The following is a 121896-nucleotide window of genomic DNA, read 5'->3' as shown; positions in this document are numbered from 1 at the left end:
AAACAAACTGAAAAGAAGAGTTTTAAGGCCTGTGTTAAACCATTCTCTGCTATTCCTCTGGTATTTTGTCAGAGGCTGTGAGAGTGTTTTCTTACTGAGGCCAAGTGAGTAAAACATTTTCTATTTTGTCCCTTGCAGTGGACAGCGTTTTTTATGTAAACCTGTAAAAAATACATTGCTGGGTCTCAGGAGGATATGGATGAAATTCCAAAATTAACTGAAAAATACACTTCTTATAATTTTTCATGGCTAAGAAACAACCACAGCCAAAACTGTATCAGTAAATGCAACTTAAAATATGTAAATAGCCTATAGAGTTTTATTACTTACCTGTTGAGGACATTTGTGTAGTTACCTCCGCCAAGGAGGTTATGTTTTTACCAGGGTTTGTTTGTCTGTCTGTCTGTCTGTCTGTCTGTTTGTTTGTTTGTTTGTTTGTTTGTTTGTCTGTCCGTTAGTGTGCAACATAACTCAAAAAGCTATGTACAGATTTTGATGAAATTTTCAGGGTTTGTTGGAAATGGGATAAGGAAGAAATGATTACATTTTGGTGGTGATCGGGGGTGGGGTGGGGGGTGTCACTGATCAGCCTTGGCGGAGGTCTGCGCTCTCCGAGTGCTTCTAGTTTTAGATTAGATTATGAGGATTCTGTTGGGTTTCTGTAAATTGGCTTAGAGTCTGGTTTCGACCAACTCTATATAAAGTGTCATGGGATAACTTTTTTGTTGTGATCTGGCGCTATATAAATAAAATTTGATTGAGTGAGTGATTTGATTGGTTTCCCCCTGTAAATCGCTTTGGAAAAAAGCGTCTGCCAGATGCATAAACATAAACATGAATCGAAACTTTAGCGATCTCGCAACGGGGAAATTCACTGGTCATGGCAGCAACAGGATAAAGTGCAGAAAATGCCCGTGCGTAAATTGGTATGTATGTATGTATGTATGTATGTATGTATGTATGTATGTATGTATAAATAAATAAAAAGTTACTACTATTATTTAAATAAATAATAGTAGTAACTTACTGCTTTTATTTATTTATTTATTTATTTATTTATTTATTTATTCATTTATACTCTCTTATGCACGGAGATTTTCTGCTCTGTATCCTGTTGCTGCCATGACCAGTGAATTTCCCGGGATTAATAAAGTTTAATTTAATCTAATCTAAAACTACACACATTTCCTTAACAGGGCTTAAAGGTTATAAAACAATCTTAATTATGATGTAAAGTTTCCCTTTGTTGTCTGCTGCCACTGACAGTCTATATATTTTTATTTATCAGGGTCATTAATATCCACTGATAAAGTATGTCTGAACTTGGACTCTCCTTCTCCTTCTCCTTCTCCTTCTCCTTCTCCCTCTCCCTCTCCCCCTCCCCCTCCTCCTCCTCCTCCTCCTCCCCTTTCTCCGCGGGCGCACGCGAACAGTGTGATGGTGCGCGCTCCCGCGGTCAAGTGTATGTGTCCGTGGGATTAGAGTCGACAGACACACAGTGAGTGAAGATGGCGATGAGAGCGGCGCTGCGGTGCCTGTCTGCAAACTTTTCTCCCAGACTCTGCCTCTTCTCTCCGGCAGCGCAGCTTTCGGGCCCACGGCTGCTGTGGAGGAGCGGCTCTCCGCGGACACTGAGCACCACCACGGCCCTGTCCACAGGTAAACACGACAACATGTTAGAAGAATCCACGGCGAAGAGCCCGCAGTATCACACACACACACACACACACACACACACGCACACACACACACACACACACACACACACACACTACATGCGGACCGATCACACATTCCTCTCTGTCTGCAGTGGGCGAAGAAACTCACGCAGTTCGTGTCACTTTCCCACAGTGGAGCAGAGGAATGTGTGTGTGTGTGTGTGTGTGTGTGTGTGTGTGTGTGCGTGTGTGTGTGTGTGTGTGCGCAGAGTGAGCAGACACATGTCACCGGCCACAGCCTGCGTGGACCTGTGTGTTCATCTGTGGGTCATCTGTGATTCAGTGGGTTACAGGAAACTCCACGAGCTCCAAATTAATCACAGAAAATAACTAATTTCCAGTCTCGTGCCCCACGTAGAAGCTTATTAACCCATTACTGCTTAAATTCATTTAAAGTTCAATAAAACTAGTGTTGTTGCTGTCAAGCAGATTCTAAATTAAGTGGAGAATGTCAAATTGAATACACATCCAACACAATGCATGTTAGTGACATCAGGAATAGTAGGGATGATAGTAATTAAAGTATGTAGACTATTTTATTGATGGTGCAACACTAAAGTTCCTCCAGTCAATCCAAACAAAACAAAAATGACCCAAAAATCAGTAGAATATCATTAAATGAATAACACCATTACAGAAACAGGACTTTGAAACTGATCCATGAACATCAGAGGTAACCAGGTCACAAATCTACATTTCTAGTGAGTGTTGAGCAGCCTCTTATTATGAAAACAGTAGAATATTAACCCTTTCATGCATGAATTATGAGAACCTTAATCGAGATTTTTTTCCTGAGTGTTTTTATTCCTCTTTATAGGCATGAAAATAAAAATAGTGATTGATTTTTTTTTTTTTTTTTTTTAATCAACCTGTTTTTCATGGAGTTACAAAAATGTCCACTCAGCTACACCATGAATTTTATTCTTGAAGCAAAGAAACATGTATTTAAAACCCAATATCATAAAGTGATATGAAAACAGTGAAATGAAACCATGTTTAATGCAGCTAATGTGATGTTTTCTCACATTTTAACATATTCTAATACTAGTTATTACTCACTTCATGGCGATAATATGCAAAAAATAAATATTAACAATTGATTTCCACTCAAGAACAGCAAAGTTACAATAATGGTATGCATTGCAGTTTATGAGATGATGCATAAGTGTCCACTGTGTTGGTTGATATGGAACTAAACAAAACCCATGAATATACAAGAGTAAAGCTGTAGAGTAACTGTCCACTGTAGTGACCACTATGCATGAAAGGGTTAAGGCAAAATCATTACAAGAGTCTACAATGGTCAAAGACCTAAACATCCACTGTCAGACCTAAAGCATCTACTGATGAGTGTTTGATAACTGTGGATCCATCCTATCAACACATGCAAATACTTGAGGTAAATTGTAGTTTTTCTTTTCATTGTCAACACATATGACATATTTTGTGTTCAGGGTCTCTGTCGTGAAGGTGGAAACACTGTCATCTTCTCCAACATTGATTCACTAGTAAAACCCATGTGGTTTGACAAATGACAGTAGTTAGAGACCTTTAATTTTATGTTCAGTCAATGATATATGTTGCAGAACTCACTCTTTTATCAGTTTTCTCTGTTTTGATATGAAAACCTTTGAATTCACGCTAAGCTTTCATGAACATTGACATAATCAGTAAATTAAATATAAGAAAATAACTTAAAATGCACAATGCAGAGGAGCATAATATTATTAAAAAAAAAAATTTAAGAGAGATTAGAGGAAGAGAAGTATTTATTTGGAAGTCACCACAAAAATAGTTTTAGGACTTAAAGGGTTTTACAAAAGTTACATACGATCCTGAATATGTGTGATAGCAGACCTAATGCCTACATGTGATCTTCATTTGTCTTGGATGAAGGATCCTATTCATTCTGCCACTTACGGGTCTGTTGTTGTTATTGTTTGTTTAATGATCACGTTTAAAAAGCCTTTGTGTGGCCCTTTACAGCAGGGACACTCAGCTCTCTCCTGCCATGTATTAGCATCTTGTATAGTTCACAATCTGGTTCAAACCTGTATTTTTCTGCATGGTCTGATGCTAACACTGGAAATTGTTGAGGCATTGCAGTTCTTCCCTCAGGGTATTGTGAAGATGACAGCATGAACTCTGAGTCAAAAGCCTCTAATTTTTATTCATTTAAAATCCACCCACCGTTGTCAGGGTTTTATCAGCTGCAGCACCTGTTTAGAGTATGTGCAAGGTTGCAGCTAACATTTATTTGTATTGTTCCATATTTATTGCTTTATTTGACATGGACAGTGTGCATTAATCCTTAAAATCAGAAGTAGTTTAGTGGTGACTTCCAAATAATTTTTTCCCTTATATTCAACCTTTCCTAACATTATCCTCTGCAGTTTGCATCTTTCAGTGAAAATCAGGTATTTTCCTTTTTTTTTTTTAATCGCTGATCATGTGGGTTTTCATAAAAGCTCTGAGTAAATTCAAAGGTTAATGTATCAAAACAGAGAAAAATGAAGAAAAACTGATTTTCCAGCTAAATATATCAGTAACTGAACATAAAAACAAGCATCTACAACACTACCATGTGTTAAACTACATCTGTTTTATTGGTGAACTACTGTTGCAGAAGATGATGGTGCTTCCATGTTCACTATGGAGCCTCTGAACATCCAAATGGGTCATATCTGATACGCTTGAAGAGTTTAGAAACTGGATTTTACCTGAGTTATTAAAATGTATTAATAGGAGTTGTGGTTCAAGAGTTATTAAACATTTTATAGTAGTACACATTTTGACTCTAGGTCTAATCACAGAAAGATAAGATACTGTAAATGAGCTACAATTAGCCAAATAGGCTAATTTTTATTTTTCCCCCTGGCTGGATGTGAAAATGCAGCCTAAAAATAGAAACAACCTAGAAAAGAAAGAAAATGTCACAAATAATCCAACAGTTTTATAAAACATAAAAATGTTGCTTATTTTCTTCAATAACTGATTTGGTGTGTGATCTATAAAATGTCCGAAAAAGATGGAAAATGTGGACTAGTGTTTTCCAAAGCGGAGATATTCACTTTACTGTTCTAGAGGTGTAAAGAAACCAGAGAATATTCATATTTAAGAATCTGATATCAGAATTTTAAAGATGTTCTTTGTAAAAAATCAATCAATCAATCAAACCAATTAATCAATTATCAACATAGCTGCTGACTGTTTTAATAGACGATAATGTATGAGTGTGTATATATTTCTTCACTGGAGTTGCAAAATTTTATTTTCTGATTGTTTTGTCATTGATTCATACACCCAAAAAAAGCAACATGGGTGTCTGTTGTAACAACATAAGTATAACATGTAGCTTCTATTATATTAATTCATATTTAGTGGTTAAACATTTTTAAATCATGTAGTTTTAACATGACATACAAAATCCTTAAAACTACAAGATCGTTTTATGTCAACACAATCTAATGGGTTTAGGTAGGAATCCCATCCACAATACCCCTCCAGAACAGAAAGTGGCAATCATTTAGTCTAGCTTGGATCTAGCCTTAACTTTAATCCTAAATCTAGCATTAAAGCACCAAGATCTTGATCTGTTAGAGAATAATCAAGCCAAATATTTAATTAGGATTCCCACACCAGAATGAGCAAGGCCACATTGACTCATGATGTTTTAAAATGGCCGCTTCAAGAGCAGGTGTTCTGGCTGATTCCACCTTCAGCCACATTGATGGAAGAGTTTAAACACACCTATGGAGCCTGATGGCTCTGGAAAATTTAAAGTAAGGCACCATACTTTTTTTTTTTTTTTAAAGTAAGGAACCGTGACTGAAGGGAAGGTTTGAGAATCTCTAAGGATCTAAGAACAGGGCTACAGATTATAATCTAATAATTGAATTTACTTTAGTGTTGCTCAGTCAACATGGTTAAGTAGTGTCATTGTACTACTTAAAATTATTGCTGCATCTACGCTGTCAAAATAAGTTCTTCATAATCATTAAACAGGTTCTTGTGACCCAAGACAATTAAGTCTAATCCTTCCTTAGTAAATATGTTGATACAACTTTTACAAATTAAGTTGGACCCATACATTGCAAATAAGTAATCGTAACTCCAATACTTCATGTTCACTCAACAAATTTACAATTAGTTAGTTCAACAAAATTGTGTCTCGCTAAATGAAAGCCTTTTAATTAGGTGGAAATCCTTTCCATAATTTTATTACGTTCATCCAACAGATTATTTTGTTGAGTGTAGTTGGACACTCACTCCTTCATTGATCTCCTGTCCTTGCTCTCTCTGCAGCGCTAAAGTTCACAGATAAGCATGAATGGGTGCGAGTAGAAGGTGGCATTGGCACAGTTGGTATCAGCAGTTACGCACAGGTAAGTTGTTGAGTTCGTTTGTCCTTTTACTAATCGCTGATTTATGGCACGGTTGCTTCAGAGGTTCACTGATCAGTCTAAAAATAGACATATGTTAATGTGTGGAGTGTGCACTTCAGTACTGCCCTTTGTCCTCACCTGCTGCAGCTTCACTCTAACGAGCTAATTTACTGTTTTACAACTATTGTTTGAGGCAATTGATCACTGCCAGTCTGCAGTAGTGTGCAGAAAACTTCACCTCTACTCTTTCAGCAACTTGTCAAACAAGTCAAGTGTTTCTTCTGCAGGATTATTGTTTATGACAGTATTTTTCAACCATGGGGTTGCCTGGAGTTTCTGGTAGCCTAATTGATAAAAAAAAAAAAAAACTTACTAATGAAAAATACATGGTGAGTTGAGTCAGACAATCACAATATATAAAAGACATGACAAACTGAAGCTGGAACTGAAGCACTGTGGTACTGCTTATCTCTCAAATGTTCATTATGGTCAGTTTCAGATGCTGCAGCTCTTTCATAATTCATAGTTCGAGTTATTATTGTTCAGTATTAATTGTCAGCCTTGTAAATACAAGATGGACTGACCAAGGAAAATAAAATTCTCACTTTGTGCAGTAATCTACACCTGGCTTTTCTGCCTCTGTCCATAATAATATACATTCTATAGACTAAATATCTTCTAAACTTAACGTTTATGTGCAACATAGTATAGCAAACTATTACATGATCAAAAATAAATAAATTTAGCAAAAAAAAAAAAAAAAAATCTCTGTTTTCACTGTCTGGGGTCGCCAGAAATTTGTGATGTTAAAATGGGGTCCCAAGCCAAAAAACATTGGGAACCACTGGTTTATGAGGACTGTGCTGTCAGTGTAGGAAGAATTTATGTATTTCTGGGTAGACTGTGTCAGAATATGGCTTCCTGTCCAGCTGTTTTTTGTGGCAACACTGAAATTTCAGAAAATAACAGAAATATTCTACACTTGGGAAACCTGGGAATGTAGATGAAATAACTGATTAATCATCCCATAAAATAGCTGTTTTCTTTCAAATGTAAAGGGAATTTGAGTCAAAAGTTTTGCAAATATCAAATTAAATTAGGAGTAAATGAACTAGGTTGCATTGTACTGTCAGAAGCTGGTTCTAATAAACTGAAAGGAAGTAGTGTGTTTGTGTTGATCCAGGAAAACGATGGGTAGTGAGACTCATAAATTAAATGTTCACTTCATCAGAATTTATCTGCAAAATGTTTCCATTTCATTAATTTATGCACACTAACTCACAAAAACACCTAAAAACACCAAGCGTAAAAAACAAAACAACATTTTTTTTTAGCAAAATTGCAAAATTTTTCAGATTTTGGCATTTCCATAGACGACATCTATGCGAAATCTGAAAATGCACATTGTACTTGTTTCATGGTGCCCTGTGACATCTGGTCAGGGTTACAATACTGTTCATTAATATGCACTGTCCCTGTTGAACTAAACTAATAATATAGGGGGACTACAGATGAAAACTAGCCTTCTGACTAATTCTGGCTTTTTTAACCATGTGTAACCATGTGTTTTATGAAATTGCATTGTCCCCTTTTAAATAAACTAAACTAAACTAATATTAATAAATAAATATTGTAAATAATATTGTACATTTGCCTTTGCATTTATCGTGCTTTGTGTATTTAGTGTGTGTACTGCTGCTGAATGCTTGAATTTCCCTCGGGATTAATAAAGTATCTCTAACTATATAAAATAAATAACGATAAATCATCAATACTGACAGATATACTGAAAATAATCAGTTTAAAACTAATAAAATTTGTTGTCTTAGGAAGCTTTAGGGGATGTGGTGTACTGTGGACTCCCTGAAATTGGCCAAAGCCTTGAACAAATGGGTAAAGATTTTTTTTTTTTAAATAATAGTATAAATGAAATAAGTCCTGCAGTGAGGTGAGATGTATCTCATGTCAAACATTTTTATGTGTGTGTTTTAGAGGAATTTGGTGCCTTGGAAAGTGTGAAGGCTGCCAGTGAGCTATACTCACCACTGACAGGTGAAGTGACTGATATCAACACAGAGCTGGCAGAAAACCCAGGGCTTGTGAATAAAGACTGCTATGCAGACGGTAAGTGTTTGGACACCACTGCTGCTTGTCTGCAGTACATTTGACCAGGACAGGACAGCCCTTTCCAGGAACTGGTGACAGTGAAATAGTTGGCAGGGCACACAACAGGGAGTATGCCAAATGAACAGTAAAATATTATACACTGCTGCCTATAAAGTTGTGATTATTTTGTTTTCAGACACGTTCCTTTTTTTTTTTTTTTCTTTTTATACACATCAGGGATCACCTTTGATGTGGTGCAATGATTACATACAGAGTCCCAGTTACACTTTATCTGTCAGGAATAAATCACATTGACACAATCATTTCATGAGAAAAAGTACAAATATTTTATTCTAACTTCATGCTCAACAGTGTATAATAATATCAGCATGTCCAGAAAATCCCTCTTTAAAATGCACTCATGTTTATCTTTCAGGGTGGCTAATCAAGATGACAATTCAAAAACCTGAAGAACTTGACGGCCTCATGGATCAAGCTGCATATGATAAATTTATAAAGTCACTTGATGAATAAACTGATGAGCTCTCTGAACTGTTTTGTAATGTAATCGCAGTCAACTATTAGTTGTCAGGTTTACTAACATCTTTTGTGACACTCATCATCTGTGATATTTATTTTGATACTTTAACAACTACTTGAGTAACAACTTCCACTTAGAAGATTAGGTCTTATTTATCCATTAGCCATTTAAAATGTGACTAATATAAAAAATATGACAGCATTATTGTCTTCTTTCTCACCTTAGATATATTTTAAATATTCATAGATGTGTTGTGTCACATTCATGTAATAAATTTGGTCTTTACATTTAAACTGGTGTGATTATTTTTCCCTTTTAATCCCTATTTCTGCCCATGTGATGTGATAGCATTTGTGTTTTATCTAGTATAGTATACTAGCACGTTGACCCGTGGAGAACCACAGGTTCTAGATGTGGTAGATCTGATACAGTTTATTACTTTCTTGGTAAATTCCTGGCATTTTCAGTTGAATAACCTCTCAACTGGAACGTCTGTTTCTGCACATGCAATTTGACACCATGGCAACGTGGCCCTATTGTTTATCTGTTGCTAGGTAACCCACTTCAATGATGATTCTGATTCTGGGCAAGGCTATTACAAGGCTACTATATTCCATAATTACTAATATCGCCCAAAATATTGGTTCTATCAGCTTGCCATTGTTGCTAGTCTCTTCCTTGACCAAAAACATATAAGTATGCCAAACTGCAGCAGTCAGCTCTTTCCAGATTCTGTGTGATGCCCGAGACAAACAGAGTCCACTTCCTTTTTATAATATAGGATACTGTGGTTTAGTATGAATGGTCATTCAACTGTATAATACTGAGGTTTTTTTTTTAAACAGGCTCACATCATGTTTGAGTACATGTGCTGACACAACATGTTGCTTATGGTGTTTCCACCACCTTGACCTTTGGTCTCAGGTGAAGATAGGAAAAGATTGCAGAAACTAGTTTATCAATGATTAATGACAAAGCAGTGCATTTGCAGAACAAAGACATGCACTGTCAGACTGATAGTGCATGTCTTTGTTCTGCAAAAGCATATATATATATATATATATATATATATACACACACAGGGTGGGGAAGCAAAATTTACAATGAACATTTAGTTGTTTTTTCTCAGCAGGCACTACATCAATTGTTTTGAAACCAAACATATATTGATGTCATAATCATACCTACTACTATTATCCATACCTTCTCAGAAACTTTTGCCCATATGAGTAATCAGGAAAGCAAACGTCAAAGAGTGTGTGATTTGCTGAATGCACTCGTCACACCAAAGGAGATTTCAAAAATAGCTGGAGTGTCCATAAAGACTGTTTATAATGTAAAGAAGAGAATGACTATGAGCAAAACTATTACGAGAAAGTCTGGAAGATACTATTAAAGAAGAATGGGAGAAGTTGTCACCCGAATATTTGAGGAACACTTGCGCAAGTTTCAGGAAGCGTGTGAAGGCAGTTATTGAGAAAGAAGGAGGACACATAGAATAAAAACATTTTCTATTATGTAAATTTTCTTGTGGCAAATAAATTCTCATGACTTTCAATAAACTAATTGGTCATACACTGTCTTTCAATCCCTGCCTCAAAATATTGTAAATTTTGCTTCCCCACCCTGTATATATATATATATATATATATATATATATATATATATATATATATATATATATATATATATAATCAATTTTGTTTTTCATAATATACAACATATTACTAGTATATTAGTTTAGTATATTACTTGGATATTTAACGACACAGAAATAAACAACAAGGTACTGAATTACTATCAATAAGGTATGGGCTGAAGCTTTAGCGTTTCTGTAGTGCATATCTTTTTAAATAATTTTAAATATATTTTTCAATAACTCTTTTAAAATAAGTTGGTAAGCTCTGTAAATAAAGTAATAAAACAATGAGTACAATAAAACTGTAAAAACATTTCAACACTTAAAGAGGGTGCCATCTAGGAGGTGAGTGGTTGTAATACAATACAGTGAACAGACACCTACACAGTAATCTCCTTATGAATCATTAATATCAAGAGATTGTAAAGAGGAAGGTGTTGGCTTAAAATTCTGGCAGCACAATTTAATATCTTACAATGCAAGAAACAACATAATAAAACCCACTAAATCATCAGAGATGAGGATACTTTTCTGGTCTCTGTTGAATGAGAATACACAGCAAAGTTTAAAACCAGTTCAGGCACAAGTACAGCTTAAGTTTAACAAAAACTTCCATCACCATAACATGTGGAGTCAATCAGACATACAGTAGATAAATCATCTCAGCTGGAGAGACCTAGGGCTGGTGTTCCACTTTATGTTCAGGATTTATAACTGTACTCAGGGTTTTCCCTGTGTTTCTAGGACATATTATGGTGGTCATTGGGGTGTCAAATGGAATGTGATGTAAGATGACCAAATACTGTGCCTTTTCACTTATTATTTTTGATTATTATTATTATTTTTTTTTTTTATTTAACATACAGGTTTTCACATTACACTCTGTAATGCCCTCAGAAATTGTTAATAAATATATATATATTTAATAAATAATAATAATAACAAGAAAAGCGCTCAGAGAGCGCAGACCTCCGCCAAGGCAGATCAGTGTCGTCGTCGTCGTCCCCCCACAAACACACACACACACACACACACACACACACACACACACACACACACACACACACACACACACACACAGATCACCACCAAAATTTCATTATTTGCTCCTTGTGCCAGAATCAACATTTCCTGAAATTTTCATCCAAATCCGTCCATAACATAATAAGGTAATAATCCCAAATTGCATTTGTTAAACAATATTGGAAGATTTAAAATTACAAATGGCAGAATCACGTGGTTGAAAACTCTTACCATAGACAGAGGTGACAGACCTACATCTAGTGGCCGGTGAAGAAAAAACTTCTGTCCTTAACATTTTTCCCCCCAACATACAGAACTTACAAAAGTACATAGGATATACAGAGTATATAATATATTTATATGCTAATGTTACATAGCATACATTAATTCTATAAATGAAAATACATGAATGAGTGAACCACATTCTACACATTTCAACACATTTCCCCCCCTGCTTTCTGAATTCGGAGAAAAATAGTTTAACATTGTTATCATTAAACCAGACCCTGGAAGACATACTGTTTCTCAGTTTGCTGCAGTGAATATGATATTTACTTTCCCAAAAATCACATCATGGAATGATGGAATTTGATTTATTTATTTATTTTTTTTTTTTTTACATGTAGTGTACCTATAATGGACAGACTGAAACGTGGCCAAAATACCACAAATCCTACTCCGTAACGATAATAATAATAAAATTACCTTTCGGCTCGGTCCCTAACAAAACATCACATGCCCTGTTAAGCACATGGTATTTCATCGGGATCAATAAATAATATAAGATACTTAGGACATTAAATTATATAAAGTTACAGCTGTTTAATTAGTACATGTGTATGCTTCACCGCCAGAGGTGAAGGCTCCCTATTTACTCTTTGGTCGCAAGCCGTTCACCCATTGGCTGGCTGACACATATCCCACAATCCACCGCACAGCCACTTCCTTTTTCCTTTCGGCCATTTTCCTCCCTTGTAGGTATGAAAATATACTCCAGCAAATTATGAAACAATCTGCTGTAATCCTTTGTAATTTGCTGGTATTTCGGCATTTCGCTTACAGTCCTTGATTCAGTAATTTGTAACCTTTAAATTAAGGTGTTTATTGATATACATCTCATAATTGAATTCATTTGTAATAGCGTTGATAGCAATGCTATCCGATCTGCTGTATTTTAGCGACTGTTAGCATTGCATCTAACGTTACTTGTCAGCTGTAGTATTCTTATACGAATAGAATGTCCCCAGACGTTGACATAACCGTATACATGAAATGTCAAATCTTAAGAGCTAAAGAATCATTACCAATATCATCCCACTCTTGAGTCAGACGTTCTTAGCCGAGTTAGCCTGTTAGCATAGTAGCTGTGTCGACTTGTGGTGTGCCGGCATGACACTTAGCTCATGTCTGTGTGCCATGCTCTTTTTCAGGGAAGTAGGCAGCCATGGCCCCCAGCCGGAATGGAATGATCCTGAATCCTCATTTCCACAAGGATTGGCAGAAAAGAGTGCGCACCTGGTTCAACCAGCCAGCCAGGAAGATTCGCAGGTGAGACTGCCTGGTGCCCTACAGAGAGATGCTAACATTAGCTAACGCGCTATATACAACTCATCAATGAGGGCAGAGAGAAAGCTTGTAGGCAGTGGCGTGCATGTGTTTATGTATCAGCAGCTGCTATTATATGAGACTCAATTCAAAATTTGTTTGCTGGAGTCGCAGTCCACGTTTTTTAATTATGGACAATCGACATTCCTTCAAATCTGCGAATTGAATTGCTGTCTCACAGTTTGTAGGGAAACACTGAAACATAATTTTACAAGGAGAGCAATGGGCAGCAAGTTGCCACTGACCAGCTTCTTGGTGGATATGCTCAGGAATATTTAAAAAGGTTGTCTCACGTTGCAGCTGTCAGATGATGACAAATCTCCGGAATCTCTGTATTTTCTTGATGAATATCTTTGAACCCTATTGCTGATGACTGCTGTTTGTGAACAAACTAAAACTGTTTCCCCAAATTATTTTAAACTGATCATGTAGATTTACTCACACACATAGGTGGCTCTGTGTTTGGTGGGTATTTTTTTCCCTAGAAAAAACTTAACTCATACTCACTACAGTGCAGAGATGCTCAGTCATTCTGTACAACTGTTTGGTCATGGTTCGCAGTGATTTGTGCTTGCAGGTGAACTTATGAAACGCATGTGAGCACTTGACAATTTGCATTGCTTGTATATAGGCTTAAATATCGATAAATGTGCTCTGGTTTTTCACATGATGTGCTGGAGATGATTCACAGCAGGCTCTTTACAGTCTCTCATTGAGGTTAAAGAACTTTCATAGTAGATTCATAGACTTTACATTCTGGCTAAACTGCTAATGGATGAAAACTGCAAGACTTAAAAAGATCTCTAATGTGGTCATTTGCTCAAGGAATAGTCTTTTAAAGACAGAGTAGCTTTTGGTTTCTTCTGTCATGTTCTAAAATATGCAAATATTTCATTTCTGTTTATATCTGTGCTTAGTTTAAAATGTGATTAAACTGAATCCCATGAGATTTTTACATGTTTTGACATGGATGTGTCTTCTCTTAGGCGAAAGGCTCGTCAGGCTAAGGCCCGTCGTATTGCTCCTCGCCCTGTTGCTGGACCACTGAGGCCACAGGTTAGATGTCCCACCATCAGGTACCACACCAAGGTTCGCGCCGGACGTGGTTTCACCCTGGAGGAGCTTAAGGTAAATGTTATCATCAGAATTACAATGTGAACTTAACTCTCGTTTGTGTTTGCAATGGATAAACATGTTGGTGCTATAAGTGTTCTTACATAAAGGAATAAAAAACTCAACTGGTGAGGGTCAAGTATTGGGATACGTAGACATTTTGTCAGTATGTCAAACTCAACATCTTCAGCTACTGATCTCTTTGAAAAGTGTTTTGACAAGCACAACAGATGTAAAGCAAAACAAAGACTCAACCTTTCTGTGATGAATCGCACATCCCACTTAACTGAACTTGAATAGCCATGGGGAAACATTGAAGGGCTGTTCAAAGATGGAATGTGTTTGCCAAGTATACTTCGCCTTTGTTACACTTGCCTGCTGTGGGAGTAAGGCTAAATAACTATCGCCTCTGAACAGTGGAATTTTTACTTTTCTTTCACAATAAGGTTCAACCAGGAGTGATTTTTTTTTTTTTCACCATCGAATTGGCTACTTTTATACTCTTACTTAAGCAGCCATATATAATCTTCTACTAAAGATGTGAATGTAAGTAATGTATGTCCTTGTGAACTGAAGGTGCAGCTTACATCCTCAGCATTGTATAATTTTCTCATAATTTCTAGCAATGAGTCATTGTGGGATCAAGGGTTAGTTTGAAGATAAATGTACTGTTTAAAGCATAAGAATTCAATTTGTCTGTACTTGTAAATGCTAATTGTTATGTATTAAGGTTGAGTGTGCAGTCACTTTGCTTGTTCACTGAATTGCCAGAATACATGTTCAGTAAAGTGTTGTGATCAAAATAAGACTAAGATCAGCTCGGACAGCATGTTGACCATCTTTAGTCAGACAATAGACTTGATTACAGCAGTCAAATGATGACAACTTCTCCGGAATCTCTGTATTTACTTGATGAATACTTTTGAACCCCTTTTTCTGATGACTGCTGTTTGTTAAACTAAAGAGCTTAATTGTCTGTCTCAAATGATGGCATATTATGACATCCAGATCATTTTTTTGTGTGTAACTTGAAGTCTGATGCGCTCCTTCCCTGCAGGCGGCTGGCATCCACAAAAAGACAGCCCGCACCATTGGCATCTCTGTTGACCCCCGTCGTCGTAACAGATCCACAGAATCTCTTCAGGCCAATGTGCAGCGCCTAAAGGAGTACCGCTCCAAGCTCATCCTGTTCCCCAGGAAGGCTTCTGCCCCCAAGAAGGGAGACAGCTCTGTAAGTATCTGTGTAATGTTTAACAAAAAGCAGTCTGACTTATCAAAAATGTGTTTATTTAAAATGTCCTGCATTATTTGGCTTTCTGAGACAAATGTTAAAGTATTTTAAGGCTGTATTTGAGGATTGGTTTGTTTGTTAAAACATGACTAAGCACAAATTATTCAGTGTTCTGGCTTCATTGTAGGAAAATTATTACTATGATGCATTTTTTTGGTATAAATGAACTGTTATAGAAAACCGAGGGGGATCTAGTCTCATATCATCAGCCATCGAGACTGTACTTGTAGAATCTAAAAGATCTACTCCTGTGTTTTAATGGTTTACACTTCTCTAATCTATTCATGTAAATTAATTTAACTGCAGTTTGTCTGCCTCATTTTTTCTCTTACGCTGCGTTTCCACTACATGGTATTGACTCAACTTGGCCTTTTTGAGCTTCCATCATGTAAAAGAACCTGGAATCTGGTACCCGGTACTAGTTTTTTGGTATCTGCTCTGCCAAGGTTCCAAAATGGGTGAAGAGATACTGAAACATGATGTGTAAACACTGCAGACCACTGATTGGTCAGAAAGTTGTCTCTGCGTTATTGCGTCGTCAATGTGCAACCTGTCATTTTAAAAAAAGAGATTCTGAAGTTTACAGTAAATATACTGGTAGGTTAATTCACATGACATGGTCTCGAGGAATAATATCTGGAAGGTGAGTTGAGCTGGTTCCACATATTGGAAAAGTGGCATTTGTCAGTGGATGTCTTGTTGGGCCTCGAGCCCTTCAAATGAAACTGGAGATGGTAGTAAACTTTTTTATCCATAACCAAACAGAAGAACACTTTTGGATTTACTTGAATCTAAACTTTTAAAAGTCCGGAGTTAAGGTCACAAAATAATCCACTCAGATCTTTGGTTTAGGACTCATGAAGACAAAATGTATCCGCAGCACAAAGATCATTCTCCATTTTGATCACCAGAGCAAATCATGTAGACCTTAGGATCAAGGGATTTGCTGAGGATTTCTTCCCGTGCAGGCCTTTAGTTTCAGCTGTCAAATCCTTATGCTCCTGTTGGTACATGTCGTTCTAACCAATACCTGTTTTGGCAGGAGGAGGAACTGAAGATGGCCACTCAGCTCAGTGGTCCAGTCATGCCCATCAAAACTGTAAGTTTCAATACCTCTGGGATTCCTCTATGCATTCAAGGCTTGTTAAATGTAATTAGTGTGTAAAATGGTGACTAAGATTTGCTTGTCTTGTCTCCAGGTCCACAAGAAGGAGAAGGCCCACGTTATCTCTGAGGATGAGAAGAACTTCAAGGCTTTCGCCAGCCTGCGTATGGCCCGCGCCAATGCTCGTCTTTTCGGCATTCGTGCCAAGAGAGCCAAAGAGGCCGCCGAGCAGGACGTGGAGAAGAAGAAGTGAAAATAGTCAATATGGAACTTTGCAAAATAAAGTGTTTAAAAAGACCAGTGTGAGAATGTAATTTCTGGTTTTGTAGAAGTCTGGTAACTTTCAGAGAGAAGTCACAAAATGAACAGAAGATGAGGTCACGACAGTGAACTAAATACCACTAATCCAACGAATATTCAGTGTAAGGCTTTTACTAATACTACAGATTTAAAAGTAAATCAAGGTTTGAATTACAAATACCACACTTGTTAAATAGGTTGACGTTCATGTTCCAACACAAGTCCTACATTATAGTCGGACATCAAATGTAAACATGGACATTTTTTTTCTTTTAATATTGTAAATTGTGTTGAGGTAATAACATAATCTGAATGGCTGTAAGGAGAGGAAGTCAGATCAGTTGACTGAATAATTGCAGTTAACATGGCTTTCTTCGTTTGAGTTTTCTTGGGGGTAAAAACTCAGTCTAATTTCTACAGGTTGTAATCTCGGATGTTAGGATTTTAAAGTTCATCACACTTTCACATGTGAAGCAGTAGGTGGCGCCAGAGGAACAAAATTACATTTAAAAAAATCCAACCAGGGTTTAATGGCTTTGAGCAGATGATGTACTACATATTGAACAACAAACTCAAGTATGTGTGTAGAGACTTGAGGTGGAAGTTTAACAGCAACTTTTACATTTTCATCTGATTTTTTTGTAATGTAACATTTTTGCTAAATTTCTCATGTTTCTTGTAACATCCTAATTAATAGTTAAGACAAAATTCAGTGATTTGCGAATATCAATCTATATTTCATTCACGACAGCAAAGAAAACAAATGGTTAAACAGAAAAAACAGTTTTAGGAAAAGTTAAGTATTTGATGGCAACAACATGTCTCTAAAAAGTTGGTATGAATCCATGTTTACCACTGTGTAACATCCCTTCTTTTTAGCCACACAGTCTAAACATCTGGCACTGAGGAGGCCACTTGCTGGATTTTTGGGTTGTTTGATTCAAGATTCAACTGCTCAGTAGTCCTGGGTTGTCTTTGTCATATATGATGAGCCACATGTTTTCAGTCAGCCCAGTTCTGCACCCGGACTCTCCCACTACATAGTGATGCTGTTGTAATAGCTACAGTGTGTGGTGCAGCATTGTCCTGTTGAAAAAGACATCTGAATGAGATCACCTGTCAGTCTAGAACCTGTACCTTTCCAGATGTGTGTTACCCATTCCATAAGCATTAATGCAACCTCCATTCCACCACAGATGCAGACTTTAAAACTGGGTGCCGATAATAACCTAGATGGGCCCTCTCTTTAGTCTGGATGTACAACATTCATGGTTTCCAAAAAGAATCTCTAATTCTGATTCCTCTGACCACAGAACACTTTCCCACTTTGCCTCAGTCCATTTAAATGGGCTTTGGTCCACAGAAAACTGCAGCGTTTCTGGATCATGTTCACATATGGGTTCTTTACATGACTGAGCTTTAACCTACATGTATGTACAGTGAAGTGTTGACAAGCCTGTGCAGGGACTCCCATTACAGTCATGCCTGTTTTAATGGTCGAAGATCAGTATTGACTTCTAGTCTTGTTCAGAATCCACTAATCCTATTATTTACTCTAGATGATGAGATACTCAATGTCTCCTCAATTTTATGTTGAGAAACATCAGTCTGAAATTGTACAATATGAAGATACAGTTTTTCACAGATTGGTGATCTTCTCCTCATCTTTATTTCTGAGACTCTACTTCTCCAAGATGCCTCTTCCTTTTTTTTTTTTTTTTACATCCACTCATGTCACTGACCTTTTGGTAACTGACTTAATTAGTTGGAAATTATTCCTGTTTCTTGTTTCTTTTTAGCACCACTTACTTTTCCAGCCTTTTGCCTGACTTTTTTTAAGACATCTTCCTGCCATCAAATTCAAGCTTCCTTGTTTCTTCTTAAAATGGTAGATTTTCTCAATTTAAGCTTTTAATGTGTCTCCTATGTTAATGAATGAAATGAATACATTTAGGTTTATGGGTTTTGCAAATCAATGCATTCTTTTTTTATTTACATTTTTCATGACATCCCAACTTCTATAGCATTGTGGTTGTACTTAAAACAACTGAATGAAGCTGTACGAACCTTAACATTTCAGACTGCGTGGCACTACTGGTTCTACAGATTAGAATATCTAAGTGATTCAGAGATATGTAGGAGGAACCACATGACTGAACCACAAACGTGTGTTATTTCTAGCCTGTTCAGTTGTGTCATAATGTAACGGCCTAAACACGAGTACAGCATGGTAATACACAAAGGAGTACAGTGATAACCACTGAGGCGAATGGAGGTCAAGAGGAAACTCAGGAAAAAGTTTTCACTTGTGGAATAATTTTGCTCACGGCCACGGCAGGGGTGCAAAAGTAATTTTCATATGGAAGTTCATGTGCATATTGAAATCTAGAATCGACTGTTAATAATTTATTTGACAGCTGTGGATGTGAATATTTATAAATTGCACATATTGGTTGTTCTGTGATGTACTGATGAGAGGAAATGCAGTTTAAAAGCAGGTGCAGTGTTAGTGCATAGCCACAGATGCTGTCCTACGGCTCGCGGACGCCCATTTTACATGCAATTTAAATAACATTTGAAAACATCTTCTAAAAATGGTCCCACTTCAGGTATGGTGATGCATCAGGACGTGGTGCATCAAAGCCACATAGGGTGTCCATGTCTGTGTCTCCTTCAGTGTGTCCCAACTGTGTGAATACAAATAAATAATTCCCTTAATGAATGTGAGTGGACCATTGATGACCACGCCTTTTGGTCCAGGAATGACTGATACAACAAAAAGTAGACTGTCTTATCCTTACTACCTGAACATTAGTATTAAAGCAGACTTTAAATTGATGTCAAACTGAAATGTCAAAGTTTTATGAGTTTTTCTATTTAGGTTTCTTTCTACTGGACACGTATTTAGACACTGTTTGTACTTTTAATGCAGAGTGAACACAACAAACACTCAGATTAGATCCTATTTACAACATTAATCAATGTGGCACCAGTGAAGATGAATGTGAAAGTGTCTGGTAGTGTCAGCTGTGATGTATTGTGTGTATCATGTTCAGCAAAAGTAAAGTGAGGTGGTTTTTGACCACACTATTTATAGGTCAGTAAGTCAAATATAATGATGACAGAGGAGATTCCTGGAGATAATGTTTCTGTTCAGCGAGCCATTAATCGACTACTGAAACAGAAGATCAGTAATTGATTCAAATGATAACCATTGAATCAATAATGGATTAGGAATTTTCCAAAAGCTTACTTGTCCAAAAATAACTGCTGCTGGTGGAAAACAATGGATGATGTTACACAAACACACAGGACAGAGGCTGATACAGGTAAGCAGTTTGACAGAAAACAGTCAGCTCACCAGGCCATGAAAACTGATCTTCCTATTTGGATTTTTCTACACGCTATGTGGTCATCAGCACCAGAGCATGCACTGTCTGACTGACTGGGGGGAGTCTGAGTGGGTAATCCATGTGTAAACGCAGAGAACGTCCTGTGAGGTGCTGATTTGACACAGCAGCAGCAGCAACAGCAGCAGATGGCTGTTGTTTAGAGCTGTGGCGTAACTGGGCTCAGGTGTGTGCCCCAAAGCAGACGCTTCCTACCGACTCCAAATACCCATGGAATAACAGGCAGTGGGGGTGAAAATGCAGGGAGAACTGATTGTAGGTGATAGCCCTGTCTGAAACCAACACATTTCCACGTTAGGGTCTTGATGCAGGCGTATGTTTTTATGTAATAAAGTTGAACTGCAGTGTGTGTTGAAATAATTTCTCCATAGATGTAAATATTGATGTCATCTGTGGGTTGGTGTGTGGGTTACATGATGATCACAGCAGATAATTACAAAACCAGGCCAAACATTTATTTATTTATAAGAATATCCATCACTCCCTCCTAAAATCTGAGTGATCTACCTTCTCAGCCAATAAACTCCCCAAGAATTAAATGTATTTTCTGTAAAACCAAAGACAAAGGTGTGAGGCTGAGGAGCACTAATGAAAAAATGTTCCCTCTATTTTTGAAGGACACTTAGGATTTCAAGCCATCAGTGTAAGCCTACACATTAGCATCAGCACACACTGAGCAAAGAACATAATATTTCTACTCTTAGCTTTGTTTCTCTGCAATTCCGTTTTGAAGGAACTCGAGCTGCTGTTTTGTCGGTGCAATCTATAAGTGTTATGCAATGTCTGGAAATACATTCATGAAAATAATACATTTGTGGGTGGACTGTAAAATGGTTTAGGCATGGATATTGTGTAGAAACAATACATTATGTAATATATATTGGTGATAAAATACTGTAAAAAATCTCGTTCGGGATCATTTGAAGATGAGTGACATTAGACTTGAAGTGTGGGTGGGTGGGAGTGTGTGCTGGTGCGAATTGAGTAAATGCTAGAGGATCACAGGTCTTTAGCTGTCTGCACGCAGGAGCTCCCATATGGAGATGTAGTTGTATGATAATGCTACCTTTGGAGTTGTTGCGAAATATCTCGAGGGCTTTTCTGGTATTTCATTATGAAAGTCAGCTGGTCAGTTTATTGTTATGCACAATTCACCTCTATAGCAATACAGATGGTTCATTTATCATCCTGAGAGAAAATATATTCAAGCAGTGCTATGATTTGTGGTGAAACTGATTATTTTTGTGTTACAATTTGAGCTTAATGTTCAAGACATAATGGTTGAACATAAACAGCTGATGTGGCAGCTGGAACATCTGTGCATATACTGTGCACATATGCTTTCCCTCCAGGTATATGAATAAGCATCACCTACCAGGCTGTTATCAAGGATGCATGACTCTTTCTTTCTTTCTTTCTTTCTTTCTTTCTTTCTTTCTTTCTTTCTTTCTTTCTTTCTTTCTTTCATGCTACTTGTGAGAAGTTTTATGACATATCAGTTTCAACATATTGTAGGAGGAGAAGGATGTATATTTTTCTTAAGCGACATCTTTGCATCTTCAGGTCATGAGTCGGTAATTGTCCTTTTAGTATCTAGTTGGATAATTCCAGCATAATTTTCCCACAAATTACGCACGGAAACGCATCATTTTCAGAATCTTTCTAGTCTTGCCCGGTTAATTCCAATTCCTGTTTTTTTTTTGTTTTGTTTGTTTGTTTGTTTGTTTGTTTTTTGCTCGGTTTGGGTTTGAACTCCTGATAACCGTGTCTTAGTATTAAAAAATAAATAAATAAAAAATAAATATGAATAAAGCCCAGCCTTACATCAGCAGCTGGACTCCCTCCACTCCCTATCTCTGTGCAAGCCAAGCCCACTCCCTCCTCATCGCTCTAACCAATGAGTTTGAGTGGAAAATATCGGGCAGCGTGTATGAGAGCGGATTAAACAAGTGTGTTGAGGAGTAAAGAGGGTCTGCAGGTAGGGAGTGAGTTTTTCCTCCGTTTAACGTGGTCGACAGCAGAGTTTATTGTTTGTGATGGAAGGATGGAGCGCGGTTGCATGTTTGTGATCAGCTGCAGATTGTCTTATTAGAAGTGAGTAATGGCAGTCAATAACAAACGATGTGATCAACTGTTTTTACTTCCGCGGCTTGACTTGTGTAATTAGAAAACACCAGAAAAGGTCGTAATTTTACCTCCTTGAATGTTGGAGAGTAACAGATTTATAGTCGAGTTCATTTATTCAGGAGCGTTTATTGCGTCGCCTTCATTAACTTTGATTCCACAGCTTTTTTTTTCTTTTAAGAAGACGTGTTGCTTTTACCCCGAGGTATATGCATCAGAAGTTTTTTTTAAAAATATTATTATTATTATTATTATTATTAAGAAAAGAGAAATACAGGAAGCCACGTTGCGTAAATGTGGCAGTGTTGGGTGCTTTTTGGAGTGAAGTTTGGCTCCAGTGTTTACTGGTGCCAGGTCTGATGGAAGACAACGGGCGCTGTCTGTGGTGCTGAACACACAAAGAAACGTGGACTTGTCTCCCAGTAATCTGTCATTTAGGGAAACTGATACTGCTGGAGCGTTTCCAACCCCACCCTCAGGCTTTAATCTCGTTGGATATGGCACAGCAGGGTCACAATCAGGGTCTTGCTCAAGGACACCTCAGCAGGGTGTAGTTTAAAGTGATAGATTTTTAATCAGCTGCTCTCACAAAACATCTTCTCTCATTTATCAGATGCGTTAAGTGTGTGTTTTAACTGCATTTTGTGGACAGCACTTCTATGAACAGAAGAAGCAACTGATTTTTTATTTTTATTTTATTTTTTTTATACTTAATCTTTCCTGATCTAGAGTCTTAAAAGCGCACCCCCACCACCTTCATGTCCTGTCTGTCGTCTTCTCCGAGGTAAGGTGATATTTCTCACAAGTGGATAGTTCTGACAGACAGTAATAACAGCGTGGGTTTGGTCTCCTGGGATTCAACAGGAATCTTTTCTTTTTGTGACATCTGTACCAAGTCAGAAGAGCCTGTCTCCTGTGAGTGTTCCACGTCTTTGCTGAGCTGCCTCCACCCGACCACTTCCTCTCCCACCTCTCTGAGCTACAAACAGCCTCCCTACACACTGCTCCGCTGGTTGGCAGTTCCTCTTGTCCTGAGCCAGGATGAATGATGTTCAGGAGGCCACCTCCCCTGCGACCAGCCTTAGTGGTCCAGCTACCTGTGTCTCCAAAGTAGAGTTGCGTGTGTCTTGCAAATCTCTGCTCGACCGAGACACATTGAACAAGTCAGATCCATGTGTGATCCTCATGGTGCAGACCAATGGACAATGGACAGAGGTAAGGCTCTTTTTGTCTTCAGTACCACACACTGCATACTCAGCAGGATCCTCAGCAGGATAGCATGAGGTCAATATTGCCTCAATCAGCAATTCTATAAGCAGCAGCATGTAGCTTTTAAATATTAACCCACCGTCTTTTATTAATCTCCCTATGTGAATCATTAACAGTTATTTAATAACATATGATGCATTGATCTGTGTGCACTAGGGATGAGCAGTGAGCCATGGCTTTTGCATTTGGGGAAATTAGTGCTGTCAAAATTTTGAAATTTCAACTGATGATTAACTGTCATAGAAATAATTGTGAGCAAGGAATTCTCTTTCACTTTATCCCAGTAGTGTACAATAATAAATCCTAACAATAGTTTTTTTTTCTTTTTTTCTACACATACAGTACATCTAATGAAGAAAAACACCATTGAATACTGGGACACATGATTAAAAATTGTGTGACTTTTAGGCTGTGTAAACAAAAAGATGCAAACATATAAGCTATTACTGTAAGAAATCACTATAAATGACACATAACTGACTTTATACCGATAGACATTCAACTCTCAAACAGTCATAGTGATGGAAATATAACATTTCTGTTTATTCCAGCTACTTTTTTACAGTCAGTTTGAGGTGTTTGTCAATTATGGAATAATTGTGACAGGCTAAGTGGAAATACTAGGTATAACTGCATTTGTTGTTTCATTTTTAACTGTAGGATATGAAAATACAATTAATGCACATTAAAACAGATGCTTCTCAGTATCAGGCTATCATGCTATTAGAGCTAACGCCGACTCTTCTAAGGAAACTCTGCTTCACGTATTGAAGGTCTAATAGGAAAACAAAGTGATTTAATAATAAACTGCCTCACCAAACTAGTTAAGATAAGAAAAAAAAAAAAAAAAAATCAAGTGCAATAGTTTCCAACCATACTGCACTCCTTCTCTTGTTGTCTTTAGATGTAATTGTATATTGTATGGGAAAAACCCACTATTTACACTGTTCCATATTTGTATTCAGCTCCACCCCTACATATGTTAAGAGTCTAACCCTCCCCTTCAGCTGTCCAATATGAAATATATTCCTCAGACTTGAAGTAAAATTGCCTGAGTATTTTCAAGATGCTGACATTTTCGTGAAAGCACTGGTGATGTGAGAAATATCACACATAAAAAAAATTTCTCTGTCTAACACTAGCCATCCCAAATGTATATTGTCACGCAAGATCACTGACAGTGAAGTGCAACCAGTGAAAAAAATCTGTTAATGGTTTGATGAACAAGCAGCTGCTTTTCTCTCTTTTGGATCATGGCACAAGAGCAGCTGTCTGATTTGGAACTGTACAAATGTTAAATTCTCTGAGAAAGACCTCATCATTGTGTTTTAAAAATGCTCATGTGTGCTGTTATTCCTGGCCTACGTGGACGATTATTAGAGAGGCAATATGCAACATGATGAGTTGTATTCGAGGTGAAAATGTTTACTTTGTTAGATTGGTCCCAAACTGATTTGAGGCGTAGGCAGAAGGTCTCTCATTTCCCTCTTAATCAAGTCATTTAGTTCATGAGGCGAAGCCAAAACACAGGTCTCCATTAAGTAGAGGGTATATTAAAACATTACAGTGGATGTGTAATTGTATAGACTTTTTTCCGACTGCCCATAATTGCACAAAATACTCTTTCCAAGGATCTGGGAGATAATACTCAGTGTAACGGTGCCAAATGCAGACCACTTGGGAGCCATTTGTTGAAAATGTTCACTGTGATGTTTGGACTGTATGAATGTGGAATCTCGAGATGCTATTTTGAGGGAGTGATGATGACTGTTGAACACAGTTATTTTTTTTTCTTTGTGCTTTTTATATGAGGTTGTTTGTACCATGAATGAATGAGTCAATGAATGAATCTCTATCTATCTATCTATCTATCTATCTATCTATCTATCTATCTATCTATCTATCTATCTATCTATCTATCTATCTATCTATCTATCTATCTATCTATCTATCTATCTATCTATACAGCTATACATCTATACATCTATCTATACATCTATACATCTATACATCTATTGATACATCTATCGATACATCTATACATCTATCTATCTACACCTTTAACAAATCATGATGAACAAAACACAACTGTTTGCATCATCAAATGCAAATACAACAGGATTCATTAACCTGTCAGTTGTATGCATAAACAGAATAAAGCAAAAAATTGTAACCATAGAACTCCAATAATAACGATCAGTTTATCTATCCATCCATCATCCATCCATCATCCATTCATAGAAACACTGATTATTTTGTGACATTATTATTTTTACAACAAAGCAAGATATAAAAGTACTAAAATCATAAACAAATAACCCGTTTCATGCTAGCAGGTTAACTTAGGCCCAATCCCAGTTCACCCCTTGGCCCCCCTTTTTACCCCTTCCCCTTGGCCCTTGCACTTGGCACTACCCTTTGAAACTGAGTTGCGAGGGGTAGTGGTTGAAACATTGCCCTATGAAATTAGACAACCCTTCGAGACCTGTTATGTCATCAGCAGTCATTGATGCCACTATAAACAGATGCGACAACTTTGTTTCCGAAAAAATTCCCCATGCCGTCAGCAGCTGTAACCATCTCTGTTGCATGGGCTTTGGCCATCTTTTTGCAGAAATACAGTCTATAACACATTGAAACGACACTAAACGCTCAATCAAATGATTAAGTTGTTTTACGAATCAAATACATACATTTGTGTGTTTCTTTCATCACACTGCTGCACTTTTTTGCTGTGTTTATCTCCATCTTGCCGATGATTTGAACAGAATTATGGGAGATTTCTCATACCCCTCTGTTTGTAGTGTGGTCCTGAAAAATCTCTGTTTTGAGGGACAAACATTCCTCCCCCTTTGCCCTTCCCCTCCGATTCATCAAGAATTGGAACACCCCTACCCCTTTACGTGAACGTGCAAAATGGAGGGGTAAGGGTAAGGGGGAGGGCCAAGGGGTGAATTAGGATTGGGCCTTAGTCTACAGTTTAGCAAATTATAGTGACCAAAACAAAACTATATGTTTGCATCAACAAATGCAAATACAAAAGGATTCATTAGCCTGTCAGTTGTATGTGTGAACAGAATAAAGCATGCAAAAATAGTAACTATAGAACTGCAGTAATAAAGATCAGTTTATTTATCTTTCCATCCATTCATCCATACTTTGAGTCTTGACAGCCATGACAGTAAACACAATTGTCCAGTCTTCTGCCATAAACTCCCTCTGCACTGGGAGGAACCATTGCTGTGCAAATTGCTTACTTACGTCAACGAGTGAGTGAGTAGCTGAGCCCACTCATATCACCAACACCCTCTTTCTCTTCTCTGAGCTCATACAGAACAGCCTCAATGACTTTCAAGTACCATTAGCTGAGCTGCATTTATGTTGGTATTACTTTTTATCACCACCTGTTCATCTCTGAGGATGAAAACGGAAGCAGGTTGGGGGTGACTTGACATTTTCTCCCATTTTATCGTTTCTTTCTGAAAACCGGATCCCGAAGCCTGCCCATTATAACAATTTCAATCAAAACGTGATCTTTGTGTTGATGTCTAACATAGGTGACAGAGGCTTGTTGTGATTGAACTACATGAATAATAGCTCGCATAGCTGGCAGAGCTGATCAGAGAAAACCGTAATTTTCCATGTCAGGGATCTCTCTGTAGGTCTGGCTCCCCACCAACAACAAACAGGCATCAGAGAATTCGGCACAACCTATTCTCTGTAGCTCTGATTAGCTTTCATCAACAAACAGACTCATCTCATCTCATCTGGCTCATCTCAAATCTGTCCGTCCAGATGGCACCAAGAGAGGAGGAGAAGGCAAGAAAAGACAGTTGAGGAAATGGGGATGAATGGGGCTGATCAAGCCAAGTCCGAGCTTTTGTTTCTTTGTGATTCTTGCCATTGTGAAAAAGAAACAAATAAACGAGGCTCTGTTGTTATGTTGCAACATTATTATTTTCAACTGCAAAACCTATTAAGATTATTCGACTAAAAAGAGACAAATACTCTGATTGTCTTATATCAACAGTTTCAGGAAATGATGATAGAACAAAGCAAACACACATATTTGCTGCAACGAATTCACAAATAATTGGATGAAAATTGGTTTAAAGTTGTGATTGATGTGCATGGAAACCCACATGAACATAAATACATACCCTTAAACCCTGGTTTTACACTTAACATGGTCATTAGGGGATTTATTTTCCTTATACACTGATATAGAGGGACATGAGTGAAAACAATACCCTTTTCTACATTGGCATGCAGCCTAATCTGTGTTAAATCAGCCATTTTGCAATACACAAATACAGTACAAATAGACAAAATATCGTGCATGAAATAGATTAAAGGAGGGTTTAATTAAATTCATATCCTTCTATATAGATGGAAACTTTTTACAGCATCAATAGTTTATAGTTTTTTTTTTATAGTTAGTGTGAGGTCAAATTGATATAAAGTATTTCTGATTCATTGCTTATATCTTTTGAAGAAACACTTCTCTGCTGATAGGTGGATGATAATTTCTCATTCCTGGGGTGCAGCAGGTCACTGAGGGCTATGATGAAGATAAAAGGGATATAAATCAGGTGTTATAGCTTCGTCAGTAATACCTATGGATGATTTTTGAGTGACATGTTAAATAGCCCTTTATGCCTCAATCATTAAAACCCTAAATCAGGAAATATCTTTGTAAGGTGGGTGTTTCATCACTCTATAGACACTCACAGACTGCAAATCTATGACAAGCTGTCATGTAGGATAATGTGTGCAAACACCTTATTAGGACACATTTCACACAACACGCACTTCGTTTTCTGTTCTTTTTTTTTTCACATTTAACATTAACACTTTTTTTTTTTTTTTTTTTTTACATGTAAGATATTAAATTATAGATCCATGTCAGATTATGCGTTTTTATGGGTCTGTCTGTATTTAATCTGTAAATTTCAAACACTAAATCTCTACAAAAAGTAAAAAGAAAAGCCTTACATATGAACAAAAAACACTGCATACACTGTATATTCTCTGTATCTGACCTTCTAAAGATATATGTGTTATGCTCTATAACGATTTGTCCTTGTGACAAATTGGATGGGAAAGAAATGGTCATGGAGCTGTGAAAGCTAAATCCTACATCTTGAGCAGATGGGGCCTCAGAGCGCTCAGCTTTTACTTGTCAGGCAGTCAAAGACAAGCATAGATGTGTTTTGCACGTTGAAATTAAATGTCAGAGAACTCCAATCTTCTCTCATCCTCGTGACTGATACATAACATTATTTGCTTTACATTCTGGTGTTATTTAAAATGACTAGGAAGGCAATATAAGCTGTGTTTTATCCTCAAAAGACTTATATGTATATATTATGTGTGGATATTTTAATACTGAGTAGGATGCAATCTGTGAAAGTGATCTCTATTGTCTACTATGACTGTAATCACACATTTGGTGAAATATAATGAAAGTATGACTGTTGAAGTATATCATAAAAAAGTGTGAAGGCTTGAAATCTTGGTGATTGTGTCCTCTTTCAGCTGGACAGGACAGAGGTGATCAAGAGCAACCTGCATCCAGTCTTTGGTAAAGTTTTCTCTTTGGACTACTACTTTGAGGAAGTTCAGAAGCTGAGATTTGAAGTCTATGACATCCATGGCACTCACAGCATCGGGACCCGCGATGACGATTTCCTGGGTGGGGTGGAGTGTACTCTTGGTCAGGTAGGTTCAGTATTTAAGTAAATGGAAGGAAAAATGTGATGTATGCTTGGCCTCCGTGAAGAAGAGCAGTCTGCATCTTGTTGCTGCCATATTTATGTGCTTATATGGACAATACATAGACCGTGAATAGAAGTGATGCCACTCCCACTCATTATTTCAAGAAAAAAAAGTATTACAGTCAACAGCAAGAGGCAAATAATTTTTTGTTCTTTAATTACTATCAAATACACTTATAATGTTTGTCAATTCAAGAGAAAAAAATCTCAATTTGTTAAGTTAACAGAGCGTGAAACACATTTGTGTGAAACTGCTGAGTGAACTGCATCTCTCATCTGTTGTGATACATGCTATGAGCACCAAGGGCATTGTTGTCTTTGTACATTTCCTTCTGTTCTCAGCTCAGGACACATACTGGAGAGACAAAGGATATCATTAGTGACACATGTTTGGGGTGTGTAGTCTTATACTCCATGATTCAAAGACAAGCAATAACTATTTGCCTCCTCACACTGACTACTATACATGGTTTTCCAAAACTATGGCCCCGTCATGGTCCACTGGAAGACTCAGGACATATTGCATCTTTCTCGATAAGAGCTGAGGAAGAACAAGGGATTAAACTCACCAAGCTAACACTAGTGCTGACTTGCAGAAAAAAATACATGGCTGAAACGGTTATGTTAAATATGGCCAAGTATTTTCAGCTGCTTAATAAATGTTATCACATAGAGTGGGTGTTGTAATAGTAATATTAACATCATGCAATGTATAAGCACATATTTAAGTACTAGCTGATCTATGGTTGTTGCAGATAAACCACATTAAAAATTAATGACAGCTTCCTTTGGCTGTCTTGTATAACTTCTAAGCACAGCCACAAGAGAGCTGTATGTCTGACTAAAATGTTTTATTCAATAAATAGAAACTCCAAAAATCGGAGTCAGCAGCCAAATGACACCAATCTGTCACTTAGTAATCATAACTTTAGACATTAACACAGTTTAAATGGGTGACTTATATGGAAATTCACCCCCTGTATAGTTGTCATGAAATGGGAAATTGGCAAGATAGGTTAAAACTGAGTTTTGTATCAGGCTGTAAACATTTATTTTTTTTTAATCTTTTAACATGGAGGTCTATAGGGACCAAACATGGACTGTAAATAAGAAGAGGAGGGGGGCTAATGTAATGTCAGTGGTGGTTGGGCTGCTGTTTTTAAGCCTAGATGATGTGTGGAGCCACAGTATATAGGCTATTTGGAGCTAGAACTGACCGTGTTTGGAAAAAAGGGTGGAACTGTGGGAAAGCCCGAGGTCTTGGGCAAGTCAGTGGTAAATGTTAGCTCAATGTCCCAGTAAATCGGTTCTTCAAGCATTCTTCAACAAAACAATTCAATGATTAGATGGTTAGTATAACATATTAACCATAACTACAGTCAAGATATAGGAAAAAATACATTTTATTTAGTAAATAAAAGCTCAGACCTTAAAAGAGAACAAGCTGTCAGTGATGTCTGTCAATAAAACCTCAACACAACAGACATTAGAGCTTACTATTTGCATAATTAACAGAGCAATAAGATGGGCCCTCAGAACACTTGAATTAAACCAGAATAACTCCTGTGGAAAAATATAGCATACTATGATACTTCTATTCTACTTAGTTCAAACTAAGTCTATGGGAGCCAGGCATTTTTGGAACCAGCACATAGTGACCGTTGATGGTATTTCAGCTGAAGATATTTCCAGATTTGCTTCACTTTGGAGTCAAGGTCTTTGCCACTCCAAAGAGACTCACTTTTGGAGCCCATCTCAAGTGGCCATTTAATGAACTGCAAGTTTTGGAGGCTGATCAGCTGATGAGCAGACTCAGTTTCAAAGTTAATGGTTGTCTATGTTGCACACTGTTGGCACTGTGGAGGAACAGAAGGGAGATATTTAGAAACTGAGAGCATTTCATCACGTGCCTTGGATTTTCCCAGAAACTCTACATTGAAGTCAGTGTGCAGGCTGTTATAGGCAGCTGAGAAATTTGCCAGTAAGAGCACTGCAAGAACATTGGATTTACAATAAATTTCTTTATATTTTTTTCCACAGATCATCGTTAAACTCTTATATTTGTCTGTGATGCTACATGTACCTGATTCTGTGTGTGCTCTATCAAAAAGCAGCCAAAAACTTATGACTCATATGATGACTCAGATCTCTACTGTTTACTGCTGAAGGCTGAAGGCCACATGTGCTTATCTTACTTTTTGCAGATTGTCGCACAGAAGAAGATGGTGAAGCCTTTGTTGCTGAAGTATGGGAAATATGCCGGAAAATCCACCATCACTGTAGGTTCATTTATTGTTTTCCTTTATGAAATAGTTTTGAATGCTGGACATGAACAAAGTGAGAGTAAGCAGCTTGTGAACTGAGTGTTCAGCAAAACAACATATGGCAACTTGATTTCTTTAACTTTTTTTTTTTTTTTTTTTTTTTTACTTCAGTGGCAGATTTCTGTACATCCTAAACAGTGGCAGCTGGCCAAATAGTCATGTTGCTGTGAATCATACTCTATTTTACCTGTGATGTGAAATAGAGCAGATTAGATAGAAAGAGTGTGTGGAGCAGATTAATCGTCTGCTTTATGTTCACTCTACTGTCCTGAAGGCATCTGTCTCTTACTAGATGACTTGACAACCCAATGAAAAATTAAAGACAGAAAAAATCTGATATGCTGCCAATGAAAGTGGGTGTGTCCAGGGTGCATAGAGCTGAAGCCTGAGGCAAATTGTGAAGCCTCTGTTGGAGCACAGCCTCAGGTCACCTGATCACCACAGCTTCATGGGTCTATGGACTCACTGACTGGCCCTATGCAAACAGAAAGTGTACATATTCACACAGAAATTAACAAAATGCAAGGAAAAACAACATAAATATTTTTTGTCTAAAATATTTTTAGATCACACAGGTTTGTTTGTTTGTTTGTTTGTTTTTTTGTTATAATAAATATATTAAAAACAATTTTTAGTGGTAACTTCCACATTAATTTTTCTGTGCATTTAACTTTTCTTTAGTGATTTGCCACAGTTTATTACATTATATAATGTTATCCTCTGGATTTCACAGTGAAATCAGATATTTTCCTATATTAAATTTACTGACAATGTAGATGTTCAATTGTGTTTAGAATATATTCAAAAGTTATTATATCAAAAGAGAGAAAACTGAAGATAAAGTCAATTTTTCAACAAAGTATATCATTAAGTAAAAACAGTCGTCTACAGTCACTGTCATTTCTCAAACTACATGGGATTTAATGGTGAGTCAATGACAGTGTTTCCATGTTCATTATGGAACATCTGAACGTCCAAATGGGTCACATCTGATGACAATGAAAAGATGACAAACTGCAATTATTTACATATATTAATAGGATTAGTGATTCAACAGTTATTAAACCTTTTGAATCAGTAGATGCTCGTGGTATTTAGGTCTTTGAGGATTAAAAAGCTTTTCTTTTCTGAGTTATGTTTTGGTGGCTATACCCCTTATAGACCTGCTGCTACTGATGCTAAAGCTACAATTTTTGCAACACTGATTTTATTACGTGAAGATGCAACACTAATCACTAATTAACATCGCAGCTGCTGTATGTTACTGTTTATGCATCATATACAGACTGTATATACACACAACCCTACAGAACATCACAACAAGTCATGCATGCACAAGAAAAATACATATGTTAGATGTGAAAGACATGTACATACATTTGTTTTATGAATTAGAGATATAATATGACCCATTATTAGAGAAATAAAATTAAGAAACACACTTCTAAGTATTTATTTGTGCTGCTATAGATCTTAGGACACCCATAAACCTGTCTTTTTTTCTAAGCCCAGACATAACCATACCATCTATGTGCCTCAGTTCATCCAAACCGTAACATTAAGCCTAGTGCTCTACTGAAAGGGCAACATGTTCCCCAAAATGTGTTCACTCCCCACGTCTGAATCTGACAAGAGAAATGTAAGAGCAAGCGTTGACACACACACACCTTCTTGCAAACATTTTATAAAGACTTCCCCTAGTTCCTGTCAGAACGAGCTGTCTGATAAAAAGCACAGGTTTTGTACTTTCCCACTCATCACTGTCAGGCCTCGTCAAGCCCTGGCCGTGTTCGCCGGTATCTACCGTACCAACAGTCTGATGTTGATTTTACACCAAGAGTCAAACATAGAGATGAGAAAGAACAAACTATTCTCAAAGTGAGCCAGACAGTCAAATATGAGCTGCTGAGTTTGGTCTCCACATCTTTTTTCAAGGAATTAAAAGTGTAAACAAATATCACCTTTAAGAGAAAAACTGCTATCACACTTTTTAGTGAATGCATAAAAAGTTTAAAAAAAAAAATATAGCAGCTGAAACAATAACCCTGTAGTTTTCTGCTTATGTGGCTCTCCACTCAATAGTTTTATGTATAGCAGTTGTGTGTTAAGTAAAAGGCACTTCAACAGATAAAATATGTTAAATTCTTATCACAGAGAGGCTGCTGCAAAAGTGGAGGTCAATGGTGTAAAAACAGTGTATAAATACTTAGTGTTATGCAGATTTCAAGTACGTTTAAAGCTAAAATAAGGCCTATATATAGATAGATACCTCAGTGTTAAATATAGTGGTGGCTGGTGCTAAACATGAGTAGTTCAGTAGTTATACATTTGTGTGTACAGTCAAAAATGCATGTTTTGTCAGCTGATAATGCATGTGTGTTAACATGCCATATGCCTATGGTTTTGATCTTTGATTAACTCTGCCTGAATTTTAGTATTTTTGTGAAAAGTTCATGTAACTCAACAGAACCAAACCTTCATTCCTAACGTGTCCCCGTCAGTTTGATCACTCAACTCCAGACCAGGTGATCTATAATCCCTACGTAGCCGAATAAGCAGTTAGTGTTTTACCTCATATGCCATTAAAGTATAGTTCCTGTGTAGAATAAAGAGGTGAAGGAGACTGAGCAGAGCTGTAACAGGACAAAACTTTGTTACCTGGGACATTTGGAGCAGATTTATCTTCTGCTTCGTGTTCATTCTGGAATCCTGAAATTCAAATTAAAGTCCAAATTAGAAACAGCTCTGATTGGCTTGTGCGCCTGAGCTGATTCTTTAATCCTCCGATGTGAGCTCAGCCTCAGGATACCTGATCACCAGGGGTTTAAGGAGGAACATTGATTTTACAGGTTCCACAACCAGGAAGCGCCCATATTCACGCAGAAATTAAATCAGTACAATCACAAACAACTTCAGTAAATGTTGGCAAAAACTACAAGACACAAGATGACAATTTATTTTTTAATTTCAGAGCTTTTTTTTTTTTTTTTTTTTTTTACATTTTTAACTTCTTCCACAAGGTCAGAACCCTTCGATGATTAAACTGATGTAGTTTATATTGTGTTTCAATCACATATTAAATAAAGTAGAGGATGCTGCCTTTCAAATGAAGCCTAATAACATGGATATTCTTCTTACAGGTCTTTAGTGTGACCCTAAACCTGAGTTAGGGTTAAGGGTCCCAGAAACAAAGTGGATGTTTTAGGGTTAAATAAGCCTTCTTCTTCAATTAATCTTCAGCAGGGTCAGTGCTCCAGTGCCCCCTATGGACCAGCTGCCACTGCTCAACTTGCAATTCATGTTGTGTAATTATCTTGTACTTGACAAGGAAGACAATATAGTTCAGTGTTTACAGTGTTGTTTGTGTGAAAATACCCACAAATCACATAAGGATTTTATAAAGCTGTCACTGTTTAGCCAGTGACAGATACCTTTCACTCAGAACACTAGGTTGTTAAACATCAGGCTTTTTAGCCACTGGATGAATCAGTGTTTCATGACCTGCATAATGAAGACCATAAGGAAAATATTACTATCAAATCATTTCCTTTCAGGTGCACGCTGAGGAAATTTCTGGCAATAACGGATATGTGGAGCTCTCCTTCTGTGCCAAGAAGCTTGATGATAAGGTGAGAGGAGCTCACGTTTTTGATGGAAATTCCAACAATGTTTTATTTGATATGGTAAGCAGCACTAGGCCGTGATAGCAGTAGTGGGAATATGATCATCTGATACAGTAGTGAAACCTCAGACAGTAACACAATGCAGTGGCCCTGAAGTAATGCATATGGAAGTGTTTTCTTTTATTGTTAACCACAAACCATCTTAAGAATACGATTTCACATTATAACAAAAAAAAAAAAGTGGCCGAGCAGACATGATATCATATTTAAAGTGTAGTAAGGATTACATATCATATACTTTTCTCATAAATTATACAACAGTGAGTTAATATTACTTATAAAGTGTGCATTCTGACCTTTTTTATATAGACTTGTGTTTATTGCTATATTTGTGACCTGCTGAGGAATGAAAATGAGCTATAAACAAACTCTGTTACAAGGTGTCAAATGATGATATTCATGCTTAATAGACTTGTACTTGGCCCTTTACAAATACAAAAGATATCAAAATAAAATGTAATTTCTTTTGAAGGCTGGATACCACTGACCTTAGCTGCTCCTGCTCTCTGTCAAATTTTGCTGGAGGCATATTTCAATCCAAAAGTCAGCAGGAGCTTATATCCAATTACTACTGTGATGAGCAAAAGTCACTCCATGTTCTCAGGAGCAAACCAGCCTCCTTGGTTGCCCTTGATTTCACCCCAAAATTGGTATAAAATTTAAAATTTTCCACAGTGTGTACAAATATTTTTTTCTAAATCAGTTTGCAGTTTACAGCGACTCAGACAGCAAATTGAACTGGACTCTGACATGAGCATAATAATTAAAAAAGCAGCCTTTACTTCACCTACATGTTACTTCATGTAAACAGTCTCCTACCAGAAATAGAGATAGTCTGGTTCATTTGAATAAAATATATTTCACAACAGATCGCACATGTGCTTAAATATGATTTATTAGATATTTGGTTAAATTACTCAAAGTATTTGGTATATTTTAAAAACTTAAAATTACTTCAATATTGTCCTAAATTACTGTGGCATCCACACAACACTGCTGTCTAAGATTGACTGAACTGCTCTGAATGTATGTGAACACATACTGTAGAGATGTAAGTGTTTTATAATGACACACAAAAAAAACTCCTCGGTAACCAGCACTGCCAACACTAATATGTATTCTGATGATTATGGTACAGATTTCTGCCTGGTTAAATAAATTAAGCATCGTACTTATCTCTGTACACATGTATTGTATAAATTGTGTTGGTTAATTCTACGGATGTTTTTGGCTTAATAGTTCTTACTCTTGCACTTCTTTCTATGTCTGGTTTGCTATTGTACAATTAGCCTATTTATTTATGTATTCTTTTTTTTCCTTCTCTGTTCTTCTTATCTTTTCTTTCATATTTTATAGGGATGTCCGATATTGGCTTTTTTGCCAAAAACCGATATGCCGATATTGTCCAACACTTAATTTCTGATTCCGATATCTACCGATACCGCTGCCGATATATATGGGATATTAAACTAATTTTAGGTAACATCATATATCTCCTGTCATGGAATTAACGCATCATGCTTAATTTTATTGTGATGCCCCATTGGATGCATTCTCAAATGCAACAAGACTTTCAAAATGTAAACACTGTCTGTGCAAAGAATACATACTTCAACTTAAATTGTGGAAAAAATGCCATATTTATTTATTTTCTCTCCCTCCCTCCATGAGTCTATTACAGTGTGGCAACTCTACTGTACAATTTGAAAACTGCACATTTCTTTCAGCTACAAACAATGCTTCGTTTACGCGTCGGTAAATGCCGGCGAAATCAAGGCATTATTTTATCGGTTTTAATGATAGGCAAAAAACCCGATAACGATATTCACCGATATTACATTTTTATGCCAATATCGGGCCGATAATATCGGTGGGCCGATATTATCGGACATCCCTAATATTTTATTCGTATTCTGGGAAAATGTCATTGTACTTTTGAATGTAAGCCCCTTTTATGTATTTGGCTGTAACCATTCAGCCTGAGCATATTTTTCTATATCTGTCATTGTTCAATGTTTTTCTTCCAGTATATTAGTACTTCATAATCCATGTGATGTTTTATTATGTTGGTCGTTTGTCCCGGACAACATTTGGAAATTAGCTTTTCTGCTAAATCTGGTGCACACATCTTGTTCTTTGCAACTAATGCCAATACACACCGTCCTGTAACTAAATAACTAAATACAAAAACAAATATAAAGAAAACACAGTGTGAAATATTCTCTGGCAGAAAGGATGAACACCCAATTTCTCCTTGAACTTTTATTTGTCACAGCATTAAGTGTAAACTAGTAAATGCAGATTAAATTTCCATAGCTAAATGTTTTTTCACACAGTTTATGAAGTTTATTTTGTTGCAAATAAGCCTCTTAAGGTAGTTTTCCATGCTCTATTTTCACACAGCATGAAATGAAAAAAGATGGTGAAAAAGATTATGTTTGAGCAACAATGTAAATTTGCCATTTAATCCAATATACGACTTGACTGCCCATTGTCACTCCATCCTCTGTGTTGTGTCTGGACAGGCAGATACGTTTTTACACTTTGTCCTAAATAAGAGGCTTATGAGAAATTAGTCATTCCTTCACATTTGACAGAAAAATAACACAGGCTTTAAATCAATCCTCTGATGATTTTTAGAATCTGTTTTTTGTCTTGTAATTAAAATTGTGACTGTTGAACAAATTACTCTATAGTATTCTATATAAATGTTTTTCTCTACCCATCGATGCTGACCAGTAGTATTAGAGACTGATTCTAACAGACAGGACCTATTTCAGTGTTTGTATAATCACCTGACCCTTGCTTTGAGACTTGAAGATAGATCTCCAAAATTGTGAAGGTCTCAGCTATAATATATTACAAATTAGAGCAGCTTTGAGCAGCCTATTCATGGAAAGGATGTTGAATAGAGAATAATAGTGTTTGATTATAGGTCAGGCAACACAAGGTGTAAGCTGCTGTGTTTGATATCATTTAAGATTTCTGTTTTAAGACACTGGCTGCATTATTCACTCATATTGTCATATTGTCTTCTTAAGGTGTAACAGTTTATCAGCTCAAGAAGAAACGTATTTCTAATTAGCAGCATATCAGTCACATCACCTTAACCTGTGGTAAATATTGAAGGATCAGAGAAAAGCTGATGGTGAACAGAAGGATCAACCATGATATGACAGAGACAATGACTGTGGTAACTGGAAATGATTAATATTCGCTGTTTTTGCCAGCCTGAGATTTAATTTTGACATGAGTGTGTGATCAGTCCATCCTGCTGATGCCACTGGCTAGTTGTTGTCATGACAACATAAAGGGGATGCAACATCTCTTTTTGCTCCCATCCCTCAGGAGGTGTATCTGGTTAATGTGGTAGGAAATGTAGCATTAACTGTCTGATTTGGTGTACACAAAGCCCCCTCACTAACACACAAGTACACAAACACTTGCTAATCATTTGTTTTTCTCCCTGAAGAATCAATCGACCCAAACAATCAGTGTTACTCAGCTCTCAGATGTCTATATTTGAGGCTCAGGGGAAGATTTAAGTCCATCGCAAATAACCGTAAAAGCTATAAAATCCTTTGCACGATTTCAATTTGACAGAGCATTTGCTAACACTGATGGGGCTGTTGACGTAATGTGAATGCATGACTTTAATAACGACCGAATTCTGGGGCTATTTTAGATGTTTTGCATCTGGAAAGCTTAAATTGTCTGCTTGTGAGCTGAGATGTCATTCAGAGAAGCCAATAAAGTTTGTGCTGAAAGAGACTAAAAGGCTATAGATATAGAGAACTGCACATGAGGAAATGGTAGTTCAACAAGGCTAATCGCTCAAGAAAAGGGTCAATCATTGAATAGTAGTTAGAGATCGAGATTTGTCTGACCTTTAATCAAAGACACAATTAGCTGTCACCTCAGCAATCAGCAATGAAAATGATGTTAACAGTGAGTTGGATGAATTGTCTGCTCATACTGAACATCCAGAGGACTTCTATTGAAATACCAGAGTTTTTAGTGGTGATTTCCTGTTTTAGGTAGAACAGAAATAGGTAGATCACCTCATGTTACCAGAAAAAAGCCCTAATTTAATACATTTCTAGTCTTTTCCAGTGATCTTATTTTGCATCCCTTTATTCAAAGCCTATGATCTCATGTCTTCATTGTCTTTTACAGGATCTCTTCAGTAAGTCAGATCCATTTTTGGAAATATACAGAATCAATGACGATGAAACAGAGCAGCTTGTACACAGAACTGAGGTGAATTCTCCTCATTCTTTGTTCAGTTTTAAACCACCTTTAATCGTGTGTTCCATCTCTGCCACGTTGCTTTATATGTTATGTCCCCCTACTTTCCCAGGTGATTAAAAATAACCTAAATCCTGTGTGGGAGCCTTTCAAAGTGTCTCTGATATCCCTGTGCAGCTGCGATGAAGACCGTAAGCTCAAGGTAAAGGGACCTTTGGGAAATAGACACCAGGCTATCAGCACGAAAAGAGTGTCAGTGATTCAAAATCAATATGATCTGTTTAATTCAGCCTGGATCAAGCAACAGAACTAGACAATGAAAATGTATCGTACTTACATATGGAGGTTAATGGAAAAAACAGTGTATTTATCAGTACATTCCTGCATATGTAGGTGGAGTAGTAAACAGTGGTGTATGTGTGTCACAGTGCCTAGTGTGGGATTATGACTCCAGGGGGAAGCACGACTTCATCGGCGAGTTCTACGCCACTTTCAGGGAAATGCAGAAAATTTCCAGTGGAAATAAGGTCAGTGAACGAGAGGCGGTGCAAAGCGGAGGAGAGACATATGAGTGTTTCATCCATTTCCAAAATGCCTCTCATGTTACTCTGCTGAAATCCACCACAGTCATGGTGCTTAAAACCACACTGCAAAGATGTGATGTCGCTGTTCAGACACTTTAAGGCATTTTCTCCTCTCTCCTCTTTGTTTTAAGGTAACGTGGGATTGTGTGAATCCCAAGTACAAACAGAAGAAGAGAAACTATAAAAATTCAGGAGTTGTCATACTCAGTGACCTCAAGGTAGGAATCTGCTGCTTGAATCTGTCATGCTTATCAGAATAATTGACAATAATGAATGATAATATTCACCCGGAGACAGTTGAATTAAGATGGTTAATGACTTCCAATGTGCAGAAAATTATGTCCATTAACAACTTGACTATTTTTAGTTCTATACTGCTCCTACAGTACATCAGGGTATTTGTTTTTTTTTTTTGTGTGTATTTTTTTTTTTTTAAGGCTACCTTTGGCAGGCAGCAGATTTGTTTGGTTTATACATCTTTAATCATCAGATGCTTTGGACGCCACATAACAGCTGAGTATTAAAGCTGAAGTATAATATTTACCCAAACATCCTGTCTGAGCCTTTGCCTTTTCCTTGCAGCTCCACAGAGTGTACTCCTTCTTAGATTACATCATGGGTGGATGCCAGATTCACTTTACGGTAAATTGAGCAGTTTGTGTTTAGTGACGCTTTAATGTTATTCCGTTCGTTGTAGCACTCACTGTGGCTGATTGCTGTTGTGTAGATTATACAATGCTTTAATAGTCTTTGCACATTATTTACGTATATATTAAATTAATTTTGTTTGCTTTTTAGCCTGTCTGTTGCCATGTTACATCCAGGAAAGGTTATACGGTGTCATGGATTGTTTTATCCTTGAAACATCCCCCGTTGTTTTCTATCATGTACACAGTCATTTTTCTCGTTGTAGGCGACTTCGTGGAATAAATATAAACCTATTTCAACCCTTGCCCTTTGGTGTGCCCCTTGTAGAGTTACATCTCACTCTGCAACTGGATTACTGAAGCAATGAATATTAATGATGAGGACTGCTGTGGTTGACGCAGTTCCTCTTTGTTGGAATATAGCTAGCTGCTTGGATCTACTGTACATTGCATGGGCGCCGCAGTCTACGTGGGTGTAAAAAAAAGTGCATGTTCTTATCTCTGAACACATAATTTATACTCCTATTATGCATTTTCAGATTTGCTAACACAGAGTGATTCGTCGTGTGATAAGTAGCCAAGTGAAAGAGCTTTGTTGATACACTGATTAACTTCCATTAATGTTGCTCACTTTGTATTTCTTTCTCCCAGGTTGCCATTGACTTCACAGCCTCCAATGGAGACCCCAGGAACAGCTGCTCGTTGCACTACATCAACCCATACCAGCCCAACGAGTACCTGAAGGCTCTCATAGCAGTGGGGGAGATCTGTCAAGACTATGATAGGTTTGTCACTTTTTTTTTTTTGTTTCTCAGTAAAAGGCTCTTTGATGCCTACAGGGTCCATCAGTGTCTCCAGTGGTAAAACAAAGCTGCCGACTGTTCCTTACAGGGCTCTCACACTGAAACTAGCCTCTCCATTTGAACACCAGCAAAAAGACTATAATGGAAACAGCAGAGTACCAAAAAATCCTGCAGGTTATTATACTTCTGCTTGCCCATTTGTTGTAGAATTGATGAAATATTTACTCCAAGCCCCCCGCCCTGCTATCAGAGGCTTAGCTTGTGAACAGGCAACTGCTGGTAAACTTTGCCCGACAGCAATTTCTCAAAATGTGGTACCTGCAGTGACCACAACCCCCTTTCCATTTAAAGTCCCCATGAAATCAAAATAAATGTTCAAGTGTTTTTTATCAGATGTTTGTCACTACACGTTATACAGGGTGGGGAAGCAAAATTTACAATATTTTGAGGCAGGGATTGAAAGACAGTGTATGACCAATTAATTTATTGAAAGTCATGAGAATTTATTTGCCACAAGAAAATTTACATAATAGAATATGTTTTTATTCTATGTGTCCTCCTTCTTTCTCAATAACTGCCTTCACACGCTTCCTGAAACTTGCGCAAGTGTTCCTCAAATATTCGGGTGACAACTTCTCCCATTCTTCTTTAATAGTATCTTTAAGAAAGTTGACATTGCTGTGTGATGTTCTATTGGTAGCATGTTCTAAAACACCCCAAATAGCATAATCCAGAGGGTTTAGATCTGGGCTAGAAGGCGGCCATAAACATGATTCCCAAAAATTGCTAAAGTTGGATTTGTTGCTGTTGTCAACAAGTGTTTTGGTGTTCTTGTGTAAGATTTTAACTTCAGATCATATTTTACTGCATTTCTAACGGTCTTGTTGTCTCCCTCAAGCTCAATTGCCGTTTTTCTCATGGATTTGGTTGGATCCTTTAGGATTTTGGATTTGAGAGCTTTAATAAAAGCTTCGGTACGTTTTTTTGTTGCTTCCTCCACTTCCAGACTTTCTTGTAATAGTTTTGCTCATAGTCATTCTCTTCTTTCCATTATAAACAGTCTTTATGGACACTCCAGCTATTTTTGAAATCTCCTTTGGTGTGACGAGTGCATTCAGCAAATCACACACTCTTTGACGTTTGCTTTCCTGATTACTCATATGGGCAAAAGTTTCTGAAAAGGTATGGATAATAGTGTTAGGTATGATTATGACATCAATATATGTTTGGTTTCAAAACAACTGACGTAGTGCCTGCTGAGAAAAAACAACTAAATGTTCATTGTAAATTTTGCTTCCCCACCCTGTATATGATAGTGTCTCACCCAGCTGTAACAAATACGTAGTTTTTTAGTTATTTTTGCTGGTGTATCAGAGTTTTTCACTTCCTGGATGCTGATGATTCATCCTTCACATATACTAATTTGCTTCAGAAACAAGACAGTGTACTGGAGAGTGGTTTCCTGTTTCTATATCACATTAATTTCGTCAGTATCTCCCTTTTAGTAAACTAGCGGGAGATCCAGTCCCATTTCATGATTACAGTTTATGACTCATTCTTTCACTCAAGTAAATATTGGACCCATTTTTCACAAGCCATGAATCTTCTCAACATCCTGACATTAAAATGACATTTTAGTCATACAGATCTCTATCACAGCAGTACACTCTTGTGAGCTCTGGCATCACAAATCTCCTATAAAGGAGGAAAACAAAGCAAATGATCTAATAAAAACATGATTCTACATGATTAGAGCATTATTGTTTTATTTGCCCACTTTTCTACAATATATTCATACATTGACCCTTCTGACCACGCCCACTTACAAGAAAGGAGGTCCACTGTTTTGAATCATTTTGTTGAGTTGACCAATCAGAGCAGACCTGGCTTCTTGGGAAAGGAAAGACGTAAATATTAGAGAGCCAACAGTCATTAAATGAAGACAAACAATGGACAATTTACAATGAAAAAAAAAAAACAACATAAGAGACCCGATGTCATTGTAGAACACTGTTGAGTAGATTAGAAGAAAAGTATGCAGTTTAGATTGAATATATCATATTTATAATGTTTTAATGTTGTATATATTCATTTGTATTGTATTAGTTAATATAAATTACTTGAGAGTTAGTATATCCTGCTAATGTGACTAATTTTTAGTGTTGTGGAAGTTATTTTGCTATTTATTTTGTTTAAATGTGGGAAAAGATGTTAGATTTCATACATTTTGTCTTGATGCATTGAACATTATGGTGAGGAATATATTACAAGGCTCCCTGGGAGTTTTTGCGGAGTTCTTTCTACAGATTCTCCCTATTACCATTCCCCACTGCTCATTAATTAATTCACTGGGTTTATATACTATAGCTGTCTTTATTCATAGCACAGCTTCATTTTTGTCCACATCATTTAGACTACGGTAGATTAATTTTAATCTGTATTAAACCCAGTGCTAAGTAATGCATGAGAAACATTTTGTACCTGGAAAATTAGAGCAGGCAAATTTGGCCTCTGTGATATTATTTATGCATGAGGCTGATCTGGGGCACAAGTTACTGCTTGAGAGCAACAGTCAAGGACAGGCTGCTTCATATGCTGTCAGGTCATGTGGCTGAGCCTGTGTACAAAGTATTTATTAATATTCTCTCTTCTACATGTCATCAATCACAAAGATGACATGTTGACCTTTATGTCAGCCACAGGCATTTATATCCTGGTGAGACATCATTTTGGTTGCTGACACTTTTTGGCATTTCTTTGCATTTTTCTGAAGTATTCATGGCTGGTTCCTTAAAACAGATTCTAGATTAAACCAAAAGATGATATCTTTAACAAAGGTTAAGTTTCTAAATGCACTTTCAGTTTCTAAACCTGACCATAAAATCATTAAATAATAATGTATGTATCTAGGATATATGGCTAAAAAGAGCATTTAGGGGTAAAGCAATAATTATGCAGTGAGATTATGGATTGCAGAATCCTGGCCTACTGTATCTTTTCTGGTGATTTTATTGAAAATACTCCTTCAGAGGCTCTAGTTTAGGAATTATTATTAAAAAGTACACGTGCGTTGCAGTTCACACACTTTTTTGCGAAAGCTTTCTGGGCAGCACTATCAGTGTGTAGTGCTTGGTAGTGGTTGTAAGGGCATTTCTAACTACTTTGCATGTACTTCACAGCCTCTTTGCTCACAGTGGTGGCTCAATGTGCTTTCTCTTGTGGTTAACTCGGTTTCCTCTCAGCATCCGTTGCAACCACTGACCCCTTCGTCTTAGCTTGCTTGGGCTCATTACACCCTGAACTAAAGATGGACACACACCGTGGTAGGGGCTAACACCAGGGCAGCAGGCACTTCAAAACCATTACGGCTAGAGAAATAACAGCATGGTGTTTAATAATCAGAGGCAAAGACAGAGTGAAGATAGTTTGGGGAATCATTAAACACTGAAAGCAACTGGAAAAGCCACATGTAGTTGAAAGAATTAACATGGTTGTTAACACAAATAGTGACTTGGATAAAGCTCCAGTTGAATAACTGATTTGTACATGTAGCACTTAATATAAACATGTCCAAATAACTATAGTCATCGAAGACAGGCTCACAAGTTAATGTTAATTAATCGCAAACTATTGTTAAAAAAAGACATGTTTTGGAGAAAGACCTTCTGATGTGTCAAAAATAAGCCAGATGAGGATTAACACTATGACTCCTGATTTATGCAGATCTTCCTATTGAATATCAGGGGAGCACTGGGTGCCTAATTATAGTATCCAAGAGATAGCGCTGGAGACACTGAAAATCTTCCTGAAAATTTGCATCTCATTTATATAGATTTAGTGCTTTTTTTTTTCCTTTTTTTTTTTTTTTTTTACATGAGTTTCATATATGCAATCACGTCTGTGGTTGCAAATGTAGGCAGCCCTTCCCTTTAGAGTTGTGATTGAGGTGTAAAACGTGGGCACACAAACCTTTTAGCCTTTAGTGGAATATAGGTGATGTGGGATTTTTGAGTTCTTGCAGAGGAGTACGGAGTGCAGCTGACAAGCTTTTGTCTGTGTGGGCAGAGGCTCGTTTACCTTGCAGAGAGGGCTATTATACCGGGCACATCTCTGCATAGCTCCTCACATGTGCTGAAAAAATGAAAAAAACAAGAACCGCCACATACACTGGAGGAAAATTCACAAAATCAATGTGACTTCACTGGGTTGAAGGCAATGTGTCGTATGCCTTTACAGATTAAAAGATCTTTTAAGACCTTGAGTGAGTTGGGCATAGAAATCATTTCATTAAAGCAACAAGGTCAGATTTATGAAAGAGGTATAGCAAGAAGTAGAGATGATGAATAGGGTAGTTTTGTCTTCTTAGTTAACAGGACTGTATCTGTGTAAAACTCATTTCACTTAAATAAATACTTCCCCATTAAAATATATTTATTACATAATATGTTTCTCGACATTGTTGCAGGCTAGCAAAAGTGCACCAATAGAATACCAAAAGCATAATCTGATTTTGGTTTTAGTTTGCATGCCACAATACGCCTTTGTGTGTTTAAAAGGTCACAGCAGTGGGAGTAAAACCCGTATTCAGTAGATAAATTAGCTGAAAATCTATTGAAAAAATGTTGGGGGTGAGTATACAGCAAAGACATCTTTTATGCTATTTGATGCTATCTGCAGATTCTTTTCATCATGAAATGTATAAATTTGTTTGGAAAATTGGGGCTGTGCTGAGTTTGTACCTTAACCAGAGCATGATGGGCTCATTTGTTAATATTCTCTTTATTATATCAGAGGATAATGAACCAAACATTCACTAAATGGGGCTGTAAAATTGTATTCAGCAATATCTTTGTATCTGAGCAAAACAATGTCTTTGTATGTGTATCTCCCATTCTCAAGAGCCAGCAAGTTGTTTTAGAAATGCTCTAAATGTTCAAGTGATGACCAGGTATAAAAAATAAAAATAAAAATAAATAAATACGTAACCCCCATTTCTCCTCTTGTGCCTAAGCAGTTATTCCATTAATTAAAAATATTACTAATAATTCAGTATTAAGTTGCCAAAGTGAAGTTTACTGAAAGTCTGAGTGTTAACATCACCACTCTGCCAGTATGGATACATCCATGCCCATCAGAGTTAATTAAACACTTGATATCGCTGAATAGCTGCCTCAAAGTCATATTAGCTCTATGAGTGGACAAACAACTTTCCAATCAACACTTGTCAACACAGCAAATGAATCAACACTTATTAACACTGTGAATTTTGCTATGTACCCATCAATGCACCATCACCCTGTCCAGAGGAAAGCAATTAAACGCATCATCAGTCCAAACGTTTGTGCCCCGAAAACTGAGATCCTGTTAAGCTGAAGATGTTGTTTGTGATTGCACTAAGTTTGAGAAATTGTAATTTTTTTTTTTGTCAGTCACAAAAGGCTTTAAATACAGTTAAATAAATGTCCTGATAAGAGAGACGACCATTAGAGAAAGCTGTCTGTAGGCAAACAGTCACTGATGTGATAGAAAGCAAGTGTTGACAGCTCTGCTTCTTATCTTAAAATTCAGAGTCTAATACAGTGAACACAAAGTATTATGTGTCTGTGCAGTTTGTATACAGTCAATATGTCAGCAACGTATGTGATATTATGCACAAATATTGCCAATATTTAAAAATCGAGATTAAACAAATGTGTGTGGTTCCTTCAGAGTGATTACACTGCACACATTCTCATGCTGACTCTTGCGTATTTTGCCTTATTTTGCCATTAAAACATACTGCACTGCAAAAATCAAAATTTTACCAGGTGTATTTTTCTCATTTTCAGTCAAAATATGTCATCACACTTAAAATAAGACATAATCACCTAAAGAGTAACTTTTCAGTCAGATATAGGAACTTATTTTTTGACAGTAGATCTTGAAAATCTTATTTCAGGAAATCTTACCAATATTATTTTCACTTGTTCCATTTGTGGATTTTTTCTTTTTTGCTTAATTCAAGATTTTTTTTGCTTAATTCAAGCAAAAAAAAATCTTGGTAAGATTTCTTGAAATAAGATTTTCAAGATCTATTGTTTGGAAATAAGTTCTTATATCTCACTTACAAGTTACTCTTTACGTGATTATGTCTTATTTTAAGTGTGATGAGATATTTTGACTAGAAATGAGAAAAATACACCAGGTAAGATTTTGATTTTTGCAGTGTCTGTTGTGTTGGAAGCAACAAAAAAGGCAAGTGTAGGGATCTGAGTGACTATGATATCCAAATAACTGGGTCAGAGCATCACCAAAAATGCGGTCTGTAATTGATAGTACCCTAACAAAAGTGAGCTAATTCAGGACAACTGGATCTCAACTCAACTGAGCATCTGTGGGATGTGCTGGGCAAATACATCTGATCCATAGAGGCCCCACGCCGTGGCTTACAAGACTTATAGGATCTGCTGCTAACGTCTTGGTGCCAAATTCCACGGCACACATCTAGGGGTGTGGAATCCTTTGGTCAGAGCTGTTTTTGACAACAGAAGCAGGACCTACACTATATTAGACAGGAGGTAACAATGTTGTGTTGTCACAGATGCTTGATGTTAAATGTTTAAAGTTTAAATATTATGGATATAGTGGATTGTATATTTGTGGCTGGTCTTTTGAATTTACATCATGTTCAGACCAGAACTGTCCTGGTTTTTGGTGTGAGTTCCTGATGACAGAACAATACACAAAGTTCACTGTGAGTTGTTCGGGTTCAAAGGTTGAGGTCATGAAAAATGTGCAAAGATACAATATTTATTTAATTTGATTATAATTTTCAACACACATATTTTGAAGGAGATGAACCAGATTAATGATGAACTTGGTTTTAATCCCCCCCTAAGGTCATGTACCATCATCCTTCATCATCAAATCATCACTAGGTGGCAAGTTATTACCCCGCCCCCCAAAAGGGAGGCAAGGTGTATTGTTTTTGGTTTGGTTTGTTTGTTTGTTTCTTTCTTTCTTTGTTTCTTTGTTAACACTCTAGCAGCAAAACCATTGGTTGAATTCATACCAAATTGAGTTTATAGATTGCCAGTGACCCAGAAAAGATTCGATTACATTTTGGGAAAAGTGGGTCAAAGTTCAAATTTTTTATGAATTTTTAAAATCTTTTTTTTCCCCCCATTTACTTATAATAGGCACAATTTCAAATGTCTGTAGCAGCAAAACTATTGGTTGAATTCATACCAAATTAGGTTTATAGATTGCCAGTGACCAAGAATAGATGTCATTACAATTTGGGAAAAGTAGGTCAAAGTTCCAATTTTTTATGAATTTTTTAAGTCTTTTTTTTCTCCCATTTACTTATAATGGGTTAAATTTCTGATGTCTATAAAAAAAACATCAATTTTGTTTCAATGTACTTCAAACTTGGCACATACATAGAGGCAGTTGATATGCTGACATCAGCACATGCATAGACATGATGACATCAGCTGGATCTTTGCCAAAATAAAACTACAATAAATGTGAGGGGCGGGGTTTGTTGTGCCTGGCACCATTTGTTTAACATTTTTTGCTTGTAGCAGGGCTACAGTGGGCTGTGGAGAGACAATATTTATCAACCATGTGTACCATTCTTGTTAACTAACAATATAATAATTAATGTGCTATGTTATTTTGAAAATGGCATATTCTGAAAGTTGTTGACATATCTACTTTATAATGTCTGCTTTACATACATTGCAATTTGTTTTATGTTTTATCATCTTAAGAGGCCAAACAAACTATGGCAAAGTCATCATTTTACAGGATGAAATTAAAATATTCTATGTGCTTTTGATGGTACAATAAGTCACAAACCTACAGTGCATAAAGGCTTCATTATACAATAAAAAAAAATACAGTGAAATGCCATGAATGCATCAAAATCACAAATTTGGGGGTCATGATATCAAGATCTACTGCCTTGAAAGGTCAACTGTCAACATCACAGTACATACATTTCTTTCATATTTTAATGGCGATATCATTGGGCTATTGTCTTTCAAAATTAAATATATTTCTGGAATGCCTATATCAAAGTGACTATTGACACAGTACTGTGGCATGAAATATCAGTTTGTCTATTGCCACAGAGCCAACCAGCGCCCTCATATCATGTGTAGACTGGTAACCTGTCACCCTGCTGCCACAGTACAGTAGCAATAAAGCTGGCAATCAGATAGCAAATAGGTCAGATTTAAGAACAGCAGAGAATTAGCTCAATAGTTAATGCTTCGGACTTCAATGTGGAAAATCGGACTGCGATTCCTAGTCTAAGCAACCATTTTTTCTGCAGATTTTCAAATGGGAGGACACAGTCCTGAGCACACCAGTTTGTAAATCCACCATTGATATAAATTAGCCACTGGGACAACGTTCAGAGTGCAGAATTCGGAGCAAAGCTCTCAATACACTTTAGTGACACAGAACTGAGAAGTAACACGGCACACTGATGCATCTAACATGTAGCTCCGCCCACCTTCTCCAGCCTCAATCTCACTGACTGAGCAAAAATCACCATAAAATAACATATAGAGCATTTACAACAATAATTCCTATTCTGTACTATATACCATCACAAATTTGTCATTTCTTCCATCAGTTGTCACAGTACTGTGGTAGCAAAATGCACAAAAGAATGCACTGAAGTATGCACCGTATATCACCACAGTACTGTGGCAACAAGAGGATAATGAGTTCATGTAACAGTATCCATGATTGGCTCTAGTACAAATGCTAACATTTGATTGGCTATGTGACAATAGAAAAACTGATATTTCTTGCCACAGTACTGTGGCAGTAGCCATTGCCATTAAATATAAGTCTGGTAGACAGTGATTCCGTAGCAAATTTGCTGAGTCTCCTATGTTGTTGTGAGGAGGTTTGCACTTTTTAACTACTTTCTAGTTGCATGTATTTTTAAAGAGTTTCCTTTTCACATTACAATGTTGGGGTGGAGTATTCATATTACTTGAACTAAGCTTTTTGGTGGATAATTTTACTGTTATGTAATTCCAAAAACATGTGCCTTAACTGTTCTCCATTTCATATGGTGAAATTAGCTGCACATGGTGGAGTTTGACAAAAGAAACATTATATTTACATTTATGCATTTGGCAGGCGTTTTTTTTTTTTTTTTCCAAAGCAACTTACATGGGGAGGATTAACAATTAATCTCTCTCTCTCTCTCTCTCTCTCTCTCTCTCTCTCTCTCTCTCTCTCTCTCTCTCTCTCTCTCTCTCTCTCTCTCTCTCTCTCTCTCTCTCTCTCTCTCTCTCTCTCTCTCTCTCTCTCTCTCTCTCTCTCTCTCTCTCTCTCTCTCTCTCTCTCTCTCTCTCTCTCTCTCTCTCTCTCTCTCTCTCCCCACTTTATTTGTAAAGCACTTTAAATAACCACTGTGGACCAAAGTGCTGTACAGAAGAATACATTAAAAACAAAAGAATACAATACGAGAGTGGTAGAAGGGAGAGAATTTTCTACACTTTTCTCCACAGTAGAATGACTGAGACATATTAAATGCCAAAACATGTTTCTCTTAATCCACTGGAGAAAATCAAAAATGACCCAAGACTTCACCTAGAAGGAGTCACACAATACAACAAAACTTCTTAAAATCTTTCATTTTTTTTGCCTCTGAATGTTTTCATTGTTTCGTGGCTTTTGTTGTTGTGTTGCCAATGGTTCTGAGGTCACTAATGGGAAGAACACAGAGGTATATAATATTTACAAATGGCCAGGAGGCTCTCCAAGAAGTCAAGTAGAGGTTTAGTAAACTCTGATTCTCACATGAGTGTTGGAGGGCTTAATGTTATCCCAAAACACAGGAAACCTTCAGCTGAATGATGTTCCGATTTGGTAACTTTTTTCCGGAGTACAGTGAGTGTATAGAGTTTTCCTCCATATGTCTGATGGTTGTTGGAAAAAACATAAGTCTACTAACCCTATAAAATAAATAAACTGTAGGTCAACAGGTATAGTAGATTGTGGGGGTCAAAATTCAGACTGGGGGGGTTGACAAATGTGATTATGCTATGTCTTTACTATTTCATCTGTGTAGCACACCTTTAACCCACTGCCTTCACCTTCACCACACTGCTGTTCCAACTTTTTCTCAGTATTTAATTGAGGTTCATCTACTAACACTTCTAAGTCTAGGGCAGAAACATCTCCCAGTCTGTGATGCCATGCATTTTCCCAAGACAGACACATGTAAAACCTAAATTTATATCTTACTTTTCCAAGTTCAAGTAACAAAGTGCTCCTGTGTTGAAAAATACCCACATTATCATTAGCTCCACTTGTTTGTCTACAATAATTTGTGCTGCACTTGGTAGATTGCTTTTGTGTTCATTGATATAATTAGGCTGCATTCATACATTTGCACATTGTTGGTAGATCACTCACTGAAGTGGTCACTCTTGCTTTAAAAAATAATTTCCCTAATCAGTAAATCTGGATCTATATTGTATCATAATGTACACACTAACCTACTAGAAGGAGTTCACACAGTCTGTAGGAGCAGAGCCTTTTACAATAATATTTATTCACAAATTATATAATGAAAAATATGGACAATAAAGACCGTTAGAGGCTCTTCAAACAGGTGCAAATGCTGCCTGCAGGGACCATAGGACAGATTTCAATTTGTAATTCAGGCTTTTAACATTTATGAAATGCAAACAAGCAGGGGGTTTGCCCTTGGAAATGTGAACAGATGCATAAGCATCGATATTTTTCATATGCCTGTCAGAAACTCTTATAGATTAAACTGCAATATATGACTGATTCATTTACTTATCATTTCAGTGACAAAAGATTTTCAGCTTTGGGGTTTGGTGCCAGAATTCCTCCAAATTATGAGGTAAGATGTGTGTTTGGTATCCATTTTTTCAGTCACCTGTCCTTCTCTCCACACCAACAGTATTAGGGATATTACTGTGCTCTTACTGAATGACGGTATTCTCCAGTATCGTGGGTCTTTACACCAAGCACGCTGATTTCAGTGACCTTTTTATGACACAATTTGTCATTCTGTCAGAATTTCACAATAGAAACTAATTATTGAGTTTATTTTTATTCAGAAGCTCCCTGTCTTAACATATCAACTTGTCTTAAGAAAATTACATGTTCTGATGCAAAAGAAGCCCTGTGGTGTTGATGCTTAATTTACATAAGAATTCATGAGTGTGAGAGCATTTGTTTAAGCAAATTGGACTTTAAGAATGAAAAACCTCCTGTGTTTCTGAATAAAAACCCATGGGAGAAGTCTGATACGTGAAGATTGAGCACATAAATACACATACATATGCATATACATAATACATGCATGCAATATATCATTCATCTATCAAATCAGAATAGTGTGCATTCAATTTACTATGCTCTGTGTGTTGCTACGAAACGCTGATAATCATCGCGTCATTCATGCAAAGATACATGGCTCAGTAAACACAAACTATTAATCTCTGAATTTACCATGACAGTAACTGCCTTGCAGGAGTCAGATTATTTTTTCTTTCCTTTTTTTGCCACATACTGTTGACGCTTTGTAGTTAATGGTGCTGGTGAATGCTAATTATGTCATTAGGGTAATCATGAACTGCATCCTGAGACATAGATGCTACACCTGTATATGAGTTTGATGCTCTTTCTCTGTATGTGTTGTTGTGCAGCCTTGTATCCTCATTATGCATTATGCATAAATATGAAGCTCTGCATTTCACTGCAATTAGTCTAATCCACTGTGTTCGATGAATTTTCTGCTGCCGATGCTCAGTTTTGTCAACGTTTTCACTTGGGGAAACGTGGAAAAGTTAAACACTTAACTATACTCCAGTCCATTTAAGTGTCCCCATAAGCCCAGCGAGTCACACTGTGCAGTAACAGAGCTGTGAAATTGTAACACCTAAATGGAAGACAACCATTATTAATGTTATTAGTTACACCTTTGCGTTTTCTGCCATGTTAAATCAAAGGTTGGTTGTGGAAAATGCCTCTGAAATGAAACAAAAAACAAGCTCTCTTTTTTTCCCCCGTTGTCCATTGCAAAACCTAAATGGAAATCTGCATGAATCCTTACTCTGAGGATCGCAATTCACACTGTTAATCACATTAAAGACACAAATTATAACATTTGGAGCCGGAAACGAGTCACTGATCTGGCTGACAGTTGCTGCTTGTGAAAAAAACAGTTTCTTGTGAGAGGAAGCATCAAAACGGGGATTCATTTTTTGCCAGTTTAACAGCTTTGAGATAAACAAAGTCAATCTGATGTTTAGACAGCGAGAATAGATCTGGTGAAAGATTTCTTTATCTCTTTTAATCTCATTTCAGAAACAACATATTAGCAGTACAGTCCTCGCTATATGCTCATTACACAGGCAGGTCCATAAGTATTCTGACAGTGATGTACATTTTGTGATTTTGCCTCTGTGCACCACCTGTCAAGATGTGACTGAAGTGTGAACTTTATGCTTTAATTCATGGGATTTAACAAAAATATTGTATTTACCATTTTGGAATTACAGCCAAGATATACTATAATCAAAGCGTCTACTAAGCTGAAACTCTACAGCACATTAGTCCAAGTACTGGCTATAAACATAAAATATTCAATATGTAGTATGCACATTTACAGTTTGCCTGCATTTGTTATTTAATGTTTCCTTCTTACACGGAGTTAGCACAGAATGGTCATAAATTAATTATTTCACCTTAAAATCATTCACCTGTGTAACCTATAATTTATCAGCTTCACACACATTAGGTGCCCTTCATGCACTCTTAAATGTTATTATATACTTTTAATTCAATGCCTTCATAGACTCTGTCATTTCCAATTATGGTGGAAGTGACTGATTTTGGCAGAGTACAGTGTGATCTATGTGAAGGAGAGTTCACCTTCTAAGTATTTTATTTTGCTTGTATTCTTTCATAGGTGTCTCATGACTTTGCCATTAATTTCAACCCAGAAGATGATGAATGTGAAGGTAAGAAATAGGTTTCTTAGAATTTACATCTCATGCTGTCTTGAGGTTTGGATACAGTGTTTGTGTTGGGGGACTGGTGATGCATGATTAGCTCTGATGCTCTCCAAATTCACGTGTACCCATAAATCATCCTTCTGCCACCCATGCTAACTAATTATTTTCTCAAATTTATTTCGCTTATTTCTCTTGACACCACTGAGGTGAGAGGAGATTTACTGTCTAACGGAGACAGCAAGTTTATTTCTCAAGTAGTGTTTTAACTAGACTCGCAGGCAGAGCACGAATTCACTCCAATGTGGAAGTATCTTTAAGTGTAATATCACTGATGGCTGCTAGATGATGGCTTCCAAATGCCCTGGTTCCTGCTGACACACACTAAAGTCTACACATATTTTTTTCTGGTTCTATTCACTTTATTTCAACTCTTTATTTATAGACTTAAATATCCACTACTGATCAGAAACATCTACTGATGTAAATGTTTGATAACTTTTCAACCACTTGTTCTATCAATATGTTGAAATAATAAAAAGACAATGAACTTTCTTAGATATGAGCCATTTGGATATTCTAAGGCTCCATTGTGAATTTGTAAACACCATCATGTTCTGCAAAGTTGATTCACCAATTAAACCTACGTACAGTATATGACCAAATAATAGTGGTTGTAGATACATGTGCTTGTTTTCAACTATTGATATATACTTTTTCAGTTTTCTCTGTTTTCATAAAATAACCTGGGTTTCCTCCAAGCTTTTATGAACTTCTACTTGACCTATTAATTAAATTTAAAAAAAAAAAAAAAAACTTACTGAAAAATGCAAAATGCATTTCAATATTATAATACATGTGTATAATAAATCACTTCAGAAATGTTAAATGTACAGAAAAATGTATTTGGAAGTTGCCACAAGAATAGTTGTAGGTGTTACTAAAATAATTTTATCTGATTTATTACCCCGCCCCTCGAAGGGGAGGCAAGGGGTATTGTATTTGATTCAGTTTGTTTGTTTGTTAACACTCTAGCAGCAAAACTATAGGTTGAATTCATACCAAATTTGTTTTATAGCTTTCCAATGACCCAGAATAAATGTCATTACATTTTGGGAAGAGTATGTCAAAGTTAAAATTTTTTATGAATTTATAAAATCCCCCCCCCCACACTTACTTATAATGGACGAAATTTCACATGTCTGTAGCAGGAAAACTATTGGTTGACTTCATACCAAATTGACTTTATAGCTTGTAAGCGACCCAGAACAGATCTCATTACATTTTGGGTTAAAGTTCAAATTGTTTATGAATTTTTCAAATCTTCCCATTAACTTATAACTTGCCGAAATATGTGCAAGAGGCAGGGTTTGTTGTGCCTGGAACCACTTGTTATAGATTTTTTTTCTTGACAAACAGTTGTTACACTAACAAGAGCATCAAATGATTTTGTCAAAACAATATTCGGTGAAGCTTAGAGTTTTTTCTCTGCCAGTAACTAGCGTTGAGCTTTACCTCACCAGTCACCTCTCACACTCTACCTGAAGGGTGCGTCAGTATGCTGATGACACTGTAATAGATATCAATGGTCTGAAAAGACAACTGTCCAAAGTCTGTCTGTCTCAATTAACTGACTAATTTTTGGTTGATATGTTTGGGTTTACAAATACCTCAAAATGATTCAATATTTATCTTCAACGGCAAAGATGCCCACACAAATATAGTCTTTTTGACAGTTCTTTTACTTGTATGCTACTCTGTTTCATAGTATCATTATAGAGATGCAATAGTAGAGTTCATTCATTGTGATGTTCAGGTAATTTACTACAAATTAGTTGTTAAAACACATTTGGAAACTGTGCTCCTCTGACAGTATTTCCCTTGTTTTACCAGTCTGAATCAGAAGTCAGCATTCAGAGGCATGACACCACTCAATAAAACAAACTTCTCTGACAATGTTTAGCGGGCTGATATTCTATTTTTGCCATGTTCTAGTTTTCTCTATCATCATCATATTGTGTTAAACCAGGCTGTTACTTATGTATGATTTGTGCACGTGGATGATTCATCACCAAATCACCTTCAGTAAAATACTGGCATGCATGCTATTCTTCAGCATAAATATTACTCATTTTAACACAAACATTGAAAAAACAACTTGATGTCAACCACAGCAAAACAAAACAGAAGAGTAGTGATTTCATACTGATTTCAAAATCCACAACACAAAAGACATTTTTCATTTTCCTTAGTCGGAGCAAGTAAGTACAACATTCATTGTTATTCTGAACTATGCAAAACATTATTTACTTTTTATTTTATTTTTTTACTTGGTTTGTGCTAAAAGACACCCAGAAGGCAGCAGCCACAAATACCATTTTTTCTGTTTTCTTATTCTTCTTATATATATTGTCATTAAAAGAGGTAATGATATACTGTATGTAAACCGTTTTTACCCCGCCCCCCAAAGGGCAGGCAAGGGGTATTGTTTTTTGTTCGGTTTGTTTGTTTGTTTGTTTGTTTGTTAACACTCTAGTAGCAACACTTTTTTTTTTTTTTTTTAAATTTTGGGAACAGTAGGTTAAAGTTAAAATTTTTTTATGATTTTTTAAAAAATCTTTCTTTTCCCCCATTCACTTATAATGGGCAAACTTTCAAATATCTGTAGCAGCAAAACTGTGGGTTGAATTCATACCAAATTTAGTTTATAGATTGCCAGTGACACAGAATAGATCTCATTACATTGTGGGAAATGTAGGTCAAAGTTAAAATTTTTTATGCATTTTTAAAAATCTTTTTTTTCCCCATTTACTTATAATGGGCGAAATTCCACATGTTTGTAGCAGCAAAACTATAAGTTAAATTCATACCAAATTTGTTTCATAGATTTTCAGTGACCCAGAATAGATGTGGTTACATTTTGGAAAAAAATAGGTCAAAGTTCAATTTTTTCAGAATTTTTTAAAAATCTTTTTTTTTCTCCCATTTACTTACAATGGGCGAAATTCCTAATGTCTATAAAAACATCAATTTTGTTTCAATTTACTTCAAACTTGCCACATATATAGAGACTATTGATATACTGACATCAGTACACGCATAGACATGATCACATCAGCTGGAGTGATGCCAAAATAAGCTACAATATGTGCGAGGGGTGGGGTTTATTGTGCCTGGTACCACTTGTTTAAAATACATTTTGTTTATGGTGCTTTGGTATAGTTATATAGGTAGCATTAGAAAGCATTCAGTCTTGTACCATTATTTCTGTTTTCTAACTTTGGTTATATTCTGTTTTGAGCTGTTTACCTCCAAGTCTAGACACTGTTTAATTGTGTCTCCTGTTTCTCATGCTTCAGGGATCCAGGGGGTGGTGGAGGCGTACCAGAATTGCCTTCCTAAGATCCAACTGTATGGTCCGACCAATGTCTCACCGATCATTAACAGGATAGCCAAGCTGGCAGCGGGCGATGGCAACATTAAAGACGCCTCGGTAAGTGTCCCTCACAAATATATGGATGTAACACAGGCTTTGTTGTTGAGCCTCCAACTAGTTTCTGGAGTGTGTACCCTCTGGTTCACCTCCCTGTTTAAAGTAATGATGCCCTGGAGCACAGAAGAAGAAGTGACCCATTATAGAACGCATTAACAGTCTTTGAATTATGGATTAACCTAAAAGTGTGGTGTATACTATTGCATTTTACAGATATTTTATCTGTTTACTACTGTTCCATCTGTGGTAGAATTAATCTCATGTTTGCAGTTAATTTGTGCTTTAATAAATCCAGCTCATGAAGTTACTGTTCTCTTTATCATTACAAACAAACATCCCCTTGGAATAGAACAGGTCTTCCAGTCTAATGTTGTTTATCTTAAATTACCCTCTGGCTGCATGGACACTGTGAACGCTGCTTTAATTGCACTGACCTTCATGCTATTCACTCCTCAGTGTCATTCTTTTGATCAGTGAATGATCCGCAGTCACACACACACACACACACACACACACACACACAAAAACAATAGTCGGCTCTGCTTGGACTGCTGAATAAAGGTAGCATTTTACCTGTAATCATGCGGTCATCCTTTGTGTATTATCTCAGTGCTGATATTAGGACCATGGAAATCCTTCCTGTGTGTCAGGGTGCATGGGTCACTGGTTTTTTGGTAAATTCTAAGGGTGAATGTCAAGTCCTGTTTTTAACTGAAGCAGATAATTGTTGCTCATTGGTGTGTGTTCTGCCTCTCAGTCTGACCGAGGGGTGTTGTGTTGGGAAAGAGGCATCAGTGCATACTCTTTATAGCACAATATTACAATGCTACACAGTCAGAGATAGTCTACATAAAGGGGTAAGACTTCACCTGGTCTTATAAACACGTCATAGCTGCAGGGCCCCTAATGGGACACCAGAGGCTGTTCTGCTTGAATGGACTCCAATGGGAGAAAAGGCTCACTTTTGTAAACAAACTCCTACTTTGTAAAAACAGTTGGTTTCATAATAAGACAGATTCTATCTGACATCTTATCCATTGAAATATTAAGATCTACAGCTAACAGACTGATTTGTGAAAGTAGACAGTTTGAGGTGTGTCTGTCATGTAGTTGGTCTCTAGTTAGTTCATGTAGTTGGTTCTTCTTCTTCTTCTTCATTTGCTTCTTCGTGTTATTTCTTTCTATTATATAGTCTTTCTTCTAAACACCTAAAAGCAATTAGAACAAGAACAGTACTGACTCATTTTCAATTGCAAAAAAAGCTAAACATCTCATCTTCCATTATAACACCCTCAGATAAATGCATTTTTTTGTGTGCATCTGTTAATACATCTAAAAAGTGACAGAGGGGTGAGAGAGGCATTTGCACATCTATTCTGTCTTCCTGTTTACAGATTGTCAAGTGGTGTGACTGAGAACAGTGAATTGCCCTAGGCTCTGCTGTAGTTCATGATATTTTGGCTCTGTCTGTTTTGCTCCCTTGTTTTCGGTAAAGAACTGTGATAAAAGTGTTCCAAATGTAAGTTGTCTACTCAGTGACACCTCTCAATTCATCAAAGACAACATTAAAATCCTACTTCACTTCACACTAAAAGATGTCCTTGCTTAATCCCACATACAACCATTAAAATGGGTTTGTCTTCAAATGATTGGACTAATAAACTCTGAAAATGCCTTTATGTCTTTTCAGCGTTACCACATCCTGCTCATCCTGACGGATGGTGTAGTGACAGACATGGCAGACACACGTGAAGCCATTGTACGAGCCTCCTACCAGCCTCTGTCCATAATCATTGTCGGCGTGGGCAACGCAGACTTTACAGACATGCAGATCTTGGATGGAGATGATGGAGTCCTGCGCTCACCAAAGGGCGAGCCTGTTCTTCGGGATATTGTACAATTTGTGCCCTTCAGGGACTTCAAAATGGTCAGTTCTTTCTCTCTGCTTGTTATTCCTCAAATGCTGACTTTGTCTACTGTCTCAGTAATGCTTATGAAGGTTAAATCCTTTTTTTTTTTTTTTTTTTTTACCGTAACTCCTCCTCTCTTTATTAAATAGAAAAGCATGTAGCTTTTGCTGACAATGTAACTTCTATAGGTGGATTTGACGATGTGGAATAGATCCATAAATGTACCTCACTAACAATGTAATGTTAATGGTGCTTCATGCTCCACTGACATTTCAGCTTCATGAATTGACTGTCTTATCAGGTTTATTTTTAAATATGTGACCAGTCTGAGTATTTTAACCACTATTTTAACCATTACTGAGTCTTTGAATTATGTATTGTGGAAATATGGTATGTTCATGATAATGATATAAAAATCTAAAAATGTAAAATGGAAGTAGATGGACCAATAAATACAACCCTCTCAGCCCAGAATTTTCAGGAAAACTCTGGGCCTACAGTAATCCATCATCTATTTTTTTCCTTTCTTCTGCTACTGTTTTACTATCTCCTTGGTGCAGTTTTATATATTATTTTTACTTTATGTTTGAAATAGTTTTTGTATGGAACAGTCTGTGTTGACCAGGACCCTTCTGAAGAACAATTAATGAATCCCAACAGTGCCTCCCTGGCTGAATTCAATTCTCTGCAAAAAATCTATAATTTGCCAAATATTTCAGTGCAGCATTTTTGTCTGCAATCTGCAAATACATATTTTTTAGAGTCCCTGTTGCTACGTGAAACAACAATAACCTCAGACCTGGAAACCTACACACTGCAAATGGTAACTTTTGAAGAGATTTGGGTCTTGTAATAAGGCAGGTCTGCTTATTTTTTGTGGGGTTTTAGTCATTTTATTGCCAGGGATTAGCTTTCCATTCACAAATGTTCCACCAAAATTAAATCCCCCCAGTGCTGTCCACAAAGTCGAAGTGCCACCATGACCTGAGAAGTTTTTCACCTTATTCCTGAATGATAATGGGTTCAAATAAACCTTTTTCAGAGCTGGCAATAACCTAAAACAAACTATTCCAGCGAATAAGTCTGGCAAGGCTGCACAACTGGGTCTAGCAAAGACACTAACTTAACAGCATCCACTCTTCCAAAAACAGTAAATATTCTACAAATTACTGAAAACTGAAGCATATCTCAGACTAAAACAGTGTTTAATACTCGTTTTAAGCTGCTCTCTTCCTCTGTTGCAGGCTTCACCAGCAGCCCTGGCCAAATGTGTCCTGGCAGAGGTTCCCAAACAAGTAGTGGAGTACTACAGCCATAAGGCCATCTCCCCAATGTGTCCTATGAGGGACTTACACACACCCATCCTCAGCCCACTGGCCACCAGCCCAACAGAATAACCACCCATCCAGGCCAGTCCAGGGGACCAAGCCTTGACCACAGCACCCATCCAGCGAGCTGAGAAGGAGAGAGGACGCACATCTCACTGTTTTGAACAAGGACCGAGGAAAAATGTCTCTAAATGTGCTGTTACTCATTCACTTCATTTTTCACTCCTATCAGCGTGTTTACATGATGGAAATTTGACAGAAACTGCAAGTTATGTTTTTCTGCACAGTGTGGATCCAGCTCATTCTTCTGGCTGCACAAATTGTCAGTTCAGCTGCATCAGCATCAGAGTCCTTGAGGATTTTTCCCCTCTAATTTTTATGCATGCAGGCCAGTCCTTCAGAGCTGATTTATTGATCGGATGCAGGTGTGTCATTCCACGCTGCCTCTGAAATTCAACACAGGAGCTCTGCCTGTTATTTTACTGACTCTTTTTAATCACTTCATGTTAAAGATGCACTGAACAGCTGAGCAGAATCAGAATTAGATTACTTATCCTCAGTGAAATTAAAATATTTATCAAAGATGTTATAAATGAATCAAATGTACAGGTACCAAGTACCATAATTGTATATACAGACCTACTGTTATTATGGCATGAACAAAAAAAACCCACAATCCCAAACCATCCTACAATCAGAAGCCATGACAGTTGTCAGTGACAATTTAGAAATGCTCATTTTTCAACTAAACTATAAGGACACTTTAGAATTTAATGCTAAAGCTAAACACCGTTCAAAAGTACACAAAATATTCCCTACAAACTAAACATATCAGTAGGAATAATGTCTGTGGCTACCAGTTAGTAACTGCAGGTTGCTTGGTTAGTGTACTCATTATAAAATAATACAACAATAGTTGGTTAGTTTTAATTAGGTCTGTTTAAGGGCCATTAGGGAAAACATCAGCATCAGAAATATATTTGTATAGCTCTGATTTGCCATGACTTCAAATTTGCCATATTTGGAAACAGTCGCTAGCATATTATAACCCTGTCTCCCAGAGTTAAGTTAATATGCAATTAAAATGCAGATCCATTCATCTAGTGTAATAAATATACTGTAAAGAATATACAAGTCCTCAGCAATTACTAATGATGTTACAATTTAATGAGGTGGTTTTAGATAATTAGTCATGACTAACCACAAACAGTTTCATAATGTCATTGTCCAGACCAACTGTTACTGTAAATGGAGTTGGCAGATATTATAGAAGAATGAAATGCATTGAAATGAAAAAGTTACATTTACATACAGATGCAACATTTTAAGCACATTGGTATTGTGTTAATTAATAACATTTAGTTATTTTATTGAAACAAAATATAGCGTGGGTGGCATTACATTACAAATAGTTACAGTTTATTGCATATAAATGTAATTTCTGTGAGACAGGGTTGTACAGGGACATAAAAACTTTGGTATTCTGTGAGCTGAAGCTCTTAGTGTGTTTTTTTCATTTATGACAGGGAGATAGGAAGTTATAGTCAGACGAGGTGTGCAGTAAGGTCATGAGCTTTCAGGCTGAAGTGGGAGATGTGTTTGTGCTGTAACAAGGTTGCAAAGGGCTGCCTTTTTCTGAGGTTAGCTGTGAACAGACCCCGAATAACATTTTTCTCTAAGAGAAGATGAATGATCACACCCTATTTTTGATCTTTTGTCAAGTGGCTATGGTATAAGATTTCCATTCCCTCTGAAATGTCTGTGATTGTTCCCTAAACCAGCCATCCTGCTCACAGCATTCTTCATGTGCAGCACATTTCCATATTTTTCCTTCCTGCTGCTTTTTATGTGCAGTATAATTCTATTAGGTGTTTCATGATAATTTTAATTGTAAGCTCATTGATTGGATCACATGAAAGCACAAAGCCGATCACATGGAGCACTGCAACATAAAAAAAAAAAAATAATGTTTATAAAGCCAGCTCTTGTATCTAACAGTGAAAATAATTATAGAAGTTAAATAAAATACTGTTCGTTTTTTCCAAGCTTACTCAGTGATATATAAAATTGTATTTTACCCAAAGAAGTGTTGAAAAGGTTTGCTACTGTTACCCACGTGCATTCCCAGAACATGCTGTTCTACAAAAGTGAAATCTTGGGACTCTTGCCTGAAGGATCACTATTTACTAGAAGAGAGGAAGGCTTTGTATGATTCTCTTTTGATTTTTTTAATGTCCAGCATATTCAAAAATTTATAACTTCACTCTTGTCTCAGCAGACTTCTCATGTATTCTTCATAGTGTGCAGAGTGTTACCTGTATTCAAAAAGAAAAAACTGCATTGTGTTTAGATATCAGTATTTTTACAGAAGACGTGCTAATGGCTACTGCCTTTCGTACTGATTCTGTGTTACAGCAAACATTCACTGTTTGAGATGCTAATATTATTGTAAATGTCTGATATACTATAGGCACGTAAGTGGCCTAAACTTAAGCGATCATTTGGTCGGGTCATATGTAATTACATTTTCAAATAGTGCAGGAGATATCAGCTAAATGTTGCAGTTTAGTGTTGAAAAGGACTGAATGTGTCCTTAGTTTTCAACAGCTCACCCTGGCGTTTAACATTTTTATCTTATGTAAGAAACCTTGCCATTTATCAGCTAAACAGCTTGAAAAAAAGAAATAAATAAATGCTTTTGAGGTTTGAATCAAATAAAGATGCCAAATGATTTTTTCTAAGTTTGAGCACTTTTAGTTTTATCAGTATTTTAAAGAAGCTCACTATGATTACAAAGAAAGTATTAAAAAGTGGAGCATTTAATGAAAAAAGGAAGTGCGACTGGGATAAAAAACCCTGTCTTTTTGGACATCATACTGTACGATAATATGATGAAGTCTGGTTGGATAGTTCATGACTTGCTGTATGTTTAAGTGATGACTCTAAGCTTTGTATATTTGCTGTGTGTTATTGCATTTATCTTAAATGGTGTTTTTGTGCTCTGAACAGCTCTGATTGGTGACTAATTCACTTGGCCAGAAACCAAGCTGTCTCCATTATCAAATGCACAGGAAGAATTTCTCCTCTTTACAGTGAATCTAAACAAACACGCCCTGAGATAAAAATATGAATCTGACTTTGACTTGTCCTCTAGAGCTTTACCACATACAGACTATTGAATTCCCATGAATGCACCTAAACACAGCTGGCTGCTATTGGCTGCTCTCTCAGTTCCTTTGAAGATCACAACTATCGAGGATTCTTCTGTCACTGTGGATCACAGGATGACGTCTATTGATTCAGCCAACCCAGATCTGGAGCCATACTCAGTCTCTCGAATGTAAATGACCCTGGAAGGACTTTGGCCGCACATCTGAAGTTTAGCTCCATGTGACTCGTTTACAACCAGATGGGAATAGATGCAAGAATCTACAAAGTGCTGTAACAAACAGCGATGATATTATACACATTTATTTACTGAGAAAGCTTGTTTTGTCTGTATGATGACTTTATTGTATATTCAAAACCAAACACGTCATTTTGTTTTTTATTTCCATACAGATTCATCACTCATTCATGAGTCACTTCAATGATTATTGATTTCCAAAAAACTTAAAGCACAACTGGTGTGAGGAAAAAGTTGTGTGCCGTTTTCATTAACAATCACATTAACTTTTATCTGAAGAACAGATGATTGTGGAGAGAATGCAGAGAAAGGGAAATTTTGAGGTGAAAGCAACCAGAGTCACAGAGGGACTCAAACCAGGACAACCAATTCAGCAGAAGAAAATGTTGCCAGTGCACGTTTCTGCTAAGCACAAAATAAGCAAACAAGCATGTTTCATAGGAACATTTCTCACTATGTGTACATTCACATTCATGGCCCTTTTCCACTGTCTGTAACAGCAATGATCTTCTTATGTAGCTTATGTTTAATGACTTTTAAAGTTAGGTTTTTGGGAGAGATATTAGGGTTTGGTTTAAGACAGAAATGTTCACAAATATGTTAAAAAAAAATAACTCGCAATGTATGTAAGTAATATTTAAACCAAACTGTGATGTTTTCAGCCCTAAACCAAATGCTTTCATTGGTCCATTATCAGGATGCAAACTCCATTCTGTCCAGAGTTTAATGAATCCTCCATGTACAACAATTTCATGTTTACAGTTCCTTCAATCCCAAATTATGTTGATATTATACACAATTGTTTTTTCTTAAACATGCAACGCCAATATTTTTTCTGGCATTTGCGATAATTAGGAACACTGCAGTTCAGGGTCAGTGTAACTGAACCACTTGACTACATGCCACCTTAAGAAACAGAGGTCGTTTTAATGTCTTTATTACGGAAACATGCTTCACCCCTTGCCAGAGATTTGATTAAATAAGGCTGGAACTACAAATATCAATCAGTATGTCTCTTTCTTGAGGGCCAACCAGCTCACATTTTAATATCTAAAAGGCATCAGCACTTCTTCTGTGATCCGTGCCTTACATGGCAATTTCCCCCTTTCCCTCATTACCTGTATTACCTTATTGCTACTTTGCCTCAGGTTATGAGCTGCACCAGCTCAAATGGTTCATTACCCCGTACTCTTACATTTTTATGAGGTGTGATTTTACAGCAGATACATGGCTGACCTCAGAATTCAGAAGAGACAAACTGATATTATGTCGATTAGTTTTGAGTTTGATTTCCAATTATCATCAATTAAGTAATACAGAAATGCCAAAATAAGTATTTGAGTAGGTTTCAGTACCAATACAATGAGCAATGTAAGTGTTTCATGTGCTCATTTGGTTGCCTGAATTACAAAATTAGATTTCATATGGTAATGCAATATGTAGTGATGCATGGGTCTTCATCAGATTGTCCCTAAAAATGAATGTTATTGTCTCTTAAAATTATTTTATCCTGAATATTTTTTCCCAACATAGATAGGATGAATTTTCCTTGGTCTCATCTATTATTAAAATGTAATTCAGACACTAATCATTCATTTTAATCTTTAGAGAGGCACTAATGTTTTTAAAAAATTAAATTTGCACTCGTGTGAACCCAAATGCACAGTCATACAGTGTGAGCTAGGTTCGAAAAGACACATACATGTCTTAGTGGGAGTCAGTAATTTGTGTTGTAGTGGTGACAACAGTGAGCTGCAACACTGAAACACTGGAGACAATAAGACCACAGTTCATGTCTCCTCATTGCACTGTGGATTAAAAAATAGCCGTGAGAATTCACTGAGCTGCTTATGTTCCCTTATCTATACTTGCACCATTGTCAGACTAAATTAACAAGTCGTAGGTTTTTGCACCATATTGCTGTATTTAAAATGTCCCATACTCCCTCTTTCTCTCGCTCTCTCTCATTCATTCATCAAGTGTTAATCAGAACAAGGTTTACAGCCCATAACCCTAATATGCAACTGGTATAACTGCAGGCTGTATGGGCGAGAAGCAGCCCATGCATCATTAGTAAATATTTGATTTCTTCAAAAGGACAAAAGGGATTTATTGCATGCTTACTTTTATTGTTAAGCTGTGCTGTGCAGTCATTTCTTTGGATTTTATGATATGCTAATATGCAAGCCTGCATTTGCACAAACCTCTGTTCTTGTAGTTTACGCTCTCTGTCTTGCAGTTATGGGTAAATAAATCTCATCATTTAACTGAAAGAGTCTCTATTGTCTGTTGATGCGAGATTTTGGTCAAACATGTAAACAGTGTTGAAAGATTCTTTTGCATTTGACTATAGAATGCACACTATTCAATGTCATTTGTAACATATTCAGTTAAATTAGTCAACAGTGTCTTAAGTTATTACACCATCTAAATGTGGCTTTACCACAACACTGCTGTCTAAAGTCCACTGAAGCCAGGACTCACCCTGAATGTATAATAATTGTTACTGTAGAGATGTAAACAGGTGGTGTGATGCTCTGTTATGCATCTAAGTGAATTTACAGCTCCACAGTAGAGTTTCTGAAGTGCATTTGCTGCCCTACTACTAACCCTCTTAAAACTAGAAGGGCACTCAGTTAGATCAGACCTCCACAAAGGCCAACAGTCTACAGCCATTCCATGTTATTATTAAACAGACCATGTATAAAGATCTGCGTTTCCCCTCTATTCTGTCAGTTAGTGCCACTGGTTAGTTTTTCGATTCATCTGATGTCTTTCTAAACTCTAAATCATCCTCAGGCACTCCGGTGTTGATGAAAGTGAAAAAATGATAGTATTAAAAAAATCCAGCCTCTCCCCTTTTTCTGCTTTTGTTACAGAATTAAAAGACTTCATCCTTGTCTCATGCCCTCTCCTTTCACCAAGTTTCATGAAAACAGGTGCAGTAGTTTTTACACAATACTGCTAATAGAAAAATGTATGGAGAGAGGTGATCACATAACTTCCTCTGCACCAGAAAATTAAGTTTTTATCACTCTCCACTTACCCAGAGGATGATATAGGTGAAAAATATAACGCCAATAGCCATGTATAGCATAATACAGTGCAGATCCGCTTTCATGGTTTGCTTTAAACTGGGGGCTTATGGGAAATTAGTGATGCCTCTTATCATTATAGTGATCATTTCACACAACATTTTACAGTCCACACCACTGCTCAGGAGGGATGAATAGGACAGAGACAACCATGTTAATGAGTTAGATAAAATGTAGGTTATGTTATCGCGTTGCCTCGTGTGTTTCAGCTGCTGATGCTCTGAGAACTAAAAAAAAAAAAGGACTGAGCCTACTCTTTAATTCCATCAGACAGCTCCTTTCATTTAACGGCTATTGTTGAGAGCACTGAATAACGGTTGTTTCCATGGTGACACCTACTTGTGGGGAGACGTAGACCTTCATTTTTGTCAGATTCAGGGACAAAGATACAGGATGTCGTCAGGGCTCTCAGAGGAGGCCATCCACACACTGTTACACAAAAGAGGAGGCTGAGCTACTTCATATCGTTGCAAGGCCATGGAATGTCCAGAGGGTTGTGAGCCGCAGGTGAGCTCAATACGGACACAGACCCGCATGTACATGCACTTTCCCATGACCCTTTAGGTGTTTACACTACAAAAACAGCCTCACTAGAGAGAAAGAAGCCAATTATTCTTAAATCTATCAAAGAAAAGCTGCAAAGAGAGTTAGCAAATGTTCCTTGACTAAATTTCTTAAAACTAGAGTAAAAGACCATAATGGACCTAATGCCAGAAAAACAGCCTTAATATTCTTAAACTAACAAATCATGCCTCTACTCTTACTCTCTACATAAGTAACACAATCTTCGCTCAGTGAGATAGTATGCATCTTGTTTGTTACTGGTTAAACCTAGCTGCAAATATGGGTGCTTCTACGAAACTGGTCCCTAAAAACAGGACATGAGGGCTAAAAATTCAAACCAGATGCAGACTAATGTTATGAAGCAAGTTTGGAAGCACTTTGGGTCTATTTAAAAAATAAATATTTACTGAGATAAAAGAGAAACTATTTTGCAGATAAAATACATTTTTATATTATTTTATATTATATTTGATACAAAAATCTGAATGTAACACGGTCAAAAGGACAGGAAAATTAAGCGCTACTATTTTTTTGAATATCTCTTTATTCTCTCACTGGTACATTTTGGGAATTGGACTAATTATGCAATTCAGAGTGTTTCACAAAAATGACCACTGTTGCAATGTCATTTGATTTGATTTATATGTGTTTAAATGGGCAGGTTCTGTATGTAACACAAGCGGACACGATGGGTTACACACGAAACCTGGAATGAGACTGCTGATTCATGAAAAACCAGCATGTCTGGATTAGAAAAACCACTAGGATTCTCAAATTTAACACGGTGTCTTTCTGTATAGTGGTATATAAGACCATTTCAAGCCATGTTTTCCAAATAAAATGCACTGACACATAGGTAGTTTTTCATGTCCAAATTTTGGTCCTATTTTTGGCCCCAATATTTTATTAAAAATGCAAGTGTATAATATTTTTTGCATTTATCTGTGGCCATCAATAGGTACATCCTGGGGGGAAATATGTCTAAGTTTCTCTTTTATTATTGAGCTAAAAAAGCTGGCAGGTACCAAAATGTACCCAGTTTCATAGAAACACCCATATATAAATCTGTCTATCATTAAGACAAAGTTCAATATATTTTCTCAAACACACTTTTTCTTTTCAGATGAGAAACAAGCCTTTTTTTTTACACTCTTGAAATGTCTTCTTTTGCAGTGTAATCGGTTGATTTATGGACACAATTACAGAACACTCACCACCGCTTAACATTCACCAGCAATAAAATCAACAGCAGGCTTTCACCCAGGGACAAGGTGCTGTTGTTTGGGGGGAATCAACTCATTGCCTCCATGTTATCAGATTACCTTTAATGCCTTTAAACTCTGCTGGGCTTCCCTAACACTGGTACGGCTAAGGGGTCTTGCTGGAGGCTGTAAAAAAAAACCAGGAAGGACTGAGGACTCATTGGTTTTATTCTCAGTGGCTGACTGCCAAATGCCTGACTGTAATGAGGAAATGACTAATAAGAGACGGAGAATGGGAAATCTCAGCAGTAATTAGCTGTCTCCTCCTTCCCCCGGGGGAAAGAACACACCTTTGAAATGCTTCCAGCTAGCGCCTCTGATGTTGTCTCTCATGCTTCCTATCCCCCAGTCACTTTGTGCATACATTTTACAGCGTATACACTGTATGCATATGTATACACACACCTGAAAGAGGAGGTTGGCTTGATAATACATCCCAAATAAACAATGGTGTTTTTGTGACAAGGATGGCAAGGAATTGTCAATGGAACGTATGCAGATATTTACAAACAGCAGGTCTGTTTACACACTAGATGTTGCAGCCAGTATAACCTGTCTTCAGAAAATACAATGAGAAACTCATGCTTTGTCTGGCAGATTTGCTAGAAGTTTGAGTTAATATTCATGGTTTTCCACCAGTTCTCATAAGGTTTAAGTGCTGCCTTCCCAAGTTTGTTGAGGGTTGAAATGCACAAGTGAAGAGTTTGGGTATTCTCCTGCAAGAAAACTTTACATTTTTAAATATAAGAAATAATACAAGGACATTTTGGACCACTATTACCATATCTGTGTGCATCAAATTTGTTAAGCTAATGCAAAACGTTTAAGAGTAAAAGTTACTATAAAGTCAACTAGGGACCAACCACAACTGCATCTATTAGATCTGGGGAAAGTTTGTTATGTAGTTTTAACACTCTCCATATTGATTTGACAACAGTTGAATAGGAGGTGCCGAGCCTGAGCCACGTAAGGCAAGGCAAAGCAAGTTTATTTGTATAGCACTATTCATAAACAGGGAAACTCAAAGTGCTTTACAAAGGCATAAAAAAAATCACAGACGAAAAAAAAAAAAAGCAAGACATTGAAATTACATTAAACTCAAAAAAGAGAAAAAAGACATTTAAATCATCAGAGATAAAATGTGATGTTAAAGTGCATTCACAGAATAACAGAAAGACAATTATATTAAAATCATACGTTAAAATTAACATTAAAATTAAAATAGAGTAAAGCAAGACATTAAAAAAAGTGCATTTAAAAGACAAGATTGAAAACAGTTTACTCATAAGCACATGAAAAGAGGAAGGTTTTTAACCTAGATTTAAAAATGTTCACATTTGGGGCTGATTTCAGTTCAGTTGATAGCTTGTTCCAGTTGTGTGAAGCATAACAGCTAAACATTTAAACTCTGGACTGGACCATCAGTCATCAGTCAGTGGACCTCAGAGCCCTGCTGGGTTTATGTTCTGTTAACATCTCATTCATGTATTCTGGACCTAAACCATTCAGTGACTTGTAGACCAGTAGCAGATCTTTAAGTCTATTCTGTAGCTGACTGGGAGCCAGTGTAAAGACTTTAGAACTGGAGTAATATGCCCTGATCTCTCAGTTCTGGACAAAACTCGGAATGAGCTGCAGCTGTTTAAGGCTCTTTTGGGGGAGTCCAGTCAGAAGACCATTACAGTAGTCGAGTCTACTGGAGATGAAAGCATGAATTAGCTTCTTTTGATCTGTTTGGGACATAAAACCTTTCACTCTAGATATGTTCTTTCGCTGATAGAAGGTTGTTTTAGTGATTGATTTGATATGACTGCTGAAGGTCAGATCTGAGTCTATCAGCACACCAAGGTCTTTGGTTTTTAGAAACAGTGATTTGAGGTACTTTCATTTTTTTCATTTATTTCATTTATTTCGTTCATGGTTTTGCATTTCATCAGCAAACATTCAATAATCATCAAGTAAACAAACATGTACACACCCATGCTCGAAAAGGAGCAGGATGAAGAAAATCTTATATTTCCTGCCCCCTTTTAAATAATAATAGCCTTAAGGGTTAGCCATACACAACTAGCTATAAAATCATACTGTATAAAGTCAGACAAACCAAACTAAATACATCGGAAGATAGTACAAAACTAGAAAAGCACTCGGAGAGCGCAGACCTCCGCCAAGCGCAAGAATTCCCCACATAATCGGTGATACAAATCCTACATTTATTTTTTAAAATAAAATCCGCCTTCTGGATCAGATCCGGATCAGCCTTTGAAATGTGATAGAGGACCCCACTGTCAATTCCTGAGTTAAATTTCATGAGTTTTGATCAATAATTAAGCGAGATATTGGGAAACGAAAATTTTGGCCCCATTTACCACAATGTTAACAAAAATTTCAAAGTGATCCAGAATCCAGGATTTCTTCCGGATCACCCCCAAAAGTTAATCATTTCTTCCTTATCCCATTTCCAACAAACCCTGAAAATTTCATCAAAATCTGTCCATAACTTTTTGAGTTATGTTGCACACTAACGGACAGACAAACAAACCCTGGCAAAAACATAACCTCCTTGGCGGAGGTAATGAATACAAAACCAAGTGTAAAACTACATGTCCAGAAAGTACAAAACATAGGTAAATATATACCTGACAAAATGATGCAAAAACATTATACCAGACCAAAATAAGTAAATACATATGTCACAAGATGCAGTACAAATACGAAGCAAAATGTAAAACTTTTAACTGTTCATATAATCTCATTGTTCTTTCTTGCTAGATACTCTGGGTACCCCGTCGCCCCAAAAGAAGCAAGAATACTGTCTTCCAAAACTGATTACTTTCTCCCCAGTAGATGACATGAAGTATTAGCCATATTTGTAAAGACCACCGATTTATCAGTGTTCTCTGTTAATAGACAACAGTACATGTACATAACTGTAAAATAACTACTTTTGTCACATTAATTTTTGTTTCATCTCACAACAATCCTCGTAAAACCCAGGGTATTCATTGAAAAACATAAGAACAACCCACTCCTATTATTTCAGTTGACATGTACATTATTTTTCCTTAATATAACATTTAATATGGGCTAAAAACTGGCAAAGATTTTTAGGCAGAACAACTTTTGTTTAGTTCATTAACAAAGGTGCTTTTCATAAACAAAAGCTCAGTCCACATAGTTTAGTTCAGTCTCTATTGAATTTTTTTTTTTCCCAGAATTAATACAAACACTAATTTGCAAGTCTCTAATTTACATGGAAAAACAAGAGAATATTAACTGAGAAGATGCAGGCTGAAGCTACGACTTATTTCATCTGCCCTTTGGACATATGAAAGCCAGCAGCTCTTTAGCTTGAAGAAACAAACACAAGGACCATCCTGAGGAAAATAAAAACAAAGCATAAAAATGATATTAGGAACTAAGATGTACATGAGATAATAATAAAGAGAAGCAACTGAGGAATTATTAAAATGATTAAAAGAAAACAGAGTACTCCAGAATTACAGAACAAAAATGTAATAAAAACAAAAGTTTAATAAAAGATGTTTTAGAGCTCAATGAGGCCCATGAGAGGAGATCTGCTTTTAACTTGGATTAAGAAATGCCCATATTTTAGCCAAATTTAAGCCTAATTGGCAGTTTTCTTTCCCAGTTGTTTTGCAGTTTCACCATTATAGTTTTTTCTCTATGGACGTCAACCAATATATCTAACATTCCTACTTGTTCGTGTTCTTTCACCATGTCAGATATTAATTCTGGACATACACCCTGTACACAATTCAAATTTACGGTAGTAGCAGCCCTTTAAAATCTATTATGTAACCAAGACTGTGTAAAGATTTTGGATCTGAAGTCTGTTTTACTTTATGGTTTTTATTCTAATGCATATCAGCTCATAAACATAAACTTCTGAGCTGTTTTTTGGCTTTATCCTCTTCTGCATAGATAGATAGATAGATAGATAGATAGATAGATAGATAGATAGATAGATAGATAGATAGATAGATAGATAGATAGATAGATAGATAGATAGATAGATAGATAGATAGATAGATAGATAGATAGATAGATAGATAGATAGATAGATAGATAGATAGATAGATTTACTTCATTAATCCACAAGGGGAAATTCAAAATACTAAATGCAGTCACCACTCCACAATTAACAGTCATACCACACCAACAATCAATCAATAAATAAATAAATGCAGAGTATAAGTAGCTAGGAATAAGTTACATTAAAAAGAAAGTAGAATTAAAAGACGAAGTGTGTTTTCTACCTATCACATAAAAACATAAAGGCATAAAAGCATAAAAACATACCCCCCAAGGACAGAAGTGAAATGTTCCGTTTCATCCATCCATCCAACCATTCTCTTCCGCTTATCCGGGGCCGGGTCGCGGGGGTAACAGTCTAAGCAGGGATGCCCAGACTTCCCTCTCCCCAGACACTTCCTCCAGCTCTTCCGGGGGGATCCCGAGGCGTTCCCAGGCCAGCCGAGAGACATAGTCTCTCCAGCGTGTCCTGGGTCTTCCCCGAGGTCTCCTCCCGGTGACCTGTTCCGTTTCATTTAAAGTCAAATGCTGTTTCATGTGTGTACAGGGTGGGGAAGCAAAATTTACAATGAACATTTAGTTGTTTTTGCTCCACAGGCACTACGTCAATTGTTTTGAAACCAAACATATATTGATGTCATAATCATACCTAACACTATTATCCATACCTTTTCAGAAACTTTTGCCCATATGAGTAATCAGGAAAGCAAACGTCAAAGAGTGTGTGATTTGCTGAATGCACTCGTCACACCAAAGGAGATTTCAAAAATAGTTGGAGTGTCCATAAAGACTGTTCATAATGGAAAGAAGAGAATGACTATGAGCAAAACTATTAGGAGAAAGTCTGGAAGATACTATTAAAGAAGAATGGGAGAAGTTGTCACCCCAATATTTGAGGAACACTTGCGCAAGTTTCAGGAAGCGTATGAAGGCAGTTATTGAGAAAGAAGGAGGACACATAGAATAAAAACATTTTCTATTATGTCAATTTTCTTGTGGCAAATAAATTCTCATGACTTTCAATAAACTAATTGGTCATACACTGTCTTTCAATCCCTGCCTCAAAATATTGTAAATTTTGCTTCCCCACCCTGTATGTGTAAATAATTAAAAAACCAAAACAAACAAAAAAATAGTCATGTTTCCAGTTAAACTGTGTTCAAAGACACAAGCAGCCTTGGTCGATTGTGCCTTTAAGAAACGGAGTCTCTTGCAATGTGTCAATACATGAGTCATCTGGAATTAGGATTCACAAAGACTGATGAGGAAGAGGAGGAGACACAGCTTAACAGGGAGCCCCTCCCTCTGTGAAGCGACCACGGTCAGGGTTTTAAGTTGACTCAAAGTTTCACGCAGTCATGTAATTTCATATTAATGTCCTGCATTATGGGGTAATTACTTTCTCCCACACCCATTCACACCCCTATTCTTCTTCTTCATCACACATTTTCACATTCATTTTGCATTTTGACTTGGTTATTGTCATCACTTGTGAGAAAACAATAGGACCACTATCAGCACAGATGATGAGGGTTCCCTTAACATGGCTATTTCACTGCATTTCCTCATTATAATATTGGAGGAAATTATGGATAAATGCTTGTACAGAATAATAGTCATGCAAATTCCCTGCTACAAAACCATTAGCAGCCTGCACAGAGTTGAACAGGGAATCTGCCAAAATCACCATTAAAACCTCCACTGCTTCTGTAAACAAAGCAGACCTGACCATTTTGTTTTTTCGTATCAGCGGTGGCGTTCACGTTGGATGTCTGTTCTGCTGTATATCTGCAGTCAGGTCCATACACCCCCACAGTGAATGTGAAATGAACCAAACAATATGTGATTGAAGTGTGGACTTTCAACTTTAATTTAATTGATTTTACTAAAATATTTTATTGACCATTTAGGAATACCAACCACGATTAAATCAATGAACGCACTGTGCTGAGACTGCTAAAGCACATTAATGTGTAAATACTGACTATAAAAAAGAAGTATTTAATATGTAGTGCATACAGTTATAATTAAAATTTGAAAATGCTGTAAGGGTTTGCAGTTGAATATTGTTTCCCTTTTTCACAGGGTTTAACATAAATATTGCATTAACTATTTAGGAATTACAATTATTACCATTTATTACATTATTTATTATATTTATTATTATTATCCTTCCATTTTCACTCTAAAGTAATTAGACGGCAATAATATAACAAATTAAGGCTTAGACAAAAGGTCATCAGATGTTGAAGATTTGGTCATTTATTTGATCTGAGCAATAACTTAACTTGTCTTGCGTTTTAGTCGGAGCTTGACGTGACCTAGAACGTGCTTGAGATTTAAAGGTTAAGACTCAAGACGCACTTTTCTACCATCTACCAAAAGATACACATAGAAATAGGAAAATACAATTGAAGTACTGGAAAATCATATGCATACAGTACAAACAAGCAAAACTGATAATTATTGTTTATTTTGTAAGCTTTACATGTACATAGAGTGGTCACCTGTTGTGTCATGTGCTCCCATATTTCTACAGAATGGATTTCCTTTACTTTTTTCCATTTAATGCCTGGTGGAATCCAGCCTTAATCCTTTATAGGGCACGCATTGAAATACTCTGAAATTCGAAATTTCAACCATAGTGTGTTATTGGACATTGTCATCTACCTTCTTGTCAGTTGCCATGACAACAGTCTCCCTCCTCTTGCCATAAAACATCTTAGCAGCACTTGCTAAAAAGTAAAAACATGCAAAAAAAAAAAAAGCATTATAAGGTCCCAAACTGACAAAAAAATCACCCATATTCACTATTTACAGCTTTAAAATATCTATAAAATCTCTCTGAATCAATGTATAGTGTTACAAAAACCAACATGCTTCTTGAGCTCACTGAGGCACAGGATTGGCTCCATATTTAATGTTTGTGAAAATAACCAAAAATAGTCACTTGCCCAATAAAGGGTTAATGTGTTTTATAATCTCCAACAACATCTGAGTGTGAACCAGAGTTAAAAATTCCCAACACGTTTGCATTTTTATCATCATAGTTAAGGGCTGGAGGGTATTTAGTAGTTCACCGCAACCTGCAACTTTCTGGCAGGGTGTCACTAAACATCAGACACATTTTGTTTAATTCCTTCTGAGTGACATGCTGGACCTACATAGATATAAACTGTTGCTTTACTGGTTTGGTGGAGGCAAACAACCACAAGGTGAAAACTCTGCTTTAAATTTACATGCATAGCAATGTTCAGTGTCCCACAAGGCTGAACTTTAAGAACAGTAATCTGCATTATCCTCTGGAAGTTACACCACCTGTGTGCAGAGAACTCCGCCGGCTGCAGGGCATTTAAATGTGACTCAGTGACTTTCTGGCTCAGTCCCAGGCGCCTCTGTCTATCTGACACCCACATACACTATAGTAATTTAATTAGGCTTTACTGTCTTCTTACTTCATGAACTTCCTTCCACACAGCTGGGTTTGTGAGGCTGTCCATCGCACAAATCCTCCCACTGTCCTCCTATTGTGCTTCTAGACTAACAAAAGTATTAAACCAAACAGTAAAATGTCTGCATTCAAAATCTTATTTACATAGATTCATGTAAATGAACAGTGAAGGTAGTCATTGTGCAGTGAAATGGTCCCACAGTGCCCTCCTATTATACATGATGTTTTGGATTTATATTGTTGCTGCATTAATGTCACTGTTGCATTTTACTGTTGTGTTAATTTGAGTATATTTCAACTACTTACTACTGCTTACTTACTCCTAAATACAGTTGAGCTGTTAAATCCACAATAAATTACCATATTCTATAGGATTATCATGTATCTGTAGCATTAAAACCACAAAAACTAAACTTTTCATGACTTCAGAAACACAGGCCTGTTTTCAGTTCTACATCAATGCATTTTTCAGCTCCTGCAAGAGGTTGTTGAAAAAGTTTATTCAAAATCAACACATTTGTTGAAATGTGGTTATCACTGGACAGGAAATGGATGAAAGTAGTGATCTAAAAATTAACCAAAGCTGTTAGACAAAGATAAAAACAAACAAACATTTGCCTCTGAGATAAAGTGGAGTAGAAGTATAATGCAGCACAAAATATATCCACTCAAATGTGTGTTTGTACTTAGTGATATTCTAACACTGAATAAAACTTGGAAAATTTGAGAAAACCACAGCACTTTTGATTGTAGGGAGGTATGACTGATTGAGTCCAAACACACGCTCCAGGAAAGCAGTTGGACAGCCTTCTTATGAAAGTTAACTGCAAAAGCATGCAAATAAAATATCACACCAGTATACCTCCTATATCTAATAACACAAAGCTGCCAACAGGCAGCATTTCAGGCATCATTTTTGAGGAGGAAGGCAGCAAGAGGTTAGAATAACATAGAAAGGATGGGCAAATCCATAACTTTTTTTTTTAGTATTATTAAAAATCATCTTCATTTGATGCCATCTGCTTGGTTGCATTAAGACTGGCACATTTAGTAAGATTGGACTTGTTGTCTCTGAGACGCCTGCCATTGAGTCTCATTGCTCTGGGTAGCAGCTTGCTAATTTTCTGGCTGACAATAGTAAAAAAATCTGTTCCAAACAGTGCCACACAGAAATTATGTTTATATTACCAAATGAGTGTCATCGTTGGTAATGATGCTTTTATATAATATTTCTCAACTTTAGCAAATAATAAAACATTGTAGGGGATAACAATGTGAGACAGCAATAGATTTCACATACAAAAATAGACACCAGAATAAAAAATATCTCTAGAAACAAATTGTATCATCACTGATTTTTCCTTTTCTTTCTTTCTTTCTTTCTTTCTTTCTTTCTTTCTTTCTTTCTTTCTTTCTTTCTTTGACATCTCTCAGGTTAGAGGTGTCAAGTACCAAAGTACAAATACTTCATTACCTTTACTAGAAATTTTGGTAATCTATACTTTACTGGAGTAATTATTTTTCAGCTGACTTTTTACTTCTGCTCCCTACATTTTCACACAATTATCCGTACTTTCTACTCCTTACATTTTAAAAATAGCCTTGTTACTCCTGTTTCATTTCAGCTTGTCATCATTCAAATAAAAAAAAAACTATCTCTGGATAGAGTGAATTTGATTGTGGTTGGATGAGAAGTATGAACATATATCATTCCAACACCCTATTGGTTTGTACACGATCCACCGCACCTGACTTTTTGCACCATTCCAATACTTATATTCAGCTAGTCATCATATCTTCTGCTCCATGAAACACATGTTAATGCTCAGTAGGACACATATAGAGTTTTTTAATACATTTGCATTAGACTAAAATGCATTAATTTTCAATGGGCATATATGCAGCTCAAACAGGTAGACTAGTGCATCCCACATTTTTCAACTTTAACATTTTAATATAAGATTATAATCATTATGGCCTTTAGATAAATGTTTTTTGGGGAGGTGGGGTAGTGCACTATAGGCCCCTGTTGAACTGCCAAAGCTTTTGTCCTAATGGCATTTTTTCCCTTTACATTTACTTTTATACTTTAAGTAGTTTTGAAACCAGTACTTTTACACTTTTACTTGAGTAAAAAGCTTGAGCTGATACTTCAACTTCTGCAGAAGTCTTTTTAAACCCTAGTATCTGTACTTCTACTTTTGACACCTCTGTCTCAGATGACTCAGCCTAAAACAAGACGTTGAACCACCCCACATGTGGGCTACTGAAGCCTGTGACAGGTTTGTGATCGATGTTACGGGTATTGAATTAAGTCAAACATGCAGGGAGAAGCTGTTATGGATAATGTTGTCATCTTCAGTATGCAGGCAACAATGTAGAAGCCCCCAAGACACTGCACCTGAGTCAGTGAAGCAGAACAACCAAACCCAAAGAAGAATAGAAAAACAATTTCGCCAGCTGACTGTTCTGATAAGAGATAATACACCAATGAATGAATATAAACACATCATGCAGCATTATGGAATAAGACTAATACATTTACTGAATATAAAGTAAGGTATTATACTGATGAATAACACGTATAACACAATATCTGCAATATCTCTATTTCCTGGGTTGATGAAGGATGCTACTAATGCACAGTGACTATACAACAATTAATCTTTAGGGACAGCATTGAATTTCTGGTCCATGATAATGATGATTGGCCATTATGTGTTAACCAAGTTAAAGTGAGCACACTCATGCTTACAGTGAGAGAAAGGCGGCATTAGGATGGTGCATGTCTGTCCATTTACACAGTTATTATGATTCATCACATGAAACAGTGACTTGGTGTTCCTGGTGGACACAGTGTTGTGATTAGAGGGTACTGAATACAAATATTCATGCACATGTGAATTTCTAAGTGGTTGATCTTCGTTAAATATTTGAGGGACAGTATATTAACATGCTATGATAAAACACAACAAAGGAGCGGTATCTAATGGTATTATTCTTCTGTCTTCCAGACCTCATTTGGTTATTTTCTCTATTTCACACAGAAAAGTGACAGACAACAGTGACCTCATGTAAAGACATTTCCGGCTACACTGCTGATAAGAGAAAATCTCTCAGCCACATAAAATGTCACCATCTGTTTCCCACATTCACCATTTCACACAATCCAAAGTAGAATAATTAGAAATACCAACTCTTTCATTGACAATATTAGCAGAGTCCACTCATATATGACGCAGGCAATGCAAATAAAGAAAAAACAATATATCAAAAAGCAAGTTGCAACACTTAATCCAATATTTCCCAAGATATAATAGGTACATTTTATTTCCTGTGCAGGTCACTTAAAATGAGTTTTTTAAGAGACATATGGGGGCATTTGAGGAGGAGACAAGGTTATACGTCCGCGTCATGAGCAATAATACAGTGGTGAGTCAACTTCAAAATAAAGAGGTCATAAATGGGTGTTGTCTTATCAGAAAATGGCATCTGTTATGGGAAAAACATGCTATAATGGGATTTTCATCACAAGATAAATGGCATTTATGAGTTGGCTCGAATGAGTCACACAACAACAAAATTACAATTCTTTAAAAAAAAAAAATAACCAACTGGAGGCTGGTGCATCCAACGCTAAATCAAAAAGCTTCATGTTCAGACACTTGGACCACATGTTAATAAGAACAGTTGTGTTAATCTAGTCCCTGTTGGTCCACTGTATTGACCCTGATCTCGCAATCATCCCCCACATTTATTGATTCTCTAGTCTTTAACCTATTCTCATTCAAGAGGTAAACACTAAAACAACACCAAGAGGTGTTTAAATTGTTTTTGTGGATATTTTTTATTGATTGGTGCTGCCATCTGCATTAAACACTGTCACGTATTTTGATGCCGTAATGACATTATGATTACCTCATGGGACTCAGAGGACAATTTTCTATTGATTAATAGTGACATTTATGCTCTAAACTGTATTACTACATCAGTTCATCATGAGAGGTGGTTTTTGATGAACTCCTGAATGAGTTCCTTCTGATCTCCCATTTTTGTGGGATGTTTTCGCTAATCTTGTTTGAAATATCATGGGTTCAGTTGTTGTGGGAGGGATGTTTTTAATTTATTAATGGCTCAGTCCACCTGCTTTAAATATACCCAGCTGAGTTTTATCTGTTTGCGTTTGGAAGCTAGAATTATTTAAATGTGTAGGACTGATTTTCCAAACTCTCAACAGCAGAAGGAAAATCTTGTAATAATTGTGAAAACCACCAACAAATCAATACATGTATTCATAGACTGTATCACTCAATAAATAAAGTATAAGACTGATCATTTACATACATCTGTATCATGCAAGCACAACATTTTCCTCTTCATACAAAAACTCACAACCATGATCTTCCCACGCTGCATCATCTGATAGTTTACATTATATTTTAGTTATTCTGTTTGCTCTGTTTTCACACAGAAAACAGTCACAGTAAAACCACAGATCACCTCCTCTTAAAAAAAAAAAAAATCTCTTTGGAATTGTCCAAACAAGGTCAGACGGACAGAGTGACTCACTACTCCCTCTAGTGGTCACCTTAATCTGTCGGCCTGTCAATATAAATAGATTCAGTTCATATCTCTGTGATCCACTGCACTGGCACTTTTGGCATAACTTCAGAGGTCTAAACACTGAAATGATATTTGAAATCACTTTTTTTATATTTGAAAGTGGAAATAATACGTATTGGCCCTTTAACAGAAACAGCAGGCTTGGGTATTAACAATAGTGGTATAACAAAGCAGTACAAATGGTTGCTCATGAAAAATACATTGCTGTTGTGATACACTGAATTGCTGCAACATCATTTAAAGCCTTCCCTACTTTATCAAATAGATCTTATCTTCATTTGAATTATGGTTTTCGTCAGAGCAGGGTTATTAAATGTATGAAATGTCAGAGGGATAGACATCTAAGGAGAATTATAGATGACTGGAAAAGCTGTAAATATAACCCCATGGTCTCCCTCCATCAGTATTGCTCAATAAGTCAGTCAGTGCTTTTAAAAAAAGGATTGATTTTGACTTGAATGATTACTGTCATTTTTTGTTTGTTTGACCAAGTCACAGAGACCATACATTTGCATTCTGCGTGTTTTTTTTTTTTTTTTTTGACGAGGCAATGCAGAGAGAATGTGATTACATCTTTTATCTTTTTGTTGTTGCATAATTACTTCCACTAAGGATTCAGTAGTTTGGACGTAGTCAGATAAAGCAGACAGATGAACAAAGAAACCAACAAAATATTAGTGCCTCCCCCAATTTACACACATATAAAGAATTAGCAGATTAAAAAATTAAAGTGTTGCAGACCATTTTTCCTGTTTTTGAATAAGTGAACGAAGAGAAGCACCAATTTGCAGCCTGCAGTGGTGGACTGTCTCTGCAGCAGATAAATGGACTTAATTTTGTCCAGTGTTCAGCATCTCTCGCCAAACCAATAAAAGCAAACAAAGCAAGTTCACTGACAAAGATATAGTATCTACTGAGAATCTATTAATACCTGAGAAGATGGAGATCACGAGGTCTTGCTCTCAAGTCTAAAACAAACAAACAAACAGATTTAGACTCTCTGTGTAAACTAAATGGTTTGTTAATTCCTGCTGAATTTAAAAACCTTAGTTCCAAAAAAATTTGCATGAAATACGAACAAAATCAGAATGCATTAATACGCAAATAAACTCAGATTTTATTCACAACACAAAAAAGAAATATATCAAATATATGTTAAGAAAAAAATGGGTTAATTTTGAAAGTGATTGCTGTAATGCATCTCAGCAATGAGACAGGGTGGCTGAAGGCAGGAAAATTAAGTGAAACTAAAAAGAATCAGCTTGGAGGAGATCATTTTGGAACTAACTGAGTTAATTGCCTACAGGTCAGTGACATGACTGGGTGTAAAAAGAGCTTCTAACAGAGGCAGAGTCTCTCTAGTAAATAAAGACGGGCAGAGGTTCACCAATGTGTGATAACTGCGTGTACAAACAGTAGGACAATTTCAGATCCTCAGGGTAAAAAGCTATGTGTATCTCATCATCTACACTATAAAATACAGGGTGGGGAAGCAACATTTACAATGAACATTTAGTTGTTTTTTCTCAACAGGCACTACGTCAATTGTTTTGAAACCAACCATATATTGATGTCATAATCATACCTAACACTATTATCCATACCTTTTCAGAAACTTTTGCCCATATGAGTAATCAGGAAAGCAAACGTCAAAGAGTGTGTGATTTGCTGAATGCACTCGTCACACCAAAGGAGATTTCAAAAATAGTTGGAGTGTCCATAAAGACTGTTTATAATGGAAAGAAGAGAATGACTATGAGCAAAACTATTACGAGAAAGTTTGGAAGATACTATTAAAGAAGAATGGGAGAAGTTGTCACCCGAATATTTGAGGAACACTTGCGCAAGTTTCAGGAAGCGTGTGAAGGCAGTTATTGAGAAAGAAGGAGGACACATAGAATAAAAACATTTTCTATTATGTACATTTTCTTGTGGCAAATAAATTCTCATGACTTTCAATAAACTAATTGGTCATACACTGTCTTTCAATCCCTGCCTCAAAATACCGTAAATTTTGCTTCCCCACCCTGTATATAATGATAATGAAATGGTTCAGGGAATCTGGAGATTGTGCTATCTACAAATGCAGGTTAAAACTTGATCAAAAGAAGAATCCATACATAGAATAGATCTTTATTGTTAATGTTACAGGAACAATGAAAATCAGTTTTGCAGCAAAAACAGTTAAAGTGCAAAGAGACTGTATAAAACATCACACAAAATTATACTGAAAATATATAATGAAAAATACTAACAATATACAAAAAAAAAAAAAAAAAAACTACAAAGAAATACTAAAATATAGAGAGAGCCTGCTCTATACTACAGATAAAAGAAATATGTACAATTTACAAGGATATATAAAGGCCGTATAGGATATATGTAACAGGGTCAATTATTTTGCAGCAATGTGGGTATGTATATGATATTGTGTATTGTTAAAATTACACAAATCTGTTCATTTTATTTTCATTTCTTTTGGTTGGTACCTGACATTGTGGGCCTCCGGGTCAGTGTGTGGAACTTTTGGATTGGGTTTGTTCCCCAGTGAGCAATTTACAGTGTGACACTGCGCGCTGTAAACAGAGTTTTCGCGCCTTTGTCTCTTCCCTTATGTTCCGGATTTCCATGGGAGAGGTAAGCATAAAGCTTAAACACATTTCTTTATCATTTGGTTTGTGCAGGAGTATGTTTTACGGGGGTCGCTGACCGGAGGTTTTTGTGTTTTGTCACTTTTGTCAGCCGAAGAAAAATAAACAGACTGCCTTCAAAGACGTATGTGCGGGTCTCGTCATTAAAAAGAACACAACGCAGACTCCGACACCACCGGTTACATATAAACAAGGTAAAATTTTTATATTTAATAATATTACTTAAAATATGAAGATGATATAGAATGTCCACTGTCGTCCGTGGGCCAAAGCTCATTTAAATGGACTGAGGCAAAATGGAAAACTGTTCTGTGGCCAGAGGAAGCAACATTAGACATTCTTTTTGGAAACTATGGACAATGGCTGAAAGATGAGCAGGACCATCCAACTTATTATCAGCACCCAGCTCAAAAGTCTGCCACTCTGGGGGTGCATTAGTGCCTTTGGAATTGTAGCTTGTACCAACTGGAAAGGCACTGTCAATGCTGAAAGGTATAAACAGATTTTAGAGCAACATGTGCTCCCAGGCTTTTTTCAGCAGGATAATGATGAACCACACATTACATCTATTCTAACAGCACGGCTCCATAGTAGAAGAGTCCAGGTTTTGAACTGACCTGTAAACAACTGAAAACATCATGAAATGAAAAATATGGCAAATGAGGCCCAGGGTAGTTGAGCAGCTAAAATCCTGCAGAGAAAAATAGGACAACATTCCTCTCCCAAAACTCTAGCAACAGGTCTCCTCTGGTCCAGATTTATATATATATATATATATTGTTGGTAAAAAAAGAAGGGATGCAACACTTTGGTAAACACAGCCCTGTCGCAACTTTTTTTACTTTTTCTGACACCAAATTCAAAATTATATGTATTAAATGTATTTTTGTCTTAAAATATACATTTTTTCAGTTTAAACATTTTTTTAACAGTCTATTATGAATATAATGTGGGTTTAGGAGGTTTGCATGTCATTGCATTGTGTCGTTAATTACATTTTACACAGTTTCATAGATTGTTTTTGGAATTTTCAGTGTAATATGTTGCAAGCACCTTCTCTTAAAAAGTACCCTTTGAAGAGTAATGACTTTATCCTGAAGATTTTGATGTGCAGCAACACAACTTGATAAAATGTCATTAAAAACATCTGGACGTTCGGTGATAAACCTGGAGTCTGCTTCATCATTATGTGCCCTCAATTGTTATATAGCTATAAAGAGCTATAAAGTAGTTGATCAAATCATATCATCATCACCGATTCATCTTCACTGAGTATTAAGTTAGATATTTTTAGATCACATTCACGCTAAGGTGCTTAAAAACAGATAATTGCAATGTCTGAGAAGTGGGGAAAATGTATCTGTATAGTCTCCATCCAAGCGTAGAAAAGTCTATTAAAGACAGGACTCAATTTTGGACTAATGCTGAGATTGTAATTAACCATCATTATGAGCATGGGCAGTAGTTCTTCATTAGTCTGCTGACCTTTTTAGATTAAAATTAAAGCACCATTTTCCTGTGCTGGTAACTTTTGCGTTATCATCCTTTTGTTCTATTATTTCCTTTTATTATGTTAAGGGGGTGTAATCACTAGTCTCAAAACTTTTACAATAGACACATGGGATGTTGTCTTGTATTAAACAGCAGATATTTCTCAAAGAACATGCAGTAATGTGACTGATTAATATATTGTATTTTACCAGATCATCACTCATTTGGAACAGGTTAATTTCTGGTTGTAGTATGTGAAACAAATTGCTATTTTCTGTGTTTTCATTAGAAAAACTGTTCGCCTTTAGCTTTTCTACCAGACATTTGGCACAGAGTAGAAGATGTTTCTGATGACTCACAACAGAAGTAATGTTGTCATGACATCGTTTGTATTTGAGAGGAAGGAGACAGGAGGCTGCAGAGAGAGACGACAGACAGGAAGAGTGAGTGTTAAATGATTTTATGCTCATATTGACTTGCATGTGTATATTTCATGGTTAGATCACTTTGTTTGTCTATTGCCAGTTGTCTGTTGAACACTGCATAGGTGCTGTCAGCGCTGCACTTTCTAGAACTAACAAAAGGACATCTGCAAAATACTGGTGAGACAAATGGTTCCCGCCAGAAGACTAATAATATTTATTTTGTGCTGTCCACAAGACAGAGTAGTCTGTCCTTACCAACCACTTCCACTGCTGAAGCACGCCATGACAAACATTTTTTCTCATAATATCCATGAGCAATGTGAGAGAGCAGCTTCAAAACAAGACATTTTGTTTTAATGGCCACTGACGGTATCTCCCTGTGGCTGCAAACCCATGACAGAGGAGCAATATATCACAGCTGACAAAGTGGATAAATACATCTGCCACTATTTTTCTGTGAAACAGAACACATGATTGTGTCTCTATTAATCACAATTTCTCTCAGTATCGCAGGAGATGAAAACAGTTGCAACGGTAGTGAAGGACATTTTCAAAGCAGGTTTGCGTCATTGCATTTCCTTGAAGACTCTGTGCTCCATAGATAAGTAACTTTGACCAAAAAATACAATATTATCATAAACTGTAGGTATAAATTTAGAATATAATCCTGTATATGTGTAAATTCAGTATAATCCATGCAAATAACAGCTAAACTCAACAACATTTAACCAGATATGTTGTTTTTTCATTATACAGTCACGGAAAAAGTTATTAGACCACCCCTTGTTTTCTTCAATTTCTTGTTCATTTTATTGCCTGGTACAACTAAAGGTACATTTGTTTGGACAAATATAATGATAACAACAAAAATAACTAGTAAGAGTTTAATTTAAGAGCTGATATCTAGTCATTTTCCACAGTTTTCTTGATAATAACCAAAATCACTTAAGGTCTTACATCAATAGCTATGGCATTGTACTGACAAAAACAGTGCTTTTAGGTATTCCATGTTTTCTTTTGTCTGTTTTAGTCACATGATTACACACAGGAGTTAGGACTTGATTGCATAACCATTGTTTTTGATGACTTTTGATGGTCTAATAATTTTTTTTCCGCCACTGTCTAACCAAACATTACTATAATAAACTTTTGTATTGGACCAGTGTCATTCATCTCTTCTGTCAGACTATCACAGCAGTCATCCCGCTCCTATTCATCACCATCTGCTGATCTCTGTACCAGTCTGCACAACAGTCTCATCATTTTATTGATTCACAGTTAGTACAAATCTTTAAATACAATTAGAGGCTGGCCTCCAAAACTTATGCTCCCTACATTCAAGAATTAAAAATATCAAATTATGCAACTGATAACTACCCTCAAGTACAAATAAAAATGGACAAAGTAATGTAATTTGAAAAATGAAATAAGCAATTGCATAAATAAAAAGACTCGTTTTGGGTTGTTGAAACTGACATCCATTACAGTTGTGACACAATACGTACAAACATAAATATGCATCATGTGATCTTGCAATTCAGTGTACTGTATATCCTCAGCAGTAACAATAACTCAGCTCTAGTTAGACTCATTCTGTGGCAGCAATTCTTCAAGCTGCAGGAAGGGTGGGGTGGCACTGACTGAGATGGAGTAAACAAAGGGCCACACAGTGGACAAGGAAATGAAAAATTTAAACATTATTATTATGAATTAGAATTAGGTTCAAATATGTAGACTGGGTAGAAAAAAAAAAGATTTTCCAAAAAGTTTTCTAAGGTCTGGGCCTTGTTTAGAAAAACTGAGTGTACTCCCTGTTTCCAATCCAAACTTTACTTATATAAATCAATCCATTTAAATAAATTTTTCAAAGAGCCTACCTCTTGTCTTATAAGCATGACGGCATACAATGCTTATTAATAGAATTATGGTCAGTATAATCCTGCTTTTTTTGACAAGGATTTAAAAAAAAAACATTCTAATATCAGAGTGAAAACAAATTTCTACAAATGTCAATTAATTAAAGATATGAAATGTAAAAAAATAAATATAATGTATGTAAAATAAATGATTGCATAAATATTCACCCCTTTGAAAGTGACATGGGTCCAGATAATTGGTGCTCTGTTTCACTAGTCTTACATCTAGTGAAATGGAGATCACTTGAGTGCAGGGAATGTGTTTCAAGTTGTAGGATGAAGACACCTGTGTCTGCAGTAACTGGGTCAACAGTATTTCTGCTTACAGTTACACCACAAAAATGAAACAACACACCAAGCAGCTCAGATAAAATAAATAGAAGAAATATGGTGCATGTGTAAATCTGCCTAGAGCAGCTTGTCCTTACAAAGTAAGTGACCATGAAGAAGAAGACTAGTGAGAGAGGATACAAAGAAAAAAAACACACCTATGAGTACACTGAAGGAACTAAAAGCTTCAGCAGCTGAGATGGACAGACTGAGTATAAAACAGCTCTTGACTGGATTCTTTACCAGTCAAAGCTTTATGGGAGAGTGGTAAAGAGGAGACCACTGTTGAAGAAATCTCAACTAGTTCACCCTGAGGAATGTGGGAGTCTCCAAGGTCAACTGAAACAAGGTTCCTTGGTCTGATGAGACCAAAATGGAGCTAAAAGGGGAAACACATGGTGTGAGGCAGCATGTATTGAACATCATACATGATTTACTGCATACTGTGTGTATATATGAGTGAGTTTAGGTATGTAATATTGTCTTTTATTCCTGGTTGTAGATGCTGTTAATACTGTAAATGTATGAGAATGTGACTTTTTAGATTATATTATGATTTCTAGAGCTTTGTTCAGGTAGTGCATCTGAATTTTGCTGCAAATGTACAATGACAAATAATCTATTCTGTATGGGGTTTTTTTCTGTTGTGGTGCTGATTCTTAGAGGTTTGTCTGCTTTTTCTTGTCTTTCAAAATTTGGCATGTTTGTTACATAGTTAGGGTGTGTGGCCTCTTCTTGCAGTTGTATTCCTTGAACACCATGATAATCTCTTAGCACTTCACACATTCTGCCTGTGAACCAACACTTGACCAAACATAAAGCTGCCTCTCATTGATTCTTTGCTTGCTCGTTTTGTTTTGCTTGGTTTTGCTGCTGGCTGGATTAAGGTGGTCCATCCCTTCAGGCCATATTTTACACATCTGCGACATAGTGACGTTAGAGGATTTCAAAAATGAAGGTAGACACAACATTTGATAAAAGCCGTCTCTTCTCAGACCCATAACCACATCCTGTGCACATGTGTAAATGAGGTTGTGTTTCAGTTGTGGATGGCTCTTACGTGTGCGCCTGCAAATGGTATCATGTGGTGTCATTGACTGAAACTATAGAGGCCATATTTTCCAGCATGCAATGCATGCTGTGTAGCTCGTGTCCTTTCGATTTTCTGAAGGAGACCGACTGAGAGCAGGAAATGGCCAAATAGATTTTTCCTCATCATTTACTCATGCAACTTTTTAATGCAGCAATATATAAAAGATGCACTGTGCTGTACAGCAGGAAAGATCATAGAACTGTGTTTTACTTTTACATCTCTCTATTAATCTCTCTTTACTACTATAAACTAGGCTGTAAAATAGAGATTCCTACCAGATGAGATTCCTGTTATAAAGATGTTTGTTTAATTATTCCCTGCAGCATGTAATTTATTAACTCGGCTCATTGCTTCAATTCATAGTTAACCCTCTTTTTCCCAGAGTAAAAACTAATACAGATATATAGCGATAGCCATGACGACAGCCATAAATTATCTGGGGAGGAGTGGGTGATGTGCAGAAACAGTTTATTGTCCATTAGGAGCTTAATAACAGTTCTGCTGCTCCATTAAATGTTTACCCATGTGTATGCACTGAAAGAGTCCAAGCTTCATCTGGGATCAACTGACCATGTGTCCATGTAATGCAATTGTCACTTGTACTCGCTTATATTAATACTGATTGCCACCACTGTGCTGTAACAGTGTCCTTGTTTTGAAAACTGTCCTAATGGATGCGAAGGGATTGGGAACGCCACTTTAATTATAGATTAATCTGAGGGCCCCAAGGAGAACAGAATGTGCTGTGCGTCTACAGACAAAACTCAGTTTCTCTGTAGCCAAAGTGGTCTCTTTGTACCATATGTTACGGTGCAGTTATTGACGTTACTTTAACTGCACTAACAGAGACATTGTAAAAGCATATTATTTAAACGGTCAAGGCTGAGTCTATTCTAAACTAGCACAAAGTCATATCTGAGAAGAATCTTTATTCGTCAGTATAACGTACATGAGAACATGCAACACATACTGAAACTGAAACTCTGCTTTTAACCCATCACTAGTTGAACATACAGGAACACACCACACACTGCAGACCAGGAGCAGTGGGCTGCCATGTCAGGCACCCAGGGAGTAAATGGAGGGTTGAGTGCCTTGCTCAAGGGCACACCAGCCAACAACTTCTCTATCCATCTTGGGAACTGAACTGGCAACCCTTCAGGTACAAGCCAATTCAGTGTGGACATTTTTGTTGCAGTCTTTTTATAGGATACTGTAATAAGTTTGAGTAGTATCAAGCAATATTAACCCATAAAGACCCAAACATCCAACATCGACCAAAACCATCTACTGATCTAAAATGTTTAAAGCTTGTTGATCCACTAATCCTATCAATACATGTAAATAATTGGTGTAAAATGCAGTTTATCAGATTTAACCCATTTGGATGTTCAGAGGCTCCATAGCAAGCGTGGAAACACCATCATCTTCTACAACATTGATTCACCAGTAAAACCCGTGGAGTTGGATCAGTGACAGTGGATGGAGACACTTGGTTTTACATTCAGTTAATGATATCTTTGCTAAAAATGTCACTTTTTCTTCTGTTTTCTGTTTCTGATATAAAAACATCCAACTTTACTCTGAGCTTTTATGAACATCTACATGATAAATCAGTAAATTAAATGTAGGAAAATACATGATTAACTCTAAAAAATGAAAAATACAGAAGATAATATTTTAATAAATGGAGATAAATTACTTAAAGGATAAACAGGGAAAAAAATCATTTGGGAACTGCCACAAAATTAACACTGGGTCTTTATGGGTTAAGTTCAGTTCAACATACAGTGTTTTATTTCTTTTTTGATTTAATTTCAACTAATTTCTGTGACAAAGCAAAATCTAATCCCTTTATAACGCTGAGTATATGTTAATGATGACAGAATGGAGAAACAGCTTTATTTTATTTTATTTTTTAAAATCTTGCCAGTGATGAGAGACAATATCAAGTGGAAAATGACAACATTATTCAATAATTTACATTTTTTAGAAAAATTATTTACTAAAATGATCTAATATATCTATGTAAATGTATCAATCAAAAGTAATGTTTGTCAAATATAACTAAATTTAGCCATGTTTGGACAATATTCACTAAGTTTTATTGTACTTCTATTGTGAAATTATGTGCATCTTTAAATCAACATTAAATTAACATCACTTTTTGGCATATCACTTTAAGTAGCCAATAGCCAGTGTTTAAAGAACATTTATTTACGACAGAAACCATGTCAAATTGTATGTAGCAACAGTCATGGTTTCAATCAATGGTGATCAGAAAAGAGCATATAGTCTGTGGAAAGCAGAGAAGGTTAAAACCACCCACAAAACCTTCTGCTATGGAACTATAGATTCACATTGTTTTCATTGTGTGTTGGATTTCAGTTTAACCTGTAGATGCTGTAGAAAATAACAGGTCAAGGAAAACTTGGATGTCCCTTCTGTTGCCAAACAAAACATTATACTGTGATCTCTTTCCATTTACTATATACTTACATCTCTACAGCTAATGTCCTGGATTCAGTCGCCTTTCGGCAGTGGTGTTATCATCGATGAATGAAAGTTAACATTGAGGTAATTGATAGAATTTAACACACATCAGCAATATCTCACCAAATCAGGTGCATATATGTTCCATAGGTGGTTGATCCAGAGGGGCCATCCCAAATACAGTATATTCAAATTATTATATTTATAGGCTCGGTTTTATTTGGTTTAGCTTCATTTTCCTTTTTTGTTTTGTTTTTATTCTGCTTTAAATTTTTTTCCATTTATTTGTTTATTCATGTATCTAACATATTTATTCATTTCATATCATATTTACTTTAGCTACTCCTTTCTTAATGCTTGTATTTTCCATTGCCTTTATTAGTTTTTAGGTCCCTCCACCCTTTTATCGGTGTAATGGGAAAACACTTTCACTATTTTCATGATGTGATATTGTCTCTTTTTCTTTTTTCACACTTTTATTATAACTAACTGCTGATCGTACCTATTTGTGTTTTATGTTCTTTTGATTATTTAAGTAAGTTTGTGTATTTGGCTGTAAGCTTTGTTCAACACTGGATGACAGCTAAATTCCTTAATGTTTTTATTGTTGTATTTGCTGTCAAAACACTTTGTAAACTACTGTTTTAAAAATGCTATTTAAATAAAGGTTCTTCATCTTCTTAAACTTATTATTATACTAGTCCTGCATCCCGCATTCCATGGCAAAATATATAATTTACTTAATTTATGTTTTGATTAACTAGTTGTGGGGTGCAAGAGATATGTGTATATGGCTCTGAACACTTCATCAATCAGGTGACATGGGGCTGGGCTCTGATTGGACAATTAAAGAATCACCTTGGGACACAGTTCTTGCACCCCTTAACCAATAACAATAGATTTAATTGTCATGTTCTTATAGGATCGGATGATTTTGCTTGTTTGCCATTTTCAGGACTCTGTAATAAACATAAAGCAGATAATTAACCTGCTCTAAATATTGCAGATAAAGTTTTGTCCTGTTCAGCCTGCTGCAGTCACTTCAACCTCAGTGTTTTATAAAGGAACTGAAGGTTAATGGAGCATGAGGCTAAACACCACATGATTATTTAGCTTCACAGTGATATAGTGCCCATTTTGCAGCAGCTGCTCCGGGGCTGTGTGGGAATCTTGTGGGTTTGGCATCAGGAAGAATGGGATTTAATTTAAGCTTTCATGTGTTAATTTTTGTTTGTGTATCCTTTACAAAAACAACACTGAAATGCAGACAGACTTCAGTCAAACATTATAGTCAAACGCTTAACAACTGACTGAATCATCAAAACTTCAGTTCTGCACATAAACTCATAATCACTGTGTTCATATTCTCCACCCAGTTTTGTTTAGTCTCAGCTGCCACTGATATATTCTGCATTATATAATGAAATACATTTTAAAAGTATCCCCCAAACACTATTAGTGGTAAGAACAGTTGAGCGTCAGAGTTGGCCGACCAGTGTTTGCAGATCGCTTACATCTGTTTCTGGACACCTGGCTGAGGCTGATATCGGTCTTGGCTCATCAGAGTGTTTTTATCAGTGGCCCCATGGGATTACTGCTCACCAATCACCATCACACTGTATACTCAGCTGACTTTCTCCTCCTGGGGTGTTCAGGTGCACCAGTCTTTCATAACAAGCTGTTCACACAATAGAGCATAAGTCTACATTTTTCTTCTTGTTAACAACCCCCACTGGCACTGGAGTGATGTGGAGTTGATTGCACTCCGTTGTTCCTCTGTAAATACTCATATGTACTGAATTATATCTGTATCTGCAGCTCTGAACAGTCATTAAGAAATATACAGTTAATTCTGTTACAGCGTCTTGTTGTTCTATATGTAAGGTATTGTATCGATAGTTAAACACTGCAGTATTTAATCTGATTAAAAACAGGCACTAATCAGCTGGAAATGAACTAATTATTATAAATATACTGAAGAGACTGAGGAGTGACTTCCATTTAGAAAAGGCTATTCCATAATTGGCTAAAGGATAATTAAAACTGTTTGATTGGAGGTGATAATCTGATGAGTAAAACTGAGATCTAATACATTAGCTTCCTTATTTACATATATAAAATAATAAGTAAATTAATGTAAGTCTTTACTTATTATTTTATATATGTAAATAAGGAAGCTAATTTACATTTACATTTTATTTAAATACATCTCCGCCTTGAACCGTCACCTTATCGTGGTGGAGGAGTTTGAGAGCCCTAATGACCCTAGGAACTATGTTGTCAGGGGCATTTTGCCCCTGGCAGGGTCTCCCATGGCAGATTGGTCCTAGGCGAAGAACGATTCAGAAAATCTGCATGCCAATGAAAGTCAAGAGTGTGTGTACCTGGCCAGGAGGGTTACTGGGGCTCTGGGCTGGGGCCCCCGTGGGCGAGCGTCTGGTGGCCAGGTCTTTGCCCGTGGGGCCAACATGGGTTCATCACCCTGTGGGCCCAGCACCCGCAGGGGGGAGGAGAGGGGTCCAGTGCATTGTGGATCAGACAGCAGACCAAGGTGAGGGCCTTGGCGGTCCGATCCTGACTTTTGGAACATGGAATGTCACTTCTCGGGAGGGGAAGGAGCAGGAGCTTGTGGGGGAGCTTGAGAGCTACCAACTAGATATGGTTGGCCTCACCTCAACACATAGCGTTGGCTCTGGAACCCAAGTCCTTGAGAGGGGGGTGGACTCTCTCTTTCACTGGAGTTGCCCAGGGTGAGAGGCGGAGGGCAGGGGTGGGCTTTTGATATCCCCCTTACTCTCTGCCTGCATGTTGGAGTTTACCCCGGTGGACAAAAAGGTTGCTTCCCTGCACCCGTGGGTAAGGGAATGGGTTCTATCCGCCCATAATGGAGTCCATGGGACGGGTGCTGGTAAGAGCCCCAAAAGGGGACTCCATTGTCCTACTGGAGGACTTCAACACTCACATGGGCAATGACAGCGTGACTTGGAGGGGCGTGGTGGGGAGGAACAAACTGCCCGATCTGAACCCGAGTGGTGTTCAGTTACTTGACTTCTGTGCGAGTCGCAGTTTGGCCGTAACTAACACCATGTTCGAACATAAAGATGCCCATCGGTGCACTTGGCACCAGGACATTCTAGGTCACTGGTCAGTGATCGACTTTGTAGTCGTATCATCAGACCTGTCCCCGTGTGTTCTGGATACTCAGGTGATGAAAGGTGTGGAGCTGTCAACTGGCCACTACCTGGTTTTGAGTTGAATCAGGTGGCAGGGGAAGATGGTGTACAGACCCGGTAGGCCCAAACAAGCCAGGAATGCCTGGCGGAAGAACCTGTCAGGTTGATCTTCCACTCACACCTCCAGCAGACCTTCAACCGTATCCCAAGGACGGAGGGAAACATTGAGTCTGAATGGGCTCTGTTCCACTCTGCCATTGTCAAGGTGGCTGTAGCGAGCTGCGGCCATTAGGTAGCTGGGGCGAGTCACAGCAGCAATCCCCGCACCCACTTGTGGACACCAGAGGTGAGGGTAACTGAAGCTGAAGAAGGCTCAGGCTGAAGAAGGAGGCCCACAGGGTGTGGCTGGCCTGTGGGTCTCTGCAAGCAGCCTGATATCTGCCCTGGGTATCTCAATGCTCTGGATGATGTAGGGCTGTCTGTGCTGACATGTCTCTGCAACATTGTGTGGACATCGGGAGCGGTGCCTTTGGAGTGGCAAACCAGGGTGGTGGTCCCCATCTTTAAGAAGGGGGACTAGAGGGTGTGTTTCAACTACACACTACTACTACACACACTACTACAAACTACTGCCTCAGGTGGAGGAGTTTAAGTATCTCGGGATCTTGTTCACGAGTGAGGGTAGGATGGAGCAGGAGATCAACAGGCAGATCGGGCCGTGTCTGCACTGATGCAGATGCTAAACCAGTCCACTGTGGTGAAGAGGGAGGTAAGCCGAAAGGGGAAGTTCTCGATTTACCGGTCGATCTACATTCCAACCCTTACCTCATGAGCTCTGGGTAATGACCAAAAGAACGAGGTCATTATAAACATTACTTTTGTCAGGGTTGAAGGTAAATTTTAGTATAGAGGGAAAATTGAGGAAATCGGATGGGTATATGTGGTATGAAACTTTATGACCAGATCATTTCAGAATCTGGAGGTTTCTGAACATGAAGATACAGATAAAAAAAAAAAATCTTTATTTCTATTCATAAAGTGTAAAATTTGTTTTAAAAACAGCTGAATTAAATAAACACTGCAACATTTTGTGTTTTATTTTCATTTGTTTTACACTGCATGAAATAATCATATCAATATATAAAATTCAATCACAATTATTATTATTGTTTCATTTCCCATAAGTAATCCATACCGCACAAGAAGACACAAACAGAAAAAACACAAGGTTCACCCATATATACACATACATATCTGAACAAATGCACAGTATATACATATTCATAATGCATATAAATACTGTACTTACTGTCACTGTTAATTACACCAGCCAAAAATAACTTGAACTGATCTGAGTGACCCTGTTGTTTTGGTGTTTGCATGGGGAGGGGGTTGCAGCTTTTCTTAGATCCAAGTAGGTGAGGTCTCAAAAGAAAAAATCATAGTTAAACAATGTTGTACATGAACCGTGTCATATCATGTATTGTTGGTTTTGTTCATAATAGTAGAATATATATCATTGAATATCACCAGTCTACTACATGTATCTGCTTGTTTTCTTTACCTTTACAATAAATATTTGACCTGAGTTGACAGGTAGTACAATATGGAGTGACTGTGAGTATTTGTTTTTGGCTTTTGTTGAATGTGACGCTTTGTCCATTTCTTTATCACATGCCTGAAATACAGCGCGAACAGAACTTTTGTTCTCTCATCCACTAGGACTTCTTTCACCAGGAACATTTTATAGCTCAAATTTCTGCTTACTCTGGACAATTAATCAATGCAAGCAGCGAAGGGTTCCTTCTTATCTCTATAACGGCAAACCAGACAGAATGCAGAACTGCTGATACAGATGGTGTGAGATTTCTGCAGTTTTACACCTTCTGGATTAAGTGTCTGTGTCTCTACAGATGCTCTCTGGCCAAGATCCTGCATGAATGAAGCCATGGGTGTAGGTCTATTCCTTTATAACCCCATTTATATTTAGCACTTATTTAATTTGACTGTCTTCTGCTCCTATTTCCCTTTTATGGAGTCTGCACAGGTCTAGTGAAAATGGAATTTGATGACAAAATATTCTTAACATCAAAGAAAAGGCAATTGTACTTCAGCCACAAAATGCTTAAAGGTGTGACAGAAAAAAAACATGAAAAGAGAGGTGGGAAAATTATAAAGATTGAATCACTTCTACAGTGTGACGAAATGCTCTCACAGTAGTTTAGAATGTGTCATGGTAATATAGATGTGAAGCTCCTCTATAGTCTTGATTGATCTATCTGTCTTGGTAAAAAAAAAAAGTAGAGCTAAATAAATGTTTTGTTTTTTTGGTGGTGTGCAGTGTATTGGTCCAGTTGTGAGTCCCTGTCTCCTGTGCAACAATGCCGTGATCAATACAATCGATCCTCTGCAGGTCCTCAATGCGGTGAAGATCACATGTGGAGGAAGTTCAATATGCTGTTATGTCTTTGTCTCAGCTATCGCTACTCAACACCTTCTCTAACCAGCCAGCAAATAAGGTGTCACTGTTAGTGGACAGACAGCATTTCTTTGCAAGTGTGAGGGTGTAAAGCCACATTTATACTTAGCTGTCCAAACACACTATCTGATATGACTACACGTGTTTGTTCTTCTTGTTTGTATCGAGCTGTTTTCCAGGACACCAGCACTGTGAGTCAGAGCAAACAGCTGAAGTTCAAACCAGGAACTGGGATAGAAATGTGTAGTGACTGGCAGAAACTACACTGTATTTAAACAGTGTCCACAGAGTAGCAACACTTGGGGAATATACAGCAAATACTTTGAGTCATCAAAGTGCATCATCCCATGAACCTCCTGCTTAAACAGCTTCATGATGAGTCTGGATAACATGGCCTCTGGGTTTGTTTTCCACCTGAACTCATGCAGAGCAGGTGTACTCAGAGGTCTGGGGAAAATGACCTCCATAATGCACCTGCTTTTGCTGCAAGTTATGGATCTGGTATAAAATGTGTCTCCCTTGTCTGGAAGAGTAATAGTGGTAGTGGATTTCTTATTGTTGTACTTTCTAAGCTGCCTGAAAAAGCGAGGCTCATGAATCTAATTCACCTGGGAGCAAAATGCCCTTTTATTAAATTGAGGAAAAAAATGATTTTTTTCCGGCCTACAATATTATCTCATCAGAGCACACAGTTTGTCCTGTGACCAACACTGCTTCCTCCAAACAGATCATCTGCATAGACTTGAGTATTCCAGTTATGATTGGGTTTTTGAAGTATCCCATTTTTCGGTTTTTGCATGCTAACATCCATCTTGACCTAGATTATGGAGATTTGTCTTTTGCTAAAGATGAAACATACTGGGGCTGTTTGAAGCTTTGAAATGCTGACCTGTTCAAGTCTGCAGGGAAAAGGTTTGCCAACACATAGGCTAGAGCAAGTCAGGTCAAGGCGGAAAACAGGTGGAAAAAAGTTGCTGTTGTGAATGTCATAGGCACCTGTACAAACAGCACAGTAACTAGGATAGCTGCAGGTATGGATCCGATAGGGGAGCTGGAAAACCAAGAATAAGGAACAAAGACAGGCATATATATCCCTGCAGCGTATTTTGCTGAGTGCTGGATAGAACAATCATACAGGATAAAAGAAAACTCCACACACAAGTATAGCTCAGATGCCATGTTTTTTTTTTCTTTTTTATTCAAACCTTGGATATGAATAACCAGCCAGATTTCTCCATGTTTCATGTAAACACCTGAATATGATCAAAACGGGGATAAGCCTCAGAACCAGGACACCGGTGCACATGTAAACACAGGGAGAGGCCTAGTCTATTCTTTCTCAAAAGTGATGAAATGCAGCACGTATGAAGAAAATCAATGTAAATTCCAAACACCTCAGGTCACCTCTTTCTTGAGAAGATGAGCATTAACGTAAATAAATCATTTTCAGCCTCAAACTATATTTGTTGTCATGTTGCACACAAACCGCAACCAATGTCCTCTTAGTTGATATGTCAAATTTAGACAATGTGTCATTCTTTTTCTTCTGAAGAAGCACAGACCAAAATAGTATAAAAACTAAAACATATATTAAGCAAAAAATGGTTAATTAAAAACCTTTAATGAACAGACAGTGTGTTGAGATAATGTAGCATTTTAAAATATTGCTTCCTGCTTAAGAAATGTAATATCCTCTTTTTTTAATTGAGTATGCAGTGTGTGTGTCGGTGAATATGTTATTCATCCACACCTTCTAATTTTTACTTTTTGACAGGTGGGTTGTTTGAGGTTAGCAAGGAGTCACAGTGACAAAGCTGAAGCCAGCTGGGACGAGGCTGGCCCTCGGTCATGAAGATCACAGCATCAACATGCAGCAACCTGCTATGAATAATAAGCATTTTCACAGGGCAAAGTTCTCTTAAGACCAACTCGTGAACTGGAGCTGATTGATGAGGGAGCTGCAGTACAAGAGACCATATATGAAATGCTGAGGGATATTTGGAAATAAGTGTAGCTCAGCTCCTTTCAGTCTGTCTCCCTTTCAATCATCTACAAAGTCTACAAAGTCAGACATTTCAAAATCAAGATGGCTAAATCCTCCAAAATGTCATTTCTGTAAGTGAAGGAGAAATACCTTGAAATGAACACCTTTGATCTTCAGTGACTTGCAGTGAGGTTTACCACGCTGCCATCAAAGAGCCTTGCAAGTGTAAAAATGTTTGAACTGGTGGATATGCCACTGCAGAAAAAAATATGTCCACTGTTGACAGATATTGATAATAATGGATAATGCAGTGTTTGTGCTTTTATTTTTACTTTTAATGTAACAAATTAAGCACCAGTCTGTTAGATAACCAACAAAAACGTACATTATATCATGTCATCTTGTTCCTTTAATTTAGAAAATGCAAAGGAACACTATGACATTTTCAGAAGTATACTCAGGCTCCTACAGACTATGAGATTTCAACAGCGTCGAAAGTTCATTGCCATCCGTACTGTATGATATGATACATATCTAATAAACTGGGTACAATGTGTGTGCAGACTGGACAATGATAACATTTACTGAATGTCAGGCCACGACACAGGTAAAGGTACAAGAGGAAAACACATCACCTGTTAAAGCTACTATAGTTGTAAATTAGGTTAAATGAATGCTGCTACAGAAGGGTAATATTTGAATGTAGAATTTCCAAAGACAAAACTGTGGACATGTCCATATCCTTAAAAAAGGGTCAACTTGAGACTGATTTTCTAAAGAAAACTGAAGGTTTATATTTTTTGTTACATAAACTTACCTTTTGCATGGAACAGTGTATTTGATGCTGATGTCCCTTTGGTTGTTAGGTAAACACCTGATGTAGCATTAAGCTCAATGTGAGATGTTCATCCTGTATTGTGATAGAGATCAGAAGTTTATCCCAGACTGTCTGTGGTTGTAAGGCCAGGACGACAGCTGGCTTTAAAACTCTCTCACAGTGTGATGTAGAAACCCAGTGTTTTAGCTGCAGCCAGAGATATTGTAGATACTCAGCCAAAAATGTTGTGTTATGTCATCTTTCATAATGTGTGCACCTGGATTTAGATGTGAAGAACCTAACATTTACCAGTGATTCTGTATATGTGGTATTCTACATGTTTTATGGATATTTTGTTTTGTTTTGTTTTAGTTCATAGGTTTTCTCAGTGAGGACAGTGAGTCAGTGATGTTAGATCAAATGTGGTCTACAGGGTCTGTAAGGTCCACCTCTGCATGAACAGTGAGTGTACCTGCTTTGTTAGGTACCATGAAGTAACGGTACTAATGTAAGGAATGATGTTCAAAGGGGTCATGTGGATGTTGATAGCTGTCTGGATCAGTACTTATGCTGTTGGAATGTTGTAAAAGTGATGATCCAATGTTATAAAATTCATGTTCCTTTCACTTAATATGTGTTTTTCTTGTATTTTTTCATATTTACTTTTTGGGGGGTTTGTTGTTATCACTAACAGGCAAGGAGCCAATTATGGTAACTTCATTGACCTTGATTTTCTAAATAAAAATTTCAAAAATGTCACAAAAGTTTTTAACACTTAAGGACCCAGTGTGATTTTTGTGGCAGTTCCCAAATGACTTTTTCTCTCTTTTTAACCTTTTCTAAGTGATTTATTGCTATTTATTTAATATTATCCTCTCAATTTTGCCTTTTTTCCAGTGAAAATCATCTGTTTTTCTATGATCATGTTGATGATGTTCATAAAAGCTCCGAGTAAAGTCAAAGGTTATTATATCAAAACAGAAAAAAAACTGATGAAAAAGTGAAATATATCATTAACTGAACATAAACCCAGTGTGTCCATCCGCTGTCATTGATCCAACTCCATGGGTTTTACTGGTGAATCAGCGTTGTAGAAGATGACGGCATTTCCACAGTAACTACAGAGCCTCTGAACGTCCAAATGGGTCATATCTGATGACCATGAAAAGACGAATAACTGTATTTTTTTTTTTTTTTATTCACTTTTTATTGACATTCTGTATCAATTTTGACAAAGATATTCATTTTAAATGTCATCAACATTATATTAATCTGAATGTCCCATTTTTTAACAATGAAACAAACAAAAAGAACATAAACAAGTAGGGAGTGAATTGCAGTTATTACATTTACTATATCTAATCTTCTATACAAAAATAAAAGCATCAAAGTCCGGTCTGCGTGGCATGATGTATTCCATCCATTTCTTCCACTGTGTAACAAACAAGTCCTTCTTATAGTTCACCTCTGCAGTAAGTCTCTCCATCTTATACATGTCCACTGTAATGTCCATCCACATGCTCAGCGTTGGGCTTTCCAATGAAAGCCATTTTCTTGTGATGGCTTTTTTGGACGCTATTAGTAGGATATTAAATAAATATTTGTCTCTCTTTGGCCATCCTTCTGGTATAAGTCCAAAAAATAAAGATTTACATTCAAAGGATAAGTGGCTCCCGATAATTTCTCGTGTTTCCTTATGTATTTCCTTCCAGTAATTTTCGATAACAGAACAATTCCAGAAGAGATGATAATGATTTGCATTTGTATTACCACATTTTCTCTAGGAAATTGGGGAGCTATCTCTATAGTGAGACTTTTGATGTGGTGTAATGAAATATCTAATCAAGCTTTTCCAGCCAAACTCTTTCCAACTCTGTGAACTACTACACTTCCATTGATATTCCCAGACTCTTATCCACTCTTCTTCTGTCAGATCCAGTCCTCCCTCTATTTCCCATTTTGTTTTTATATATAAAGTGGAATGTGAATAACTGTATTTTATACCAATTATTTACACGTATTGATAGAATTAGTGAATCAACAGGTATTAACAGTTTAGATCAGTAGATGATAAGGGTTGATGGTGGATGTTTGGGTCTTTATGGGTTAAGAAAGATTAAATCTAGAGAAAAATTTGTTTGGGAACTGCCCCAAAAGTAGCACTGGGTCTTTATGGGTTAAGTCTTGTTAGGTCCTCACACTATGGTTGAAATTTAGAATTTCAGACTATTTCTGAGTGCCCTATAAAGGGTTAGCCAGCAAAAACATTTTTGTCTACTTCTCTGTGGTTCATAGTTATATATTACATGACTATTTCAAGCTCATTCAGTTTTGCTAAAGATGATAATGCTGACAGTTTTCAATCCAACATTGCAGACATGAAACTCTGCCATTACATGCTGAGATTACCAGGTATCAAACCATTTCAAATCAAAGAATATCATCAAAGAAAGTTAAGAAAAATGACCAATCTGTGGTGCATATTGAGAACCAATTTCAGTCCAACATCGAACAAAAAGGGCCTCTGTTGCATTGGAATGACATATTAGCTTTTACTTCTTATCAATAAAACATCCCTGCTGTTGCTACACTATTCAAAATTCCAACTGTATAATCTAAAGGACTGTTTTAGCAGATTCATCATTTTTGTCATTTTACAATCAATGTTTATTGTCAAGTTATGGATTGCTTTGGTGTGTAATGGTAATTTGGACAATAGGATGCAGGACCCTAACAAGAAGAGGTCAGGATTATACCCCACACCTAAAATAAACAGGATTTGTATTTAGGCGGAGGATATTCATCCATCTTCTGTTAAAGACTAGAGGCTGGCAGTTCTTCAGGAATCCTGTAGGTCATTCCTGTGGGTTTGCGACAGGAATCACTTTAGCTGTTCATCATGTGAAACGAGAAAAAAGTCAATACGAGTAGGTGGGAGTGGAACTTGGAAAAAAAAAAAGAATAAAAAGCCTTCTTACAAAAAAGAACATGAGACTGGGACAGGACTGGATTTTCTTTATTTATGAAAGTGGAATGGGACAGAAGTGAAAAATCTCAGGAAGGCTCTACAGTAAATTGTAAAGAGTGATGAATGATGTTTAAACCACATTTCTCTGTTGTAACAAGACATTTACATCAAACAATCTGAAGCATGTGATTTGAAAATGGTTGTATGAATATATGGGTGTATTAGCTATGCATGTGCTCTATATAGCAGTGGTCCCTGGACCGGTACCGGTCCGTGGATCATTTGGTACTGGGCCGCAAAGAAAAAAAAATTGTGGTTAATATTAAAGCAATTTTTTCCTTCAGTCTTCTGGAGATTTTATTTTGAAAAGCGACTGTTTCCGCCCTCGCCTCACAACTTCTAGACTCTGGTGCACCTTTTCATGAATCAGTAGAAACGCAAGCTAAAGAAATGAGCCAAAAACAAAATTCACAGGAGAATTTTTCGGGAAGAAACGAGGAAATGATGAGGCTGCAGAAGGGTCACAGACTGCCTGCAAATACAAAGCTGCATTTAGAAGGAAATATCAGGATTCCTGCCTAAGTTACAAGTTCACCGCAACAGGTGACACACAAGCGCCTCCAAACTGCTCTGGTACATCAATCCATGTTTGACTCAACTTCAAACCTCTTTGCATTCTGGATTAAAGGTCCCGTATTATGCAAATCTCACTTTGTTACAGTTTTCTTACAGTAGTGTGTGTTGCAGTAGCCTCATTATGAGGTTGGAATTTGAAAACTGTCTGTTTCCTCCCTGCTTTGCTACACCACATTTTGTGAAAATGCCTGCTCAAACGGCCGAGTTTGAGTTGGGTCCGTTTATGACGACATAAGCGGATTTAACTCCTCCCCCTGACTGCGCCCCCACCCTGGCAAAGCGAGCCCCGCCCTGGCAAAGTAGCTCTTGGACAACAAACATGGCGAAGGCGAGACACGCAAGTTGTGGTGTTGTTGGCTGCACACACCAACACCATAGTTTATTTTTGCTCCCCATTTCCGAGCCTCTCCGTAAAAAGTGTCTGGATTCTATCTGTGATGGTCATGGACCAAACAACATTCCCAACGCTTGTATGTGTGTGCCCGGCATTTCACGGACGAGTGTTTTTTAACATGGGCCCATACAGCTCCGGCTTAGCACAAAGACTCCGAATCAAGAAGGACGCAGTACTAACGCTTTGTGACCCAAGTACAAGTGTGGGAGATGTAAGTTCTTATCCTTTGTTTGTATCTTTACTGCATAACCCTACATTACGGATAAGCTGGTGGTTGTTGATGTGTACGTCTAACGTTAGCATGGCAGCTAACATAGCTTGGTTACTGCTGCTAACGTTTGCGTCCCCGTTAACATGCAAGAGCTGATAATATCCAGAGACATTCAACAGAACTACTTTGAACACGGGCCTTTTGTGGTTGGCATCAGTATAGTTAGCATCAGTAGAGTTAGCATCAGGCTTGTTAGCAGCTGCCTGCATTAGTGGCGGCAGGCCTCTTTCCGTGTCAGGTCCACGAACCCGACACAACACCGCCGTTTTCCGTCGGGGCTCAATCATGCTTCAAGGCAAAGAAAGCCAGTGTTTGGAAATACATTCTGTCTGAGACATGTGTATTGTAGACGAGAGAGCCATGGCTTCACAGTCAACATTAGCGCGTAGTACCGCTAGCGGAAGCCGCGTCCTCTCCCAGAGAGGGGAGGGGAAGTGGGCGTGGACAGATGCGTTCATTTGTATACCCGGAAGCAGGCCCAGAAACAGCCTGTTCTGAGGAGGGCTGGTGAGAGGGACTTTTTCGACCGCTGAAACTCCGAAAAAAAGCTGATTTTGGGGCGAACAAACTTAAATACTATGTTTTTGGGCTTCTGAGACCTATATGACGTGACTGAAAAATAGCATAATATGGGACCTTTAAAGTCAAAGCAGAATATGTGGATATCGCCACAAAAGCCCTGAAAGTCCTCCTTCCATTTCCATCCTCTTATTTTTGTGTGGCTGGGTTTTCTGCGATGATGAATTACCAAGTAGTAGACTGGATATTTCCAGGACACGACTGCAATGTGTGTCTCCATCAGCTCCAAACAAGTCCAGGGTTCCGACTGATTCTGCATTAGGGTGAGTTGATACTATACTGTATAATCATTGTAACTGTCTGATAGACAGTTTAAGTGTTTCAGATCACATGCTCTGAACTGACAAAGTTTTTTGTAATTGGAACCCCTGCACCTCGGAAAATTTTCATGCATGAAACCAGTCCCTAGTACAAAAAAGGTTGGGAACCACTGCTATACAGTGTGTGTGTGTGTGTGTGTGTGTGTGTGTGTGTGTGTGTGTGTGTGTGTGTGTGTGTGTGTGTGTGTGAATTTACACATCTGACTTTACATATAACACCACACTGTCACCTGCAGAAGTTCTCTGATGACACCACCATTGTTGGTTGTGTGTCTGAGGGGAACAAACAGGAATACTGTGGAGTCATCACACGCTTCATGGACTGGTGTGAGCAGAACCACCTGCTCCTGAACACAGGGAAAACAAAGGAGATTGTGACTGACTTCCACACTTCAACCCCACAATACACACAGGTGAACATCCGGGGCTTGGACATTAAGATGGTGGACTCTATTAAGTACCTGGGTGTTCACCTCAATAACAAACTGGACTGGACTGACAATACGGACGCCCTGTCCAAGAAGGGCCAGAGTCACCTTGATTTGCTGAGGAGACTGAGGTCCTTGGGAGTGGGCAGGGCTCTGCTCCGGACATTCTATGACACTGTGGTGGCCTCTGCAGTGCACTTCGCCATCGTGTGCTGGAGAGCAGGCAGTATGGGCTGAGACAGGAAGAGTCTCATTAAGCTGATAAAAAGAGCCGGCTCTGTCCTAGGCTGTCCGCTGGACTATATCGAGGAGGTGGCAGACAGACGGATGTTGGCAAAGCTGACTTCCATCATGGATACCCCCTCCCATCCCCTGCACCACACTGTAGAGGCCCTGAGCAGCTCCTTCAGCACCAGACTCTTACATCCCCTGTGCAAGAAGGAGTGATTCCACAGGTCATTCCTCCCACAGTCATCAGACTGTTCACAGTAAGCCCCCCCCCCCCCCCCCCCCCCCCCCCCCCCCGTATCAGACCATGTACATGTGCAACTATGATGATGGAAATATGTAAATAATATTTAATTTATTTATTTTTTATTCAATTCAAATTCTTTATTTATATAAATATTTATAGAAATACCAAATTTTGTTTTTTTTTCTTTTATATTTTTCATTTTCACTCGTGTGGTTTCTCTACCTGGCTTTTCTCTCAGTGATTGCTTGTTGTATGTCTCTGCTGTTAACTGTGAAATTTCCCCATGATGGGATAAATGCTGTCTTGTCTTGTCTTGTCTTAGCTTACTTTATCTTATCTTTATCCTTATCTTATCTTATCTTATCTTATCTTATCTTACTTTATCTTAGTCTTAGCCTTTAGCTTTGCAGGGTTGTAATGTGCTTCTGTCTTTATTTCTAACAAGAAATATGTAGGAAATATATACACAGTATTGAAACACACATAAAAAAAAGAACTAATATCAGAACTTAATAGCTTCTGCCGGTAAAGTCGGTATGTAGTGTGACCTCCATTTGGTTTCAGTAAATATTCATCTCTCTTGGGTCAACTGGATGTTTTCTTTAATAATCTTATGTTGTATTGCACTATTTTATTATTATTTTATGCTTATCTCTGTCCAGATGATCTCATATAGCTTCTAAAATATTCATATTTATTTCTGAAATGCAATTTTGTTTTTAATAATGTTTTCATATTTGATGTATAGTCAAGTTGTGCATATATTACTATATAGACTGAGAAATGCATATGTGTGGATATGCATTTCAGGAAAAAAAAATAAAAACAGCGCAAAACAAAGGGCGCTGCTTGTGTCATCAGTTCATTACAGGGCTAATATATCTATATATAATAATTTATGGCGACTAAATGAGTATTTACCTCCTCCCTTTCCTTTTCGAATATGTAGAGTGACTGTATTTTTTGCTTTCTCTTTATGTTATGTTTCTATTTTCTTTATTGATTGACTGGCTGATTGATTGATTGATTTTCCTTTTTCCTACATATTTGAAATAAATTACTAACATACAGCCAAAAAAATGTGTACCACACATAAACTGCATAAAAGTCATAATAATTCAATTCCATTTCTACTTTAACATCACTACAGCCTGTTGGATACTATAGCGCAGACTAAGACCATTCACTGGAGACCCACTGGTGCAGATGGCAATTTTCCAAAAGAATTATCAGAGATTGAATCGTCCAGACAGACATGAAAGACAAGGCTGACAGCCCTGGGTCTCTACTCCAGTTGGACTGGGGGATGAAAAAGGTGACATTATGCAAAGCAAACAGAGGAGTCAAAGATTAAACTCCAAATTACTGACAATAACAGCACTCACAGTACGAACAAACACTTCCACAAGAGACGCTAAGCTTGGAGAACAGATGAAATACAACCTGTGCACAAAAAGATGCAGAGTTTGAAAAATGATCCTCAGATAGCGACCAAGACAAGGCAGGAGAGAGACACATGGTCAAAACCCTGGAGGGAAGGGAAGGTACTTAAACTCTGTCTGGCAGACGAGGATTATATGCACCAGCATGAGACTGTCATTAGATTAGGAGACCCAAAGAAGCTTTAAGAGACTGCGATGACAGAAAGACTGGAGATGGGAGAGGAGTGCAGTCTGACAATAGCAAGACTGAAGACTTGATAAAACTACAGAAAGTGGAAAAGAAAGATTTACAGCACAACTCTGGAAAGACAAGGAGAAGAACGAGGCTTTTTTTGTTGAGAAATGAAAGTTTCATATCATGAAAGTAACAGAAAACTGACAGAGACAGAGCTACTGGTCCGCTACAGAAAAGTAGAAAGATAATCAGTAGGATTTCTCTATTTCCATGTTGTTTACAAAGAGTGCATCTGTGTAAAGGAGAAACAATGAGGAAATAAGCAGAAATATCAGGTTTGAGCTCAGATTTGAGAATGAGGAATAAAGGCTGAATAAGACCAGAAGTAGATATAGAAAAAAGGAGGATAAATAATAGCTGCGACAATGCCCTGAGCAGAAAAAAACATGCTGTAGCTGCTGACATTTGTGTTTATATTCACCCATTACAGTTATCTTACAAAGATAGAAAATGTGATGCTCTCACTCAGGGTAAATCTATCTATCTATCTATCTATCTATCTATCTATCTATCTATCTATCTATCTATCTATCTGTCTGTCTGTATGTCTGTCTGTCTGTCTGTCTGTCTGTCTGTCTGTCTGTCTGTCTGTCTGTCTGTCTGTCTGTCCGTCCGTCCGTCCGTCCGTCCGTCCGTCCGTCCGTCCGTCCGTCCGTCCGTCCGTCTCTCTGTCTGTCCGTCCGTCCGTCCGTCCACAAGTCTAAAATATCAGAAAAAATGATGCTATCAGTTCTACTCCTGTATGGAAATATGTCTGTTATGTAAATGGAATTCATATTAAATAAATGAGTGGGCAGCTGAAGCAATACCCAAACAACAAGTGAGGACTAGTGAGGACTCTATCTGCATCACACCACTTTTCTGCTTCATTTCTTTGTTCTTGAGATATTCAGGCCAAGGTTTAGAGTTAAAAGAGGGTGTGATGTGTTTCCAGCAGCCTCAGAAACCATCCCTGAAGTTCTCTATTATACTCCTGGCACAAACAGAAGTGCACCTACGCCTCGGCTGATATCGATGTGCCTGACATTTTAAATGTTTGACTGACGTTTTATCGCAGCCACAGATTTCGTCTGAAGGGACGGCGTCAAGATGCCAATTCTCCATCATGTCTCAGAACACTGAGGCGCACAATATATTTGGACTGAGAGGGTAATTAATGAGATTATACTGCTTAATATATGAAAAAAATATATTACTATGAGTTTCATCTGTCAGGATGTGGGCGCACTTTACAAACACCTCTTGAAGGTTGCATTCTCACTCTCTAAAATACCTGTGATAATTTATTGACAGTACAGGAACAGACCTTTAGTGTTAGTCTGTATTTGATTTGTAAACATAATTCATAATCTAGTGAAAAGGTTACCACAGTGCTGGTTCTTTGCATCAGCTGCTTAGTTCATGTCCTTGAAAAGCAATAAATCTGCGGATAAAAAGCTGCCATTTACATTCAAAAGCACTAATGAATAAAGAGATTCTTCTATGCAATCTGTCTAAAGGCAATATTCACAAGATTTTCATTAAATCCTTATCCTCCCTCACTTAGTACACTTACCTCAGTAACTGTAGACATCACATTTACGACTTTATATAATCAGTTTAATAAATAATTCATTATTTCATTATTGGCTACATATTGTTACTGTCTATATACTATATGAATGTATGGAGCATTTAAGTCTGTTTGCCACTGTTGTTTATAATGTGTGCCTATAAAAAAAGTCCTTGGATGTTTTCTTTTTTTTGTTACTGTATGATTGTGACAGTAACTGAGTGAAATACTACACACACTGTCGTCTTCAACTAGAGGTACCGATACTTATGACAAAACATTGCCCAGATGAAATGTCCTCACACAAGTTCAAGTATAAAAGCCTAGGTTCTGAAATGCTCTCAAAGTATAAAATTAAGTCTTTTAAGGATAGAACTGAAACATTTGACATCCTTTCCCTGTGTTTCCAATTCTTCTTAATTCTAATATGTGTGTATATGTCTCATTATGTCTTTTACATTATTTTCATCTTATTGAATAAGAACTTAGATTGTATTTGTGGAAAAAAAAAAAACAGCACAAAATCAGTTTACAGATGAACCCAACCTGGCCAGAAAAATAAAAATAGTCCCACACTAATATTTCATTGGAGCACCTTCAGCTTTCATTAGAGGACACACTCACCCTGGCATCATTTATAGCAGCAATGTTTGCACAATGCCACAATATTTATTTCCGTCCAGACTTGCATTAATTTTTGGCCAAGATCTTGTATGATAATGGGAGAATTGGACCATGGAGTAAAGTCATCTCCAACACAGGCCAAAGATTCTCAATGGGGTTCAGGTCTGGACTCTGTGGAGGCCAATCAAGTGTGGAAAACGATGTCCCCTGCTCCCTGAATCACTCTTTCACAGTTTGATCCTGAATTAATCTTGGCATTGTCATCTTCAAATACACCTGTTTCATCAGAAAGGAAAAAAAAACTGGTCTTTCAGTAAATTCAGGTTCAGCTGACCTCATTTCATGGACACATAACTTTGCTGAACCCGGACATGACCAACTGAACCAATCCCAGATCATAACACTGACCCCAGAGGCTTGTACTATAGGCACTAGGCATGATGGGCAATTACTTCATCCACCTCACTTTTCATGTAGCCATCACTCTGGACCAGGGTCAAGCTGGACTCATCAGACCACATGACCTTTTCTATTGAAACACAGTCCAATCTTTACACTCTCTAAAGCAGGGTACACATATAAAGATAATTGGGCTGTTTCGTCCCGATTTTTGGCAGATGCCAGATTATTTTATGTCTTACAAGATTATCCTATAAGATTATCCTGTGGTCTTAGTTTGTGTTAAGAGTGAATTGTCCCGATAATCGGCTCCAAAATGGGTCAGGGTCGACAATTGTAAATATTAAATTGTTCAATATTTAAAAAATCTTCGTGTGTGGGGAAAGCCAACGACTCCTGAGTCATGACACCGTGAATTGGACATGGAACGGAATGTAGCCAATCAAGAAATGAGCTGACTGAGGAACAAGGAAGCAGGCATAAATAGAAACAAGCATGGCCAACCTGAAACATAAAGTTTGGTGAACCTCAGAAATTTGGGATTTTACCATCAAAAATAGTCCCAAGAACACCATCATTCCCTCCTCTTGTATGTCCTTTTCCATGTTGTATCTTATGTTTTCTGGTTGTTGCTATGTTTCTTCTTCTTCTTCTTCCTTTTGGTTAGATCACATTTGCTCACATGAGATTTTCTGGCTTGGAGGACTAGATTCTAGATCGGTGGTGGGACAGAATCATTATATGTGTGTGGTGTGCTGTGTTGACATTATCAGAGCGCACCACACACGGTACGATCTAAACTGTTCAGTGCCTGATTTTTTTTATCTTCATGTGTGGGGTCTGTAACAGATAAAAAATCTCTTCAGATTTAGAAAATCCTTATGTGTGTACCCCACTTAACAAACTGATGGTTGTTTAATAGATGAGAAGCTACAGCATCAGTTACCGTTAAAGAACTGTAGCTGAAATGTATTAATCAGTAATTATCAGGAGAGGGTCTAAACTATTTGCTCAGATAAATCAAGATGGGCACTTTTTTTTTAACTAGGGTGTGTATTTTCATACTATTATAATACATTTGTTTTTGTTTCATCTTCATCATTTAGGTCACCTTTGTCTCATTCCATCACTTTGTGTTGTTTTTGTCATGTTATGTTTGTCCATGTGATGTGTTCTGACTGATGCAAGCCAATCTGATCTATTTTATATGTCCTCTGCTTTGTCTGAATTGGTCTTGGATATTGAAAAGATGTTCAACAATGCAGAAAATAAATAATCATGAGGAATCTGTTTAAACATAAGGAGAACGAAGCACAATATTTGACATTAAGCATGTACAGAGTGAAGTAAGTTTACAAAAAAAAAAAAAAGTCAAGCAAAAAACACTTGAAAATTCTACTTAAATATCATCATACCTGTCATGTTGACTGTTTAATAAAGAAGACAACTGCAGGATAAACTGCAGAGACACTGCAACCGCTTATATTTTCATATTTCCCTCTTTGCTGTGTTTTTCTGCATTTGGTAGTGGCAGCCAATAATGGATTGTGCAGGAAGATCTCTGTTAAAACCATACAGATAACGTTTTATTCTCTCATTTTAATGTCTTTGTTCTCACTAACGATGCTTCCTCTCGCCTCATTCACTCTTGCACTCATTCAACCACCGACTGAGAAATTTACATAATATACCTTTAATCAATTAATCAGTTAACTGCATGCTACTGACGATAATGTTGCCAGCAACAGTGACTTCAAAAGCTACACTAGTTTTTCCACCAAAAATAATTACAAAATATCAAAAAAAATCTCAAAGAATTTCTAAATAACATCTCTTATTTCTCGTATATCAAGAAAAAAAAAATCATTGTTATAACTGACCTTTTTTTTTCTTAGTTTAGAGTGTTAAAAAGAATCGTTTTCAAATAAATAAAAAAAAATCAGCTGAATGAAAGAACATCTACTACATTATTAAATGTCATAATGTAGCAGAAGGATGCTACAGCAAAAAGCTTTGATGGATCTCTTTAATGGATCCTCTGTTCATACCTGAGGCTGATATTAAACCAAAAAGAGCATATATTTAATTTTCCAAACCCTATGAAAGAGGAAAGAAATAAACGATAATTCAGGTCGTAGGTATTTTAGCTATTTATCAATAGCGGCAGCATCACAACAGAGGTTTTGAAATTAGCATAATGGAGCTGCCGCAGACTGAGAAACCACTCATTTTATCATCCCATTCATGTAAAGGAGTGTATAAGCAAACAGTTAAAGAATTTAAACATGCAGGTGAAAAATGTGTATATTCACTAAAAAGTATATATTCAGTGTACAGAGTGATACCAAATGGCCCTGGGTGTGTTTTACCATGGATACTGCAGAAATATATCCAGTGGTTGTGAATCATTCTGTCAGGCTAATGAGTTGTCTGATAATTAGGGTTAGTGCATCATCATGCAGTCATTGGTCAGAGGCAGACAGCTCCATCTTTCACATCTTATTCCCATTCAAGTCTCCTTCCACATTCACTCATCAAGTAGTTCATTATTTTTCTTTTTTCTTATCTGTTTTTTTCTTTTACATGGGACTGTGTTTGACTAAGATTAATCTCGCATTTAGAATATTTTATGGCATATCATTTTGCAATTACTTATTTATATTCTTTATGCGTCAATGATCAGTAATTTAGAAATCCAACAAGGCTTTGTTATTTCATCCTGGCCTGTGTCATTTATAATGCATATTTGAGCCGATGTGACTTGACACTGCGGAGATTGTATTCAGTGTCGCTCATGACTGGATGGTAATGTTGGAGCACTGATCTCAGTACAATGATTAATCTTCAAAATGTGTGATGGAAGTTACTTTTTCAACTATTTCAGTTCAAATATCTACATAACATTTATTTTTCTATCTGGTGTATCTCAGGGTCAAACTCTGGAAATACCCTCCTCCAAGTCTTCATCTATGAATCTACAAACACATCAACGGGCAAGAGGTGTAACTCTGAATTAGTATGAAACAAAGTAAATATAACCATAAATTCAATCAGATGTGTTCACTATGTTTGCATCATAATCCGATCATCGTTTCAGCTGTGTGCCTGAGTGAAATGGGATGTTTGTGCCAAATTTGATTGATTTTACTGTTAACAGCCAGTCATCCATAGCTGATAGAACCACATGGACTCAGGATTACAATGGAAAACCTTTAAAGGAGTGATATTTTCCTTTTTTTTTTTTAAAATAGAATTATGCATTTTAAAACATGTCTCTGTAAATGCTATGCTTGGTCTGAATTCTACATTAATTCAACTCCACAGTCCATCTTCAACCCTATTTCTGAATAATGACACCAGAAAGGTGGTTTTGAGCGCTGGCCCTTTAAATGCACATGGGCCACTTTACGCCCCACCCCCTCCAGGTTGTTGATCGTGCTTTCCGTCCCTTTCAGCCACAAGTGTTCATTAATACAAAACCAACAGCTGAACATTTTAGGTAAATGGCTCAAAGTTTGGACATATTTTCACTTTTTACTACAACTGCTGCTGATAAATAACTGTGTCGTACTCGGAGAAATGTTCATCGGAAGTCTTGACCTTAGATGTGCAAATGTTGTGACATAACTACTTTTAAAATGTAACAAATTAAGCAGGAATTAAAACGGGTTGTACAAATCCACTCATTTTTTGCTGGAATGAATATAAAGATAACTTTGCAGCACCTGGAGGGTTCACATTCAAACTTTTTAAAGTAGTAGGGTCCAAATACACAAATAAATGCACCAAAGACTAATAAAAGTGGGTTTTACAAAAGATGTCCCCTTTAACAAGCGCTATAATACTTATCAGTGGCGGCTGCTTGTCCTTCAAAGAGGGGAAGCTTATTGTCGGCTTACATAAAAAAAAAAAAAAGTCCGGTTATTTAAACATAAATTCGGCCCTCCGTTTCTTTTTATGAAAATGCTCAGTGACCTTATCGTACCAAGTAGGCGTCATTTCCAGGGACTGGACCAGTGTCCTCTCAATGTCCAGCAGAGCTAGGCTGCTTAGATTGCCTTGGCCCATTGTGTTGTGGGTTTAAAACTTCAGCCTTTTTAAACAAGAGATGCTCCTTTCACACCAACCTAGCCGACAGTTTGATTGATTTAACTATCTACAAAACGATATTAAACTCGAACAAGAAATGATTAAATTATGTAACTGACACAAGAAAATGTTGAAGTTATGTTAAATTGAAACAAGGAAGTCCAATGAGTGTGTTTTATTTACAGTGCAAGAAATGAACAAGTAATTTCGTAGTGGTTTCTCTCTCAATTTCACAGCAGAATGTGTGACGGTATTAAACTGAACTGTGTCAGTGAAGGAGTAGATCTGAAACTAGCTGTCAATCAAACGGGATTCAGCCTTTCGACTGATCCTCCAGTCAGCACGTGGGATTCTGGCGTCCAGCCCGGCCGAGCTCCGCTCACAGCTCCATTCACCCCCAGAGACACCCGGCATCCAGGGGCGGGACAACATCATGGCATTTATCCAATTACCGTCCAGTTTTGAGGCAATGAAAAAAACTGTTCCACTCAGTCCCATTGAAGCCCATACACGCCCACAGTCTACGGACAAATGCACTGAGCAGAGATAGTATGAGAAAACAGGGCAATGGGAATGTATGAGAAGTGAACATCGAGTCTGCTGGTTGGTGGTAAAGCTGATTCTGAACGAACTCGCCTTTGAGATGAACATGTTCTAAACACATTTGTAGTCAATGAAATGTCAACACAACCGAACATATTTAACCATTTAATTTTTGTAATTTTAGGGGAAGCGGGCTTCCCTTGCAGTCTATGAGAAATCGCCAACTGATACTCATGCTGCATTTCCACTATGTGATACCGGCTCGACTCGACTCAGGTACCAGGTACTATTCCTGGAGGCTGTTTCCATTACAGGATAGTATCAATTTTTTTAGTACCTGGTCGTCATAGCGATGTAACTTCATGTAACTTTGTGCCGTCATCTGCTCTGAGAGTTGTTGATAAACTCTCTTGTTACATGTTGCCACGTCAAGCTCACTCTGAACCTTTTCATCAGCCACCAAGGACAGAAATGTCTGAACCTCCTCGACCGACCACAGTGTCATTTTGTGGTCTGTCATCATGGATGTATTTAGCTAACCAGTATATTAACAGTCAACATCTGAATCTAGTTTGATAAAAATGGCAGGATGCACATTGATGATGCAATAATGCAGTGACAACTCTCTGACCAATCAGTGGTCTGCAGTGTTTACACGTCTCATTTTAGTATCTCTTCACCTGTTTTGGAACCTCAGCCGAGCAAATTCTAAAAACATAGTACCGGGTACCAGATTCCAGGTACCTTTACGTAATGGGAACGCAAAAAGGCTGAGTCAAGTCAAGCCGGTACCGTGTAGTGGAAACACGGCTTTAGTTACCTCCACACATACCCTTTCACAGAAACAATAGAAGCCTCATATTAATTCTGTCCAGAAGCTTCTCTGGGTTTGGACACATCTGGGACAGACCCATCAATCAGTAGAAATGTGGACCATACTCAGACCAACCAGTATCCAGGTAGTTTTTGGAAGAAACAGACAACATATGGTCTGGAACAAAAACTAATCTTACCATCCAGACTGTTACAAAAAACACATGCTGCCTTCAAGATAGCAATTTTTGCCAGGGAACAAACATTACAAAGACCTGGCTCAGGAGGAAGCCTGACTATGGTACATCTTGAAAACAAAATAAGGTGACTATGACCTGTACCACTGCAAAACTCAAGACTTGTTTGCTAGAAGAATGGGGCAGAATTACACTTGAAACGCCCCAACACTTGGTGCCTTCAGTCCCTAAACATCTTAAAGGCTAACACACTTTATTATCTCCATAGGAAAATTCAGTCCCTGCATTTTACCCATAATACACTCGATTACAACCAGGAGGAAACCACGTGTCTATTTCTTATGGCAGGGGAAACCAGAAAACCTGGAGGAGCTTGTACACTGCAAAGAAAACGAGCAAATTCAGAGAAGAAAGAATCAAATAAGAATCCTTTACCTCTGAGGTACAAGCACTAACCACTATGCCACCACACTGCCCCCATCTTTTAAATCACCGTTTTTATTTTTATTTTTATTTTTATTTTTATTATTATTATTATTACCTAGGTATTGTGATCACTTTGCTTTGTGTGTTTGCGTGTTTGCATACGTGTTTGCGTGTAGGGATGGGAATCGATAAGAATTTAACGATTCCGATTCCATTATCGATTCTCTTATCGATTCTCATTGAGTCAGGGAATGAAAGAGTACAAAAGGGTGTGTTTGCATTAACTGTCTTTTATGTTTCCATCTCTGCACAGAAAATATAACATATACAATATGTACAAATAATAATAACAGATGACGCTGGGCCCAGTGTGTGTGTGTGTGTGTGTGTGTGTGGGGGGGGGGGGGGGGGGTACGTACATTGAAAGTGAAACTAAAGACGCTTTACTAATTCCTCTATTGCTGCATTTCCACTATGTGTAAACCGGTTCGACTTTGCCCGTCTACTATTGTTGTGCACCTCATTTCCTTTTCCCTACCTTTCAAAACTTGTATTTGAGGGGGTACGACGTTTGTTGCCCGCACCAGAACCGGAACTTTGCTTTTCTTGTCTTGTTTTTTAAAGCATTAGCACTGTCACCTCAAAGCAAGAAGATCCTGGATCCAAACCTGTTGCCGACCGTCTGGAGCCTTTCAGTGCAGAGTCTGCGTGTTCTACCTGTGTCTGAGTGGGTTCCCTCTGGACACCAACCATCCAAAGACATGCACCTTAACAGTTCACTCTAAATTGTTAATGAGTGTGAATGTGTTCAGCATGTTCAAGGTTTAACACCCCCCCCCCCAACCCCACATACACACACACACACACACACACACACACCACCACCACTGTCCAGGAGATTAAGTGGGTAGGAAATGAATGAATGAATGAGATGAATTATTAATTAATATTGTACTGTATTGTAAGATAAGATAAGATGTGACCTTAATGATCCTACCATGGGGAAATTTGTTAACAGCAGCAAAATACAGAAAACAAAGTGCAGAAGACAGGCAGAACATTCAAGACAGAAACAGGAAATAAAGAAGAAGAAAAGTGTATCGGCTGTTTATATTAATATTACAAACTGCTCACACTATAAGCATTGTGAGTTGATGTTGCACATATTCTTAGGAGAAATGGTACCAATATTAATCTCCACAGACAAAAAGCTGACCCAGTGCAGCTACTGTTCGTCTTGGATGAACATGATGGTCAGTCTGTAGGATCCAGAGAAGAATATTTCAGTCTGATGTGCACTTCTTCCAGAGGAGAAATCAAACTGATGCGAGTGACCGACTGGCATTTGCTCTTTAGGGTCAACATGAGGTGACAACATGATGCACAGAGAATAAATCTGACATGTTTCTTTTTTTGTCTGGAGTGTATGTTGGTCCTCAGAGTCGGTTGCAGAAAGTTTGAAATTTCTCTGTAGATTCTTTTTGTTAAATACTTCATGAAAAAATAACTGAGAATAATGTTTTTTACTTTAGAATCAGCTAAAGGGGAAAAATCTGAATTCATGGAGCCAGCAGAACTACAATCCTCAGTGTTAATACTGGTCTCTATCAATCTGACGATGACTTTAGAAACTGTTGGGCAACAGCCTGGAAATGAAACACAATCTTCTGAATCCAGTTTGAATAATGAACATCAAATAATGAACTAAATACTGTCTGTCCCTGTAGATGGGTCGTGAAAGTAGCCTGCTGCCTCCTAATGAATGTTTTAAAGTTTAGCAGACGGTTAAACTGAAGACTGAAGTGGGAGCATAAGGAAATTTTAAGAAGGAAAAAGACTTTCCAAAAGTTTTAACTCTCTGCTTAAGTAAAACTGTTTCTTAAACTCACAGTCTTTAAAACCATAGTGAAGAAATACTCATTTGCATTTAGATACAGACATTGTGGCCCCTGAATATTCAACACATTCAATCATGAGCAACAAAAAATAAAAGTAAAAACACTGGAATGTCAGTGTTTTTACTTTCATAGTAAGCTATGAAATTATGATTGATTGATTGAATTGAATAAATTCTTAATTATTATAGCTATTTTTGACAGCTCACCTTTCCCATTTGAATATAGATCTGTTCTCTAAAAAGGTACATGACACACTTGGTCTGCAGTTGCCCAACATGGGGCCAGTGGACCATATTTGGGCCACACACCCATTGTTTTTGTTCACGGTTCCATTTTATAAGTTTGTGTTTCGTGTCCACTTACCTTGAGATGCTGTTAAATCCACACTGTAAAATATTCTACCATCTCATATAAATCATATTTTAACTTTTTTTTGGGGCAATCCACAAATCTTATTTCTCTTGGTCTCCAACAGAATCTCATTTTTAATATTTATACACAACAATAATTGTGAAGTATCCCTCATCTGAAGTATAAAGATTATTATTTCACTTTTTTATTTATTCAAAATTATTAATTTTATTTTGTTGATCTTATTTCTCTGGTTTTGACGCAATGGTGGCAATGTTTTGTTTATTTTTTTTAGAGAAAATTAATTAAACTCCAGCCATTAGCTCACGTTTATATTTTTGTCAAGTTAATCTAACCAGAAGACAAGTTTGTGGATGATTTTCCAGTTTCCAATGATATAATTTCTTACCCTGATTAGTGACTTATATTAGTGAATCCTAAATGCAACAAATCAGGTAGTACTGGAGTATCTGTTAAAATGTAGAGTTCAGTATATTCTGTCATTACCTGCATTAGACAGAAAGATCATTTTTATTTTACTTTGTTATATCTATGTAACTGTCCACTGTATTATGTAAGTAGTATGTTATGAACTGAATGGTGTGTTGTGGTTATTTATGTTAATTTAATTAAATAACAAAAGTGCATTTTAGGGTGTTGATGTGTTTGGTGTGTCTTGTCAAAAAAAATCACTGTTGTTTGTATAATTCGTGCATGAAGGTGTAAATTATGGCCTTGAGGACCCTCTCTACAAATAGTAAAATTACTGTAAAGCATATTACAGAGTTGTCTTTTTTATTAAACTTACATTTTTATTTTTGGTTTGGTTAATTTTCTATAGAAGATAATATATTTAACTCAATTCAGATTCACAAAAAAAAACAAACTTTTTTTTTGCCTTTTACCATTAATTCTGTGTAAATGTGTGTCTCTTCATTGAACCTAATTTGATCTAAACAGTCTAATCAGAGTTTAAGAAGCAGTGATTTACACTGGAATAAAATATTTGTGTCTTCTCATGAAATGATTTGAAATAAATCATGATTATGATTTATTTTTGATAAAGTGTAACTAGGACTTAGTATGGAATTATTGTACCTAGTCAAAGGTGATTACTGACATTTATAAACAGGAATAAAAAGAGGAATGCTTCTGAAAACAAAATTATTCCAACTTTATTGCAACAGTGTACTGTACAGGGTGGGGAAGCAAAATTTACAATATTTTGAGGCAGGGATTGAAAGACAGTGTATGACCAATTAGTTTATTGAAAGTCACGAGAATTTATTTGCCACAAGAAAATGTACATAATAGAAAAGGTTTTTTTTTTCTATGTGTCCTCCTTCTTTCTCAATAACTGCCTTCACACGCTTCCTGAAACTTGTGCAAGTGTTCCTCAAATATTCGGGTGACAACTTCTCCCATTCTTCTTAAATAGTATCTTCCAGACTTTCTCGTAACAGTTTTGTTCATAGTCATTCTCTTCTTTACATTATAAATAGTCTTTATGGACACTCCAACTATTTTTGAAATCTCCTTTGGTGTGATGAGTGCATTCAGCAAATTACACACTCTTTGACGTTTGCTTTCCTGATTACTCATATGGGCAAAAGTTTCTGAAAAGGTATGGATAATAGTGTTAGGTATGATTATGACATCAATATATGTTTGGTTTCAAAACAATTGACGTAGTGCCTGCTGAGAAAAAACAACTAAATGTTCATTGTAAATTTTGCTTCCCCACCCTGTACGTCCCAATAACAGGTGAGAACAGTTATTGCTATAATGCTATTACTGTTCCACTTGTTGTCTGTTGTTTGATGGAATATATACAAAATGTGTCACAGCACCGTGGGTCTGTACAGTTGTTTTATTCTGATTCATTGTGCTGTGAAAATAAAGACCATTTGCTTTACATTATGATAAAACCGACATGAAATATACAAAAATGTACTTAAGATAGCAGCTCATTTTCTTTTTTCTTCTCTCAAATTCTACATCATGTGAATGTAAACTAGCATAGCTATTTATTGGATGCTTAATCACATATTCTTTCTGGCCAGCACAACACTGATGAATCACAGGTAGTGGGGAACTGGAATGACAGTAAATGGAGGGGATGAAAGTGTGTTGTCAAGTCTGTGACACATGGGATACAGCAGCAGCCAAAAAACACATTTCTTGCTCGGTGCCAGCGTGCCCATACATTTGAAGCCTACGTTTGACAGAGCTGACACTATGAACATCCATATTCATTATCACCAAGGCTGCCTCAGTACTGTTATGTTAATGATTCATTAATATACTGAGTGTTGGACCATAAACAACCTTTATATTAGCAGATGCATTCATGATATAACAGCTGGATATGGCAGACAGATAGCTCCAAAGAGAGGAAATGTGTGCGTGAAGTTAGTGTTGCACAGTATCCTTTAGAAAAAGAATAACTGCGAAGAAAAAGAAGATAAAACGTCAGCCATTTGTAGCTGTGCCCAAAAAAAAATATTGATTTTCTTG

At 37.1% G+C, this 121896-nt stretch overlaps 3 protein-coding genes, 1 long non-coding RNA gene and 2 other non-coding genes across 10 annotated transcripts; 5 read left to right on the top strand and 1 right to left on the bottom strand.

Annotated features, from left to right (window-relative positions):
• Positions 1-1451: 1451 nt before the first annotated feature.
• On the top strand, positions 1452-9043 carry gcshb (glycine cleavage system protein H (aminomethyl carrier), b). The gene is made up of 5 exons (XM_030130242.1): positions 1452-1659; positions 6024-6103; positions 7933-7996; positions 8096-8227; positions 8646-9043. The coding sequence occupies exons 1-5, from the start codon at positions 1509-1511 to the stop codon at positions 8741-8743; spliced, it is 525 nt and encodes a 174-aa protein (XP_029986102.1). The 5' UTR covers positions 1452-1508; the 3' UTR covers positions 8744-9043.
• LOC115416473 (uncharacterized) lies at positions 1786-15188 on the bottom strand. The gene is made up of 3 exons (XR_003934987.1): positions 14664-15188; positions 14308-14314; positions 1786-1796 (listed from the first exon to the last, which is right to left on the bottom strand). It is a non-coding gene; the product is annotated as an uncharacterized LOC115416473 (long non-coding RNA).
• rpl13 (ribosomal protein L13) lies at positions 12333-16824 on the top strand. Of its 2 annotated transcripts, none has more exons than XM_030130226.1 (6): positions 12333-12390; positions 12843-12960; positions 14004-14145; positions 15188-15361; positions 16464-16520; positions 16621-16824. In XM_030130226.1, the coding sequence occupies exons 2-6, from the start codon at positions 12857-12859 to the stop codon at positions 16777-16779; spliced, it is 636 nt and encodes a 211-aa protein (XP_029986086.1). In that variant the 5' UTR covers positions 12333-12390; positions 12843-12856; the 3' UTR covers positions 16780-16824. The 2 variants fall into 2 exon arrangements, with proteins under 2 accessions (XP_029986086.1, XP_029986093.1); XM_030130233.1 differs by having other exon boundaries at positions 12359-12386.
• Positions 13326-13405, top strand: LOC115417319 (small nucleolar RNA MBII-202). The gene has a single exon (XR_003935117.1). It is a non-coding gene; the product is annotated as a small nucleolar RNA MBII-202 (small nucleolar RNA).
• On the top strand, positions 15009-15086 carry LOC115417318 (small nucleolar RNA MBII-202). Its single transcript, XR_003935116.1, has one exon. It is a non-coding gene; the product is annotated as a small nucleolar RNA MBII-202 (small nucleolar RNA).
• Positions 16825-22091: 5267 nt separating the features above from the next.
• cpne7 (copine VII) lies at positions 22092-65437 on the top strand. Of its 4 annotated transcripts, none has more exons than XM_030125767.1 (17): positions 22092-22214; positions 23090-23144; positions 23261-23575; positions 29168-29350; positions 31611-31685; positions 35285-35359; positions 39590-39673; positions 39774-39863; positions 40090-40188; positions 40377-40463; positions 40828-40887; positions 41544-41677; positions 52526-52580; positions 54657-54708; positions 58059-58192; positions 59883-60119; positions 61347-65437. In XM_030125767.1, the coding sequence occupies exons 3-17, from the start codon at positions 23402-23404 to the stop codon at positions 61497-61499; spliced, it is 1692 nt and encodes a 563-aa protein (XP_029981627.1). In that variant the 5' UTR covers positions 22092-22214; positions 23090-23144; positions 23261-23401; the 3' UTR covers positions 61500-65437. The 4 variants fall into 4 exon arrangements, with proteins under 4 accessions (XP_029981627.1, XP_029981599.1, XP_029981618.1 ...); XM_030125739.1 differs by having other exon boundaries at positions 23257-23575; XM_030125758.1 differs by having other exon boundaries at positions 23225-23575.
• Positions 65438-121896: the final 56459 nt, after the last annotated feature.

Source organism: Sphaeramia orbicularis, chromosome 3 (assembly GCF_902148855.1).
Source record: "Sphaeramia orbicularis chromosome 3, fSphaOr1.1, whole genome shotgun sequence".
In the NCBI taxonomy this organism is placed as follows: domain Eukaryota; kingdom Metazoa; phylum Chordata; class Actinopteri; order Kurtiformes; family Apogonidae; genus Sphaeramia; species Sphaeramia orbicularis.
The sequence above is the reverse complement of the archived record's forward strand: the minus strand, read 5'-3'. Positions and strand labels throughout refer to the sequence as shown.

What these genes read in the sequence shown, in the direction of transcription:
- rpl13 (XM_030130226.1), top strand. Translation starts at nt 12,857, where the DNA reads ATGGCCCCCAGCCGGAATGGAATGATCCTGAATCCTCATTTCCACAAG. An exon ending in CCAGCCAGGAAGATTCGCAG is followed by an intron (nt 12,961 to 14,003) that starts GTGAGACTGCCT and finishes GTCTTCTCTTAG; the next exon opens with GCGAAAGGCTCGTCAGGCTA. An exon ending in CAGTCATGCCCATCAAAACT is followed by an intron (nt 16,521 to 16,620) that starts GTAAGTTTCAAT and finishes TCTTGTCTCCAG; the next exon opens with GTCCACAAGAAGGAGAAGGC.
- cpne7 (XM_030125767.1), top strand. Translation starts at nt 23,402, where the DNA reads ATGAATGATGTTCAGGAGGCCACCTCCCCTGCGACCAGCCTTAGTGGT. An exon ending in CCAATGGACAATGGACAGAG is followed by an intron (nt 23,576 to 29,167) that starts GTAAGGCTCTTT and finishes GTCCTCTTTCAG; the next exon opens with CTGGACAGGACAGAGGTGAT. An exon ending in GCAACATTAAAGACGCCTCG is followed by an intron (nt 58,193 to 59,882) that starts GTAAGTGTCCCT and finishes ATGTCTTTTCAG; the next exon opens with CGTTACCACATCCTGCTCAT.
- gcshb (XM_030130242.1), top strand. Translation starts at nt 1,509, where the DNA reads ATGGCGATGAGAGCGGCGCTGCGGTGCCTGTCTGCAAACTTTTCTCCC. An exon ending in GTATCAGCAGTTACGCACAG is followed by an intron (nt 6,104 to 7,932) that starts GTAAGTTGTTGA and finishes TTGTTGTCTTAG; the next exon opens with GAAGCTTTAGGGGATGTGGT. An exon ending in CCAAAGCCTTGAACAAATGG is followed by an intron (nt 7,997 to 8,095) that starts GTAAAGATTTTT and finishes TGTGTGTTTTAG; the next exon opens with AGGAATTTGGTGCCTTGGAA.